This window comes from Pempheris klunzingeri, chromosome 14 (genome assembly GCF_042242105.1).
Source record: "Pempheris klunzingeri isolate RE-2024b chromosome 14, fPemKlu1.hap1, whole genome shotgun sequence".
Lineage (NCBI taxonomy): Eukaryota > Metazoa > Chordata > Actinopteri > Acropomatiformes > Pempheridae > Pempheris > Pempheris klunzingeri.
Window position 1 is genome coordinate 15,567,320 of NC_092025.1, and position 100,957 is coordinate 15,668,276.

The 100,957-nt window shown below is 41.6% G+C and overlaps 4 protein-coding genes across 4 annotated transcripts; 2 read left to right on the top strand and 2 right to left on the bottom strand.

Moving 5' to 3' along the window:
• Positions 1–12,770: 12,770 nt before the first annotated feature.
• On the bottom strand, positions 12,771–17,849 carry LOC139213227 (beta-2 adrenergic receptor-like). The gene is made up of 4 exons (XM_070843877.1): positions 17,717–17,849; positions 14,782–14,944; positions 14,332–14,623; positions 12,771–13,856 (listed from the first exon to the last, which is right to left on the bottom strand). Exons 2-4 carry the CDS (start codon positions 14,939–14,941, stop codon positions 12,818–12,820), a joined length of 1,491 nt encoding a protein of 496 aa, XP_070699978.1. The 5' UTR covers positions 14,942–14,944; positions 17,717–17,849; the 3' UTR covers positions 12,771–12,817.
• A 10,706-nt stretch (positions 17,850–28,555) lies between these two features.
• On the top strand, positions 28,556–70,156 carry LOC139212940 (actin-binding LIM protein 3-like). The gene is made up of 23 exons (XM_070843517.1): positions 28,556–28,690; positions 31,874–32,038; positions 42,762–42,945; positions 45,341–45,453; positions 47,073–47,199; positions 47,584–47,677; positions 48,083–48,170; positions 52,749–52,807; positions 54,008–54,088; positions 54,717–54,878; positions 55,058–55,087; positions 56,117–56,228; positions 56,515–56,619; positions 57,940–57,990; positions 61,199–61,315; positions 61,429–61,493; positions 61,856–61,997; positions 65,362–65,388; positions 67,438–67,496; positions 67,880–67,946; positions 68,080–68,087; positions 69,102–69,182; positions 70,006–70,156. Exons 1-23 carry the CDS (start codon positions 28,672–28,674, stop codon positions 70,117–70,119), a joined length of 2,070 nt encoding a protein of 689 aa, XP_070699618.1. The 5' UTR covers positions 28,556–28,671; the 3' UTR covers positions 70,120–70,156.
• Positions 70,157–72,952: 2,796 nt separating this feature from the next.
• afap1l1b (actin filament associated protein 1-like 1b) lies at positions 72,953–89,155 on the top strand. The gene is made up of 19 exons (XM_070843306.1): positions 72,953–73,075; positions 79,225–79,353; positions 80,535–80,615; positions 80,794–80,879; positions 80,964–81,081; positions 81,214–81,303; positions 81,462–81,673; positions 82,388–82,567; positions 82,680–82,772; positions 83,371–83,473; positions 84,734–84,889; positions 85,504–85,718; positions 85,878–86,023; positions 86,120–86,201; positions 86,573–86,681; positions 86,788–86,955; positions 87,044–87,210; positions 87,869–87,994; positions 88,287–89,155. Exons 1-19 carry the CDS (start codon positions 73,054–73,056, stop codon positions 88,311–88,313), a joined length of 2,310 nt encoding a protein of 769 aa, XP_070699407.1. The 5' UTR covers positions 72,953–73,053; the 3' UTR covers positions 88,314–89,155.
• Positions 89,156–90,071: 916 nt separating this feature from the next.
• Positions 90,072–98,447, bottom strand: fgf13b (fibroblast growth factor 13b). Its single transcript, XM_070843307.1, has 5 exons — positions 98,246–98,447; positions 97,593–97,703; positions 95,203–95,306; positions 93,657–93,855; positions 90,072–91,354 (listed from the first exon to the last, which is right to left on the bottom strand). The coding sequence occupies exons 1-5, from the start codon at positions 98,445–98,447 to the stop codon at positions 91,215–91,217; spliced, it is 756 nt and encodes a 251-aa protein (XP_070699408.1). The 3' UTR covers positions 90,072–91,214.
• Between the last annotated feature and the right edge of the window lie 2,510 nt (positions 98,448–100,957).

Here is a 100,957-nt window from a genome sequence, read left to right on the forward strand (position 1 = left end):
TCTGTTTTATTTTCTGGCACACGCTGTTTTGTGGGAAAATCAATATGAACTGTTGGGGCTTTAAAAAAGACAAACAGATAGCTGCAGCATTTGAGGAGGAACGAAATATTGAACCACCAAGATATAACGCTGGTTTGGGCAAGAATCACCTTGACCAGAGAGGAGACTAATGGCCTAATGGCTTCTCTGACAGAATTACATTCAGTCGGCTACAATGGGAGATGCGAACATGAAAATCAAAATGTTAAAATCCTCAGGTTATAGCCCAGAATGAACTGCAATTATTTTTTTTTAAATCTTTGGTTGAGATGTTGAGCTGCTCATGGACACTCCCCTTTAAATTTTTCTTCAAGCTGGGACAAATCAGATTAATGTGTGAGCGTCTGACACAGATGAATCGAAGCTGTATTCACTACTAAAACAAAATGGGTTTATACAAAGTATTTATACAACTGAGTTGTTGTTTATTCACAGGATGTTTAAGAGAGGATAATTGTTATAAATATTTTAGCCTTGTAATCTGTAAATTCTTTGTGTGAGGTGCTCTCAGAAATCTAAAACTTAATCCACTTTGATGGTTCCTTCTGTAGGTGCTGTCATATAATGTAATGGATGCTTTATTAGACTCCTACACTATAACTCATATATCAACAGTGGCCCTTAGACACGAGATCATAACAGTCGTCCAGTTTGAACAACCTCAATTAAACTGTAAAATTACCATAATCACTGCAGTTGAAAAGGGATGGGTCTGAGAGAGAGAGAGAGAGAGAGAGAGAGAGAGAGAGAGGGAGAGAGAGGTTGGGAGATGGTAGAGCTGACCTCCTCTTACTAATTTTGGGCATGACTGCAGCGGTACCGGAGGCTTCGTATATCTTATCATTCCAGAGTCTGTTTCTCTCTCTCTCTCTCTCTCTCTTGTTGTCTATGTGTGTGTGTGTGTGTGTGTGTGTGTGTGTGTGTCACAAAGCAAAGCCCACACACAGTCCTGACTTGTTATGGTAAAGCTCAGTTATATGGAGATTTGCCTGTCCAGTGGTTGTGGCTCCAGTTTCGCACACCACCATTATGGTTATGCTCCATTTGCTCTGTAAATACAGATATAATCTCTCTTGATGTAAAACCTTGAACTTGCACTAGTGTACGCGTATCTTCTCGTCACTGTGTCATTGATGTCCAGGATGAATCTTATTACATAACTTCACTGTTCTGGCTTGTGATTTGGCACAAGGGAGGATTTCAAGAAGTGCACTCAACAATGACATACTAACCTAAAATGTGATAAATCAATTGTTGTCCTCCACAACATTTGTGACCAAAAAGGGATCTAAATATCTCAACCCTGATCAGGCCCATGAGCAAAGCTGCTCCTGAATAAAGACTCAAACATGTTCAAAAGAGTGATTTCTCCAAAAATTTGATTTACGAACAAACCTGAAAAACTAAGAACAATCTGATCAGCTGATCTGCATGTTGTATGTCATTCTATAATCTTTTTTTTATTTGATTCTTTTCACCATTTTACCATTTTTTTCAAAAATCTCACAGCTTTTGTGTCCCCAAATTCGAAGCATATGCGTATAAGCATAAAGAAAAGTTTCCATAATAACATGAGCCTCAATCCTCAGTTTAAAACAATATTGCAGGGTATCATTCAACAGTTGAAATGAAATGAACAGTTATATAAATAAGATTATGACCATGACTATGAAATGAATTATGGCTGTAATTTTCACTGCTTTAGGCTGTTGGCACAAGTGTGAAACCATAGTATTAAATGTGGATCCAGCAGCTCATGTTGCAGAGATAAATATGCTGTTGTGTGTAAATCAGGTTTTACAAGGACGAAGCAGTAATCACAGATTGTCTATTCACAGTCATATATAGACATTTACTTAAGTCATATGCATTTGTGGAGGCTCAGGTTTTACAGCAATAACTCACATGATCAGAAGAGACCTTCTCATGCTCAGCAGAGCTTCAGGCCCTAACAGCAAGGAGACACAGAGCATTAAATAGAATAGAATTAGCAATATTACACATCTGGATGATTTCTCAGACATTTAATGAATTTTATTCTGCAAAAGCCGCATTATCAAATTAAAAGGCAGGAAATTGGATCCGACGGAGTTGAGGTACCGCGCAATGCTTTTGTGAATACGTCATAGGGTATTTATAACAATTGAAGACAGCAGTGAAAAAATCTTTTGCTTAGGTGTATTTGTTCATTTCATGAAAAGTCAGAGGTAAAGAATATAATTTTCATCCTGCATTTTTGATTTCTACTGACTTGTGTGTGCTCTGTCTCCACAACTGTCCTCTGTAATAAGCAGTGCATTTTGGTTGTGGAAAAATCCAGTAGGCTTTGGCAGAGCTTAAAGGGCAATTAGCAGCATAATCAAAATAAACCAGTAGCGTCTACTGTTTGACAAGAGAAGGATTAAATAGGTATTTTACCCGCTGGTAGCTTGGTACAAAAACTCTGAAGATGAAAGTCTGGTCCTTTCAATTCTAGTGTACTTTACCTGAGATCTGATTCACATGATCACTTCACGTGTCCTCCTCACTTATGTATCTGCGTTATTTTTCTCCCTATGCATGTTTACATTGCCATTGTGTGCTTCACAGCTGGATTGCCTCCAGGCAACACACAAATGAGATCACAAAGTGAGCCCGAGACACCTCCATGTCTTGTCTGGATTATTCAGTAGCAGCGTGAATCAAATTCGATTTTGGTATCAGAGTTGACTCCTAATGCGTCCTGGCGTGATTGGATAATAAAAGTCACAATGAAACGACAGGAGTAACGACAGCCTCAGACTGCCAGTGTGAATTAAAGTGGCTGGATCTCTCTTGTCTTTGACGGTGTGGCACTCTGTCTGCCTGGCTAAGAAGGTGTCTAAGAGATGAAGAAATCCTAATCTAATCAAATCTAATCAAGCCTGATGTAATGTAATCCGATGCTGTTAACGTGCAGTGATTGGATCTCTTGGAGACGTAAACATCAGTGGCACTTTTGTTACGTTCACATCAGACATGGCTATTGTGCAGTGGAAGAGTTTGGTGAGTTTTTGTGTTCATTTCCTCTGTGTGAGAAAACTGTTGAAAACAGGAATAAAAACAGTGGCAGTTAGCCCTTATTTTCTTGTCAGAGGGAATTTCCCCTCAGTGCTGGTGTCAGGAATTCATAAATCAATTGTCAACACTAGAATCAGCACATTTTTGTAATTAAGTTTGAACTGGGGGGGGAAATGAAGTGAATCACTGAAACTCGCAGTGATCGGATATTTGCAGAACAAAGCATTTTGCATTTGAGCTCTGCATGAAGTTCATCCTTTGCTTGCGGGTCAGGTCTCTGTTGGATAGTGGATGACACACACAGCCAGCAGTGCTTGCCAAATGGGATGCAGACCGACAGCAGGACAATCAGGAATATTTAACTTCCTGTGCTTCCCTGGAACTGTACCATAGACCCACACACACACACATAGAATGCCTGCACACACGTATGAATATGCATATATATATATATATATACATGGACTCACACACACACACACACGCAGCCTGTTGCCAGGGCTGACCAGTCTGCTGGTGTCACGCCATATGTTGCAGCGCTGGCAGCACCACAAGTGTTCAGTCAGTGAGCAAGGTAGACCCAGGTATTGGTTCAACAAAAGGGAAATACAAATGAGCACACACACACACACACACACACACACACACACACACACACACAAATACCTGTCTTTGTTTTCAACAATGTGACACCATGTTTATACTGCTCTGTAAACAGTGTTCTATTTCCACAATGTACATGTGATAAACAGCCACACCATCCACATATATCATCCATGATATTTATTCAATAGCCAAATATCTTTTTCACATCATCTTTATCCATCAGCTTTAATATTTCATTTTATATCCAGAGGTGACTGCGTTTATACACTCTATTCATTCAGCTGCTGTTTGAGTTAAGAAGATAGAAAAAAACATAGTAAATCATTACATTAATGTAATGTACCTGCAAGTTCAGATTTTTCCAATGTAGACGTTATATGTATTGTCACTGTTGAAGGGTCATGACATTGCCTTTTGGTGGTGGCGATAAGGGTCTGTGATAATGACTTAAAACATTAAAGTCAAAATGAAATGATTTTTGCACAGCTCTTTCCAAAGTGATGCCATTTGGTCACAACGCCAATGGTAACATGCTTTTATTTTGCAGCTATAATGTTTGCCATGTCCTATGTGTTAGCATGCTAACATTTGCTAATTAGCACAAAGTTCAGCTGAGTCCAATGGGAATCTCATTAGTTTTGCAGGTGTTTAGTACTCGACTGATTTAAAGTGTGACTTGCTGAAGTTGACAGATGAAAATTGACCAGAGTTGTTTTAATTCACGCTGAAGGCGACATGAATGTGTGAACCAAAGTTCACGGCAATATATCCAACAGTTGTGCAGATATTTCAGTCTTGACATTCCTGGAGCAACACAGCTGGCCTGGTTATGTGTGGCTAAAAAAATCTTTTAGGACATATATTTGCTACCGTATGGTGACAAAAATAGTACCGTCACAAGGTTTTTTTTAAAAAAAATTCTCCTGACTGACCAGGTAAAGCCAGATGTGGCCACCTACTTGCCTCAATAGCACATGGATCTGTCAAGTAAATCTATACAGAGAATAAAGGAAGCTTAACACCCTGAGCTGAGGACTGTTTGGCTTTCAGCTCCCAGAGTACCGCCAAGGCCCCAGACACACACATTAAGTAGGGGTCCTCTTAGGTTCATGGTGAGTTTTGTGTGGTGTTAAGACTTCTTACGGTTTCATCTCTACTTCTGAGCGGTCATTGATTCTGTCTGTGTTTGTTCAGTAAGTGACAGCTGGAGTTCTTCACAGCTCGTTCTCGTGAAACCTGGAGAACCACCAAACTTAGCGCTGACAGAAAGTGTTTTAGCTGAGAAAGAAACGGTGCAGCTCAGCATTGGTGTCACTTGACATTCTTCACCTTCGATGTTCTCCATGTTTAGCATCTATCCTGTCTATCTTCTTCCCTTACTCACTTTATTCCCGAGGGTTTGATGAGAAGCTACAGCCAGGTCCATGAGACAGTTAGCTTAATTTAGCCCAGACTGGAAGCAAGGATGAACAGCTAGTCTAGGCACCTCTCCAAAGTTGAAAAAAGCCACCAGCCAGTACCTGTAAATGTAATTTATTAAACAGTTATATCTCATTTGTTAAATTGTACAAAAACTAATGTGTGTGATAAAAGTATCAACCATTTTAGGTGAAAAAAAAAAAGTTCTGTCTTCGTTTGCATGAAATCTAACAATAGTTTGTATATAGAATCTTTAAAGGGAAAAAAGAACAATAACAAATAAAGAATATATGTGCTCTCCCACTTCCAGTAAAAACTCCCGTACAAGTGATCAAAGCCATGATCTAAAACCAGATCAAGGGTCTCATTTACAGTCAGTCGACCCTCAGAGTGATGTGTGAGCAAGATAGAGAGCCCTTATTTATAGACCAAAGCTACCAGAACTGATCAGTGTAGTGTTGAGTCATGTTGTGGTTGGACACAGTGTTGTGTTTGTTCCCATAACTCAAGTGTGAGGTTATTTGGTTGTAATCCTTTTTTTTTTAACGGCTAAAATAGCTGTGTAAAGAGAAGTTATAACCTGGGTCTGTTGCTGGATGTGAAAACTTGGATTCTTAGTCTCAACACAAACAGCACTTTGAGTTTGTGACAGCAAAGTTTTCCTTTCTGCTCTGTTTGACAGCAGTGTGTAATTTTTTCCCACAGTGGATCCTGCGCACGGTCAGGATTTTTCTCACTCGTGGTCATGAGCCTGACAGCAGCAGCTATAACAAGGGAAGGATTATCATGTGTAAGCTGTTTCATGTCCATGAACCAATGTGTCCTTAAGCCTTAGAGTCAAAGGGCTTTAATACACCCCTTGTCATGGGGGGCGAGTTGTGGGAAACAGCAAAGTTAATACACAAAGACATCGTTTTTATTGCCACAATTGCACTAAAATTCTCAGCAAGGAAATGACAACTCTGCATCTGCCTCTGCCTGCTCTATTCTATGAAGCTGTATGTTTTAGAATAGCCTGATGGAAACAATCGCTTGTGTTTCCCAAAAACTGGATATTCCAGCAGGGTGGGCTGAGAAGGGTCACTTCCTTTCTTTCCACTCAATGGACTTACCTCCCTGCTGTTCATACCGCTGCTCGAGAGCCTGTGGAGCAGATCTGGTGATACTTGGTATTCGCACCAGAACTGGAATTGTTTTTACCATCAATGCAAAAAGGTGAAATTGTACTACAGTCCACAGTCAGAGTTACTCTCTTGGCCTGTTTGAATTCAAGTTGAGTTGGCTATTTTTTTACATGCTAAATGTAAAATCACACTAATGAAATGCACATGTGCAATATTTTTACACATATTTTCGTTGGATCACTGCAATGCACTAATGCGGCATCAATACAAATTAAACATCACTGACAAAACAGAGATTGAGTGTATGTTGGCTCCATAACCTGTTTAGTCTGAGCAAACAAGAGAGGTGAGCTTCTGGGCATTTGGTAGCCATTTTACTGCACCAGTCAAATTTCAAAGGTGATGCTCTGTGTTTGAGTCTGTATATCCTTTCCTATCCGTTTCAATACTTTGCTCTGTTGTAATATTTCATTCAGTATGTTTTCCTTCAGTCATTCTCAAGTCAAAACTTGTATTAACTACCAAAACTCTGCTAAAGACCTGCTTGCATCTCTTTTTCACTGTTCTTCCCTCGCTCTGTTCAACTTTATTGCCTCAGTTCAGGGAGGACACTTGTGTCGAGTGACTCTCAGATGCCTCCGCCCGAGCAGTGAGCACCCAAGGACAGACAAACATTATGTAATGTCTCTGTGCAAACAGCAGTCCACTGTAGAGGAGCAGTCACCCAGGCCACACGTACACAGACATGCACACACACTAACGGATGCATATACTGCAGACACCCATGCGTACGTTCTGTAGAAAGGATGAAATAGGAGGAAAGACGCCTTCAAAATGTTCGTGCTATATTTAGTGTCAATGAAACTGTAGTGCTGTGTTTGATAGTCAGATGAGTTCCTCAGCAGAATTCCTGTTTATCTGCAACTCCACTTTGTGACTTGAATTTGATTACTGGAGGAAAAGTATTATTTATATGTTGCAACTAGAGATACCGAGCAGGTTGTTGACATTTGAGAAGAAGGACTGCTGTGTTTAGGTGTCGCACATCGTATACTACACCTTCAGATGCACAGTTCAGCTCAGTTTTTAGGTTTCACATCACCTTTGGAGTGTGTTCGTGTGTGACACCGACAGATCTGTCTGTTCTCACTGTCTTTCTGGTTTTTTGGCAGGAGAAGCTGGGTCGGCCTCAGTTCAGGCAGCAACACAAGCTCACCATCTATAAACTCTCTGTGATCATAAGATACACTTGGCACATCTCTCCCTCTCTCCGTAGGACACGCACACACATTCAGGACATTGTGTATCTGTGCATGTATATCCCGCACATTATGTGTAGCCAGCCTGTGCATGTGTGTATGTGCGCTTGAATGTGTGTATACATGTGTTTGCACGTAAGTAAGCGTACACATGAGTATATGCATGCAATTGTGGATCTATTATCTGCATGTCTGTGCCTTTTTACACAATATATTTGTATTCGAGAGATAGAGTGTGTGTGTGTGTGTGTGTGTGTGTGTGTGTGTGAGTGTGTGTTCGTTTGCCTAGAGGGCATACCTCCAGCCCTGTATACTGTGTACAAAGGCCTGAGGCACAGCCCAGAGGGTCTCTGTTTTGATCTACAGGGATCAAACTGCATCTGCCTGTCAACAGGGGTGTGTGTATATGTGTGTGCGCTTGTATTTGTGTGTCTGTAACCGTGTTTGTAGATGCCTATATCTTTGTGGGTGAATGATCACACAGGATATATGTGATTGCCCTTGTCAACTCTATAAAGCTAGTTAACACCTCGTAACACGATGAAACAGAGACACGCCCAGACAACTGTTTGACAGGGAAGTGAGGGCAGATACTCGTGTAGAAAAGGAAGGCGAGAGGATGTAAAACATTTAAGGCATGCCTCCATCAGTTGGTTTCACAATGTAAAAATGTGGTTTAAGAAAATAAGGGATCATAAATAGAAACTGCCACTGTGAAGAAAAAGTGTAGAAATGATGGAATCTCCTATTAATATCTATGTGTTCAAATCCATCTCTTCAGTCTTGTAAAAGTCCAGTAAACCACAAGAACATTACCAATGAAATTCAATTGAAGGCTTTATCTGAAGCGTTACCTCACATTAAATGCTCAGAACTAAGAATAAACTATTTCATGAAATCAAACCACTGAGCAAAATCTTTTTCATAAGACCCTCTCCAAAGCCGAGTCAGTAGCAATGTGACCTGAGCTGGGTTTTTTTATGTTTGCTGAAACTTTTAGCACAAATTTAAAAGCTTACATAACACTAAATGAAAATGTTGTTCTCATGGACCTTCAATGGTTGATGTTCTCAACTTGTTGCGGAAATGTAGATGTAGATGTTCACTGGGCATGAGCTACACCGTTAGGTGTTGTTACAGCCGCTATTGACTTGAAACTTTCAACCAATAGAATATTGTATTTTTTAATACTGAAACAAACATGAAAAAAAGACAGTAAACAAGATGCAAAGAGATACAGCTCCATATAGGACTCACAACAAAAAAGCATGCATGTTAAGTACATTAACCTAACATACCTAAAATGGAAACTTGTTCCATGGAAACAGGTCACATTTACAGGGACACACACACACGTGTGCACATAAATACACACAAACACACACACACACACACACACACACAGTGTGTTGTCATGTCAAACTGTAAAGCTGTGTGTATGTGTGCATTGAGGCAGTATAGCTGATTGTATTTCCTCTGCAGCAGCTGATACTGTAGCTGCTGTGACCAGCTACACCTGTCACTGTACGTCATGCTTCACACACACACACACACACACACACATGCACACACACACACGCGCACGCACACACACACACACACACACACACACACACACACACACACACACACACACACACACACACACACACACACACACACACACACACGTTAACTTTAATGCAAACAGCCAAGCCGAGTCTTCATGAATAACTTGGCTGACTGATTAAGCACAAAAAGCTATTGTCCCACGAGTTTAGCTAAATGGATTAAAGTTGCACTGTGATGAGAATTACATTTCCTGAGCTCATTTAATTTGTTGACAAAGAGCCTTTTGAGGCAACGTTTCTTCAAAATTACCAGTTACATGGGCATTTTTTTAAAATATTCTTTTCTTTAAATTAAGGCTGTCTTTGAAATTAGACTTTCTGATGACGGCTCTGCTTGGTCAACAGAAAGTAGCTGCAGATTTTTAGCCCAGCTGACGATTTGACAATTCACTATTTCCTTTATGGATTGTCAGTGAGTGCCAGTGCAGTGCAGTCGTTGGCACTGTTTCAAGGAGGGATTAGATTAGCATCTAGCCTAATACACTGTGTCAGCCACAAGAAGGACTTTTGTAAGTGGCATAAAAAACACTTGGAGTTACTCGTAGCATGTAACCGAAGAACGAGTGTGATTTCATTGACAACAAAGCCTAAGGATCATGCTTGTTTGGCCAAATAACCCAAAATTTCCCCAGGTTGTTTGCTAGAGAGCAAGTCATGAATAATGATTAATCAAATTTTAACCAGTGTTAAGCAAATCTTTCTCTTTCCCTTATCTCCCTATTTTTGATGGCCTGACTCTTGTTATCACACACACACACACACACACACACACAAAACATAAAAGCTCATGAATAAATATTTACAGGGATGAGATGACATTCATGTGACTCTGGTGGAGGTAGGAAATCTGTAACTCTGTAACTTTCGTTCAACCAGCAAATTTCAGATTTGTCTGTGTCCCAGGATAGACACACAGATATAACATAAAATGACAAATATTTTTTTTTGAGTGTAGATTTGTGTTTCAGTGCCGCTTAAACTCTGTGATTCGTTGTCCATATGTATCAAAAGACATGATACAAAACACACATTAAAACACCTTTCAAACATTTGTTCTTTCTGAACAACCAGAGAAGCTGAAATAAAAATAAAACCAATAAAACTAAAACTGTTCTTAAACCAAGTCTCATACACATTATGGTAAATCACAAATAGCATGTTTCAAGCTTTATAATGCACAAATATCTACTAATCACATCACAACTTACATTGACAGAAACACAGACAGACACTTACACACACATGTGCCGATTATATTTACAGTACATTATTATTGACCGTCAACACCTTGTTCAGGTGTAATTGTAACGTAAAATAAATACTTATGTACACACACCTATTTATAAAAGCAGGGCCGGGGAGATTATTGTCAAAATCCACTTTGTTCACTTGGAGGAATATGTAATCTGATTTTAGTCTTTACAGATATGCTGTGTGTGGGCCATTTTATCACCATCACTTCTAAAACTAATCCAAACACACTTTCTCTTCCCAAAGAAGTAATGTGAGTAATGTGAAAAATATGCTCTTTACACATAATTATGTGCAGTCTGATTGCTACGTTTTTACAGTGAGTGTAACAGACACTGTTATGGAAACAGAGTCCACCGCATGAAAATGATCTCCCCAGCTTTGTCAGACATTCTTACTGAAACAGAGCTAAAGCAGACAGGATAAAAGGAGAAGAGTGGGTAGGTGCTGATATTTGGGGAGAGAGAGGGAAAGCAGTTCCAGCAAATACGTGATGAAAGACAGCAAACAGGGGGAGAGAAAGATCAGCTATGACAGTCACAAGTTTGGGTCTCAGATGTTTATCTGGTGGACTAATATACACCAGTAAATGATTTTGGACTAGCTGTGAGGTTTATCGGGAAGGAATGAAAAACAGACAATCTGAGGAGGTTATTATAAGTGAGCCTCAAATGAGACCTTCTCGCATAAGACTTTTAGCCACAGGGCAAACACAATTTGTTTTTTAAGTATCCGCTTTAACGAGGTTTTGTCTGGATTTGCGGCTTGTGCTTTTGTTGCTGGGAGACAAGGTTATATGCACCACAGATATGGAAATTCCTGCTTGCGCTCTCTGTCCTGTGGGTTTATGTAGCAAATGAAAACTGAGCTTGTTCTGATGTGTATCATATCTTACAGTGTGCTTGGGTTTCAGAGTCCCATGTGGCGGCTTGGCCACAAGTATCCTTCAGCAAGATTATATCTAAATGTTCATTAAAATTCACCCTTAAGGCCCTGATTTTTTTTTTTCCTCCATGAGCTTTTAACTGTGAGTGATGTGAGCCTGCAGTAAGAACAAACAATTTTGCCAATGTGAAGACAATTTCTGGTTATTTCACTTGAGAAATTTCTGTATCTGTGTTTTTTTTTTTCTCTGTTCTTCTCTCTGCTGGGCGCATCGTTTGAATCGGAATCTGACGACAGGCAGTGGGTTGCATTGTTGTTGTCACTGTCAATCAAATCTGATCAACCTACACCCACACAGTCCTTTGATTGTTGCTTATTCAGTCATTAATATTGTATATTGTGCAGATTTCAGGGGCTTTCAGAAAATACAGAGTAACATGCTCTCATGTGAATCTTAGTCATCCAAACAGATCATTCAGGGCGTAAAACTGTTTTAATCCCCACTGATCCAATTGTAAAATACTCTTTCTGACCAATACACTGCTACATATCCACGCCTGCACTGGTACCTGCAGTCAGTAGCTGCTGTTCAGTTCCTTCTGAATCATTTATTACTATTCACGGTGCATGGTTTGCCTGACAGAGTGCACGAATCTGACCCAGCAACCTTCATTTTCCTATCGGCTGCTTTCAGTAAAGGGGCATATTGGAATGAATGAGCATGATATTTTATTATCGAGCAGTCATCAAAACCCCTTCACGTATTTACTGTGATACGTAACAGCAGACTTGTCTTTGAATAATATATTCCTGTTTGCCCTGTGCTTCAGTAGCAAGTAATTGACATGCAGTCAGTTAGAACAACACCTTTCTATTATCCATTTGGTGCAAACAGGGGGTGGGGAAAATAACTGAAACACCTTCTAATAATGGCCCTCTTGTAAGTACCAGTTTGGTGAAGCTTGTAATGTTTGGTTTCACTTTGCATAAATTAAGCCTTCACTTGAAGCTGACACATACTGCTGGACATGGTTTACTTGAGTTGTTGCTTTTGGAAAAAATAGCAGCAGCAAAGACGAAAAGGGATCACAAGTAAAACCTCAGTGCAATTGACTGAAAAACAACTAGCGGAATATATACTAGCAACACTAAAAGCTACAGTCTAAAAAAAAGACCAAAAAGTTGAGTCAAACAAACATTTTGAGCTTCATCAAACTGATGTTTGCACACAAAGTGATGTCCATCCATCCATTCATTGTCTATACGGCTTATCTGTAAGTGTCGCGGGCGGGCTGGAGCCAATCCCAGCTGATATTGGGCAAGAGGCAGGTTACACCCTGAACTGGTCGCCAGTCAATCACAGGGTCAACACATAGAGACAGACAACCATTCACACTCACACCTATGGGCAATTTTGATTCACCAATTAATTTAACATGTGGGAGGAAGACGGAGTACCCGGAGAAAACTCACGCAAGCACAGGAAGGTTCAAGGCTCAAACCACAGACCTGCCGTCAGTGGGTTTGAGCCTGAAACCTTCTGCACCACCATGCTGCCCGCAATAAAGTCTAACATCCTAATTGGTCAAGCAGTAGAAGCCAGATTTTCCTTACAGCTTCCATTAGCAGAACCGTTAGTCTGCCAGTTTGTCAGGGAACCGGGAGCTACTTCTAAAACCTCACAGCAAGAATTCGGAGGAGCCAGATTTTGTGAGCTGTCTTGAATAGAGCTCTCCAAACTGCCTTTCCATCCTGACCTCTGCTGAATGTCAAGGCCCCTACCACCATTCAGGTCTGAGTTCCCCTTCATCCTACCTCGGGGCTTGGCGCAACAATCTCTCTCCGTGCACCATCCTCTCCTCCCTCCCCAACCCCCCCTTTTGCCCCTCAAACAGAGTATCTCCTGAAAGGCGTGCCTGAAGTCAGGGCTGCGGCAGTAGATGAGCGGGTTGAAGGCTGAGTTAGAGTATCCCAGCCAGTTGAGGAGTCTGAAGAGCAGCTTAATGTCACCCAAATCGAGGAAGGTTATGAGGATGTTGAGGATGAAGAAGGGTAGCCAACACAACGTGAAGGTTCCCATGATGATCCCAAGAGTTTTCACAGCCTTGTGCTCCTTAAGACAGAATTTAAGACGCTTTGTGGCAGAATATTTTCCCTCCCCTTTTTCTGTCCTTGCTTTGTTCTCTCCTGACTTTTCTTCCTTGCCAGCATGCACACCTCCCGTTTTCTGCATGTTTAGTCTATCTTCTCCTCCTTGTTCTCCCACATCAGCTCCTGCCCTGAGTTTATTCATTGCAGGACTATCCTCGAGATATGTCAGCTGTGTAGTGTAATGCAAGTTATGGAAGTGCCTCTCCCTCCCTCTGATCTTCTCCAGCTGTTTCTGAGCCTCCTGGAAGACCCGGGTGTACAGGAAAATCATCACCACTAGCGGCAGGTAGAAGGACACAATAGAGGAAGACACTGCGTATGCTACACTGGTGTTGAAATCACAGCAGTACTCATCAGCCAAGCACTGTAGAGCTTCGTTATCACTTGACACCCACAACTTCAGATGGATGGGCAGGAAGGAGATGAGGGAGGCCACTGCCCAAACCCCGAGGACCACTGCAAAGGCCCGACCCCTGGTCAGCAGCAGGAGACATAAGAGTGCAAACAGGTGAAGAATATTACAAACAGGTGATAGGTGAAAACAGGAGAGATAGTGTTCTGGGTTGATGAGTATAATAAATGTGCTTTAAATGCAACATGATAGGCACAATTTTTTTGGACTATTCGGGTACATGGGAGCAACAGCATGGCACCTACAGAGGTCTGTCAAGTTCACTTCATTCAAGCTCCACACCCTGTGATGTCTTTAATTTTCAAACTTCCAGTCTTATGCCGCAACCCATGCTGACTCAAGTGACATCACTTAAGGCGATTCATCAGATTTTGCCTTTTTTTGCAGCATATAAAACGTCTTTAATTTTTAGTGCTCTCCAAGACGTGTAAACACAATTTGATGTGTAAAATCAGTGCAGCTCCCCTTCAAGTTGTACGTTTAATAGAGATGGGTGTCTACTAAAACTTGGTCTTTCCAAAATGCCTTGGTTATACCTGGTGAGTAGCGTTGGGTAGCGGAGTGGCGAGGTGATGGCGAGGTAGCGGTCCAGAGCAATCACACACAGGGTTTCGATACTAGCCGTCACACACAGCACATCAGCTGCTGTCCAGAATTCACACATGAAGTTTCCAAACTGCCAGGCCCCCAACAAGATGTAGCTGGAGCCAAAGGGGACCACAACCAAACCCATGATGAGGTCAGCAACAGCCAGCGAGGCAATGAAGAGGTTGGTGACTGTCTGAAGCCGCTGGAACTTCAGGATAGCTGTAATCACCAGCACGTTACCTGAACAGAAGAAAAGATGCATCAAGGGTCATGTAACTAAAAGAGACATATCAATGTCATCAAAATCAGTTGTAAAAATAATATTTTAGCTCTGATCCGGCACCTAATTAATCCAAAAAACATCAACTATTCAAAATAGAAAATGTTCTGTAACTTACCAAAAACTATAGCCAGAACCAGAATAGCCATGGCAACACCCAGCAGCACGAGCTCTGCTTCACTGTACTCCAAAGATCTCGCGGACCCATCATGGAGCTGCGAAGTGTTGCTGTGCTCTGACTGGTTTGCTAGCGCAGAGGCAGCACCCACATGTGCCATGATCTACAGTCAGAGAACACAGAACAGCACAGCTTTGTTCATAATGGATTAAGACGGCTCTAGAGAGCACAAGTGTAAGGTCCCAGAGCTAATCAGGATGGGCTACAGCTTTTAGATGTGATCAGACAGGATACGTTTCTAATAGTAAGAGGTGTCTTACTGCTGTACATACAGAATTGCATCTAAATTTGAGGAGTATTTTCAGGTTTAACAAAGCTTTTCAGAGAGTCATAGGTCAGCTGGTGAAGTTTTCCCCTGCCTTCGTTCTTATAGAGAACATATTTTCACAGAGAAAGTTCCACGGTATGCGCGCCTTCCTCCCTGTGTGTTGAAATATATGTGATATCAGCATGCTGCAATGTGGCTTAAAAGCATGTTTCTCATATCCATCCATGTAATTATCAGCTTTTACCTCAGTTTTCCATGACTCCCCCAATGAGTTGGTATATTGATACATAGTTCGTACAGAGTTTATCATTTGGCTCTGACCTAATCACTCCCTGCAGTCATACGCTGGGGAGGACGGATGCCTGGGAAGTGTTAGGTGTTGTAAAATGTTTTATGAGCTACAGCAATGTATGCAGTGATATTTAGCTGCAGCACTGGCAGGCAGTGCATAAACTGTCTGATTGCACATATGCAATTGGACATATGTTCCAAGAATTGCTTTATAAAATGAGCTTTTGATATCACAAGCATGTTTTTGTAAATTACTACTACATTTTATTTCATAGTCATGTCACACTGCATGTATAGACTCTTTTCCAGCAAATGCCCCAACTGACAGCAGACACCAGATGATCCTTGTTTACTATTCTGACCCTTCCAACAGTCAAGGGATGGTTCTGTAAATACTTCAAAGTAAGCAAAGGTTTAGGATAAGTTACTTAAGTTTTAAGGTTTAAGTGTTTTAATACTTCTGACTACATCCAGAGGTTGTTTGGTTAGCTGGATCTTCTGTGTGCATGTCCACTTGGATTAATATGTATGTTGGCGATATCCCAACCCAGTCCAAACACTCACAACCAGCCAGCTGTAAAGAGGTGCATTGATTCACAAGTGTTTACTCAGTTCTCACGTGGTCAATGCAAAGGTTTGAATATGGGGATGCATTTCCAAATGCCAGGGTGGACCATTACAAGATTATTTTTTTATGACAATCATTTCATAAGTGGAAAAACCTGCTGCCACATGTAAGCAAAGCCTTAGAGTGCCATTACATCACTGTAAAAATACAGCAAGGATTCATTGATTAATTAATCAGTGTTAGTGCGCTGTCACTCACAATGTCTGCGGCCCACAGCAGCAAGTTTTTATGAAAATTGATCATCACCCTTAAGTGTCCTCAACTCAACAGACTTAAATTTAGAGAACATGGAGGTGCCAGAGTGTGGGGCGCATGATGGATCTGCCTGAAAGTTAACAGCAGATTCATTTAAAAAATCAATCTTTCATTACTGTTGCTTAGAAAGGCTTTTTAAATTGTAATTAATGAAGTACAGCAAAGTCTGCTACTCACAGATGTCAATTCATCGCACACAATCCAATACTGAGCTATATATAACCAAAGGAGTGATTTCATCTTTTATTCATGTTTCTAAGATGTTCAGTACACTTGTTTTTTTTCTTCGTGAAGCCTGAGGCTGACCTTGCCATCCTTTACTCTGATGACTCTTTGATGATGCCTTGTGACATTTCATTGCTCTCATTTCCCCCAAGATCAATAATCCAGGAGGTTACCTGCACTAATGCATGCTGCAGAAGAGACTGTGCTCACTCTGCTCATTCACTTGCCTGAACTGTTTAAACAGTTACACAGGCGCACAAAGACACACGTCTCTCCGAGTCCAATAATCAAACACAAAAGATTTACTGAGACATAAATATCCTAATATTTAGGCGGAGATAGATTAGTGGTGGCAATTACACTGAGCGCATAAACACAAAAATGAACATAGACACAGGCACAAGTGCAGGTGCAAACGGAAAAATATGCATGCACACAGAACACCCAGCTTTTGCAGTACTTAGTAGAATAAACTGATGATAGTAGACCAAACTGTGAGGGAAGAGAGATGTCTTTGTACACTTTGTGAAAAGCACACGTTCTCTAATAACAACACAGCCCTAATAATGTTGCCTGCATGATAAAATAAACCATTTATGTTGAAGATGAAAGTCAGTTTGGATTCACTAAATCTGAGAAACACCCTCACAGTGGAAAAATCTGACTTATATCTGCTAAATATGGTTTGGTCAGGGGTCCTCATTCATTCTGTTAGAGTAAAGGAAAGAGAATCAGACTGACACATGAATGAAATGAATGTTTCAGACTTATGAGTTTAACACGTGCAGTGATTGTATTTACTTATATTGTAGAAAAGAGTTTATACCTTGGGTACATCTGAATTCAACACGGACCTTTATTTAACATATTGTTAAAATTTGTGAAAAAAGTCTTTTATTGTATAAAAACTATATTAAATCATTTAAAACATGAGAAAACTTGCTGATTTTTAATTTGGCATTGAGCTGATGCCTACATAATACATTTAACATTAAAATTTTCATATGTGTGAACCAGTAGATACCTGTGTGGAATTCACCCCTAAACTAGTCGCATTATCGTATGTCTTAAAAGTATATATATATATATATATATATATATATATATATGTATGTGTGTGTGTGTGTGTGTATATATATATATATATATATATATATATATATATATATATGTGCATGTGCTCACTAGAGCACAGTTAGTTTTCCTACCTCCAGACTTCGTCCTCTGCTACAATCCAGAGATTTGACAATCCAGATGCTTTTAAATCCAAAACACAAAGTATCATTCTAATATGTTTGTCGGCAGCTTTTGGCGTTTCTTCCTCTTCTGCTAAGTTATGAACGTCTGGGTTTGCGTGTGACACGCACACACACACACATACACACACACACACACTGTCTGTCGCGCTCTCTGTCTAGTACAGGCTCATGTATAAACACACTCCTTCAGCTCTCAGCCACACTTGCCCTTTTGAAGCAGCTGAGCCCGTCACCCTTTTTTATAAGCAAGCCCTCATGACATCACAGCAGGACAGTAGCCAATGAGAGGACAAGGCTTTTGGTGTGTATCGCATATCTACTTCACACACACACACACACAGGAGCTGCTGCATTAAACTGCAGACTTCTGTTTTTGGCTTCTGGGTAACTGCATTTCTGCATTTGAGAAGTTTTAAACGTGACAACAACAACAATCTACAACCTGTTGCATGTTGAACCCGGGTTCAAGGATCTGGGTGCAAATGCTAAGACTACAAGACACAGTACATTCAGCATTTTGAGTTCTTCCTCTTGTTTTATCTGATAAATGGACTTTGCATTACTTGCGTGTCAGGATTGTAGGTTATACAAGAGTTGGCTCGAACAGGTACCAGGTGCCAACCTAACTATAGTTTAACTGAACTTTGAACCAAGTCAAACTGACTACTGAAATACTGTCCCACCGTTGATTCTTTTTCTTTTTAATTGATTTATATTGTAGATTCAACTAGAAAGTATCCAGCTAAGCAATTAAGTGCAAAACATGGTATTTCATAAAGACTTCTCTCCCTAAAATGTATTTAATGCACTTGTATATGTTATACATGGAAAATATGTATTCATTTAGCTTTAGAGAAAAATTGGTAATAAGCATGCGTGGTGGAAACATATCTGGACGGCCAAAGGTCACAAGGCCACCAGAATAATTTAGAATAGATAACGACAGAAATCCCCTTTGACCCCCACCAGCGTCGGTTTAGGGCAGGTCACTCAAATGAGTCCTGGATTATCTCTGTCACAGATAACAGAGGAATTCTCGTTTTGCTGGACCTATCTGCTGTGTTGGTGAACCACCAGATCAGCACATGGACAAGGACCAGTTGTCGCCCTCCTGCTGACTCCCAGTGATTGTTATCCCTGGTCCAAGCTATAGTCAAACCCCACACTCCGTTGTGCTGCACTGTCTCTGGACAGTCGGCCACCGTGTCTCTCTGACCACCCTGTGGTTGTTTGTCCTCACCCCAAAGTGGTGAAAAGAACCCCTCATTGAAACTACATGCATATGGAGGTTGTCTGCACTTATTGTAAGTCATTGTAATGTAATAAACTGTGTAATTACATAAAAATTCAAAACCTTTAACTTGCAGCACAACTATATTCAACTACAGCCTCCAGAACCCACAACAACCTGTTAAAAGCCCCCACAGACAATAAAGTTGTTCTGTATACAACAAGTGTTGCTGGAGTTTTAAAATATGCTAAATCATTCAAGTGAAACTATCAGTATTCACACGTCACTGAACACAATGTTCTGTCTGCCTTTTTTGTCGTTAACCTTCACTCACACAACAAAATCCTCCCACAAAACCGCCTGTGGTTCAGTTCAGGCACTCAGATGAGAACAGCATGCCAGCATCGAAACAACCCACAGCAAAGCATTTATTCTTGCTGTATAATCAATAGTCATCTGTGTTGATAATGTAAAAGATTTTTGTTTGAATGAATGAGAGCACGACTTTATGAAAATAATATCAGATTGATTGGCAGTGAATTGTTTCACTGAGTATTGGTGTAAAGAAAGATGGCACATCTGATTGATGTTCTGTGTTTGTTCATTAAGACATCGAGTTCTTTTTTTTTACTGATGTCAGCCCAGTTACGCTTTGTGCTTTCTCTTACCATGGGAAACAGGAAACACTGAAACCACAACTAGAGCTTCACACTGTCTCTCGTTTCTCCTTTTTATTTCACTCTTTGTCTGATCCTCCTTTAAAAACCTCTTTCCCTTTGATGATGTCTTTTGGAGCATGTTTGTCAGGGACCCCTGAGCAACATCACCAAAGGGGCTGATTGGTGTTAACCCTCTGTGTGACCATTTGACCACCACGATTCATTCCTAATTGCCTGAGTCAGTTATGGTGCGGCCACACAGCTGATCTACAGTCATCATCCTGGTGGTGAACAGGCGCTCAAACAGTTAATTCAAAAGGCTTCACCCTTGCAGAGGAAATCACTGTTGGTACTATAAAGAGCAGCAGCCAAGTGGTTTCAAGAGATTGTAAAATAACACAGGCAAAGCGTCTTATCATTCAGTCTCGATGCGATGTCTCTCTTCTTCAGAAAGAAATGTGTCCTCCTATGGGAAAAGAGACAGTGCAGGCAGTATGGCCATATCCTCCTGCCTGTCGAGCTCCAACACATTCCTCTCTGCACCTCTTCCTGTCCTTGTCCTATCCCTTCCTCTGTCTCTCTCCACATCCTCCTCTGCCTGCCACACCTTCAAACTCCTAAAGCATCCATCCCTTGATATCGCAGCTATGCTCTTAATACAAGGCTGATTCTTGTCTGTATTTTCTTCTTCCTCTTCTCTGCTGTTGCTCCTCATCAGCTGAATGATCCTCGGTCCATTTGAGTGACCCACTGGTGTGGTGCTCATTACTTTGTGTGCAGAAAGCTTTGAATAGCTGCAGAGTTGTGACATACATCAATTATATTCTACTCATTTGCAACACAATTTGCATTTTGCATGTTTTTAATGAGCAAATATCTTCAAAGAGTTCACACAAAGAAATGCAACTTCTTTGAGGTGTTTTTTTTTTTTTTGCGTCTACTCACCATGTTACTAAAAAAATCTTGAAAAGAGAACAAGACAATATTATCTTTTGTCGTCGGTCACCTAGAAACAAAATATAACCTCATGAGTTCCATTTGAAGGGATCATGAAACAAAACCCAAGTTGCATTATGTTTCCCAGCAGAGTGTTTTATTATTAGTGAAGTAAAATCACTGTAAGATGACAGAGCCGAATAACTGGACTTTTTTGTGCGTTACACATATGCTTGGCTCGCCAGTTAGTCTGTCTCCAGGTCTTTTTTTTGTGGATTTTCTCTTCTAACCTTCTCTGTTATTTCCCACCGAGTCCAATATCCAGTAAAACTGAAAAGCTTGAACATTTCTTCAGAAATAACAGATTGCCTGCTGCTGTATTGAGTGGTTTGAATGGTTGGATCAATCTATAATGCAGCTACAGTATGTTTCTGCAGACTGTGCTGAGAGAATCGTGTATCTGAAATGTACTGATAAGCAGTAAAATAAGATGCAGGATTACAGCAGGCATTTTTTCACTCTGATTCACATGAGATGTTGTAAAGAAGGACAGCCAATTGTCCGTACGGAAATCCACATTTGTTTTTTTCTTACACATTTTGTCCCTGTGATGGTTGAAAACATTTGATGCATACTGTGCAAAGAAACGCATCTTTAGCAGAAGAATACGACAGTAATTAAGTCGCTTCTTTGCAATGTGTTAACGTTCATAAGGGATAAAACACATTCCCAGCCTCAGCTTGGCTTTTGGTGCAGTTTATTTGTTCTTCTGAGAGAGGCCCACTCTATAGCCTGTACATAATATACATCTGGACCACTGAGACCATACTGTGCTTGTTCCTGCTGCTATATCCTTACTGCTCTGGATTTTCACCCCTTCTCTTTCCTCTTCCAAGATCTGAGATGCCACAGCATTTTGGTTCTACCTTGACCCAAATAAGATCATAGCCATTTGAAAATAAATTAAAAATAGATTAAAATTATACTAATATGTGCAGTAGCTACTCCAAATGTAGTTGCAGTAATGAATTCACTGGCATCGGAGTAACTGAAAAACTGAATTTTTTGGGATGTACAGGTTTTAAGAGTATACACGTAGTGTTGTATTTCAGAATTTGTATGGCAGAGGCCAAACAGGTAGCTGATAAAAAGGCTGAATATTGAAGGGGAATAATGTGATGTAGCGGAGCTTTCTTCAGTAACTTATCAAGCTTTGCTTTTGCTTTGTACTGCAACACAAAGACGGGATATTAATGGAACAATTCTAAAAGTAGTCCATCAAAATATACAGAATCCCTCATACTATAATTTTTTTTCACAATCTGCTGCTCATTCACAGAGTTCCTCATTCTCTTTCTAGTCTCCCCTCCTCCTATAACTTCCTCCTCTTCTATGTTTATGTACTTTTACAGCCCCAGCCTCACCTCTGCCTGAGACAGCTGTTTTGACAGATGTGATGATTGGAAGGATCAAAGAAGGTGGCGATAAAAATTCAGTGTCACTTATACCAAGCACATTTGCTTGGAGAGAATGAACTTTATTTGGGTCACTTTCCTGTTGGTGCCCATGTGACTTGTTCAGTTGTTATACAAGTGTTGCCCTCTCATAAATATAGGCTACAGAGTTTCATATACTATCTGTGTTTGTGTGTGTGCTGACAGGTACAGAGAGGTGAGATGAAAGTTTTTCTTCTTACACATCAGGAATGAAGCAAGTAAGCCGAAGCAATCTCTCTGCAACTCACCACCTTTCATTTCCTTCCTTCCCTCCTTTTCTCTCTCTCTCCCTCTCTCTCTCTCTCGTCATTGTCGCTCTCACTATTTCTCTCTTTCATCACTCACTCAGTCTCTCATTTTCTCCCCCCTCAGTCGTTCTTTCTGCTCGCCATCGTTTCATCTCCTCTCCCTTCTCGTTCATAACCCCGCTGCCTCCTCTCTCATCGCTCTCTCCCTCTGTTTCCTCTCTTTCGCTGTCTCCCCTTTGTGTAGCTCTTGCTGCTTATCTTTCATCAGTCCTTATTTTAACTTGCTCACCCTGCGCTTTTACCTGCGTCCCTTTTTCCCCACTTGTGTCATTTGTCATCTCCGCTGAAAGCCCATTTACAAAGAATCCTCAGCAGTTTTTACCTCTTCAGGATCAGCAGATGCATCAAGTGTTCTTGAATTATACAATTAAGCACTTCAACAGCTTTAAAGTGGCTGTTTAACACAGAGATTAATTCATTAGGTGAATGTTTTTTTCACAATAGCCTGCATCTTCATGAAATTACAGCTGCTGTAGCTGATGTTTATATCTGTGAGGATTTCAGGTGAGAAATTCACATATTAATCTGGTGTTTATCACACACACATTCCCAGTCACTCATCATGTTCATTTCCTGAGGAGAGATGGCCCAGATAGCAAAAACAAACATAATCATTTTAACATAAAAGTGATGATTATGGCTGTCCCATAAAGCTGGGCAACTCTGACAGATTACAACACAATGGTGAAAGGGGAGATGAGATTTTCTGACCTTTTAGCTGGACATCTTAAATTTCCTTTTAATGTACCTCAACAGTGTTTATTCATGAAACCATCCAGCCTGGTCTGTCAAACTACACACCCCCAAGTTTATAAAGTAATGGTTTTCCACTAGAAAATTTGAAAGCTGCGATACTGCTGATAAAATCATCGGTTGTTACTCTATTAGACCTGACAAAGCTCCTCCTGAGCTGTTTTCATAGTTTTAATCAGTATCTGTCATGGCTAGTTAACTGATCTTGAAGGGTAAAATTGGTGTAGTTTCCCTTTAACTGAGATGACAACCTTACCTTAATACCCTCAATTGACACAGTTTCTGGCCCATGGCTTGTTAAAAATAGATAGTTTTTTTCCTTTTTTTGGTTTTGCAACTTCACTGCTGGAACAATCCAGTTTAATTTTTTATCTTATCTTGAAACTCAACCTAACAAACATTTTCGAGTACCGTTTAACCAAGGTCACTTTCGGGTGGAAACTAAACAGGGAGGCGTCATTTACAGTACTGCTCTACCATTTTATTGGACCCTGAAGGCTCAGACAATTCCTGTCTGTCCAAACACAGCTGCTTCTTCAGATACTTTGGATTAGAGCCAAAGCCGTGAAAACCTGGCTCCACACCGAAGTTTGAACGATGCGAGAGAGAGAAGCAGCAACCAGCCAAGAGAGATGTTGAGGCTTACAGCAAGCTAGGAGTCTAATCTATTACAACAGCAAACTTCATCGCAGTAATGCTGATGTATTTCAATATTTAGATCTGTTGGAAATACAGCTCTCTGCTAGCGTGAGCTGAATTATTTGTCTCCTGTACATTTGCAGATGAAGGCTCTATGTAATCCTCACATTGTTATCAAAGTTAAGTTGCCAGATATTCTTCCACGTGAAAAATGATACCAACGGTACGGTGAAATTACACACAACATGTGTCTTGGCTAAAAGATGGTTTAGATAATCACCATCTTATGCGATAAAAAAACACAGGGAGAGAGAGAGAGAGCCCTGAGGTGATTTTACCGTGACATTTTGTGGGAGAGGTGAAACTACAGATCACCATTGCAGGAATGTTGTTTTTACATGATATAGTTTTTGGGGAAATTTGTTGTAAATTGGTTATCTGAAGATCTGTGGACATGAGGTGTGGTTTATCTTTTATTTAAAGACGGAACGTGAACATCTTTTGATTTATCAGTCATTCTTTAATCTCTTACAGCTATAAATCTTAAGTTTTTGGGGCGTGGACAGTGACCGTATAGCTCTAGATTGTGATTTAACAATAAATCTCACTGTTAAGAACAGGACCTTGACTTGTAAAGACCCCATTTATGACCCTTTAATTATAGGAAGTGGAGGTGGATCAGTGATTGTACTCAGACACACACACACACACACACACACACACATTCACAGAAACACACATATACACAAACAATGACAGTGACCTCACCTTCACCTTGTCTCATATACCAGACTGACAAACACACACAGCATGTACCAGGACCTTTGACTCTCAGTTCAGTCCTGGTATAATTTACCAAGACTGAATTGAGAATCTCCTCAATGTGACTGGTGGTATGTACAGACTTGTGTCTCCACAATGCAATAAATTGTAAAGTCTCTCTCTCTCACACACACACACACACACACAAGCAGTGCCCAGTGTTATTTTTCCTCGTATCAGCCTCAAGTGCTGTGACATCTATTTCAGCTTGAGGAGTGATGGATAAATGTGTCCCTTTTCTTCAAAGCTAACAGTGCTACACGTATTTAGTCAATACAATCAATACATTAAAGCTGCTCTAATCTATAATTGTGTCTCAACAATGCATCAAATGAGCACATGCGGCATGAAGGGAGTAGCTGATAGTGGCACATCCTCATAGCATTATTACAGAATATCTTTTGCAGTGTTTTATGTCAAGCATTAGGTGCATGTAATTTCCTTGTTGTAAAGCATTTTTTTGCAGCATTTCGTGTATGAAAGGTGCTTTACAAATTAAGTTTATGTATTATTGTTTAACAGATAAAGAGCCAGATAAATATCTGGTATGAATATCTAGTAGACTTGATCTCACTGCAGTGGTATTTTTAGGCTGGTGTTATACCACATTTCCTGTAAAGTCTGTTACTTCCTGTCCAAGAGGATGTGACTGCTTGCTCCCCTTTCAGGCTCCATAAAGCGTGTGTCTTTTTTCATTTCTCTGTCTGCCCCTTAACCCCCCCCATAAGATCTTTTACTGTATGTGCAAACATAATGATTAACCTGTTGCCACTGGAGCTGCAATGGCTCCTCATGAAAGTGCCATGACAGTGTAACACAGCCGGTTCACTGTGACGTCTCTCCTGGTGGTGCACAATATAAATGTGCTAATGATTCACTGATATTGACAGATTTACTGAGGTCTCGACAGCATTTGCCTTTTTTTCTTCACCCAGACACTGTTAGATGAAGTACAATATGTCATTGCTACTGTCTTTTTTTAAATTGAAACATCAGTTTGTGTTCACATGCATACTCACCAACCATATCTCATTAACAGTTTGCTAAAGCACACTATCTTTAGTACTGTCTTTCTATTTCAACTTCCCCATCAGCTACATCTGAGCCAGCCAGCAACAATGCCACTTCATCTATTACAGACAACAAGCATCTTCTGTATTTCCTCTTTCAGAACATGATATATTTGTAAGACTATAACACAAAGGCTTTTAAATTGTGGAAATGTTTTGAGGAGTATTTAAAATTGCAACAATGCACCATATGTGATTTAAAAGAAGCTGTTTCTGTACGACTCTGTTGCTCTGCAAAATATCCCAAACCTTTATTTTTAAATGCAAATTATACTAATGTTCTAAATGCTCACAGCGTCCAACAAAATGGACAAACTACAGTTTACTTTAACAAACAGTGCAGTTGCCAGACAGTGTTGAAGGAATTCGCCATTGTGCCCCAAATACTTTTACATACACATTATGACTTGAGGATGCCAAACGCTCCCACAGACACACAAACTAGATGCGATACTCAAGGTGACATATTGTTTTTCTGACCCCAGTCAACTTCCAATTGAAGGCATCAGCCAAGACCTGAAGCTTGATCCTGCTAATGAGCACACAGAGAAACTGCTGGGCTCTTCCTGAAAGCATCAAACCTCTACAGCAGCTGATGTTTACAAGAAACGGAGGTCAAAACCATTTCAGCCAGGAGACGTATTTCACTGGAGGCGATCAAGAAGATTTATTGACATGCATGACAGAGATAATAAGTCTTAGATAGATAGATAGATAGATAGATAGATACATAGATAGATGGAGGTCTTGATTGAGCAATTGATTGGTGTGAGAGGTCAGCTGGTCAGCTGATCAGATAGAAGCAGGAGGAGAGTGAATGAGAGAGGGAGAGAGAGAGTGAACACAACGAGTGGTCATGACTAGTCAGTGTTATTGGTTAAACTCACTCTGAACTTCAGGACGCACTCACACACACTCACACACACACACTCACACACACACACAGATTCTTGATTGTCAGATTCTGCTTAGATATCTTCAGACATCTTCAGAAGTGATTTTCATAAATGAGGATTGTTTCATTTTACGTCAAACTTGTTCATAAATGTTTCCCTTCTTACGCAGAAGGAGCAGGAGGCGTTGGAAAGCGTCAGTGGTTTGCAGGAAGTATCCTGCACATTGTTCTCAATCACTGGGAAGTGAGCCAGGACAGACTGAAAGGTAACTGTGCAAACATGTTTTTGTGTTGGAGGGATGTTGTATCAGAGAGGAAACATTAAAACTGGAATCACACACACACACACACACACAAATACAAAATAAATACATTAAAACATTTTAAAAAATAGAAGCTTTAATTCATCACATTTATCAGAGTATATTAAACATTAAATGTAAATATTCAAGTGGATTACAGTTCTATGTATTTTATTTCTAATGATAATGACACACTACATTACCCAGAATGCATCTCGCACAGCCTGGATGAGCAGCAAACATAGCAGGAATTTAGTTTCCTTATCTGGTTACTGTTGTGACATTACAAATGTGACAAAATAAAATACCTCCTCAGTGTCTCCGTCACTGTTTCCATGATTACTGTCTGGACTTGTACTGCCACCTTCTGGTGTTTCTTTGTAGCTACACATAATGGGCCGACATGGATTCTTATTAATCACTGTAAGCAGTAATTGTTCCACTTTTTGTTTTCCTACCATGAAAACTTGTTATTCTTGCAGTCTCTGTGAGATTATTATATCATTAGTAAAGTGACAAAAGAGATAAAAAAACAAAAAACATATAGGATTAATGTGGCCCACAATCAGCCTTCCATGAACTGACTATTGACAGCTACTGACACACTTTCCTGATTACAATTATAGGAATATTAAATCAATACCACACAAGACCAACAATGTATCAAATTATAATGCCAATTAACACACACACACACACACACACACACACACGAAGCCTGTTACACCCCCATAGGTGAACCTGTGACTGATGCTGATGCTCCTCCTCCTCTCTCCTGCTATTGGCTGGTGAATATGGACCTGCAGCCAATCATGGTCCACCTCACGCGTATAAGTAATGATATAAAACGCTGAGGAGCTCCATGGGCAGCTTTGTGATCAGTTTACATACATTATTTCAGTATTGTGAGAAATGTTGTCACATTAGTCTTCTTTTGCATGTAGTTAACAGGTTCATCTTTGAAAGTCAGTGTTTTTCCATTAAATGCCCTTTAACCTTTGACCCTATATGAGGAAGTACCTTTCCTTTTTACCTGTTGATAGGGAGTTAGGTCAATGCTTTTAACTTTAGTGGGTGGTTTATTTATTAATGACTTTTTGTTTCTACTGTTTGGTTTGATTTGTTCCTCATAGTTTATTTCTGGCCCCCCCTGAGTGCTAAACCATATTGGGGGCTATAGAGCCATATGACTGCTGTACGTCCAAGCTTGGCTGGTTGGTTTTTGGCAGTTTGGAGCTCCGACGCTACTCGGCGCTCTCGCACCATGAGAGGAGCTCGTCCTGCCGGGTCAGTCTGTGAAATCCGTCAGAAAGTCACCATCCAGCATTTCAGTCCTCACGCCGGAGCGCACGGGCACGCACGCGTCTGCGGGAGCGCACTGACTGCTCAGGGAGGGATGGACGTCTCTGCACCGAGCCAGTGGACCGCCGGGGTTTTTTGGGTGGGAGAGGCCGAAGCTGAAGGCGTGAGGATGAGGTGGAGGAGGATGGTGCCAGCTAGTTTCGATTTAATTTCTCAACCGGCTGCTTTTACGCAGGGTGGAGGGGTACAGTAGTCTGCCGCCTGGCTGTGTAATCCGTTTGCCGGGAGGAGCAGGGAAAGCCCTCTCCAGTGCTGAGACAGAGGGAGGGAGGGAGGGAGGGAGGGAGAGTTTTAAGTCGGACAGGGACAGTGAGAGTTGACAGGAGTGCTTGGTCATATTTGGAGCTTTTATCCTGCTGCTGGAGGCTTATTTTACCTGATCGAGTCTGAGGAGGACTGTCTTTAAAGCTGTTGGACTTCTACTTCACATCATGAGTGGACCCACAAATGGTAAGATGGTGTGTCATGTGTCATAAGTGTGTGAGCTTAAGTGCACATGTGTAGGGTGTGTGTGTGTGTGTGTGTGTGTGTGTGTGTGTGTGTGTGTGTGTGTGTGTGTGTGTGTGTGTGTGTGTGTGTGTGTGTGTGTGTGTGTGTGTGTGTGTGTGTGTGAGTGAAAGTGGGGAGAATATGAGGGTGTTCATATGAGTCTGTGTATGTGTGTTTGCTTCTGCCTAATCAATACCATAGTGTCCTGGGAGGGTTTAACTTGAAGTGGACATAAACAGCCCTTCACTGAGGTTATTGATCACCCGCTCACTTATTGACACTGTATTTCATTGTGTCATTAGCCGGCTGTCTGTCAGAGAAGGTTAGAAACGGAGGATAACACCGTGTATTGATATTTTCATTGTTGTCAGTTTGTGTTTGGATTGATTGTAGGTTTGGTGTTTTCTGATAATAACCAGGGATTCCTCCACTGAAGAAATTCCCACAGTCACAAGAGCTAATCAATTTATCCATCATTTCATTCATTATTTAAGAAATATGTCTAATTGTCCATTCGTCCTTTTTTGTGGCTGTGGTGGTGTTTGTAGGAATTGGTGCTTATTGCAATCAATGATAGTCATGTAAGACAGTGAGAAGAGCCTGTGACAGCCACTCTGATATTTTGGAGAGAAGAAAGGAGCCCTGCTGTTCTTTGATAGCCAGAAGACAAAAGCACACATCTTTAGTCTACGCTGTGCCAGCCACATATTAAAATATCCCAATGTCTAAACACAGAGCCACATAAAGCAGGTTTTGATTAACCAAGTGGGTAATAAACCCCTAAATCCCCAAATTCAGAAAGGAAGTGGCTCTGCAGACGTGACACAGCAGCTGCTCACACCTCCAAGCAGCCCTTCAGTTTCATAGCTCACCTCAGGGAGATGTTTATAAAGGTTTCAGTGGGGCTGCGCTCTGATACAAATATGACCATGTCAGCGTAGCAGAGGGGCCCTGGCTGAGCGACTGTAACCCCAAAAATCTCTCACAGAAAAGAAGAGGATTATCTTTTGGCTGACTGGTTTGGTTCGCACTGTGGGAGACCTTATTGGTTTGGATCCAGGCTGTTTATCCACGAGGTCAAAGGTCAGAATACATGTGTGCAATCAAATAACACAGACTTTTATGGGGAAGTCAATCATGAGTTGATTTGACATCCTAAAGCTTATAGAATTTAAAAAAAACAAAATGAATGAGGCCACAGCTGAGCGTACATTTGATGAGCGGTGGCAAGACGACATGGCTTTAAGGTTTTAAGGGGTCCCAAGTGGAAAGGGGTCGGGAGCCACTGTTGTCTACAGCGGTTACAGGTTTTGTGAGCACGGGATATTGCCTGGCTGCTGATCAGTTGTATCAAGACACACACGCACACAGAAGCACAAACAGAAACACGTGTATATGATCATACGACATGTTTTCACCTTCATCAATTCCATAAACTAGAACACACAACATTTAAGCCTACTAATAATAACAAACACACACACAAATAACACACTCGGCCTCTCTCTCTCTCTCACACTTGCACACTGCACACACACACACACACACACACACACACACACGCACAAACATACATAGGTGGCTTAGATCTTTCTATGTCTGTGGTTCCAGTCCTTGTGCTGCCATCTGGCTACAGAACGAATGCCAGTTTCTGTGTTGCACACACACACACACACACACACACACATGCATGTACACACACACACACACACACACACATTCTGATGATACAATTTGTTAGGAAACATTTTTGTCCCAGTTTTACCTTTTTTTTTCCCTCCCCGAAAACATTTATAGATTCACAACTCTCTCTGTCTCTCTCCTGCTGCCATCAGCTTAACCTGCCGGCGTGTTGGTTGTCCTGTGATTGCATAATACTCTGTGGTGCAGCCTCATTAACTGTAATGTAATTGAATTGAGTAGAATACAGTAGAACTGTTGCTCAGATTGTTGCACACTGAGTAGAGTGCAGTCGACTGTTAGAGGAAATCAAAATCAGTATTGATCAAATATGTTGCCAGTCAGTGAAATCAATTCACTCCACTGCCCTTTTGTCTTGTTGTCCTACCATGACAGCATAATATGTGTGTGTGTGTGTGTGTGTGTGTGTGTGTGTGTGTTTCAGACAGCATAAAGAAAGGACTTGTTTCTCTAAGAGGGATTTGACCAGTTTCATAAGAGAGGATGAAAGAGGCGTAATCCCAAAACGGCCCCACTGTGCCCTTTTCTGTCTCTCGTAGCGTGCATGTCTGTCATGATCTGCATGTATAGAATCCGAGGATTCGAAAGTCAAAGCTTTATTGTCATGTGCACAATTCACAATGTACGATGCAGTTCTAGGTGTGCTGTTAGAACTAGGAAAAAAAAAAACATGTCTAGAAAAGTGTGCTACATTTATGTAAAGGTAAGTGTTATAATGGCAGATCTGTGCCATTACAACAATAGAACAAACTTGTAAAGTACATTTAGATGTACACAGTACATAAAGTATACAGTTAGTCTCTTTATTTACACTTGTCTGTCTGTCTGTCTTAAGCCACCACCTTGTAATGAATAGTTGGCAAAGTAACAGACTTTCCAGGAGCCACTACAAAATCACTAAGCCTCCTTCGTCTCCTCTAAACCTTCAGTTGAGTGTGTATGTGTTAATGTTTGTGTGTGTCTGTCTACACGTTGTTCGTTTTTGTTGTTTTTTTTATTGCGTCTCTACTTGGTCTTATTGATCCACCAGGATTGGTTGCCATAGTGTTTGTGTGACGTTAAAAGGCCTGAAATGATTTTTTTTTTTTTTTGGAGAGGCAGAACAAATCTGCCTCAAATATTTGTACTGATGTTTGAGAATTACATTTAGTCAACTTGTGGATCTGATTTCTGCTTTTTTCTGCGTTTTTAAAATTCATTATACATTAAAGCTTGTGTTTAGCTGTCACACATTCCTGTAACTAGACAGTTGCATGAGCAAAAAAAAAAAAAGTGCATCAGATCCCTTATCTTTCTGTGGCAGTTGCTCCACATTTTTATCAGACTTTGATCAGATGTTTGAATTCAATTGAAAGGAAGACAAAAGGAAGGGCCTCAACATGACAATAAGTGACATGTTTTTGATCCTCTCCTCTCCTCCTCCTCTCCTTCTCCTCCCAACAGTTCACTACCAGTCAGGTCTTTATGGAGGAAACAACAACAGCAGCTCTTCTCTCTCCAGCCGCGGAAATTCTCCCATCGTGTGTGAGCGGTGTGGGGAGGTTTGTCGCGGGGAGGTGGTGCGCGTCAAAAACACACACTTCCACGTTCACTGCTTCACATGCCAAGGTAAAAAGCTGTCACACACACACACACACACACACACTTTCATATTTTCAGTGCATGCTAACACCTCTCGTGCACACATATGTGCCTACACTCACATCCGCTTCCATTCTCCACTCCCACACCCAAATACCACGTTTCATATTCATTTATTTTTCAATCTTGGACTAATGCTTGTGTTTCCATGTGTGGATTCCACCCACATCAATTTGCATAATTAAATACTAAATTATTGCCAGTGCTCAGACAAGAAGGAACCAGCACAATTGAATCAGTGATAGCTTCCGTCTTCGCTGAGACAGAAACTGAACAATGACTCCACCAGGATCAAAGTCAGTCACAAACTGTTTTTATATGTGAGATCATTCAGTGACACTGAAGCATCAGTAACTGGATGTCACCATCACCAGAAACTAGATGTGACATGCGATATCTCCGCAGCGAGCGGAAGATGGGGAGATTTTTCTATCTTTTTAACACATTAGAGGCGTTGTAGTTTTGTCTAAATATCCCAGCAGCCACTGGAGTCCACTGGAGAACAATCAGTGTCTAAATAAACACCGGCTTGGATAAGTGGGGTACGGTACGTGCTGCGGGCCTGTGTCATATTTACACTTGATACATGCATCGTAGCGTCCCTCTCACAAACATAGCCCAACTTTTTCGTGTTATTTATACACTTTAAATCATTAATGAGTACGTGAAGACGCAGAAATGTATCCTTGCAGAACCTTTGAAGGAATAGTTCAACCTTTTGGAAAATATGTATATTTGCTGTCTTGCCAGGTATTAGGTGCCACTCTCATGTCTGTACACTACATATAAAGCTAGTGAGCAGTCGCTTAGCTTACCTTAGTTTAGCATAATGACTGGAAGCTGGGGGAAACCACTTGCCTAGTTTTGCCCAAAGTTGATTAAACCTGCTTATCCCTGCTCTTGCTTCATATTTTGCATACAGACCTGAGTGCATTTTCATCAAACTCACAGCAAGATACCAAATAAACGTATTTTCCAAAATGTTCCAAAACACTCCTTCACCGTAGAGCTTGATTTCAGGCTGATTTCCTGTGTAGAGATGCTAATGTGTGTGTTATTCTCAGTAAATGTGGTCAAATCCACGATCAGATGCTCTAAATAGTGATGAACGCACAGACTAAAAAGATTGATTCTCTTCCAAGTAGAAGACTTTGAAGACTCCATTAAAACAAGGTTTTTATATGATAAACTGTTTATACTTAAAGTGTACCTTCCAGTAAAGCTGTAACGTAAAGCTACCATCTCTATCTCAAAAGTCTGTGTATTTGTATTCGTATTTTTCGGAGGTTGTTGGACTCCTGTTTTTGAATTATTTTCTACTGCCAGATATACTCCTCATATACATTTGTGTAAATATAAGCTGCTTACAAAATAACATACACAATTATCTGAACAGTGTTTCTAAATTAAAGATTTGTATTTGAGCAGCACCTTCAAAAAGTTGAATAGAAATAAAACTGCAACTAATAATGTTCCACATAGAAAATTAAAGTGTAAATACAACGGGAGGTTTTCACAGCAGGAAAACGCACCTCTAAATTGTATTTACCCAAATGTGTGTGTGTGTGTGTGTGTGTGTGTGTTTGTGTGTGTGTGTTTGTGCATACTTGAGTATTTGTGTGTCTGTGCATGTTTGAGCTCCACCAGTGAGCAGGTGGGACAGAGCGCACAAATAGAGGTCTGGAGTCAGCAGCAAGCTTAGCAGTGCAGTCAGCAGGTTTTCAGCCCGTAGTCAGACTCCAACCAGCTAACCTCCTTTTCACAGACCGGGACCCACGCGCTCCCAAAGCGTGCAGCAAGACAACACTGTTTTCTCTGTTTGATCTGCCGGTAACATCGCCTGAATGCACTCTGCCACAAAGCACAGAAGAGGAGGGTTTTATATTTAATTTATTAATTTGTTTATTTTATGAAACATGACCTTTAAAAATAACCTGGGCTGAAATAACCGCTTGGATTGGTTGTTTGGTTAAATAATTGATTGTCTAATTGACTGATTGTGTTTTTCCAGTGGAGGCACTCATTCCATCTGATGGGACACGGGCTAGATTTATTGACGGAAGTGTTCTCTCTTTGATATTAAAGTATTTATTATTATGGACAATTGATCTTGCAGAGTAAGCTTAATGACTTTTAGCTAATGGACCGTGGGCTGAGTAGACATCAGCTGATGAGGTGGACGAGAATCAAATCATCAGCTTTTAGTACACAGGCGTCTATTTTTTATTTTTTTCTCTCTCTTCATTTCTTTCCTCCCCCTCTCTGTCGCTCTCTTGTCTCACATTCTTTGTCTGTGGCTGTGAATGTCAGACAGTTACAATGCGTCTTTGTTTGGTAAACAGTGTAATCTTCTGTTAGTGTGACTATTTGGGATTGAAGAGAGTTTTCCTTTGGACAGAGGAATGGAAACAGATGAGCAGAGTGAGATAGATGAGACAGCAAACCTACGTGTGTTTGTGTATGATTTGAGATGTACATGCTCACAGAGCGGCTGTAGACATGGCTGTTAGTTTTTATTAGCATTTTATTATCAGTATTTTGGACATAAAGACAAACTTCACATTAAACTAAAGAATGTTTTAAACCCTCTGGATGGAGGCTTTCACAGTTGTTTAAACTTTTAAAATGTTAAATTTGTGTAATAAAACTGGTGACTAAATCATACTGGGTCTTGTAAGAGCAAGCAACGTTGATAGAATCAGTGTAATTTCATGCATGTATCATTATCAATACGGTTTCTAAATTGATTGAGCAGATTTATTATATAAAGTAAACAGACGGGAATATCAGCTTTTTATTAAATGTGTATGAAAGGGGTAGAAGGACGCCATGCTGTGAACAGTTAGGCAAAATCTCTGATGGTAAAGCAGCTTTATATCTACAAGCAAAGTCTTTTTCATAGAAGTAACTATAATAACAACCACCTTGCAATCTCTTCCTTCAGCTAAATATTTCACCTGGGTCAATTACAAATGAAACTTTTCACATTTTACCACTAAAACTATTTTCTGTCAGAGCAAAAAGAACAAAGAACAGACTGCATACCAATAACGTTTTCAACAAGGCCGATCATTCACAAGAGGAAGAAAAATGCAACTCGGCAAATAATATCTTTCTGCTCTCATAAAACCTCTCAGAAAATATGGAGCACATTCATAAATTTGTCCTCATTTTAAAGCAAATGGTGCCAGTTTTTTTGGAATATTTTCTCCGTCGCCTGCTGAGTATGCAAATATGCAGTTGTAACTCCTCAATTAGACTAACAAATGTTAATACTCCCATTTACCAAATCCATTTTGTGGTACATATTTGTGCTGTTGATGCTCCACTCCACTCCACCACCACTCCCTCGGTTAGACTTAAATCCCCTCTCCATTCCCCTCCTCTACCCCCCTTTGATTCATCCGTCCATCCTGATCGCACTCATGCAAATGCAGAGGAGCAACGGCGAGGAGATCCATCCCACGTTGATGATGCACATAGAAGAGGGAAGACAGTGACAGGAGACAGGAGACGCGCACTGGATGGACAGATCGATGGCCTCATTGATACCTCCCCTGGGCCCCCCCCTCCCCTCCCTCGTCTCTTCCTCCACATCCTCATCCCCTCACTTTGCTCTCTGCTTCCCTTTCTCCTCACATGTGATGCTCTCTCTTTTCCCCCCTTCCTCTAATCTCTCCCTCGACTCCCTTCTGCCTTTCTTCTCTTTTCTCCACGTCTCGTCTAAAGTAATCCCCCACCTCTCCTCTCCTAGTTTTTTTTTTTTTTCCACCAAAAAATTGAACCATGTACATCATCTATGACTTAATAGCATCGCTTTTTGTGAAGAGTAAACTCCATCATTGCTGGAAAAAAAAAAAAAGGACAAAACACCAAAAGTCTGATTCTCACCGCACAATGAAACATGTCACAAGTCTTTCTGAGATAAAAGTGTCTATTATAAAATTCAAATCCCATTCAGGACTATATTTTTTTTTGATTAAAGAGTCTCTCCTCGAAGGTGGTGCACAACAGGCGCACACTAATTCATTTGGAGTCTTCACCTTCTCGACAGAATATAAAAGAGACCCATATGATTCTTCTTACATACTAAAGCTTACTGCAAAGCCTGACCCACTTTGGACTGAAACAAGTTTGCGTCTCAGAAGCGAAGCACACACGGAGCAAGATTCAGTGCATTTTATCAGTATTAGTGTACCCACAGCAGCACAGACAGTCACGGATGGCCTGGCTCTTTCTTCAGAAGAGACTTCAAGGACAAACTGTGAAGCATTAATCGCTGTATCAGCTCAGCTGTGTAGCACTGTGTGTGTGTGTGTGTGTGCTTTCATGAGCATTTCCACAGTGGGTCAGTGTGCTTGTTTTTTTTTGTGTGTGTTTCTGTGCCTGCTTGTATGTTTTTACTGTATCTGGAAGCTGGATCAGAAAGATGAGACAGTCAACATGTGTAGGCAGGCCTCCAGGAGTTCTCGTTTCCTGCATCCATCTTCATTTTATATCTCTTCTTTTGAGATCTATTTTTCCTTCCTCTCTTTCTTTCATTCCCTCGACCCTTTGCTTTTGCCCCGCTGGCGGTAAACAAAGAAATCATTATCTGTTGTCTTTCTGCCAATCGTGTGTGTTAGTATGTGTGTGTGTATCCAGACCTCAAGCACTTCACTCTAATAGGCTACAAATCACTGTTAACAGATGCAGAAGAAAAGTATTTAAATACTTCAGTGCCTCTGACGAACTGCAGCTGAACCTGCCCCCTAATGAGCAGAAGGGAGGGAAAGTGGGAGGCTGGTGAGAAGTGAAACTGATGAAGCGGAGATTGAAGAAGGGAGGAGATGTTGGAATCAAAGCATGATTTTATTTATTCATGTATTTGTATTTATTTTATGAATTTATGACCTGAAATTTTTTTTTCCTTCCCTTCTTCTTGATCTGTAGTAGACAGTTAGAAACATCTTAGACTTTTCGCTGATATTAAACGAGGAATGAACTGTAGGGACTACAAAATATTACAATATCAGTTATAAAAAAATCTAGAAAATGGAGCCTTTTACCAGAAATGTCATCAGCGGCATTTCATATTTTTAGTGCTCACTTCACGACAAACCAGTTGGCACGCACTCATGTCCAACACATAATCCCATCACAGATGTTTGATTTGATTTCCTCACCTACTTCCTGCATGTGTCTGGTCAAGTAGTTCAGTTTGGGATGTTTCTATTCCTTGCAACACCATCGTGGCACGCTGGAAGCTGTTGTGATTCATAGTTATGAAAAACAGTCTGGATGTTTTCTGCTATGTCCTTCTTTGGAGGCCGAAACAAACATTATGGAAAATGTTCAAGTTAAGAATTGCCCAAACTGCCAGTATAACGGCTTCTTTATATTTTGGAAATGACTGATATGTTCGCTAGGTTGCTTTAACTGACTTTAAATTGTCATTTCTCCTCGCATCTTGATAGCTTCACAAGCATCACAGCTCTTCTCTTTCTTTATTTATTCATAGATCTTTTTCTGTGCACATTTTGAGTCCAGGAGAGGCACAGGTAGAACGAATGACATCAACAATGTCTCATTTGCAGTAACAAAGAATGCTAGAAGTTGTCTTTTTCCTCCTGTAACGGCTCCGAGGCTCCACTTCGGTAACTACTATCCTAACCTAACATCATGTTTAAATCATACATGCATTTAATTACAGAGGCATCACCTTCCTCTGACTTTAATCTAATCATTTGACTTGCCGAGTGATAACTGAACCCCAAACTGCAGCGGTGCCTGTGTCATTAGCTTTCTTATTGAGCTACTGCGACATCTTACAAATGAGCAAATTCCCTGTGCTTTAATTTCATAATAATGGGTGATTTAGATGTGGCCTGAATTATTTCCTGTGAAATCTTTTTTCGATCGTTATTCCTGTCTGGTGAGAACAAGTTATACAGGTCCCTACACAGACGTGACCCCAGGATTCCTGGCAGCACGTCACGGTGTGACAGAGTGGAGGCTGGATGACTCTCCAGATGGTTGTAGACGGTCGTAAAAATGCTGTTACTCTCTCTGCCACCGGATTAACCGTCCAGCAGAAGCCAGTGGAGGTTGAATTCACTTAAGTCGCTTTTTCATTAATGAAAGGTACAAATAACAAACGGCACATAAAGGTAGGGCTAAAAAACAACACATTTTTCGATCACCTTGGTGATCACTTAATTACCACTCTGAACAATAGGACTTAACTACTGTGTCGAGGACTCTGCTGTCTCTGAGGGAAGTGTCTAGTTAGTGATGATTCAGCACACAAGACAAGACCAAATGAGTTTGGGGCAACAGGTGAGGTCAGGGTGAGGTCATGTGGGGCCATAAGGTCTTTCTAGATGGGTTGGGCATTAAGGCGACTGACAAGCATTTGACCGATTTGAGCATGAAGCTTCAGTCAGCTAGTTCAAGTGGCAGCAGGAAGATTTGTCCCGACCGTCCCTGAAAGACTAAAATGTCATGTGACATAGAGGGAATAATATATAATATATAATGGATGGTAGCGGCACATGCTCGTTTAGATTCAGAAAGTGCTCTGCTTTGGCATTTTTCTGCCTCTATTAGAATTACATTGTAAATCTGCAAAATGAAATCTGTTGTTTAATGAACTTATTTAGGCTATTTAGCACACTCTTATTTTGATGTGATTCCTGACAGGCTGATGCTCGTCGTACAGATATTATTGGTAGTACTCCATCTACTGCATGAAACTCATGAATGTTTGGAATAAATCAGAGTCTATTTACTTTCTGTCTACAAGAAAAAATTCTCTACATTTCATTTTCATCTGCTGAGCGTTGTCATTGTTCATCTTTAGCAGGAGCAACGTTTTAGTACCGAGACCTGAACTAGGTTATTATCAGTCTAATAAAGATGCACTGACAGCAAAGCTACAGCCATGCTAGCGGCTCTGTGAAATAGTACTTTGGCACAGCTGTGCTTTCTGCAAATAGCTAATGTCAGCATGCTGATGTGTATCAGGAATAATGTTTACCATCTTTATTTAACATATTCCTATAATGGCATTTGCTAATTAGTACAAAAATACACCTGAATTTTTTACTTGATGTAGGTGCTGCATGAAAAGTCATGGGATCACCAACATTATTACAATTCATCGTGAGGAGAACAAGAACGTCTTTATGAAATTTCAGTACAATCCATCAAACACTTGTTGAGACATTTCACTTAAAGCCTCAAACGTCAGCCTCATGGTGACTCTTGAGGAAAAATTAGGTGGCCACCAAGTCAGTCAGATTCATCCTCTGCAGACCATGAATCTCTGTACAAAATTTCAAGGTAGTCCATCCAACACGTGTTGAGCTATTTCAGACCAGTAGACATTGCCATGCCATTTGTCTGGATAAACAACCAGTAAAAAAAAAGCATGAAAACTCTTTAGCAGGTTGCTGGACATATAAAAACTATACTCAAATATGATTGGATCATATTGTCGAAATCATGACATTGAATATATCGTAGCTGAATACTAAAATGAGATTCTAAAAGCTCAGTCAGTGTGAATGTTCATGGATGCGTGTGAGGGGAAAAAATGGCCTGCGATCTGAAATCCAAAAATACCAGTGGTCCCTCCAGAGAGGCCAAGCCTCAACAGCTCCTTCTCTTTCCTGTTTTCCTCCACATTCTTAATAGCTTTCCATTTAGACAGTGATGAATGTGTGAATGCCATCAGCGGGGTGAGCGAAGATGAGATGGGCCCGGCTATCATCCAAGAGTGTGTGTCCCTATATGTATATCATGTATACATATATACATGTATGAAGGTTTGCATACATCATGTTGTCACAGCTGGCTGAAAAGCACATATCTTCAGTGAATCCTTACTCTTCATATGCATCAACATGTATTGGCTTTTGAATACCGCTGGATTGTAAAAACAAAAAAAAAAGAATGGTTGACTTGTTTAACATGAACAACAAATGTACAGTGTGTTGCATACACACGTGTGTGTGTGTGTGTGTGTGTGTGTGTGTGTTGATATACAGTGATTGTGAGTGAGTGTGATTGTGTATCAGCTGTAACTCTTCCACTGTGAACAGCCTTAATCTCTGGCAGACTGATAAAGGTCACGCTGGCATTTTAAAGATGTGCAGCAGCAGCTTTGCCATGACAAGAATACAATATGAGAGACAGAGGAGTAGGGGGGAAACTAAAATACTGTATTGTATTCCTCGTGTTTGAGAATGATGCCCCAGTCTTTCTGTCCTAAATGGAATAAATAGTTTCGCATCTTCAAACTAATGAAACTGAGAAGATCATTCAGTTATAAGTTATAAGTCATGAGGATTAACTTATTTGAGAGAAAGAACAGAGCCATTATATCTGTGTTGGAAAATCAAATTTCAGTATGTATTCTGCAAACAGACTGGAAATTATGTCATGCAGGTGAAAACTTTGGACTATGGTTTAAATACAATCAGGAGTGTGCAGGAGGTCCATCCTGTTTGACTCTTTTTCTGAAGGAATTCAGCTAAAACACAGAAAAATGAATGAGTGTTGTCGTGATCAGGTGTTAAGAATATATCAAGAATTAAAGGACTTAAAGTCTCAGCAGGATTTAGATAAACTTGTCCTCAGTAGGCTCGACTACTGCGGTGCCGTCTTCACAGGTCTCTCTGAAAAGTCCTCACTCAGACCAGCGGAGTGGATCACACCAGTCCTGCTCTCAGATCTTTAGTCCAGCTTTAAAATTCTACTTGTGCTCTGCATGGTTTAGGGCCAAAATACATTTCTGAAATGCTGCTCTGTCATGAACCGTCCAGATCTCTCAGGTCGTATCAGAGAAGCAGCATTTAGTTTTTATGCACCTCATATATGGAGCAAACTCCCAGAAAACTCCAAGTCTCTGTTCTTTTAGATCAGGACTTAAGATTTTATTTAAATTTGTGACTATTTATGTACTCATTCACGCACTTTTAGCTCATTTTTATTCTCTACTTTTACTCCCCATTTATTTTACTCCTACAAGTCTTGTATGTCTTTTTATATTGCCTGGTGTTTTCTTTTATATCTTGTCTGAATGCCTTTTTACGTCTTGCGCATTTACTTTGAATTGCCTAGTTGTTGAAAGGTGCTAACACAAATAAACTTGCCTTGCCTTGATTCTGTACAACAATCTTCCTGTACTGCTCACAATTATGTGGCTCTTGGCAATAAGGCCGGTGCTTTATGATCAGCAGTTAGAGGATAAAATGTAATTGCGTTCTGGCGATAAAACTGCAATACCATGTTAATTTCTGCATAATATTACAAGGTTATATGTTTTAAAGGGAATATAAAATTACCATGAGGTGATTTCACGGTCTTTGGGCTTCATCAGAGCCTTTTAAAGCTTTTCTCTCTAAATGAAAATCATATGATTCATGTGTTTGGCTCGAGGCTTATGTCAAGGAAACTTTAAGAAGGAGTTGTTGCTTTGTGTGTTCAGGTTGGCTCCAATAGACACATAAATTAGGCAGCTAGACTGCTTGTTTTGCTCTACAGTATCCCCCTTTCTCTCTGTCTGTGTCTGAGCCACTTAGCACGCTGGCTCGGATCAGATCAGATCCATTCATTCCACTGGGTTTAGAGCCATTAGCTTAATTAGAGACCAGACATTCAATTCGTCACTGTCAGATAACTTGATCTGCTGGCTTCCTTTCGGATGTCTAACTTACAGTACATTTAGGTCATATAATAGCTGGCTGGACTTGTACACTACAGGTCACAGCAAAGTGACAGAAATGTGTCAACATGTGCAGAGCTGAAGTGTGGCACTGACACCGACAGTCATTCAGTTCATTTTGGGGACATGCGTGATGAACATCCTTGCACTATAAGCGGATATGGCTGGGTTGTAGCCTCCAAAAGGCAGACGCTGTTATAAAGTCTGTAGCTGGAGCAAATCGTCGTTTAGCTCATTTTAAAGTGTCTAACCAACCAGCTCAGCAGAGGCCTCTTCACCCTTCGCACAACTCGACCAGAAGCAATCATTTGGCTGAAGGACTTTGCATGTGCTAAATAAAAGCCATACATCATGCTGTCAGTATAACACTGTGTGTGTGTGTGTGTGTGTACTCGCGTGTCTCTTTGCCTGGACATGCATCTATCACACACACGGCCTCCATAAATACATATAAAAGCATATATTTTGTGTATTTTTTTTAGACGCAGGCACGTATACTATACATTCTCATACGCACAGAGAATCCTCACACTGTAAAAAATTAACAGATTAGATTGTTTCTGGTCCTAATCCCCAAAACCAGATTATAGTATTAACCCTTCAGAGATCAGAGGGACAACAGATTGCACTCTCAACAGCCCAACCCCCACAATAAGCACACACGTGCAAAATACTCACTATGTGTACTATTAACTGCCCTCAAACCAGAAGGCGAAACCTCCAGATTAATGGATTAACACTGGTGTTTGTGTCAAAGCAGGCTGACTAGTACAGCAGCAGATTGTACACTGCAAATGTGTGTTTAATTATAGGTGTGAAATGATAATCAGAACTATATGAAATATATTCATATTAGTGGTAATTTTGAGAATATGCCTGACAAACTTCCCTCTACATACCCACACACAGCACAGTTTTCTCTGTCTTGTATTTCTGAGCTACAAAGTGATCTGATTCAGTTGTTTTTGTTTGTCTTTCCAGTGTGTGGCTGCGATCTGGTGCACTCGGGTTTCTTCCACCACTCTGGCGAGTACATCTGCACTGAGGACTACCAGCGGCTCTACGGGACCCAGTGTGACAGCTGTGACCAGTACATCACCGGAGAGGTGGTATCTGCCCTGGGGAGGACCTACCACCCACACTGCTTCGTCTGCAGCATCTGCAGGTATGGAAAAGTGTTTGTTTGTATAATCGCAGCATTTATATAAACCCAGCAGCAGGACCAGTATCTCTTCCTTTGTGTGAGGAGGAACAGGAGGAGCAAAATGACCTCCAGCGGGCTCCTGGTGTGCATGTATCTGACCAAACTCTCAGAAACATGTCATTGCGTGTATCCGACGCCATCAAGTAGCACCACAGACTGTCCAGGAGCCCACTGATGCCCTAATCCAGGTCTGGGAGATCCCCCGGACACCATCCGCCGTCTCATTAGGAGCATGTCCTGACGTTGGCGGGAATGCATACTGGCACATGGGGGCCATACGCACTACTGAGCCGCATTATGAGTCGCTGTGATGAAATTCACACAAGTTGGATCAGCCTGTGATTTCATTTTTGAGTGATTTTGAATCCAGCCCTCAATCGGTTACATCATTTTGTTCTCAACAAATTACTCAATGTTACAAGATTTTGAACTGCTTAGTTCATCAAGATCCGATGTGTGATTTAAGTGCCCCCTTAATTTTTTTGGAGCACTGTAGCTTCTCATTTTTAACAACATTGTTAGCTCTATATGTCCTCGGGGAGCCTTTCAGTGCTGTTCATGGTGACTTGCGACTATAACAAGCAACAAGATTCCCACAGAGCACCACATGCTGTGGCATAATAACTTGACAAGTCTGTCCACAACTTCTTACATGCCGCGGGTGGCCCTTTACAATTAAAATGCAGTTATGTATGAGAACTGCAGGCCGATAAGTTCCTGTTCCTGTGTTTGGTTTGCAGGAGCACTGTAGGTGATGCTTTAGTTTAAATGTTTACAACCAATCAAATGTCTTACAGATACTTTAATGCAACAGATCAAACTTCATTGAAAGCATTCTCTCTCTCAAGTGCACCACCATCAATCAACACACACACACACACACACACACACACACACATATTTTGATCTCCTGGGTTTTAAAAGATAAGATCCTGTTTTGCTTTTAGTTTCCCACACAGGGAAGTTTATCAGAGTGGAGCAGGGAGTTGACAAGAAAGCACAAGCAGGATAAATAACATTAAAATAATCTAAAATATTGTAATTATGAAACACTGAATTGGGAGGAGGATATGCTCAGTGTTTGTTGTAGTTGGCTGGGTTCACTTTATTTATCATATATCATGTAAAACTCGTACTCCCGGCCGGTAGCTCAGTGGATAATTGCGCATGCCATCGGCCTGGGGAAGCCGGGTTCGACTCCCTCCCAGTCCCGGCTACCAAAAATGGGCGAGGGTTGCGTCAGGAAGGGCATGCGGTGTAAAAAACTAACACCAAAATCTACAAGCGGATCATCCGCTGTGGTGACCCCGGAAGGGAGCAGCCAGAAAACGGACAACAACATGTAAAACTCGTACTGGCTTCGGTTCTGTTTACTCATTCACTGGAGTGAATGTGACAAAAATGACTGTAAATGAAGTGTGACTGCTGAGCAGCACAGTACATATATAAAAGACTAACTGTCAGTCCGTTTGTTAGATGTAGAGATGGATCATTAGGTTTTGGTTCGCTTATAGCGAGAGTTTGGGGATTTGGAGGTCCCCCTTTGCGTGTGTGTGTGTGGGTGTGTACTCAATAAGAACACACTGTACTGGAATTGGGAATGACACAGCCTTTTTGGAAATGGCTGTGTCAGCATATTGCAATAAAACTGTGTCCCTAAAAAGGACTATTTGTCAAAGCATTGACCAAACAACCACTCCGTGCCAGCTGCAGTCTGCATGTCCAATGTGAAGGACATCAACAAGACAATGTGTCACCTAACTTGATTTGTAACTAAACAGATAATGAAAAAAAGCTCCTCTAGTCATTATTATATGTAATTTTTTTATGTTGCCCAGTACTAACAAAGTATATTCACTTTGCACAGATTTGCTGTATGATAGAAAAGTAGTTTATCAGATACCAAGTCAAGAATAGTAGATAAATTGAAACTTCTCAATAATGTATACCCTCTATCTCATGTTTTAGTTCAATTCATCTTAATCAACACTGTACTTTTGCTGCTTTTTGTTTGTGTACTTTGTACAAGCACTCTGTAAGCTCAAGCAAGTAAAAACATTGCTGTTAATTTGTCAAATATAGTATATATATATATAGTATATAGTTTCTGGTGCTTTGAGAACCCCCATCCATTATGTCAGGGTAGTGGTAAAAATATCAGCTGCATTTGTCAAAACTTCTGCAAATAAAATGGAAACTATCACAGATAGATACTGCTACCACTGGGGTGTAAAAGGTGAAATGCATGTTTTTTTGAGATTTGAGTGAACTAAGCCTTGAACGACATATTGCAATAAGACTTTCTGTGATGTCATATCTACGTAGCTTTACTGAAATATTCTGTGTGTGTTCTCAGGAGCCCGTTCCCAATTGGAGACAGGGTGACCTTCTGTGGGAAGAAGTGTGTGTGTCAGCAGTGCTCACACACACTTAGCACCGACAAGCCCGTCAAGGTCCACGGACCAAGCTGTAAGAAACAAGCACATACACACACACACACACACGCAAATATATGCACACACACACTAATATGACATTTTCCTGGGATAATGCATGACAGGCTGTGCAGTTATCCAGAAATAGTGCATGAAGTGAGTTATTTCAGATGGTTTCTGTGGTACCATGGCTACTTATCAGCAATGAAAATGTAATTTTATGTTGTCGCTAATTCACCTTTTTGAAGCCGATGTTCTTAAATAGAAATGACGTCAGCCTTGGAATAAACGTTATTTTAGCAGAGCCTGGAAGTTCATAGGTGGCTGTGGCTCTTAGGTAGAGCAGGTCATCCACCAATCAGAAGACTGGCAGTTCAGTCCCTGGCTTGTGTGTGTGTGTGTGTGTGTGTATGGTTACTTTCCTCCTGTTCACTGACCCCCCCCCCCCTCATTACTGTGTGAATGGTGTGTGAAGGGTTGAATGTAATTTTAAAGTGCTAGAGTGGTTGCAAAGACTAAACAGGTAATAAACCAGTTCCTTTTAACCATTCTGGAGCTTTGCAACTGCTCCATGTAACTTACTAGCAATGGACTTCATTATCATCTGTTGGTCATCAACAAACTGAACTTTGTGTGTATTTTCTTCCTTCTCTGACAGAAGAGAAGAGAAGCAGCAGAAATAAATGGTGCTCCAGCTTTTAGCATTTAAGTCTTGCATTACTGTCTGGCTCAGTTCTTTCCAGCTTCCTTCTTTGTTGTTTGTTTATTTCCGTAAGCCCTACTGACATTGTAAATTGTTTCATTTCTTAAAAAGTGATTTAAATTTTTAGCAAACAGGAGTAAAGAGTGTTTTGGACTATTTCCAGCTGCGGAATAATACACTTTTGGTGCTGTTGTGAGTCTTTCCAGCAGCAGGACAACGTTTATAGGACTGACTGACATTCATGGCAATGAAAGAACATGTTTCCCTGTTCAACAGTGTGGCACGCTGGTGTGTTTTTAATAGTTTTTGGGGAACGGACAACTATGACACAGAGGAGTAATCATGCTTTGGCAACACAGACATTCATTGTTTGTTTTAGTGTCTTCATGGGGTTTGTTGATAATAAGAAAAATATCACATGACCAGGATTGTTTTATATCAGTCTGACAGTATTGTGCTGCTACAACAGAGCTGTGCAAATGCCTAAAAATAATGCACACCTCCTGGCTGTTTAGTCACAAGGATCATCTGTGGCTGTGGTTTTATGTTGCCTCCTGATATTTGATTAAAATGACTTTGTGACTCATCCAGCATCTTTTCCCTACAGGTGAAAAAATACTAGAAGAGTTCTGCTGTCCACCTGGTGAACGCTGCAGAACATAGCCACATTCCCTGCAGCTACACACACACACACACACACACACACACACACACTAACAGACAGAAGGTGGCCTGCTGCTCCAGGTAGTCTTGTAGCCTGGTTCTGGTAGCTCCATCTGGCAAAGACAGTGTGACTATCACGACGGGAAAGAGGAAGGAGGAGAGAAGTTGGTAGAGATTGGAAGGGCAGAGGAGCAAGGATGATAAATGCTCAAAACGGAAATGTTGAAGCTGCTCTTATCTTCCCTGAGTGTTTTCACAGTACTGCATTTCCCTCCTCTCCTCTCCAGACTGTGCAGGCTGTGGTGAGGAGATCAAACAGGGCCAGTCTCTGCTTGCTCTGGAGAGACAGTGGCACGTCAGTTGTTTTAAATGCGGGACGTGTGGCTGTGCGCTCACTGGAGAGTACATCAGCAAGTAGGTGCCTTCATCCCCCACATGTACAGTTTCCACTGTAGGTATGTTTGAGCCAATATCAAAGATTTTGTCAAGCAGTCCACTTGCCTGTGTTGCTTGCGTGTAGGCTTTATATCTGAGGCTATGCGCTGTGACCAATCTGCTTAAAACAGATGTTAAAATAGGAAGCTACTTGGAACCCTCTTATTCTGGCAAGTCACTGAAAAGCCGGATTTTCTTTCATACTTGTGAAAATCTTGTGTGAATGTTTCAGGAATTATTTGTTTTTGCTCCAGTTGATTCATGTATCCCGACTCAGGTATTAAAAAACCATGTGTTAGAGGATAAATAATAATCAAAGTGAGACCTTGCTTTTTTTTCTTTCTTTTTTTTTGTCCCTGGAAGGGATGGGATACCTTACTGTGAGACGGACTACCACACTCAGTTTGGGATCAGGTGTGACAGCTGTAGCAGGTACATCAGCGGCAGAGTGCTTGAGGTGAGTCCATTTCTCCGTCTGTGAATTTGCGTGGATGCTCGAGACAGATGGGAACAAGAGGGAGAATGTTTATGATTTCTGACTGTGTGTGTTTTTGTGAAAGAAAGTGTGGGCTCGATCTATAAAAAGCTGTGAAAAAAACCCAGCTGTCCCTCTTTAAATGACTGAAGTGTTGACTGATGATGAAGCAGCTTTGGAAAACCAACAAAGCAACACTCTCCTGTCTCCTCCACTCTATTCATTCCTCTTTTTTTTTTATTTCTTATCGTGCCTCTCGCCATTCTTCATTCCTCATTGTTTTTCTCTACTTCTTATCGCCACTCTGCTCTCGTTTCCTCATTTGTGCCATCTGCTTTTGCTTTCTTCTCTCTTCCTTATTTTTTTCCTTTCCTTTCCCTCCTCCAGGCTGGAGGGAAGCGCTACCACCCCAGTTGTGCCAGGTGCACCCGCTGTCACATGATGTTCCTGGAAGGAGAGGAAATGTACCTTACAGGTGAGGGAGAGCCAAATAAACGGTACAGCAAAGCAATAGAATGGCCACTCGAAGGCACTTCAGCATTTGTATAGCTAACAGGCGTAAAAATAGACTTGTAGCATCTATTGAATTAGCTGTGCCCTGCAAGTATCCAGATGGCCTGAGTGTTTCTGCATCTGTGGAAGAGTGTGTGCGTGTGTGTGCGTGTGTGTGTGTGTGAGACGAAGAGAGAAGGCAAGTTAGTCACCTGATAAATGACTGCTCTTAACAAAGTACTGTTGAATAGGTTATTGATCTCTCATATAGCACTCAGTGGTAAAGATACACAAGCACAAGCACACACACACACACACACACACACACACACACACACACACACACACCTTCCCCCAGTGGATTTTTTCTTGATACAAACAAACGTTGGAGTCATTTACCTCTCAACCTTTGTCTCTGCCGTGACCATTACTCTGCGCTACCCCTGACACAATTTATCTCAATGAAACGGACTTCACCGGAGGTTTAAATTGAATCATCAAGAAGCTCCTTTTTTTTTTTTTTTACAAATTAGATAATAGTAATTAAAGTTAATGAGCTCAATCATGAATTCAAATAGGTCTATATGAGGATTCTGGCAAACCTTTTCCTTTTTGCACTTTTCATGCATTTTGCTTAATATTTTTTTAATTAACCAACCAGATGTCCTGCAAATTACTCTTATAAGCAGCTGTTTTGCATTAGCAATTATGTTTAAGAGGAAATGCACCGTAATGTTGGCCATAATATTTATATGGAACTTAGTTATTTGCAAAACTATGATTGAACAGCAGCATTGACTGATAACGTGGTCACATGATGTATAGACTTATAGATCATTTTATCTTCTTTCGTCTTATCCCTGACCATAATCTTGACCTCTACACTTAACATTTTTGGAATATCGAGATAAAATGTTGCAAATAAATACAATGTCAGCATTTTGTTAATTGTTGGACAAAAATGCATTTCTGTGAAAATTGGCTGCATATGACCTTATTGTACGGTTGGGTTAACGGGCCACAACTGAAAATAAGAGACCTGCAATGCTAAACATGCACAGATCTTTCCTTGAGATAAAAATGAAATCAAAAAAGAAATTCTAATAGCACCACAACTATTCTCTTCAGTTAAAAACCGTTTGTGTAGCACAGCTGATTTGGCCCGGCCGAGTTGAATCCAGAGTAAATGTAGAGCTACTGTACCGTAACGTGGCTGACACACAGTGTCCCCGAGTCGCCACACAAGATGACACCTCCTGTTTCACCTCATTGACATTCTGCTGCTCACCTGCTCACAGCCACCAGTAAAACTAAGCATTTACATATTGTACCTGAGCTCTGTGTTCATGTGTGTGCCTTTTAATCTACGCCTTTAAATGCACAAAGGCGCTCTCTGAGTATGCCTGCGTATCTGCTTGAATCCATGTTTGCGTGTTTGTGTGTCTGCATAAGAATGCAGGTGTGTGTGTGTGTGTGTGTGTGTGTGTGTGTGTGCTGAGCTCCAGCGAGCTGCCCCAAGGTTACATTCACTCCTTTTGATGACTTCAGACATGTAGGAGGGCTGAGCAATCGCCCTCATGAGACACACTCAATTACGACGCACATGCACGCACACACACACACGTACACACACTACACATGTGCTCACACCTTTGCAATCAATCTCATGATGCATGTCTGGAATAAAGAAGTGGCCTTTGTGTGTGTGTGTGTGTGTGTGTGTGTGTGTGTATGCATGTAATTGCTGGAGGTGGGGCTGGAGAACTATTTTATGAACTAATCATAAATATTTAATCTCACCATCCGCTCTTAAAATGGACAGGTGGATGGAAATGGTATGCCTCCCCCAAGTGTCCACACTATAATAACTTTAGCAGCAGGTCAGGTTTTGCTCAGGTGTTGAACCTGCAACTAAAAATGATCGCTGAATTATTTGTTCAACCATCGGTTGTAAAATATAAACAATGGCGAATGCCCATTAGAAGTTACCGGGGCTCAGACTTTTTCCTTTTTAAGAAATATAAAACACCTTCCCAGTTTAGAAGGTATAACAAATACCTTTAGATTAGATTAGTTTTTATTTAAGATTCTCCTAATTGTCAGAATTACAAATTGTATAATCAGCTAATAGATTAATTAACTAATGATTTCAGGTCTATTCAGGTTTACATCCAACAATGTCACTAAAGTATTTTAAGCTGAAAAGCTGTGGTATTTATCATATATAGTTAAGAGCTTTTATTCTGTGCCTACAGTAATTAAACATTTTTTGCTTGTTTCTTGCATCCTCCACACAGGAAAAAAATATCTGACTATCCACGTAGTATTTCTGGCCACAAGTCAGTGGTGCCAAAAAAGATATTAAGAGAAATATAAAGAGAAATATTCCAACTCTGAGTAGAAACTGATTGTAGCTCGAGTGCATTCATGTATTCTGACCATACGCCTTCTTTTTTTAAAAAAAAGTCTCAGTTTTAAAAGGAGGGGCAACAGACACCAGGAGATTAAAGGAATGGAATAAATAATAGGACATATCTGAATGGTAACATTAGCTTGATGTGTATGCTGTTTCTCATGACAGCATGATTCAGCAAAACGCCAGAGGCCTGAGGCATTTAAATATCTGCTGCTTTATAGCATTAGAATTTCAAATGACATAAGCACAAATGTCAATATTGCTTCCCTAGATTTCACTGGCTGCCTTCATCCCTTCTTTTGAATATCAGCGGTCAAGATAAGGGAGGCCAGTTTTGTCCACCGATTAACCTCATTTTGCATAAAGGGGGAAGAATAAAAGTCTCTCTAAACATCTGAGGCTTCATTCCTAAAAGAAAAGACAGAAAAGGACACTAAAATGATCATTTTTTGGACAAATTGCAGGCAGTTGATTTGTCTCAGAGCTGATGTGCAGCGCTGTGCACCATTTACATTCTCCTCAACCAGGAGATAAAGGACCCCAACTCCAAGGCCATACATCTGCTTGGCAGCGGAGTTGAGGAGTGTGGGAGGGACGGGGGTGCACTGAATCACCACGCATGCTTTCTGTCTTCAGTATTGATTTTGTGCGTGGGTGTGTGTGGTTGTTGCGTGTGCGTGTGTGTAGTCGACGTCCCTGCGACGCTGTGTGTCTGCGCTTGTTTGTGTGTGCGAGTGTGTGCAGGTCAGATTTATGGTGTTGATAGTGGCTGTATATTAGAGTCATGATCAGCTAACTGAGTCCATTCGGCTGGCCTGCGCTGCCCCAAGGCCTGAGAGAATGATATGTGTGTGTGTGTGTGTGTGTGTGTGTTCAGAGCGGATATATTACCGTAATTATCTTCATCAGGTCCACATGCATATAACATCCTGACATTAGTGGTTTATGAACACTATCTAATAGCTTTCATTCATTCCTCTCTCCTCTCGCTCTGTAGCCTCTGAAGGCAACTGAAGGTGTCATGTTGTACTTATACTGCAATATTCTACTACTGATATACTGTATGTCTCTGTCTTTCCTGTTGCTTTTACATAATGGTTTGGGCTAGATTTCTCATTTGAGTCATTAGTTAATTGGGAGCTTTATTCTTTATATTGTGGAAAATTGTCTTCAACTTAATCACACAGCATTAAAACAAAACAAAATAAGATAATAAAATGTGTTTTCAGGTCTAGATACAGAAACAGCAAAAAAAAAAAAAAAGCTCCATAATGCTGATTAACTTGCTAATTTGTTAACATAGAAGACAAAAAGGACCCATATCAGGTCAAAGGTCAGTGTTTATTAATGTATTTGTAGTATAGTGAACACATCTCTAATAAAGGAGACGTTATGATTGTTGTATTGTGTGATGTTTGATGTATGATGTTTACTTACATTAGCATGTTAGCATGCTAACCTTCGATAATCAAAAATAAACATGAAATACAACTGTGGCTGATGGGAAGGTCATCACAGGTATTTAGTCACAAACCAACAGGCATCAGACAAAGTGAAATTTTGGTCTGATAATGGTGCTTCATCACCAAAATTTCACTCAAAACTGTCAAATTTCAAACTCATTTAGGCACCAGAGGAGACATCATGGGGTCAGTCGGGGATAAGATTCATCCTCTGGGGACCATGAATCTCTGAACAGTGACAATCTCTATAATTGTTGTTGAGATATTTCTGTCCGGACCAGACAAGTGGTGGACTGACCAACGATGCTTCATCCCTGGAGAAACTCTGCTAGCAAGGCTAAAAATTCTTCCTCTTTGTTTATCTGTGTGGGGAGACAAGAAGACTTACATCCTCTGTCCTGACACCAGACAAACTGCCTCCTCTGTGTGTGTGTGTGTGTGTGTGTGTGTGTGTGTGTGTGTGTGTGTGTGTGTGTGTGTGTGTGTGTGTGTGTGTGTGTGTGTGTGTGTGTGTGTGTGTGTGTGTGTGTGTGTGTGTGTGTGTGTGTGTGTGTGTGTTGATTGATGCTGATGCACTTGAGAGAGGCTGATCTACTCTTCATAGGATCCCATAAAACTGTGTGGCTGCTGCCCACACACAGAAAGTACACTGAGCTATAATTGTGTGTGTGTTTGTGTGCAGGTTCAGAGGTTTGGCACCCCATGTGTAAAGAAGCAGCTCGGCTGGAGAGAAAACTGAGGGTGAGCGATACTCAAAATACCCACAACCCTCTGCCCTTTCTCTCTATTTCTGCGTCCGTCCTCTCTGTGTTTCTCTTCATCTCTCTGTGTCTAAAATTTCTCATTCTTGGTTTTCGAGCTACATCGTTCTAAAACAAAGCTACCCTCCAGATATTGTTTAAAAAAACACTCCATCTAACACTTTTTATCCTCCCTTTAACAAATAAAATACTTTAGGATACAAAATACAGTGTTTTGGAGACTTTTTCTTATTTTACATTGTCTATCTACACATAACTTATGGCAGTGAGGGGAAATACCTTTTTATCTAGTCTTGTTTTTGGTGAAACTCCTTACAGAGCCTCTTTGGTTTTTGATTTTTAAAAAAGTATTCTATTTGAAATAGTAATAATGGCTGCACATTGCAGCTGCCTGTTACAGTAACATGGAAATGTGAATAACACGCAACATGCCGTTGACCCAACATGTTTATTACAGGCATTGTTTCACTGGTTGTCTTAAAGTATCTCTTCTCACTGTCAACTTTGTAAATGACATTAATGACATGCTGAGGTTGCACTGTAAAAATGTAGAAGTTGAAAAAAACTTAAATTAATATGGCAAGTACCTACAAAGTCTTTTTAAAATGTAATCAACTTTAAAGATAATTGTGAGTTCAGTTCAGAGGCTTTCTACTGTTTTCACCATCTTTCTGCCACCATTTTTTTTTTTAGAGCCGATAACTTCAGCTTAAGCTAAGAACTAGTTATATTGCCAAGAGTTAATGGGCTTGTTTTCAGTTTATTTTTCATTTACTTGAACGACAGTTCAGTTCAGTTCCACATTCAGTCAACACACATCTGTAGTAGAAGTTCTGAAGCGGTTCCACAACTTAAAAATACAAGTTAAATAAACATTTTCACATTTTAATGAATCAAAGCTAAATATTGTAAATTATCAGGACTTGGTCAAATTTGTTGGAGGGAGACTGGCTTAACTTTTAAGTCCTCAACTTGTAAAAATTATTTACATCAAAGAATAAACAGTGATCTGGCATTTTTGCAGTGTGTGACAGTCACACCCCTAAAGGTATGAAGTACCCAAGATTTCTACCTCTGCTCTCGCTCTTATTTCTTAGAGATGTACTTACATGTGGTAAAACTGTCCGCTGTATTTGAGTTAACTTCTCTTTGACCGCTGACTCTTATGTTTCTTCTGTAGCTGAGACGCACCTCTGAGACGGCGTCCATTTCTCCTCCGGGCTCCTCTCCTCTCCTCGGCTCCCCACACCGGCTCATCTGCGTGAGTACCATCGTCACTGTGGTTACGCCAACAAAAGCTATGGCTATGCCCTCAGCTGTCACTGCCACAGCCTTCAATCAAAACATGACTGACAGCGACAGAAGCACAAAGAGCCCCTGAAAGCTCATTCTGTCGACCCTGTCTGTCTCTGAGCAGACTCTTGTGTGTCTGTCTCACCACCCATCTGTCCCCCAGCTACTGGGGCGTCTGCAGCGCCTTAAAGCCTTAGTTACAGTCAGTTTCAGAACATTCAGTTCATTTTTTCTATGACTTTTCTAATGGGAGATTGGTTTTGAACCATATTTAGATTTGTTATTCAACAAGCCTTCAGCAATTGTTATTTTATCTTACTCACCTGACATCTTATTTTTCTGTATGTCTACCAACATGTCTGTCTGTATATAATCACACCTTTCTGTATTATTCCCTTTGTTTCACCTCCCGTCTCTCTGTTTTGGTATGCACACATTTGTCTTTCTGCTTTTGATTTTTCTTCTCTTTCTTTCTGAATTGTTTTAATTTATGGCCATTGTCCCATTTATGACTCTGTTTCCATTTTCCCTCTGTCTCTCCCTCTGTCTCTCCCTCTGTCTCTCTCTCTGTCTCTCTCTCTGTCTCTCTCTCACAGTCTAAGCCTGACGGTGATGTTTTGGACTACAAGCAGCTGGCGGCTCTTCCCAGGGTCAAAGCCATATATGACATCCAGCGGCCTGACATCATTCCTTATCAGGCTGACCATGCACATACACACATTTCAGATGACACTTTGGAGAGATACAGCTGTGGACAGGTACACACACACACACACACACACACACACAGACAGAGTCAATAATAAAGGTAACAAAATGTCAGATAAAAGGAAATCGCCCATAGCTCTTATCTGTGTTAACTTGAGGAAAATGAGGAAGTTGTCTTTTTTGGCACAAGCCATAGCAGTGACATGTTTTTGTTCTCCTTCTCATCCAGTCATTGGGCTCCTTCTCGCCGTACTCTCATGTAAGTATTCCCCCTAACAATTTTACCCTGATGTAGTAGCTTTGATTCACATGTGATGTGGTAAAGCAGGAAACAACACTCTCACAATGCTCCACGTAAGAGAAGGTCTTCATAAAGGTTTTAGAGATTGATAACATCTGCTTTTATGTCTAATCAATCAATCGGTGGAAGCATTTTACAGTACTCTGAAATTTCAGATTTATTGACAGATTGCCACAGAAATCCTCATGTTACCATACAAATGACTTCAGTGAGTTGTGCACAGTGGAGAATATAGATTCAATATTTCAGAAAGAGAAAGCACTGCTGTTGCATCAGTGCTCAGTATTGGCAGAATACCTGAGATGAGGCATTGGAATCAGTATCAGAAGTTGGTTTGACGCATCTCTGTTCTGCAAGAACTTTTCAAAGCTCTGCAGGATGACTTTCATAGAAATGACTTGCTAGTAATGTCTGCCTGGAAGGGAGGAGAAAAATCTAAAAACTGATGGTTATTTAAAGGAATAAACTCCCCATAAAAGCATAACTTCTCCTTATTACACATTTCCATTTTACTGTGGATTAAACAAATGGGGTGTAATGTCCTGACGCGCTGGTAGGCACCAGGACAGATCCGGGCTCTCTGTTTCCTCTTGTCTCCAGTCTAAAAGCTAAGATAAGCTAACTAGCTGCTGGCTCCATCTTCGTATTTAACGTACAGACATGAGAGTGATGTCAATCTTCACGTCTAACTCTTGTGAACGCGCATATTTCCAGAAATGTCAAACTATTCCTTTTAAAGTATGGCTGAATTGTAGTTAAAGGGCTATGACACAGCTGGTTTAAACATTCGCACATCACTGACCAAATCACTGTGTGTGGGTTGTGTGTGTGCAGAAGGAGCTTCTATGGCAGCAACAACAAAGTGTGGAATATTAAACTGAGTGATTAAAATTGAGTTTTGGAAGCACCCTTGTAGTTTAATTACTGCATTGATTAAATGTAAGCACATTACTCTCAGACAGCCTCTGCCTCTCTTTCTCTCTCCAGGATCTGTTGGATGGCGTTGAGCTGAGAACGAGGCGTTCCTCCAGCTCCATCTTCACTGACTCTCCTGCACACAGTCGCCACGGAGGCTCCCCACTGCATTGTTATCTCCCCGGTAATGCGCCCACTCAAGCAAAGACACATGTAACACACACACACACACACACAGAAAATATGAGGTTCCTAATTGGAATGATGTACTAGCTCTTTGAGTGGGTGCAACAAGGTGTCGTGTCCCGTATGGAGCTCCCAGAATTCCTTGCAGCCCTCCTGACACACACACATACACGCTCACATACATGTAATTCATCGGTCTTGTCTGTCTTTCTGTTCGGGGACGTGGGCCATTCTGCTGCTCATGCTGTGCTTTCTCTCACTGTGATTGGCTGCGCTGACTGCAGGCAGTGAGAGTGGCAGGAGTTCACCCTATTACAGTCAGCCAGAGCCCAGGTGTGCCACACCCACTACCACCACCTTCCAACCCCCCAAGCATTTCCATGTGCCAGGTAGGCCGTCATCTGTAACGCTGAGCCCTGACCTGTTTACTAACCCAGATTTCCCCACGTCAGATTGAAACCGGCCCACCCTCCACATATTTACCTATATTGTGACTTGTCGTCATTTTAGACCCTCCTAAGAGTCTGGACTCCAAATCCTAGCCAAGACCCTGATTCACATCATGACACCAGATCCAGGCTAGCTGTTCTCCTTGCAGTCAGACAACTGTACTAAAATGTACAGTGGATCTCCCCTTTTCAATAAACTCCAATGGGGAGTCTCTGTCTAATTTACCTTACTGATCTGGTCTCTTGTGTAACATATGAGCACTTTAATCTAACAACTAATACCACCTCATTTTATTTAAACATTCCATCGACCCTCCATTTTATCACATTAATGCCTCTCTCCTCCCTGAATGTTTCACTCCGTCTTTGTTCCCTTCACTTTGAAAGTCCTTTACTTTCCACTGCAAGCTGTGCATTTGGTTTCCCTCCATCATTCCCTCCTCCCGCCTTCAGTCCATTTCTCACTGCGTGTTCCCTCTCTCCGGTTTTTCCCAGGCTGTTATTCCTTGCCAGCCTTGCTACAGCACTCCCTTCATGCTTTTCAACACGGAGCAAAATGTATTTGGTGGATGCTTTTATCCAAAGTGCCTCACAGTATCAGGAGTGCATTCAAATTTAGCATGGATGGGCCACTGGGAGTCAAATCTCTAACTTTGGCAGGGTTAGTGGCATGCTCTGTGCAGTATTTGGAAGTATTTTTTTTAAACGTTTTTTTGCTTTATTAGTTTATTTATTGCAGATTATAACCCACGCTATTTTTAATTCACTGTAATATGTTGCTGTGGTGTTTTTCCAGCACAGAAAGCAGAATGATTATGCAGTATACTCCACCAAATGAGAGCTGTAAGGTGCCACATGCTCCTTTCACCTCTAAGTTTCTCCCTTTTATCGCCTGTATCTTCTCCTTTGCCTCTACATCCAGCCCTCTTTCCACCCTTCAACTGCTCTCCTCCCTCGCCTTTATTCCTGTGCCATCTGCTGCTCTTTCCTGTAATAAGCCTGTGAATCTGTATTAATCAGCCTCTCTGCACGTCAGTCAGGTTGTCTGGATGCACGGCGCTGTCTCCGCCGTAGCAGTTTATTACCCATGCTGTCAGATTTACGGTTAAGGAGACCATAAATGTGTATAACTAATTTGGTGGGATGGGATGAATAAGGAAATTCAAATTACTCCTCTCTCCTCTCCTCTCCTCTCCTCTCCTCTCCTCTCCCTCGTCTCTTTGCTCATCGCACTTATTCTCTCGATGTTTCTGTTCTCAGCTTCTGAGGATACCAACATCTACAGGAAACCCCCCATCTATAAGAGACAAGGTTGGTCGACTCCTCACAGTGTTGTGCTTTTTATAGCTTTTGTAGGGCTGTCTGCCTGTCAGCCAGTTCGTCGTCGCATACATTGTCACTGTTTTTCTGACTTAATGAATCAGAAAAGATCCGTCTCACATCTGGTGCTTCTAACGACATTCAGTCCTCTTTTCCATCTTCTCTCAAGGAAAGTAGTCAGAGGAAGTGAAAGCTTTTTGTCGACAAGTCTGCAATTTTCGAGGAAAAGGAGCGTCGAATGTGATGATTTGCTGCTTTTCCCTGTTTTGTTCTATTGTAAATGAAATATCTTTGTATTTTGGACTGGTGATTAAACATGCTGAGGTTAACTTTAAAGATCATTGTAGGTAAAGGCGCCTCTTAGCATTGGGACTCAGAGGTCAGATGTAGAAGCTGATTAGTCAGCGGTTATTGAAGGAAGAAGGTTGTCTTATTGATAGTTTGGCTTGTTGCAGTCTTTGGACCGTTTGAACTAAACTCTGTTGGATTGCATATGATTAAATCATTTTTGTTGTTTTAGCAAAGGAAGGTTTTTGAGTTCAGCAAAACGCATTTCAGCTGTTTAAAGGGCAGTGGTAGAGTACTAATACCTCACACATACTGTCCTGCAAATGAAATGAAAAAGGAAAAAGTATTTCTCATCAGGAAAATGTACAAAAGTAAAATTACTCAATGCAATTCAATGATATCCTATAGATGTATCATTATATTTCATTAGTCATATTTTTAGTTCAAGTTTAAGCAGGAAGTTTTTTGACTGTTTTGCTTTGGGCTGCAACTAATGATTATTTTCATTATGGATTCATCTGCTGGGTATCGTGTTGATTAATCTATTTATTATTTGGTTTGTAAAGTGGGAAAAAATAGAAGTAAGAAATGGCCATCACAATTAAGTGGCACCTTCAAAACCACAAATTCTGTAATTTAAGACAAGAAAAGATGGTAACTTGTCACATTTGAGAAGCAGAAACCATGAAATGTTTGGCAATTTTGTGTGAAAAATGGCAAATGGAATCAAACTACTAATACATTATTAAAACAGGTGCTTAATATTAAATTATATTTCGATAAATGACTGTTCAACTGATTGATTACTCAACTCTTTTTAAAAAAAATGTTTATACAGTGTCATATTTTTCTTTTCATCATGTAATTTACCCGTAGAACTTGATTTGTGAAGTAACTAGTGACTTAAGCTGTCAGATAAATATAAAGTACAATATGAACTGTACAATATTTCTCATTGATGCTTAGTGGAGTAGAAGTTTAATGTGCCATGACAAGGGCGTACTAAACTTCTACTAAACTTGTAGAGTTAGAACAATAAGTAAGTGTTAAGCTGTTCATCTGACACTGAATGGATTTGTGAGTTATCCTCCAATTTTAACGTGGCTGCATATTGGAAATGTGAGTAGAAACACCTCAAAACTGAATACAAACTAAAGTGGCAGCCAAGTGGCCCAAACAAACAAATTTCCCTTCTGCTGGATCAGCATCAGCCCATACTGACCTCATTAATACTGACATCATTAAGGGGGTTCAGGCGACTGATCCACATTAGTGTCTTTTTCAGCGTCACTGTAAAATTCAGTATTTTCCTGCTACAGTATCAGTTATAGTCAGTCAGTCGCCTGCTCAGTTTCTAGCGCCACAGGAATCCCTGACCTAGTTTTACCTTTTATACAAATAAAAGCAATGAAACAAGAGTACTGCCTCGTTCCTAGTGAGTGACTTCCCTGGGGAATAATAAAGTTACTGTAAGCTGACTTGTCTACATTAAAGTAAATAGAGATGTGGACTAGGTGCAACGTTTGATAGTTGTAGCCACATCAGAGACGAGGTTACAGATTCAATTGGTAATTCAAGAGGTGAAGTAAAACTAAGTGAAGCAGTGCCAGATACTCTGAGTGCGTAGGTGATCCATCAGGGTTCAGATGGCAGGTCCGACAGAGTTACAGTTCCTCAGAAACACCTCTGGATGATTTACGCTGAGCTACAAAGTGCTGACAAACCTCTCTCTCCTCAGTCTGAGCAGGCAATCTCTGATCCGGGCTCAGTAGAAGAATTTGAATTTACAGCATGAATCGTTTATAGAGCAGTTTTCATATTACGGCAACGAACCATAATCAGGTATATAAATTGTGTATTTAGTACCATTTATGTATGTTATATTCATACCTGGCTGCACATCACTTTTTAGAGCAGCTGAAGGAGGTGGTGTTTGGTTATATTGCCAGACAGGGAGAGTTTGAGAATAGCAGATAGCAGCGCACAAATGACTACAGATGTATTTTCTATATTTTAATAGCTCCACATGCATGTAAGATGTGATGCAGGCCAAAAATCCATCTGTGTGTTATCTGTTTTATGTTTTTTCTTTTGGTGCCCTTCGACGCTTTTGTCTTAAATGTAAAAATGCATATAAACTGCCCACTTTTTGTGTCCGCTGACGTCCAAAAAGACCAAAAGTCACATTCATTCGTCCACTGCATCTGTCGAAATGTGGCCTTTGTTATATGTCACCGACTCGCTCTTTTCACACTGTCTAATAAAAGATGAAACCCCTTCAACAAGATGTTACATTCTTTGATCCTCACAAGGAAACTGCACGCCCATGCTTGCTACTGTGATATTTCAGCTTCATACGCAAGCACAACATTAGGTTTATGTTTTGATGTGTTGCACATTTCAGCATCACTAACCACCTTTGTCCCTCATCAGTGTTTTTGTGCTGCACCCTTGACAACTTTGCTTCACATACATCACATTTCCTCTGACCTGCTTTCCGTTCTCTGTTCCCCTGTATGTTTTTGATGCGTCTCCTCTCCCGTCCCCCCCTCCTCCTCCTCCTCCTCCTCCTACCCCCCCGCTGTGCCCTCCCCTCTCTGTAAGTAAATGCACTACTTTATCCACCTTGTTTCTCCTGCACGCACACAAAAAAGACACGAAACCTCTCAAGCTCACATCAGTCCAACAGTGAAGCATTTTAGAAACCAACAACAACAAACAAACCGAGTCATGTTGTTAAAGCAGAATGTCTTTTAGCTTTCTTTCATTCTTCCCCTATTTTGCCTCCCCTGCTCTCATTATTTCAAGCATGTAAATCAGCCTAAACACAACGCAAAAGATTTTGATTTGTCTAATTTTTCTCTGTCTTTGTTGATCATCTTTCCATCAGACGTATCTGCCTCTCCAACAGCCAGTAAGAGTAAGACCAATGAGAACCTCGTCAATTCCAGTCGCCTTTCCACCTCCAACTGTAACAGCATTTATCACCCAGACTCCAACTACTACCCGTACACTGGCTCTCCCAAAGGTGCAGCTCCCTCTCTTCCTGCAACACAAACCTGTATTTGCACCAAATGCAACAGGCGTACACCTTTTTACTTCCTCTCTTTGAATCTTTACCTCCTCCGTCTCTCTTTCCAGTCTCCAGAGTGCGGAGGTTTTCATCTGGAGGGGAGGAGGATGGATGGAATCACAATATAAACAGGGTAAGAAAGACAGACGCTCTCCTGCTTTCCCTTTTTACATTTTAAGTGTGAGTGTTAATATTTAATGAGCTACTTAATTAAATGCTTCTTCCCAACCTCACCCACCGGACATGATACAAAGTGATGCACCTGTCTCCTTCTTTCACTTCATATTCATTCCTCTATCTGTCCAAACAACAACCATCGCCTTTCCCCATCTCGTCCTGCCTTAATCCATCACCATCTATCAACACGTCTCTCTCAACCAACTCTGACTGATCCATCTGCCCTTTTGTCCATCTTCTCCTGGTGTCGTTTTAACCCATTCTTCTGTTCCTCCCCTCTGCTCGTCTCTCCTTCTCCCTCCCTGTCCCTTACCACAGGGAATTGGCAGGATGATCCTGAAGGAGGAGATGAAGGCGCGGTCAGGTTGTCACGACAATGACCAGTGGGGGAGCAGACGCAGTTCCCGCTGTGGCAGCAAGGAGGCGCTGAACCATTTGGGATTCAGCTCCCTCAATGGCTGTAAGTTTGTGACCGTGAGTGTGTGTGTGTGTATGTGTGTGTGTGTGTGTTTGCATGTATCACGCCTTAAATCTGTCAATGAGGGCTGATTTTTGCAGATTTGCTAGATTACAACTCGAAAACCAACTTGAAAAGATCAGTCATGCTGGCTTTATGTTATCATAGTCTGATGCTGGAAGTGCAGACTCAAGTCTTCGCTGTCATGTGCCATCAAGCGGGAAGCTCAGATAATGACAACCTCCCACAATCTTTACTAATGTACTGAAGTCAATTGAAGGTTAATTGATTGAAAAGCAGAAACCAGCATGAAGAACCATGGTAGACTCTGCTTTGTGAAGGGGTTGACAATAATATAGTTAAATTTTTGTAATGCTGCGATGGTGAAGATTAGAGGATGGTCACCTTTAAAGGAGGAGGATGTCTCGTTGTGATGCTGACCAAGTCGTATTTGGGGGGTGGGGAGTTCCCCACTTCTGTATTAAGTCTCCAATTGATCCCATTTCTCATTGCATTCAGCACATGTGAGGGCGAGACAAAGATGGAGAGACTCAGAGGGTGAGAGAGAGTGTTTAGGTGCAGGTCAAATGGGAATGAAGGAGAGGGTGTTATAACAGGAGAGACAGAGAGGGAGCAACCGAGATAGAGAGTGAATTAAATTTAAAAGAGAACGAAAGAGAGGGAGTGAGAAGCTAAAGCAATTTGGAGCTGTTCCGAGAAGATGTATAACATGAAGCCACAAGGTAAAGCAGGGTCAGAGAGCGGTGGAGAGAGAGGGAAATGAGCTGTGTGCACAGGGAGGCCAGGCAGAGAGAGGTGTGGATAATGTGGCTGTTCAGTGCTGCGTAATCACGGTGGGTTTATACTATCTGCTGTTATCACACAGGTTAGAAAATACTGAGGGGAGCGTGCTCATCGATTCTTCAGAAGAGGCTGATAACTAAATGGGATGTCCACCGTTTGATATAACTGATACAAATTCATATTAAATTATTGGCCTAATTTATTGATTGCAGTCCATCTAATAATGACTCTAGGCTGAACTATGGGATGGATTACCGTGAAATCTTCAGACTTGGCTCAAAGCAGCATAGCTAACACAGCTGTAGACTCTTGGACTTGTTACGTCATCAATTATGATCACACTGGGCACATGTGGTCTTCATCAATATGGGGTGTCAGTTCAGGACAGGGAGACTGGACCATAGTTTGTATAAAAGAAGTGGGCGTAGCCACCGTGATCCATTGGTTTGGTTTGAAGCCTCAAGTAGGTTTCATATGCATCGCCGTCTTGGTTTTTTGGAACCAGAAGTGACATTTTTTTAGTCCCAGCATAGTTGCACCCCTAAAGCTTAACCTGCTTTATCGTCTATTTTACTCTAAATGGGACCATAATCTACTAAATGAACATTGTGCTGTGTTGAAGAAGACTTGAAACTACCGACTGAGACCACAAACTCATTAGAACAATATTTACTGAGGTAATAAATCAAGTGAGGAGTAGGGTCGTTTTCTCATTCACTTCCATACATCCGGAAGTCTACAACCAACATAATCGCCTTCTGCTGGCCATTTGAAAGGATGCAGATTTAAGGCTCTTCTGCATCGGCTTCACTTTACAGACCTAGAAGCTACGTCCACTTCTTTTATACAGTCTATGGACTGGACATGGAATCATAAAACAGCTGGAGGGTTTTAAGGCATGAGGTACATAGGCACGATTGCTTACAGTCTTTCAATCTTATCCATCTGTCTGCCATTATGAAGGGCTGTAAATGTGGGAGTGCACGTATGGTCTGAAATGGGAGAGTAATCCTCATTATTAGTGTACTGAACAAGAAATACACAGGAGATACAAACCAAGTTAATGGTAAGGGAATATGCAAAAAAAAAAAAAAAAGATGAAGCAACTAACTCTCAGTACTCTTTGGTGAAATTTCACACAAAGTGAATACATCTCTCATCAGAAATACTGGGTGTGGAACAAAAAGAGAGCTGACAATCTCCATGTGGCTTGATCATAAACACTGTAGTCATAGCTGATGTTAGCATATGTAACCACCAAGTAACAAAACAGGCAGCAAGGGACTAACTGAACACAAGCTAGCATCAACATAACCACATAACCGTTAACTGAACAGCCCCTTTAGTTTATGCTCATTACCTGTAAGCTTTACCACAGTAAGTTTATCCCACGGTGACGGACGAGAGCGACTGTCTGACCAGGAGACAGATAACTGAATCCTGTCTGGGCTGATGTTGCTGTAGTGATTAATTGGCTTGTTAATGTGCACACTGCCAGAGCCTTTCCTAGAATGACAATAAACTAAAATATGATGAAATATAAAAGATCTATTCCCTGTCTTATATTTCGTATTCCAGCACACGTTTGAGAAAAATAACCAAGCATAGATCGTTAATATTACATAGTGCAATGCGTGGATGCGTTAAGCATGCATTTTTAACACCAGTGTCATAATGCTGTATGGCTGTGCCCACGCTGCTTTATATTTTATATGATGTGTAGGTCATGATGACGATTTCTCTGCATTTTGATGCTGTCAGCGGCCGATCTTCACACAGCTGATGTTTTATAGATGCATCGCCACAGCCGCCGTTTTTTTTTTTTAATTTTATTTCTCTGCCAGTGAAAACTAGCTCTCAGTTTACTGTTTGTCCTCAAACTTAACTATGCGACAGGTTCATCAGCCTCACTTAACACAGACCCACATACTGTACATGTTGACATGATGACACACAAAAACTCCTCTTCCTCGTCATCACCACTCGGTTTCTGCAAATGTAAAATAGATTTATAGCCTTCAGTATAACAGTAGAGTAACCACACCTCCACAAGAAGGCATTGTTTTAGTTTTAAGCTTTCAGTTTTCATCAGGGCTAACAGGCATTGAGTTCTGTCTATTTTATGCATTACAGTCATGACATTTGAAGTGATAAACAACAAAACTTATAAATAAATTCAGGATCTTTAGTGGATTGAAGTGTGACGTCTCATACAGTCCCATATTGTTATGAACTTGACCTCTTTGATTTGATTCTAGAGATCCTTTTAGAAATCTAGAGATTTGTTCTCCAAATCTCCAAAATCATGCTTTGCTGGAGGGTTTTCCCAGACAATTTTAAGGAATCAATTCCATGCCGTATTATTTTAATAGATAAAGTAAATAAGTTCTTGAGTTGGAATTGATTGTAGGACTGCAAAGTCTCGAGCTGAAGTCACAAGACTTCTGATGCAAGAGATTTCCAAGTTGTAAAGCCAGTTAAATGTGTTTTTTTTTTCTTTCTGTCTGCATCCATCTCTCTCCGCCCTCTCCCCCCTTTGCTGCTTCTCTCTCTCTGTCCTCAGCTCCCAGGTCCGTCTACAGTGCAGACAGCGGTGAGTGGTTCATCAGTCCATCAGTGGGTTTTGATCTCTGAGGTCATCTCAAGGGGATGGAGACACAATGTGCCGTCTTCCGTCTGATCCCCTTCATCCTGTCGGTTCTGCTGTGACAGCGGCAGAGCTTTAAGTCTACTCACACACACTCACACACACTCACACACACCTCTTTTCTTTTGGGTTACAGGTGGGAAGATGAATGGCTCTGTAGCTTAGGCCTATATTTATCAGCTTTTCCTTAGCCACAGGATCTGTGGCCTGAACCCCTCAGCCATCTGTCTCACAGCCTGCAGTTACACACTACACTTCTGTCTGTAAGAGTAGATGTGATTTATGAGATCACATTAGCCCCACTTGTCCTCACAATGCCCAGCTGCATTTTGTAAAAAAAAACTTGTCTTTTATTGCTCGTGCTCTTTTATTTTAGCACAATATCACCCCCAACTTGACCTCCAAATTTGTTTTTGTGCATCATAAAATTGCATTCTTAATTCTGTAAATTGCTCCTTGAACTTTGAGTATTAAAGGGCAGCAGTGATTATAGGCCAGCACTTTAAAGAAGGATGCTGAGGTCAGTAGGTTTGTGCCTGTTTGGGATCAGAGCACACTTTTACGAAAACAGCGATATTTCTGAGGCACCTGCTGTGAGACTGTATCTCATTTGTTGTTCAGACTGAGAAAGTTGTAGTTGCCAAACCCATTATAGCTCACACACGCCTTTCCACTACTCTACTGCATCACCGTGTTTCTTTCCGGTTCGTTGACATCGCCGTGTAATTAAATTCCCAGCGACATCAGAGTGAACGAGAGAGAGAGAGAGAGAGAGTGAGAGAGTGAGGACTAAAAGAGAAGAGGAGATGGACAGGAAAGCAGTCAAGGGATGATGAGGAGGCAAGTGAAAGTATGAGTGACAAAGACAGAGAGGAAGTACTGGAGAGGATGAGCGTGACTCCACTGCCCCCTGCTGCCTCAGCTGCAGCAGTGCACGCCTGCCTGCCAAAGGATGCTTGGTTACTTGTAACCCAGTGGTTACAAAAGGGATGTAACCATGCAGGAGGAGCAGCTATAAAAGGGCAGATTTATTATGTTCAGAGTAGAATATAAAATGGAGAGGGGAATACCACATTTTTCCAACACATTTGCTTGTGACTGTGTCCTGTTTCTGCAGGTTCATGCAGTTTGTATTTGTGTTTTACTTATTTGCATTTAGGATGTAAATGTGATAACCAAAGGTTGAAACAACACATCTTAAATGCTGAAGTGGAGGTTAAAAGTCATCCCAGGCTACAGGTGAGGTGTTTGCTGAGATTGTCATTCTCCCACAGTCAATCCGTGTGTGTGATCAGAGCCACACTTCCTCATCGCGGTGGCGTTCGGCAGGCGGATGTAGGGCTGAGGTTTAAAAAGCTGTTACAGTTATGTGACGAGAGAGCTGCTGTTGTGAGTTTTTGTACCAAATGGTTTGCTCAGTGTGATATTCTCTGAAGCTGGATGCTAAAAACCGTTGATGATTAAACAACTGTCCGAAAGACGCTGGTGAATCTGACACATCATTCAGATGATGGTGGTCAGAGGTGGGAAAAAACTAAGTACATTTACTCAAAAACTGTACTTTAGTACGATTTTGAAATATTTGAGTGTTTGTGTTTTAGGCTACTTTTTACTTCTTCACTGTGTTTCAAATGGAAATATTGTCCTATGTGACAGATATAGTTATTAGTTACTTTACAGATTAAGATTTTGATTTAATCTGGAGAGGCCTGACCAGTAGATTGAGAAGCACTGGGTTAAATTACAGTAAATCTACTTTCGATACTATAAGTGCATTTTGTTGAAAATACTTCTGTACTTTTACTCAGGTAGGATTTTGAATGAAGGGCTGTAATGAAGTGTTTTTACGTGGAGCTTTTAGTTACATGAGGGATCTGTGTGCTGCTGGTAGCACTGAGCTTTGTATCCTAATCACAGACGGAATGAGTTTATATTATTTTTCATAATTTGCATGTGTGTTTATGGTTTATGTGTTAATACTTGTTCTTCCAGACTCATACACCGCCAAATCGGCCTCATTACCAGGCTACGGCAGAAATGCTCTTAACAGGGTAAGCCATCGGGATTACTGCTGCTGTGTCTTTGCGTGTGTGTATGTGTGTGTGTGTGTGTGTGTGTGTGTGTTATAGAGAGAGAATAAGACAGGCATGGCTAATCACTAAACTGTAAGCTATGACAAAGTCCTTCATTTGCCACTGAGCCTTTAGAAGCTCATTTGTAACAGTTTACTTCCTGAGGTCAACACAGACAGCAACTAACAAATGACAAGCTATTGTTATTCTATCAGTCAGTTTAATAAATTATCAGATAGACTCCGTCAGATACAATATTTTCAGATTTCTGTCTACTTTCTCTGGGGTTTTTCCTCCATTATATTGGTGAAACGCATCTTCTTCTCAGTCCATGTTGCTAAACAACTCTTGTGTTCTGGCAGCCTGGCAGCGCGGGAGCAGATTATTACCAGTATGACGGCAGTAATGCAGTTAATTGGCAGATCAGAGGTAAGCCACAAACCTGCTTATCCTCCAGTTCTTCTAGCTTTCTCCTGATTTACCTCCCATCCTGATGTATGTTATTCAGAGTGTATGTAAAAATGGAAACTGATATTGTATCTTTCTTCTCTTTTTCTTTCAGAATATAAGGTAGGATGCTCTTGAGCTGGTGAACTGTTACTGAGCCAAGAATGAAAGGTCTGGATCAGTGGATGAGAGATAAGGATGATGTGTTGTCTGTTCAAAGTTCACATTGAGTTGTGAATCCATCTCACTCAGTAACACCCACCTGACTCAGGGAAATTTTGTGAGGCTGACCGACTCATTTTTATTGACGGCAAAGAAAAAAACAAACCCAAACAAATGCTAATGTTACACAGGGCTTGTGTGATGGGTGGGAAATGCATCAGCATCATCTTTCCATGACGAGACTAATCCTACTTGTGATGAAAATTAATATGTTGATATTTACAGTCCTCTGGGGGAAAAAAAAAGAGAGTTCAGCAATAGTTGCACTACATCACTCATATGTCTCATTGTTCCTTCTTCTCCAACATTTTTAACATCACATGTGGCCATCATTAAGGAATAATGTGCTATTTTATATTTTTATATGGCTTCTAAACATTTTTTGTGAAGTTCTGCAACTCTGTGCTTGAAGAATAACTTGAGAGGGTTGAAAGGCTTTAGCACGATTTGAGCAGAAAGTAGTGAAAAGAATTCACAGGGTCAAGAGACATTAAACATTAAACAGATTTCGTCCTTCGTTGTGATTGGAGCAATTCTCAAATCCACCAAATCAAATCCCTGCAACTTTATCCCTTCAATTTAGAAACTCTGAAAAAATAAACAATGATTTTTCCAAGGTCTTCCTCTTTTTTATTAAGAATGAAGGGAAACCAACCATATAAATACAATAATCAGATTTTCCTAATTCTCTTCCTCTGTGGAATACTTTAATTTGAGGGAGCAGTGAAACAGAGAGTCTTAATTAGGTTTTCTAATTTATTTTAGCCTTTGTCATTGTTGTCACTGCTGCCTTTGACCACTAGAGGGTGACAGAGGTAAAGCTTGTAGGAATGGTAGTTGTAAATGTTAATGTTAATGTTAAAACAACATCTCTGGGTTTATTAGTAATACTTTCTGTGTGTGTGTGTGTGTTAGATCTACCCTTATGAAGCCCTAATAGTGTCAGTCAGAGGCCAACAGCGTCTCCCAAGTGATGTGGACCGAGCCAGACTGGAGGTAAACTGCTACAGGACCTAACCCTTTTACAAAATCTACCTGTCCTATAGAGCACAACAAGACAGACCACTAGAGTATAATGAAAACAGACAGGAAAGAACAAGACAAAAAGCCTAATGCCCAGCTCTGTGGCTCTTTTTTACTATTCAAACAGTCTTACCAGTAGGGAAAGATACTTTGCTCTGGACATTTTGACAGAATGATGGACCCACTGCTACGACAACAACATAAAACAATTAAAAATTAAAACAATTTGGGAGTCTAGTGTGTCTACAAAGAACATCCTTCTGTCGACCAACTTTCAAAACAGTCCGCCCTGTTGACGTGTCTTAATAGGGTGAAACTATGCCGGCAGCCTTGCACAGCGGTGCTAAAATTTGACAATTAGTATTAAGCACATTAGTTTAGCAGGTATTTGGTTATAAAAAAGTTAAGAAATCAAAGTAGTTATTTCACTTCATCCTGAGGGGGACATGAAGTATTTCACTAAAAAGCACACATGCCAGCCTCATGGCGGCGCTAGAGGAAAAGTCAGGGATCCCCAAAGTCATTAAGCTTCATCCTCTGAGGACCATGAACGTCAAAATTTCACGAGAATGTGTTCAACAGTTGCTTTTTATATGTCTGGACCAAAGTGGTGGCTACTACAGGCCGACACTTCTATCCACAGAACCAGGCAATTAGCACTCAGGCTAAAAATGACACTATATTGATTAAATGTCAGAGACAGACTGGTATTCTGTGGATTCTTACATGAGGTTATTTGAAGCAGACACTCATCATCGACCCGCCTTCTCTAAATCCAACCCCTCTCTCCTCCCAGCGCCACCTCTCACCAGAGGAGTTCTTCAGAGTCTTTGGCATGTCCATGTCTGCGTTTGATCATCTTGCTCAGTGGAAGAAGAACGAACTGAAGAAACAGGTCCGACTCTTCTGAGGAAGTAGAGTCGCCTGAAGTGTCTAACCCAGTGAAGGTCCACCGCCAACAGCGTTCTCTGAAATGTAGCCCTGAGAAATCACAGTGAAAGAGGAACTGACTGAAATGAAAGTCTCTCCTCCTTTGGCAAGAGCAGAACTGATGATGTCTTGATCCTGGCGTGCTTTTAACTGATGTGTACTTGGACTTCCTAAGCAATACATATGAAGTCGGTCAACCAAAAGGGAGGAAAGCTGGAATGAGAGGAAGGCGAACTGGAAGGAGAGCGCAAAGGCTTTGAGCTGACAGCAGAGGAGCAGCACAGGGGCTGAAACAGACAGGAAGTTAATGGGTGGAGGGAGGAGTTGGCTGTTTCCCCGTCTGCTACCAGCAGATGTCAGCGTGTTAACGGGAGCAGCAGGGTGGCAGCCTGATACATGACCCCGAAAACTGTGACCTGAAGCACCATACTGAGGGTCTGCCACCCTGAGACAGACCTGCTTTCAGCAGGCTGCCTGGAAGATGCACTGCAGAAAGGATCCGGCTTTAATCACACAGACACTAGAAAACAGCGTGATTCTCCACATTAGGGTTACAGAACATGATACACACATAGTGTTTTTATAACATGCTAATACTGAAAACCAAGCTTTTTTTTTAATACTGGCATGTGTTTGATTTTGATGTCAGTTTTTCTGAAGCCATATCGGTTCTTCTCTAAAGACCTGAGCAGGCTGTACAGTTCACTGAAGTGGTTTTTTGCAACATGATGTGATTGTTAGGTTTGATGTGAATGAACTGTGTCATGGCTCCGAGCTCAGAGATGTAAGTTAGGTCTAGAAATCAGGTTTTAGTTCTGCACACACCGTAGAAGAAGACATCTGTGTTTCATTCGTTTTATTCAAAGAAAACAGAGTTTTTCGTTAAGTCATACTTAAGCTGCTGACTTACGCTTAAAACGGGCTGAGTCATGTCTCAGCCGTTTGCAATGACAGCGAGTGACTAATACAGGATTTGTCATCTCTGAATAAAGCGGAAAAAACTATTCTGAAGTGAAGGAAGGATGTAGGACGAGGGGAAGGAAGGAAGGATGGAGAAAAGGAGGAGGCAACAAAGGCAGGAATGTGTGACAAACAGAGAAAGATGCAAAAGGAAAAGACGTACTGACAGAGAAGGTTTAATCAAGAGCTGATGCAAAAAAGGAAAGTGTTAACGGGTTCAGAAAGGATTTGTGTTTGAGATGAAGGAGGTGTGAGAGAAACTGAGCTGAACTGGATTTAATAGGAACAGGATGTGTTGGATAGGTGTTGTAATTAAATATAAAAGATGGATTAATTACTGCTGGAACTGAAACCTGTTTGCAGCGTTTGATTTCTTGGAGTAACAGTTATAGTTTGCAAAGCCACGTCTGTCACTACATCTCTGAATAAATGATCCAAGCATCACTCTTTTGTTATTTGTTGTCTTCAGTATTTTTGTTCCTCACCAACCTTGAGCGTCCATGATGACAGTCGGGATGATGAACAGGCGTCTTTGTTTCGGGCTTCTAGTTTTTGGGTCAGCGGGTCAGCAGACTCAAGTGGTTCCTCTAAGAATGTTTGCTGTAATTTAATTCTGGGTTATAATGTCATTTGCGGTGGCTCCTCAGAAATCGATTGACTGATGATAACTTTTACCTTTACTTCCCCCCGTGTTCGGCACAGACCAACAGTACTGTGGCTCAGGGAGTTTACAGAGCTGCATTGTAATCATGGACAATGAAGGAGTCTGGGGAATTTCTGAAGAAGTCTGGGGAATATCAAGGACTTCATGGCTCACTGCCGCAGAACAGACCATCAGATGAATCCCCATTATTACTGTACATGGTTACACCTTCTGGTCGGTGTTTCCCGACCTTTGTGATCCCTTAAAACAATCAGTCATCAGGGGTCTAATCATGACCCCTGATCATTGATTATGACCTGTTGAACCAAAAATTGATCTCACTCCTCGACCTTAGAAGTGCAGTTATTCAGTAAATTCAGTAAAAGTCTGAAGAATTTTCTGGATTCTGGTTCCTTTTTAATCACCTCTAGACCACTTGTGGAGATCCCCAGGTGAAAATCACTGCCATTTACTGACCGCAGTCTGGTAGACCATAATATGGGTAGGCAATTATCAGTGGTGGAGGTGGTGGTGCTCAGATCCGTTACTTAAAAGGAGCATCACCTCACTGTAAAAACACTACACATTATTATTGGCCTGGAGTGAAAGCAATAAGGCCTGACTTCAAACTGTGATTAAAAGTATGTAACATTAGCAAAAGATACCAAAAGCTAAAACACACAATGCAGAAGAGAGGCCTGTGTGTGTGATATCATTACATCTCTAGTGATTTATGATCCTAACTGATACATCACTGTGTAAGCTGTGTTTAACTCCAGCGAGGTGGAGCAAAATGTAACTGTCCAGAAGTGCATCATATTTCATAAACTCATTTGTTTTAGATGCAAAATCTGAATCTGTAAACTAACAACATAAATGTAGTGGAGTATAAAGTAGAATATTTCCTTCAGGAGTGGAAATACTTAAGTGAAGTCTTTCACTGGCAGTTGTACAATAAAAACACTAATGAACAACATATTGAGGTTTCTAGGGGATTACATCTCCTCTAATGTGACCCGTGCGGCCTCAGTTTGTGCGTCTGCAGAGTCACAGCATGAAAATGTGTGGTTAACCTCAGACTTGGTGAAATTGCGGCCACTGGCTTTAGGACCCAGCGGAGGCAGCCCGGATGATGGAGGAGCAGGAGCTGCAGACTCCCAACTATAAACTGTAGCGGCCGCTTTGACTCACTGAGCCGCTCAGAGGCTGCCGGAGCTCCGCTGGGCCCCACATGTCAGTGCCCGTCTCTTTTAAATGAAACATCTGAGGGATTATCGCTGGAAATAAACGGACTTCAACTTACCAAACGACATGGACTCCAAACGCCAAAGTGGTGAGTAACAAACAGTCTTTCACTTATTGTCACATGTTCATGTTTACTCGCGACAAAGAAGTACAGGAACTTTACAGTAGATGAAACCTCCATAAACAGGAAGACTTAACTGCAAATTTAACGTTTAAGAAGATGAATATGGTCATTTTTAACATAATGAATAGGCTGCACCAAAATATAATTCATATAAATAATACTTGTCACTTAAAAGCCACCTTAAGAAATAAGAAACACTTTGGCCATTAAAGCAGCAGAGATACAACAGTTTAACTTATAATTAAGAACTGAATATGAAGTTTTCATTTATAATATGAGGGGCTCTGAGTGGAGCGCGCGCCTGCTGAGTGACGACAGGGTGATGTCATACACCTACAGGCCGCGCGCGTGTGTGTGTGTGTGTGTGTGTGTGTGTGTGTGTGTGTGTGTGTGTGTGTGTGTGTGTGTGTGTGTGTGTGTGTGTGTGTGTGTGTGTGTGTGTGTGTGTGTGTGGATGGAGGAGGTGTCCCCGCTCAGGTAGAGTGATGCAATCTGATACCAACAGAGAAGTGCCTCGTTGGAAGCTGCGCCGCTGGAAGTGAAGCAGCAGCAGCAGCAGCAGCAGCAGCTCAATGGCTGCTCTGTCTCTCAGCCTTCAGGCTACAGGGCTGCAAACAGGAAGCTGCATTATGTGAACGCACCAGGTGATGAAGCTGCGGTCTACATTCAAATCTGGCAAAAAAAAAAAAGAGGGTCACAAATGACTCTGTGAAGGGGAACAATGGCCATTATGGCAAAGTCAGTCAGAGGAAAAGCATTAATCACGCCTCCTTTAAACACCTCATCATGTTGCCTGCAGGTAATCAGTCTAATAGGCCCATTGTTATTATTTAGGTATGAAAAAATGCAACAGTGATGGCAGTCCCCTGAAATGGAATGATAAATCCAGGTAATGAGGTAGTTCATGCTAATTTTAGAAACAAAATTCAGTCAAGTGTAGCCAAAAATACTGAAATGATTAAAGCCTGAGCACGAATGCAGCCCCAGATCTATTCCAAACTATTTTGTTTAGACAGTTGTGGGTCAGCTCTGCGACAGCTATGTGATCATAATCATCCCGTGATGATGAGATAAGCTATATATATGTTTTTAAAACTGGATACTTAATGACTGCACTGTGGGCGCACTGCCGCCACGTCGACTCTCCATTCACAGCAGATCATAAAGTGTTTGTTTTGGGAAAAGCTCTTACTAATAACACTGAGCCAACATGCACAATACCAGGACCCTGAAGACATCGATACTCAGCCATCGTTAAACTGATCATTTGCACCAGCGTTTTCCTGCTGTGACATGTCAAAATGTCTCCCAAAGGCAAACACATGCAGCTCATACAGTGTAACCACCGTGTTCTGTGGCCAAACACTTGTGCAGCTGTGCTCTCTAGAAGAAAATATTCTCTCTGTGGAAAAAACAGGAGTAATTGATAATGCTGTTTTGTGCCAATATCGCAACGGCTGCAACAAATGGGACAAATATGTAGAAATTAAGGTTGTAAAGTGGCAGAGTTGGAACTACGGGGGCTGTAATAATAATTCATTGCATTTGCTCACCCACATGCTGGCACACCAGCTCCCTCTGTTTAACAACTGTCACAAGCCTTGACCTCGACCATGGTTCTCTTACATTTCCTTTTCCTTTTTCCTCCTCCTCGCTCAGTGATCTTCCACCCACCCCCTCCCTTCATTCTCTGTCAGAGGCAGAGAGTCCAGTACTCCTCATTGATTTGATTTAAATGATACTTCAAAATGCAGGGAAATGACTTTGCCTCTGAAAAAGTCCTTTCCACTGTTTTTCTGCCTTGCAGTTGGAAGTGAGAGCGAGCTGTGCTGCAGTTAAACTTTCTACAGCAGAGATATCCAGAGCTGCAGGTCTGTTTATGTCACCCATGCTGGTCTGGTGTAGGTGGAAACTCTTCTACCAAACAAGGAAACACTGGATCATGTTTAATCCAGCTCACGATTATTCTATTATTATAACTCAAGCAACATTAAAAACTACCATAGTAGTTTATGTGTGTGTGTGAGACAGAGTGCTCGGTCTATGATTTGTTCATTGCACAATTATCCAGTCAAAAGAAAGCCAACGTAAAAGTCTTTACATAAAGAAGTATCATATCAGTTACCAATTTAAAGTAAGTCAGGCACATAACTCTGTGAAACCACATCAGGTTGTTTTTACAGGTTGGTTTTTGTATGGATTAAGCAAAAACATATTTTGTGTTACATGACTCTTTTCCAATCTCTATGCTAAGATGAGCTTGTAAAACATACATTTTCCTACAGATGAAGCAAATATGATACATGTATGATACAAGATTTTAATTAGAGAGCTTTAAAGATGCTGGTAGACAGATTTTGTAGGGCCAGGCTAGCTGTTTCCAGTCTTATAGTAAAGCTAAGCTATCTGTCTGTGCAGACTTAATAAGAGCATCAATCCAACTCTTGGCACAAAAGCAAATATACGTATGTCCCAAATGTCCAACTATTCCTTTAAACTGTCTAAAAGAGGAAGCTTTAGTGGTTTTGACGCTACAAACGACAATTTGACATGACATTGAGCCACTTTATTTAATGCTAATGTCAAAAACACCACTGAAAATTAATTGAATTAACTAATTGATTACTTATATTAATTAACAGAGGCATGTGGCGTCCCCATGGTCACAATAGTGGCCTGATAAAGCTGCAGCACAGCAGTCTAGGTTTTAAATTAAACTCATGCTGTGCGCCGGTGTCTTGCTCCTGTGTTTGCTGTGTCTTCTCACCAGTTACTATCAGAGGAAAGTGATAAGATACAGCAAGAATGTGAAAAAGAGAGAATTCCACGACTGTTTTCCTCCAGCTGTTTCTTTTTAAAGATCTCTCCAGCTTTCTTCTAGAGGGGACTTTTTCAAATGTCGCCCCCCCCCCGAACGAGTGGTGACACCATCTACTGTTGTCACGAAAATATGAATTACTGGATGCTGAATCTCTGAAGTAGACTTTTGTCTCAGAGGGAGCTGCTGGGGCCGCCAAGACTTGAACTCTGACCTCGGTCTGAAGAGGATGGGTGTCTGGAGAAGGAATGGAGGGAAGCAGATGAGGGAAAGTAGTTAAAAGGAAAGGATCTGAGAGGGAGGAGGGAAAGAACGAGAGGAGTGGAGGGGAGAATGAGGGATCTGGGGGGACCTCAACCTCTGGGAGTGTGGGGGAGGCAGGAAGAAGACGCCTGTGCAAAGTAGCAGCTTCAGACACTACTAAATTCTCTTAACTTATAAAAGGGATAAAAAGCTTGTGTTTGTGTCATCTTGAATGCTCCTGTTATGGATAATCATGTGCCTCAGGCAGCAGAATTCATGGAAACAACAAGCTCAGGGAGAAGGTTAGCCTTGAATTGGTGTGATTGATGGGTTAGACGTGTAATGGATGGGAGCGAAAGCCTCAGGTTAGGTGGAGAAAAGTGTCTTTTCACTGTCCATGAGCATTATGTGGTGAGATAAACAGCGGCAGCAGTGAGTAGTAGTTGTTTTGTTCTGAGCTACAACCAAATACGCCCAATCAGTTCAAATGAGAGTCGCATGGCTCAAGTCTCATGACTGACCTTCCTCAGGAAGCCTGTCTGCAGAAACACACAAAAATGTATGTAAAAAGCACACAAACAGAGTTCCCAAAGTACTCTTGAGTCTGGATGTTTTTTGCTCCGTATAGGATGACGTCTCTATTTAACACCCTAATTTATAGTGTGTGTCTGTGTGTGTGTGTCTGTGTGTGTGTGTGTGTGTGTCTGTGTGTGTGTGTGCTCCCTGTGAGTTAAGTGAATGTCTGTGTCCATCAGCAAAAACATCCACAGAGAAAATCTGTGCCGTGTGTGCATGTGTGTGAGCGTGTGTGTGTGGGGGGGGAGTACGGGGGTTACAAAGATCCCTCTGTGGGTGAGACCGACCACAAGCCTCCAGAACAGCTGATTCTCAGCCTCTGAACCCTCCAGTCCCCCGAGAGAGAGAGACAGAGAGAAAGAGAGACAGTAAATGAATGGATGGCCTTGACTGTGTAAAGTTAGACTTCAAGAAACAGAAAATAGACCGAAGGCCCTGTCTGAAACTCCATCAGCTCACTGCTTTCTTTGTTTCACTGGCATTGATGACACTAAATCTTGTGCTTTTTTAGCTTCTCCTAGAGAAGTGAAGAATCTTTCATTTGAAAAACCATCAGCGGAGAAACTTGTTCAATAGATGGTGAATGAACTAAGGGCGGCGTGACCAGAGAGGGTCGTTGGGACAGGATGAGAAGCAGCAGTATGGAGAGAAATGGAAAACGAGAGGGGGGGGGGGGACGTGGGAGGGAGAGCGAGAGGAGGAGGTGAGGCTCGCAGTAGGATGGAGGAGAGAGTCAAGATCAGGACGGAGTGGAGAGACGCTTCTGTCGACAGCTAAGACAGGAAACCACAGCTGCTGGCTGAGAAATACTACACACACACACACACACACACACACACACACACACACAGCTGCTGGAGATATATCCTTTAACCCTGAATGCCCATGGATCGAGATGATGCAGCTGCGTTGCTCCACTCCCCACTTAGACAGTGTGTATGTGCGCGTTAATTCCTGTTTTGTTTTCTGTTTGACTTTCTGACATTGTATTGTTTGCTCTGGACTTGCGGAGCATTGTGGCCATCTAATTTTGGCCCTTGCTGAGACAATAGAGTATTGTCAGACTGGGGGGGCGGTAGCGGAAGAGGCTATGGGAGAGTGAGGGCTTTCTTCTCACTCTCTCTGTCCTCACTGTGTTTGTGAGAGAGAACTATAGGCTATTCTGATCTTATTTTAACTTTGCCTTTGTGCCACTTATTTCTAAAGAACTGCAGATTTTCGGTGCATTTCACCCTCAGGCAGCTGTATTTACCTGTTACTAGAAAATGTTGTGTTTTGTCGTCACCGCAGAGGAAGTCTGTGTCTGTTTAGAATATTTCTTTCTAATAAAAATCAAATGAAACTCACTAATGAAGCGGGTAGATTACTTTCTCGGTTGACGGGAAAGACTTAACGACAACACTAATCATTTTCAGGTTGAGGTTCCAGCATCTCTGCTAAAGTGTCCTTGAACTTCTTGTCAACTTTCTTTTATATTTTGGTTTAAATGACATTGTCAATTTTACAATTTTAGTGGCAGAAAATGACAAAGATTAAATGTGTCCCCGAGCTATTTTTCTTGGCAGCATCGAAAAAAGGACTCTGAAAGAGCGTGTGGGCTGAAACTTTCCACAGAAACCCCAAACGAAAATGAAATTATTTTAGGGTTAAGAGCTTGAACTCAAGATGACCCTCTCAGTTTAATGGCAGGAATATTACTTCATCATATGAGTGGCCAGTGTCCAGTATTTTATCAGAGGTTAGCTAATTATTAAACAATAGAACTGGAGAAAAGCTGATTAAGACTCAAACTTAAATCCTTCGTGTCAAACGTCTCAGACATCTCTTATGAATGAACTAACTCTGAGCTACAGGCAGTTTGGTTACCATATCCTAGATTTTCTTCTTTACTTTGGCTCCGTTTCCTTTAGGGAAGGAAGCTTCCTGCCCCCTCCTCCTCACCTCCTTTTCTCTCTGACTCCCCCCCCGTCTCCCCTCTTTGTCGGCTATGAGCAGGCAGGATGTGTGAGAGTGTGGCAGAGCTTTTGGAACAATGTCAAGGTCAACAAAACACACACTCGCACACACAGAGACACGTACAGGATGTCAGCATTGAACATAATTATTTTTCAAAGAAAGCTTCAAATGTGAAGGACTTGATTTTTGAATGTGAGGGGAACTGAGAGAAAACTCACAATGCACAAAAAGGCGGACAAAATGAATGTGATACGTGAGGATGTTAAATATGTCGTCCCTGTCAGCTGTTGCAACAGGCGGTAAGCTGAGTTTCCAAACTGTCTTCACGCCCCTTTGTGAGCTGCCAGTTTGCACACTTGCCTGTATGGCCTTGCACGATTCGTTAAATTGATATTTGATGCACTTGGTGTAACAGCATAAGCATTTTAGCCACGTTAAGGGTCTTCGCCGTGGGGTTCCCCGTATGTTTGACACCAAAGAATATTTTGTGTGAACCCATTGCATTTTGTGTTGTTTTCAGTGGTGATGGAGCGACTTGTGAACGAGCTAGGCTCTCTGCTGAAGATGCTGGACCAGGAGACGGTCAGTCCTGCCACTGCTGACAAGATGGCCTCCATTCGCAACATCCTGGACTCACTGCAGCTCTCAGGTGCAAGACTGAGTCTCAGATAGATGGGGGGGAAGTGTACATAACCCCCTCTGGTCTATATTTCTTACTTTATTAGTATCATTAGTTGCAGTGATGTGACAAACCCCTTTAAACTTTATTCATTGACTGTAACCACAATGTATATTAACAATATTTAGTTTTGATGCTATGTTTGCAACTATTGTGCACTTGTGTGACACAGCCAAGGTACGATATGTCCTCAAATAAGAACAAAACACAAAGAAACACTAAACGTCTGACAGGAGAATGTAAATTAGAGTATTGAAAAAAATGAGTATTATTAAAACAAGTATTAGATGAGATACAGTTATGAGTGAGAAGAGCTTCTATGTAATGGAATTTGAGCGCACTTTCAGATGCATCCTGCCTCACATTCATTAAGTGTGACACTTTCAGCACTTCAGCCAAAGCATTGCTGAGTTGAGCAATTCGCTCAAGGTCACTACAACAGAGCTTATTTGCGTAAGATGCAGTACAGTGATTGCGGCTAGAAACATTTAACACAATGCAGTCTCCATGACATCAAATCTTACTGAGGTCTTTGCAGTAGATCCTTGTTTATCTGGGAGAATGCAGGGTGTCGGAGAGGATAAAGGGATTGAGGTAAGAGGATAATGAAATGTAAAGTTTAAAGAGGATGATGAGAGGAGGTCAAAGAAAGGAGAAAAGCGAAAAACATCCTGATAGTAGCACGTCCTTGCGATTGTTTGAATGGACCCGGGCTGTCCCACCCTCACTCACTCCTCAGGGTTTTACACAGCTTATTTACATATTCCACATCAGTTCAGTTTTTTTTTTTTTTTTACAGCTAAAGGCCTCTGGGATTTATTTCTCATACTGATTCTAAAACATTTCCAGAAAGTCTGGGGAGTTTGGCAAACTTTCACACGCTTTTTATGACTTCAGTTATCTTTGTTCTTCTGGTACAAAGATTTACAAGCTCCAATTCACACTCCCTTGCTGGCTGACTTAGGTCTCCATTTAATTTATTTGTCTAAAAATACAGATTGTTCACTATTCCTGCTCACTGAGTTCTCATTTGCTGCGTCTCTTGTACACGCTGGTAATCCTGACTGTCCTGATCCTTAGCATGTCCTGACCACAACCCTAACCCCTAAACTTTGATCCTATTTCTAACCCCTAATTTGTCTTTTCCACAGTCAATGGATCAGACGTCTACATGAACAGCTGTCTCTACGGCAATGGCACCAGTTTTGTAGAGTCTCTGTTTGAGGATTTTGGTGAGCACATGTTCTTTAAAGTATCTTTGCGGTGTTATGAGCCCTTTTGTATAAATTATCATTATTGTATATTTCCCATCAGCATACCACAACATCTACAAAATGTATAATATAATAACACTGTATTGTACCTATATGTTATATTTATGATAACATTTATCCTCTGTTGATCTACCAGACTGTGATTTGCACATGCTCAGTGCATCTCCAGTGGAGCAGAAAGAGCACAAAGAGGAAGAGGAGAAGACTCATGCTAATAAATCTGTAAGTCATCTACAGTATCTGCCTGGAAGCCCGTCTGCCTTTCTTGTGCTCGTGACTAAAACTTTGGTTTAACTTTAACCTCAGACACCAACTGACACGCCCCCTCCTCTGCCGACCACCCCCCTCCCTGATGACTACTATGAAGAGGCTGTTCCTCTAGACCCTGGATCCACCCCTCAGTACTTTACCACCAATATGAACAGTTCTGTACACACACAAACTCAAAAAAATACAGATTGGTTCACTCATGAATAATTGTTATTAACTGAATTATTAGTTTCTCTCCCTTATATGTCTTTTGTCTCATCGTAACTCTTTCACTCCCCTCCTGCAGCTTCCAGGAACTCTGTGGAGGATGCCTACTACGAAGATGCAGACAATAACTATCCCCTCACCAGAATTAATGGACCTCCCAAAAACTCTTGTGAGTCTACACCCCCCCCAGTGCACGAGTCAGATTTACAGATATTAACAGAGGCATGTTCTATGTGTGAAGTACCTGGAATACATGAATGACTGGGAACCAGAAATTGTCTGTGCATTTTTTGTTAATTAATCATATATGTTATTGTTGGCACTCAGACAATGACTCCGATGCTTTGAGCAGCTCCTATGAGTCCTACGAAGAAGAGGAAGAGGAGGCCAAGGGGCGGGACCAACCTCAGAGATGGACGGCTGAGGAGAGCCCAGATGGACCAGTTAGAGACTGCCGCATCTGTGCCTTCCTGCTGCGGAAGAAACGCTTCGGCCAATGGACTAAGCAGCTGGTTGTTGTCCGAGACAATAAACTGCAGGTATGTAGAGCTGCTCATGGGTGTTTACCTAATCCTTTAAACAATGGATCTAATGCGTAGCTGCTGTTATTTATGGCTACATTATGAAGGAAAACAATAATGACTATAACCTGATGTCAATCCACAACATGTAACCTAACTGGAGAGACATTGGCTGTATCCCCAGGCAGCCATATATGTGACTTCAGCAAACTAAAGTGATTGTTGATCACAGGGGTCAACAAGTAAAAAGCAATACAATATGAGACAGTTTGGCAGAAAAAATGTATAAAATAAGTAATAAATAAGTTCGATCAAAGAAAAAGAAATGAAAATAGAATTCATAATGATCACAATAACCACAAGAATAACATTATTGATAAGTCATAATAATAATGGTGATAATGTTACTACTAATACTAAATACTAAATGATAATAATCATTATCATCATAATAAAGATTAGAAAAAACGAATTTGGTCTCTTGTTGAGCATTATGAGACTCCACTGTGAGAAGAAGGGGCTCTCACAGTGGGATTTCTGTGTTAACATTTAAAATGTTACAAATGCTCCCTCAGAGGGCGCTAGCAGCTATAATGGAATACCTTTCATTTAGTTTCAGGTAAAAAAAAAAAATCATAAATCACATTTTGGTGCTAAAGTGAAATAGCATCAAAAAGCATCAAATGATACATCAAAGTCTGTCTCACTATATCCCAATCTCTTCTTTTACAGTGCTATAAGAGCATCAAAGAAAGCGCTCCCCACACAGAGCTCCCACTGAACCTGTGCAACGTCATCTACGTCCCAAAGGAAGGCCGGAAAAAGAGACACGAGCTGCGCTTCTCTTTGCCTGGAGGCGAAGCTCTAGTCCTGGCTGTTCAGAGTAAAGAGCAGGCCCAGCGATGGCTTAAGGTACCCGTGTCCCTATATCGTAGGGCGTGTGTGGGGGAAGACACGGGGGAATATTTTAGAGGAGAGAGCGCACGTTTGTTTGGAAGTGAACGTTTCCCTTTTCTGGAAGCAGGTGGTGCAAGATGTTGGCAGCCAAAGCAGCAACACTGAAGGACTGGAAGGATCCGCTTCTCCCATTATACAGAGAAAGCTGGAGCTTGACAAGGTGTGTGTGTGTGTGTTTGTGTTTCATGTGTCTTTGAGTGCCAGCCTGCTTTTCTACATGTGTTTTTGCCTGTCAAGAATTTCTTGAATTTTCTGTCCAAATGAGGGCTCCTTGTGCCTGTTTGACAGTCACTTCTCACTATGTCTGAATCTACTGTGATATTTATTTCCTCATGTGTCGTAGGCTATTTCATTCTGAATCTATACTCTAGTTTAGTTTCAGTGTCTGTTGCTGACATCACCTCTTTCAGCCCACGCATTACACAAATGTTCCTTTGGCATCTAGTTACAAGCAGTGAGTGAGGTGACATTATTGTGGTTGCTGAGCTGGCTAGCTTTCAAACAGCTTCATACTCTCAGAAGAGTTTTGGCACACAGCTGCAGAGCCAACGAGCTGAACGCATGGTGACATGGCAGTCACACCCTATGTTGGTTAGGATGATTTTAAAAATACATAAAGTCAATAAACCATTTTTCAATTACATGTATGTCACTATGACAGGATTTTGCTCGGTTAAAAGACAGATGGATGTTCATGTGTAACATTTCTCTCTTCTCTTCTAGCGAGGTAATAAAAGTTACTACTTTTTGTTTGCCAGGTGCTGCAGTCAGACCGACAGGCATCAGACTCCGACAGCGGGCCAACAGTAGACAACCAGTCCACAGCAACGGGACCAGGACGGGACACCACTGACTCACAGAGTAGGTTTACCCTCTCGGGCTAGCAGCTATTGATTAACATGGCAGACTACTCTTACATTCAGTATCAGGAACTATGGCGTACAAGATAAAACAGTGTATTGCAGATTAAATTAGCATAGAGAGATTTACCATTAGATTTGTGTCTGTGTGTGATTGTTTATGATTGAGACTTGATGTAAGGTGTGTTTATTTACTGGAAATGTAATCACATAATCACTTTAATTGTGACATACATATATATTTGTCCATGACGTCTCCAGAATTAGTATAGATCCATGTTGTTAGACCCAGTTGGAGGATAAGTGTGAAATGAATAAATTAGACCTCGGAGACATTCTTTGGAAATGTAAATAAAGTTTTTGCCGAATGGAAAACACACTCTTTTTACTATGACTTTGCTCTGCTTGCTGCCCACGAGCTAACGGTCCAGTCCAGTCAGTGAAGGGCACTGTTAAAGATACATTATTATTGTGCAAAAGTGCTATTAGTATTACTGATAATACCTGACCTCTAACTTTAATCTAAACCTAAAGCCAAACCTCAAATGGTTCTTGAAGTGAGGAGAAGCCTGGCTCAAATGGCTTTGGCTCTCCAAAAATGTCCCCACAAGTACACACACATGTACACATCCCTGTAAGAGGGTGATCAAAAGCAAACACATTATTTTTGTTTATCTATCCACAAAACCAGGAAGGATAAACCAGGGGATCCATGATGTTGGGTCAGTATTTAGGTCAAACACAGTCATGTTGTTTCAGTGTTGTTACAACCTGTTTACTGACCGAGCGGCTCCGAACCTAAAGAGACATGAGAGAGAGGGAGAGACAGGAAGTGAGGCTTGAACAGATATGACATCCTTCCTGTCGTCTTCCTGCGATTGTCTCCCACTGACATCATAGGAAGTTGGGTGGAGATAGGGCTGCAGCAGCTGGTCCATGCTGTACGAACACACTAACACTCCAGGGATAGGTTGAATAAATAAAAGACTTCTCTGAAATGAAATACAATATATGATAATCGAATTTTATAATTACAGTGAGTCCTGACTGGGCGGACGGTGACGACGTTGACGTTTCACAAGAATGCTCCTCACCTGAAACCTTTTATTCTCTTCCAAATGTGTATTTTTTACATTATGTCTCCTCATTGTTGTACTTCATGCAAGGTTCCACTCCCAAACACTATTTATGAAGTGCTCCTCGTCTCAGTGACCACATTGTCAGGCCCAGCGCAGTCTGACTAGGGTATGTTTGATTTCAGACAAGGGGAAGCGCGGAGCGTTCTCAGAGCTGACGGGGTCGATGAGCCGAGCAGCAGGGAAGAAAACCAATCGGATCATCACTTTCTCCAAACGGAAACCTCCTTTGCCGGGAGAGCCTCCCTCGTCTACTGGTCACCATGACAACCCGCGCTGTGGTGAGGAGACAAATTGATCAAGAAGCGATTTGGTCGATTGGTTGGCTGGTTGGTTGTTTGTGGACTGATTGACGATTAGAATTTTTGCAGTTTAATATTAATGTTAAAAATTAAGTTGATGCCTATGGTACATGATTCAAATGGTGAGAAAAATCCACTGCAGGTAAAAACTTTCTGAAATATATGACTTTTTTCTACACTTAAAAAAGAACACACTGAGAAACAGGAGCTCTGTTTCACATGTGTGTCGTGTTTACATCATAAAAACAATTTAAAAAACGTGCAGACCGTAAATCCTTCCTCAATAAAAATGTTTTATTGCCATTCTTCAACTAAATTAATGGAAGAGTGACACAGTTTGCAGTTCTACCAATGCTGGGTTCGTCCTGACTAATGCGTATTACACAGCTCGGGTTTTTTCAAAGATTAACAACTGTATGTTAAATTTCAGTGCAGCTCAAAGTTTCCAAACACTGTTTGATGTACCACAATGATGCAGTAATTAAAAAGGTTAACTTAGCTGACATATCTGACTGATTGACTTAAATATAACATGTCTGCTGTCCTTTATTCTCTTTTCATCACTTCCACATCTCTCCTCTCTCTCTCCACAGGCTACCTCAGTGTGTGTCTGAGCGGCTCGTGGAAGGAGCGTTGGTGCGTGGTGCGAGATGGGAGCTTGTACCTGCAGAAGGACCCTGGGGACCAGCGGCCACCAGTCATTGTGGTGCCGCTCAAAGGTGCCGAGGTGGTGCCCGGTGGCCTCGGCCCCAAACATCCCTTCTCCTTCCGCATCCTGCAGGGGGGCAACGAGCTAGCGTCTTTAGAGGTACTATATTGTGGTGTCAAAAGAGCAATTTTAGCTGTGAGATTTGATGTAGGCGGATTGTTAACATGTGCAGGGGGAGAACACACCTACATTTTTCTGAAAATCAACTAATTTTGTGTGTGTGTGTATGTGTGTGTGTGTGTGTGTGTGTGTGTCCAGGCCAGCTGCTCAGAGGATCTGGGCCGCTGGCTGGGTGTGTTGTTTGCAGAGACCGGCAGCGCCACTCTCCCTGAAGAGCTGCACTACGACTACATCGACGTGGATACGCTCACTGACATACGGCACGCTGCCAGGCACTCCTTCCTGTGAGTCACTTCCTGCAGTTTATGTTTGTGTGTTTCAGCATGTCTCATATTATCCTGAAATACATCTGTCTCTGCCTCCCTGTTTTCCCCCCTCAGATGGGCCACTACCACCACTACTTCCTCCAGCAGTGCCTCGACAGACTCCAGAACATATGATGAGGTCTATGAAAGTGTTGCGGTGAGGAAACATCATGTGAACCAGAGATAAAAAAAAAAAAACAATATCATTCGAGTTGGAGCTGCCAAACATGGAGGTCGAGCTTAATTGGCCTTTCTACTCTCACTTCACTGCTGATCCTCTTTTCTTCCTATCATGTTCAGTTACAGATTTAGTGAAAATGACTTAAATTATTATATGACTTCTGCCTCTATTAATCTACTATTGCATATGTTTGAATTTTAGGATGGATGCTCAGGACTTAATATCAAATAAATCATAAAATGATTGGCTTTTGCTGTACAGTTTTAGTTAAAAAGACATAGATGCATAAAGATAAAATAGGCCCTCGACATGTCGTACATTTTAAAACTGTACTTTTTTTCCAACAGGACGAGGATGTTGAGAGCAGAGCTGGACAGGTGAGACGTCACGCCTCCTTCTCCAGCAGAGACTCTGAAAAAACTGAACAACAGGCTGCCGTCAAGAGACACGCCTCCAGTGAGTCTCCTTTTATACATAAAAATGATATGATAGAAAATGTGGCTTAAAATTGCTGGATATACTACATCTGTGGTGAAAAGTCTATTTCTATCCTGCATGTCAGATGTAAACCAGTATGGACGGTATGGGAAGACGCGTGCAGAGGAGGACGCCAGGAGGTACCTGACACAGAAAGAGGAGCTGGAGAAGCAAAAGGAAGAGCTCAGAAATGAGCTGATTTCCCTCCGCAGGGAGAAGAAGGGGTTGAAGGAGGAGATTAAGGGTGTTACAGGTCAGAGACAAATCACACACGGAGCACTGTTTAGACTTCAGCTTCGCAGCAGCACTAACTATGAGTGTGTGTGTGTTTGTGTGTGCAGGTCATGGTGTGGAACAGCGGTTAGCCAAGCTGGAGACGCTGTGTAAACAGAAAGAGGAGGAGAGGGTGGAGCTGGAGCTCAGACTGACGGAGGTCAAAGAAAACCTGAAGAAATCATTGGCTAGAGGAGCACTGGGTCCGCCCACTGACACCAAGATCAGCGTCAAGGTGGGCCGCTACAGCAGAGACGCTCCCCTGTATAACCCCTAAAAAACTATTAACTGCAAACCACCAAGAGTTTTAGAAACCTGTCATTTGTCACAATCTGGCCACTTAATTTAGATGACTTTCCTTAATACTGCATGCTTGTCCTGTTTTTGGTAGATAACATATGCTGCTGTCATGAGGCAGACTTGTGTCCCATCACAGGATTTTGTTGTTTTCGTATATTGTATAATTTCAGATTTTCACAGCTTTTGAATAGTTTGTTTAAAAGTGCGATTCCACTTTCATGTCTGTATGCTAAATATGAAGCTACAGCCAGCAGCCAATTAGCATAATGACTTGAAGCAGCTAGTTATTTCTTGTTTGTTTATTGCCTACGAAAACTGGAATCTAAAGACTACAAACTGTGGACTGGCAGGGAGTTACATGCTGGGATGTTTCTCATTTGTTGGCAGCGACCTCCTGGAGTCTCCTCTGGTTGCCTGGCAACCTCACGTTGATGACAGAACTCCAGGATGTCTCTGCTCCTGCCCAAGACATAGTCCAAGAAAGCAAATAAGCTAATTTCCCCAAACGTTTCTAAATTTCTTTAAATGAGTAAAATCTGACATTTGTGTGTGTGTGTGTGTGTGTGTGTGTGTGTGTGTGTGTGTGTGTACAGGCACAGGGCACTAAGGTTGAAAAGGTTTACAATGAAACTGTGCCGGTCAACTCAGCAACTGAGCTTCGTAAACGACCCCCGTCTCTTTACGCCTCCTCCAAGGGGAACGTCATGCAGAAGGCAAAGGTAGTGTGTGTGTGTGTGTGTGTGTGTGTGTGTGTGTGTGTGTGTGTGTGTGTGTGTGTGTGTGTGTGTGTGTGTGTGTGTGTGTGTGTGTGTGTGTGTGTGTGTGTGTGTGTGTGTGTGTGTGCGTGTGTGTGTGTGTGAGAGAGAGTGTTTGTCTGAAGGGTAACAGGATTCTCATTCATTTAGATGAAATCTTTTGGGATCACAAGACTGCTGAAGGTTGTGTGTTTGCGTGTGAGATGAGGGCAGATAGAAATGTTTTCCTCACTTTGTGCTGTTTCATGGTTTGCAGGAATGGGAGTCAAAGAAGGCGACCTAGAGTGAACACAAACTGCGGAAGGATCCATGGAGAGTAAAAAAAAAAAAAAACAGAGCTGTGACATTAGGATGTGTAAAAGAAGAAACAGATGAAGAGAACTGGCACTGAGGAGAAGAGGAAGATGAAGAGGAGAAGGAGGGAGCGTGAAGAGGACAGACTGACACAATCTTCCTTCCTCTTACCTATTAAGTAAATGAGGAATATTTACAAGTGCAGGCAACATGGTGCTGTCTCAACCGCTGTAAATATGACAGACTTGACCGATGTACCAGTACAGTATTAATGTGGATCACTATGAACATGAAATCTGTATGTTTGTGTGGATTTGCATGTATGTTTACATTTGCACAGGGCTGCAGAAAGTGAAAATGTGATTATTTCATAGAAATGCATAGCAAAGGGAGAGTGTAGTTCATCAACACTGTCAGTTCAGAGTTACAGGCAAGACTTCCTACCTACACCCACTGATTTAAATCCTTATTTATAGGATGATGTTGGTGTAAAATGAAAAACTAAACTTAAGAAATTATTATTATTACCTTAACTTATCTTTACTAGCGAGAGAAGTATCCCACATCCTGTGAGGTGTATGTAAACCATTAGGAAAGCATATCAAGTATGACACTGTTCCTGAAACCAATGAGTAAATGTTTATCATTGCAATGTTCAACTATTGGTTTTTAACCATTATATGTGTATTTTTTCATATTTGCCTTTTGCACTTTATCTTGTTGTATTTTGTGATTCCACAAATGTCTTAGAAATTAGCCCCACTTAGCAGAATCATTTGAGGATAAATGCCTGTGTCTCCTTTCCCTGTTCATCACAGAGATTATGAACAAAGTCACACGTTGGAGTAAAAGATTACTTTATCATGGAATTTGGTCTGTGATGGTTTCATTTTGTTCCATAGTTACATTTCTTAAATTCGCACACTGGAGCATTTTTTTTTGTTTCAGAGGATAACTTCACCTTCAGAAATCAACAGCAGGAACATAACTCTGAACTACAAGCACAGCCTAGTGGCAAAATCAATTATAGCACATGTTTGAAGTTTTTTGTCTGATGTGTTCCTAGAGCTGTTTCTCAACCAATTAATGTTTCAGGTATGAGCGGCTCCTCCAGTTCCTCTCCATGCATTGCATTGTGGGAGACAATACATCCAAAATTCAAGTGCTTTTTAACATGCATACTGACTTTCTGGGTTTGTCCGGTGTGAAAACATTACATGCTCAAGACTTGTTTAGAACTTATGAAACAACACAAGAAGGAGAACAAAATAAAGGGTCAGTTCACCCAAATAGAAAATACAGAACGCAAACATGCTTTCTCAATTATCCCTGGTGGTACATGGGCAAACACATTTTTTATTTTCCTAAGATTTGAGATATCTGTCTCCTTCCAATACAATGGAGGTGAATGGAATCCAATTTGTAGTGCACAGCATTAAAATAAATGGTATTTAAAATCACCAGAAACATATTTTCAGGGACTATTTCTTCACATTGCAAAACCATTGCAAATAAAACCAGAAGCATCCGTGTAGCACTAATACTAGAACTACTACGCTTTTTTTAAAAACAGTTTTTGTAAACTAGACTTAAAACATTTCAACATGACATTAACATTAAAAAACATTTAAAAAAATCAACAAAATAAGACAAGAAACTCTCTTAACTTCTTTAGAAAGAGTTTATTTAGTGCATTTCTAGTTTGTCCACAGCAGGAACCAAAATATTAAGTTAATCTGTGCTCCCATTGGTTGAACTGGTTCTGGTTCTGGTCCAACACCATTGGTCCACTCATGTTCTGGTGCAATACTATTGGTCCAGTAGTGTTCAGACACCCTCACATTAGTTCACTAGTGTTCTGGTATGACACTATTGGCTCACTAGTGTTCTCCTTAGGTCAGGAACACGTAAGACCAGAAAAAAAGGACCTTCGGCATGCTGCTACTGAGCAGAGGTCCACAAGCTTCCATGCAACAACAAACAAACAAACAAACAAACAGCATGGGACAACAACAACAAACGGAAAGATAAACAACAGCATTGCTTGTAAGAAGTAAGCATGGAAGCATATACAGTAAACCTTTTTTTAACCTGCTAAAGCCCTCAGGAGGTTTGTCTGATATACAACAGATCTTAAAAAGGTAAAATCCCCCCCAGACACATGCGTGCACACACTCGCTCTCACTTGCCCACGCACACATGTCCTTGACCACTCACGCACGCACACACACAGGCGCACCTGCATGCAAACAAATGATCAGTCCTCATAAGTGTACAAGGAATACGTTCGTCATTGTTAAAAATATGACTTAACCCCATGAGCTCTGTGTAAACATAGCATACGGTAGAATAGTTAAAGACTTTCTTCCTTCCTTTGTCAATCTGTGACTTTCCAGCAAACTTGCTTTTTCACTGCAGTAACTTAGTTAGTTAAAACTTGTACTCTTTGGTTCTCTGTAACAGTCTGTTTATCTGACTGTGACTGACTGACCGACTCTCTCTATCCCTCTTTTCTTTCTCTCCCTCCCTCCCTCCCTCCCTCGTCCTCTCTGGTTATAATACAGCAGGAAGATAGTCAAAGGAAGAGGTTCACAGGTCCTGTCCCTCTGCAGACCAGAGCAGCGGAGCCAGACGGATTGATTGTCCTTGATTTATTTACATCACAGTCAGTCACAGTGGGCTCCGTTAAGTGGAAGAACACATTCCTGTCCTCCTTCACTTTCTCCTTGCCTCCTCCTACCCCTCACCAGCCTGATGTGTGGGCATATCGGCCTGAGATCTGTGTGTGTGTCTGTGTGTCTGTGTTTGTATGTCTGTGAATGTGTGTGTGTTTATATGTCTGCCAGTATGCGTGTGTGTGTTTGAGATGTGAGGTGTGAGGGGTGGGGGGCTAGGATAAGTCATTGTTGCTTGGCGACTTCCCTCCGCCGTTCAGTATGGCAGAAGCACTGCGACTTTTGGTCGGCGTGCCGCTGCCTGACCGCGAGAGTTCTGTCAGGTCGTGGAGAGACGGCTCCCGATACATGGCCACTGCGTACGCACACACAAACACAAAAATCAATAATTAAATTACTAATAAAGTTGTTGGTCTCAGTGAATCACTCAGGTTTGGTATGCACACCCCTTCAGGCACTTCGGTACTCTCCCTGCAGACAGATAACTAAGAGGTTTGTTTATTGTCAACAGTCTAATTCATTCTGGTTTGACTTTAATGCTATGCAAATTTCAAGCTGTAATGATCCATAAAAAAACAAGTAATAATGATCTCTAGTCTTTAATTAGCATGAAATAAACCATGAAAAATTAATAAGTTATTCTATCTAAAAATATAAACATCTTAATTTTTTTTTTTTTGGCCACTTGGACGCAGTAGAAACAAACTGTTCTGCAGCATTCACATAAATCACCATTTAAGCTGCAAAGCTGTTAGAAAACAGTTGCCTATTTACACACCCAGCAGGTAGGGAGCAATATCAGCATTCATTTGGAGCCGTGCTTCTGTCCATCTGATAAATGTGAGTCCAATATTCACACTCCTCCACTTGCTCTTGAGGGAAATCTGGCCCTTTAGCTGCTAAAAGCCCCACTTTGTTTCCCAGCTAGACACTAACTGTGTCTGACTGAGCAGGAAAATGTACGGTTATGTTGGTTTTTAGAGCGTTTTCACTGAAAACAGCTGTCTGTCACATACAAGCTGTCATGCAAACTATTCTTGATATGAAATACTGATTAAAGCCAGTCTCCTTATTTTTTCTCTTTCGCTCTTTTGCCATTGCTCTATTTCCATTTTATTTGTGCTTCATTGCCTCAACACCATGTCTTTGGGATGTGCTCTCATGTCTGTCTACCACACTGTACTGGTGCCTTATAGGCCACGTCTCCCTTGGATAAAATCACAAAATCTTTTTATAATAACCTACAAAAGTGTGGGTGGGTGGGGGGCTGTAAGTCTACCAAGCTGGACACTTTCCATATGTTTTCTGAGACTCTTTTCAGTCCATAGTCTGAGTTTTGAGCAACACGCTCTCTAAGTCATGACAAAGGCGCAATTACAGATATGAAAAAGTCATAATTCTGTACCCACAGTGGCATCTATGTATTTCTTCTTTATTTTACATGTCAGATCGTCTTGTGTTTTTAAATGTTTCTGAATAATCAAACCTCTCTCAAAAGAAAATTTCAATTTGTTTCCCACTGTGCATAAGACATGTTTCACAATTGCTTCTTACGTTCAGTGACAGATTCCTACATGAACAAGCTACGTTAGAATTGTGGTTATTTCATATGAGAGACCGCAGTGGTCGGGGCTCTGCTGGAAAAGGGTGATGTCATGTACAGTGTTTCCATGAACCAATCAGACAAGAACAAAACAACAATCAGATTCAGGTCTGACGACAGTGGTGGATTGTTCACTTCTTTAGCCAGAGAGACGTCACTATCAATCAAATCTGTTTTCTGCCAAAGTTGACACAGTTATTAACCTTAAAAGGAAACTCCATAGACTTTACACATCATTGTCTGTTTACAGGTCTTGGGGAGTACAACTTATAGCTGTATAAAGTCTTTTGTGGCCCCAGACGGAGGTCCAATATCTAACAAATGGACTCAAGTGATGTCACTTGAGTCAGTGTTGGTTGGGGCTGAGTGAGGTTACCAGATCTGTGTAGCCCGCTCCTCATTTCTGCTTGTGGCCAAAATAGCCGCCACTGGCATAATGCACCAGAGTGCTTGAACGACTTGACAGAGAGCAAGTTGGATCGTGGGTAATGTAGGCAGGTTTTGACAAGGAAGAAAAATGTTTTAAATAAAAAAGCTGATTCTGCTGGTTCTGCTGCACCGATTTTGACCTTTTCAAAAAACATTGTCCATTATGAGTCTGAAAATGTTACAGGAGTTAGCTTCAACTCTGGTTAGTGCTTATGTTAGTCATGATTTTTTAATATTATAGAGAAATACTCACTTTTTTAAATCAGGTTTTCAGATTTAAGATATAAAAAAATACCCTGCTTTGAATAATAATTTCTCTGATATGGTTTTTTAACAAAAAGAAAAACTCTGCACATGCATCATTCTGCACAGTGAGGTTCAAACATCCAAGTGAAGTAACAATGAGCAAACTACATTTTTAACAGGTGAACTTCAATGTTGTGGAGAAACTTTTTTAAACCAAGTTTTTTAGTGCATTAAACACACGTTTAGAGTTGTTAATATGTATAAATATGTATACTTTTGCAAAACAACTTTAATTTAACTTGAACCTAAACTGTCTGTTGCTGCCTGTGAGATGTTGTACTAACTGGTTCAGTGCACATCACTCTCCTATTAGCCTTACCTTTGAGTGGTTTCGGTATAAAGTGTGCAGCAGCCTTGTTCTTCTTGACGTGGTTCCCCTTCATGATTCCACCCTCCTTGTTGAGTCCCAGGTACCAGGCCCGACCTGAGACTTGCTGCCGGTACAGCATGGAGGAGTAGGTGACGTAGTAGTTCTCAAACACTGACTCCTTGAACTTACACTCCGGGGTAAAATGTTCCTGAGGAGAAAGCGTACCAGCTATTACAACAGATGACGAAAGGAAGAAGATATGAAGGTGATTTAGTGGACGGGGGCGGGGGCGTTGCCCACAGAGGAAGAGCAGAGTCACAGAATGTCTGAGGGTTTCTAATGGAAACTCCATTAAAAAGTCGTCAATTATTCCACCATATTACCATCACTGTATTCATCCATCAGCTGGTTGGCTCTTTGAATCATTATCTCGGCCAGGCTGTAGTCGCCGAGAACAAACTGCACCAACTTAGGACAGCTGACATTTGCATTTCCTTATTCCTGCATCTCCATAGCAACCGGCTACTCCCTTGAATACCAACCAGCCCACTGAGAGAAAGATGGTGTCCAGGTTGCCGGGGGAAACGGAAAGATGCAGGAAAAAAAATGCTCTTTCTCTGTCATCCATTAATCTTGTATGAATTTTAATTAAGTTTTGAGTATGTGTGATCTCTGTGTGATAGATTCAGTAAGAACAGGCAGACAAATGTGCTGTGTGTGTGTATGTGTGTGTGTGTGTGTGTGTGTGTGTGTGTGTGTCTACACATCTCTTGTGTGCCCTGCATTTAATATCAGGTGAGAAAATGTTTTTACGACTGAAGCCAAGACAACCCAAAGCACCCAGGACTGGACATGATGGGCGAGATATTGTGGAGGCATACGTGCCTGCACAGGCGCAGCAGCATGGCTGTTATTACATCGAGGAATGTGTCGTTTTTCTATTTCCTCTTTGTTTGTTTTCATCTTTTGGTATTGCAGCCTTGTTTGGACTGCTGGAAGAGCGTGTTATTTTTGTTGGTTCTTTCTTTGTTACTGCATCTACACCACCCACCATCACCGCTCGAGAGCAAAAGTGAGGCACTTAATGCTCTGCGCTGCAGCCAACACTGCCTTCTGACCTGTTGGAGAAAATATATGCACAGTGGGCATGTATGTGTAAATGTAGCTGGGAAATCACAAAAACAAATTTCAGGAGTTGTGTGTGAATGAACACAAAGTAATCTTCCTATCAAAGAATGACTGGAAGGAAATAAACAGAAGGAGGCAGGAGGATGAGCTGGAATCAATCCTGAGAAGCCACAATATCAGTAGATAGATGAGGGAGGCTCAGACACTGCATTATAGCACCCAGTGGCAGCTGAATCACAAAGAAACACTGTGGTTAAACTATTGATGTGATGACAGGATGATAATGAGACTGGTCACATTGAAAGCTGCTGCATTATTACTCAACACGACCCAAAGAAGACATTTTAGTTTCTCATGGTCCATAAATATGATGATGATGATGAAGGTGGTAGTGGTGGTGTGCGTCTGTGTGTGTGCTGTGACCTACAGAGGTGTAGAGGAAGCCTTCGTTGTTCATTGCCAGATAAAGTTTGGTCTGGACGCCCTGGATGGCCACCACACGAAGCCCCACTGGGATCAGGTTGAACACAGCTACGTTTGCACACATAAACACACACACACACACAAACACACACAATAAACACACACGCACCAAACAAACGAGCACTCACACAGTGAACGCAGAGGGGAAACAGAGACAAACATCCTCATCAATATCAATGTAGCATCTGGTATGATGACACCTCCATTTTGCCACAGAGAGGATATTTCACAAGGTCAGTCAGGCGCTAAGGTTACTGAATCACATTAATGATTTAGCTCCTGATAATAAGCGTGCAATGAAAAGGGTAAAAATTATCAAAAGGCACGTAGCAAAGCAGGGTTTGATATACATTTGGCAGTGCAAAGACAAGTGCCGGCAAGAAAAGCTAGAGCTATTTCTATTGTCATAGGGTTACAGCTAAGGAGCACGTACACTATCAACTAATCTGCCAACCACTAAAATGATCAATCATTTAGTCAATGAAATGTTAGACGTTTGCCAAAAAATTTCCATGTCATGCCATGTTTTGTTTGAGCAACAGCCCCAAACCCAAAGATATTCAATTTGCAATGACATGAATCATTAAAGAAGCTGAAATCAGAGACCGTTTGACATTTTTCTTAATAAATGATGATCAGACCTGTTGTGGAATAATCTTCGACCAATCAACTAAGTGATCAATCAGATCCAGCTTTTGATCATGTGCAGTAAAGAGGACACTCAAGGTGCTTTGACAAAGGATGTCTGTTTCACAGTATTACAGCACAATTCATGAACATACGCAGCACGAGCAGACGGAGGATCAACTGTCGATTCAAAGCTCCGTCACATAACATTCATGGGTGAATCGAAAAATTACATCACAACACTGATACAGTCCATCGCATTTTTGTTTTTCTCCCCAGCGGTTTGCTTTCAGTAGGCACGAGCGAGAAAGTTATTTATACGTTTCCACAGTGAAAGCTCTGTAGCAGAGACATAATTATTCTGGACAGTTTGATGAGTCAGGCCCTTGTTTAATTATACTCATTTATCCAACCATGTTCTTTATAATGACTGTGGTTATATTGAGACGTGGATTACATGGATTATCCATTCAAACCCAGTCATGGTCGACTGATTTCGTGTGGGTAGGCGTTTACATGATGTATATGCCGTGTAATCATCCAATTAAAGTACACGCTTCCTTTGTAGCCATGTCTTCTTCTATGTACACAACAGTTGGTGGCCTGAGAAGTGGCAGAGATTAATGCGTGACGCCGGCAACACCAACTGTGCACAAGAAGGAGAGTGATTGCCGTCTGAACCACAACAACAGAATTGAATTAGCCGTATCAATCACACGTTGTAGACTGTGTGTTGTGTGTATGTTGTGTGTGTGTGTGTGTATGAGGCACTTTAACACAGACAAATTGCCATGTTGCCATCTGATAGTTGGAGGAAAGTGCTCACCAGTTTACTAATTAAATGAAAACTTGACATGTTGTTGAGCGACTGAATTAAAATTCCCCTATCAGACAGATTTCCACAGGGTGCAGTTTATCTCTAAATTGGATTTAAATTGGTTTTGGATGACAACTCCACAGTGGGTGTGTGGGAATTAAACTGAATCAGACCTTGCTAGATATTGAACCTTCAATATGTTGCAATGGTCTGTTGCACCTAGAAGTAATATCGAAATAAAAAGAAACTTGATTTCAGCCTCTGCTGTGCAGTAATGTGTGTTTATCTTCTTTTACCTTCCTTTACTTTATTACTCTAAAGATCCCAAACAGTGGTAGGAAGAATACGCATGATTCAACTGAAATATTACGATCCTTACATTTGTAGGGATTTTCTTTTTTTCACTCATTTTTTAATGTACTTTCTTTACATCCGCACGGAGAAGCAGTTTACATGGATTTTAAAGACTATTTTTCTATTTGCTGCCAGTGGAGTAACACATTTGTCTTTCCATTTATGGCAACTTAGATCTCTGGCTAATTTTAGAGCTGAAATGATGAGTTGACAGAAAAATTTGTGATGATGATTTGATGCATTTCTTTGTTATATATGATAATAAATGAATATCGTTGGGTTGTGGACTGTTCAGATGGAACAAGCAATTTGAAGATGTCAGCTTGGCCTCTGGGAGATTATGATGAACATTTTCCCCTATTTTTTACATTTCATAGCCAAAACAACTAAAAGGTTACGAGTGGATCGATCGATAATGAAACTAGGAGTTAGCTGCAAGTCAACTCGATTTAAATCTGTGGATAGGGAAACATTTGGGGAAAGGTTTGGATGGCCAGTATTTTTTCAGTATGTCCAAAGGCCAGAGCTGGACTTACCATAGGTGCTGTCTTCATCCTTGGTTCCATCAATGGTGCCATCAGGCTGCATCTGCAGCTGAAAGCCCTGGCGACTGGAAAGCCTGGTCACAATGCCCTTTAACTGGGGCTCTGAGAGGAGGAGAGGAGAGGAGATACATTGCATTCATTCCTTATGACTGTCATGTGATCACATGCATCAAATCCAGCAGTCTCCATGAAGCCGGAAGTGTCAGAAGAGGAGAAGCTGTTTATATTTCCAGTCACTGGGCCTTGAGGGCCCGATATCGATCCCTGACCCCTGAACATTGTGGCGCACAACAAAATCAAAGAATAATTGACAGATGTAACATGGTGGTGGGAGTAGCTCCATGTCCATCAGCTATCACAGACATGCTGCTACAACACTTTGCTGAGGGACAATACAAAGTTATTTACATGTGATGTTTGTGGTGTCATGCAACAGGATTAATTCCTGAGCCACTGCCGGGAGGAGACTATCCAGAGGGTGACGGATGATGAAGGGATGGAGGACCAGCCTTAGTGATAGAGAGAGAAAATGGTGTTGGTTGGTGGTGATGATGATGGTAATGCTGCTGGTGATGATGGTGAGGATGGCTGATGTGGTGGTGCAGCCCGTGGCTCTCTGGCTTTTCGGTCCCCGGCTCTCACACCTGGTGGTCGCCTTCTCTTCCGTTTCTTCCTCGATCCAAACAATTTGACACGCGAGAACACGTTCAGCTTGCTCGGCTTCTCGTTTGTGCCTTTGCTGTTGCTCGGGCTGCCGCTGCCGCGGCAAGCATTCGCCTTCTCCCGCTCCCTTGCCTGCCGCTTCTGGCGGATCAGGGAGCTGGCGATAGCCGCTGCCCGGGACATGTTCCCCCGGTGGAGTGAAACAAGGCTGTGCGTCCCGGTTGGAGAGGAGTCGGTTCGCGGATAAGGCGGCGGGGGTGTGTGGGGTGCGGGGAGGGGGTCTACACCACCCACGGCTCAGTTCGCATCACACACCGGCCGCTGCAGTCTCGCAGATATCCGTGATTTTAAAAAGCGTCCAGAATCCTCCATCGGTGCGTCCGGGCGCTTCATGGAAGTCGTTCAACAAATCCAGAGATCTTTCAGTGAGTGATCGTCAACGACGCCGCCTCACATCCCCCCTAAGGGGTCTGAGTGGCAAAAGCCGTCTGGTTCCTCCTCAGGTGAATCTTCTGGGTGTCCCGAGAGAGCGTGGAGGAGGAAGAGGGGGCGCGTGAGGATCCAGTCCGGGTGCAAGAGGCGAATCAACAGCTTAGAAGCGGCTGCGACCGACACCGGGGGTTGTTGCTGATGATCACTGCAGCTGCTGCTGCTGCTCTGCGCCGCTCCCCCGGTGATGCTCCGCTGCTCGACGCTGTCCGTGACAGAAATGCAGCAACCGGGATGTTTGTCAATGAAACAGCTCGGGGCTGGTTCAGTGGGAAGGGGATCATGATGCAGCCGTGCCGTTCATAAAACTGCTGCAGCCCTGCCCGCCCCGAGGAGGAAGAACGAGGAGGGGGTGGAGAGGGTGGGGGGGTGGATGGTGTGTGTGTGTGTGTGTGTGTGTGTGTGTGTGTGTGTCGAGGGGGTCGTTCAGGGTGTTGGGCTGTGATGAGAGGGTCTGGGCAGCTCTCCCTCATAGGGCACCTGTAACCCTGAACCCCACGTGGCATGATATTTACATGTTAGACTGAATACTGTGATAGGCAGGGAGATTGACAGGGGGGAGGGAGGGGGTGAGGGATGTAATATAGGAGGAGGAGTGAGAATAATAAACAGCGAAGTAAGGGGGAGTGAGGAGTCAGACAGGTGAATAAATGAGAGCGGGAATAATGGAAAGGGAGGGGGGGTGGAAAAGAGAAAATGAGATATTGAGTGTTTCTGTGAGAGACGGAGAGAGAGATTAAGTGGGAAAGCTTGTAGAAAATACACAGCCTACAAATGGATTGGGAAAAGTGAATGATGACTCAAAGAGAGGTGGGAAAAAAAAAAGAGTGTGAGAGGCGAAGATGGAAGAAGGAAGCAAAAGAGAAGCAAGAGAGCAAAGGAAACACATATGAGGAGGCATGAGGAAATAAAGTTTAAAGAAAAGCAGAGGAATAAAGATAGAGAAGGGTAAATGAAGTGAAGGGAGTGTGGTGAGTGTGTGTGAGAGAGAGAAAGTAGAGAAACAGAGTGAGGGGGGAAAGGAGGGGCTCTCATCTTATTTTGGTGCAGAGGTTCACCACTGCTGAAAGGCTGCAGCGTGCAGGAAGGAGACACTTCTCTCCCAATGTGTCATTTTCTAGATGCTCCCTTTGCATGAGCGCCAGAGCAGAGGCACACGTACTGCAGCAATCAGCCAATTCATGCATGTCGGATGGCCACGGGCAGCCCCCGCAGGACAGCAGATGCACAGCTGTCAGTGCCAGACACAGCTGCAATGGCGCATGGCGACCGCAACTCCAACTGGAAGACGAGGCGGTGGACAACGGGTTGACTGACTCACAGCGGAGGTCGACCTGTGGCACCTGGCGCCGAGCAGCAGGCAGAGCCGATGCATGCTGTTCGCAAGTGGAAAAGGTAGTGAAAATCGATAGCTGGAGAGCAAGAGGATGTGGCGAGCAGTAAATTACATGAGTGAAGAGGAGGCAAACACGGTAAGCTGCAGCCCACTGTGAGAATAAGCCAGTGGGTGGAGGAGAAAGTGGACAGACACTGAGGTCAGGACCCGGTCGCTGAGGTGGAGCCTTTAGGGTGTCCTTGACTGAAGGAGCTGAAGTCACACCTGTTAGGTAAGACCTTTAAAAATGTACAGATAAATTTAGTTCATCTTGCTGTACAGCTCAGCCCACATCCTGTGCACTCCTGGAGAAAAACGACACTTCAGCAATAAAAGATTTCATAACCAATCAGTGATGTCATCTCAAACATCAAAATATGATAGCAAACATGTGCGCCCACTGTAAGGAAATGAGTGAAAGCTCTAGTCCTTCATCTTTCATTTATGAGATTCTTGCTTTTAAGCCCACACACCACGTGCCCCTAAAAGCAAGAGCCACACAAACAGGAAGGGAATGAAACAATTCAAGCTGCAGGGAAAACAAACCAGATACAAGGCGAACACTGTACCAGTTCTCACCTTTTGCCATAAAACAGCACAATAACAAATTGAAATGTTACAGAGAATCTATAAGTGAATCAATAGAAAGGCCATTGAACAAATAAGCAGCCAAACAACCCAGAGGAAATAATTAGTCACAGATTGCTTCCAGGATTAAAAATATAACCCAGTTAAATAAATGGATAGCGTTGATTAATTGCTGAAATTAACAAATTAAAGTCATGTTGTAAGTAAGTAGGATAGATTGTTGCATCATAAGAGTATTTTA

What these genes read in the sequence shown, in the direction of transcription:
- LOC139213227 (XM_070843877.1), bottom strand. Translation starts at nt 14,941, where the DNA reads ATGGCACATGTGGGTGCTGCCTCTGCGCTAGCAAACCAGTCAGAGCAC. An exon ending in GGTTCTGGCTATAGTTTTTG is followed by an intron (nt 14,624 to 14,781) that starts GTAAGTTACAGA and finishes TCTTCTGTTCAG; the next exon opens with GTAACGTGCTGGTGATTACA. An exon ending in TACCCAACGCTACTCACCAG is followed by an intron (nt 13,857 to 14,331) that starts GTATAACCAAGG and finishes GCTGCTGACCAG; the next exon opens with GGGTCGGGCCTTTGCAGTGG.
- LOC139212940 (XM_070843517.1), top strand. An exon ending in GGAATCACAATATAAACAGG is followed by an intron (nt 61,494 to 61,855) that starts GTAAGAAAGACA and finishes CCCTTACCACAG; the next exon opens with GGAATTGGCAGGATGATCCT. An exon ending in TGGACCGAGCCAGACTGGAG is followed by an intron (nt 69,183 to 70,005) that starts GTAAACTGCTAC and finishes CTCTCCTCCCAG; the next exon opens with CGCCACCTCTCACCAGAGGA.
- afap1l1b (XM_070843306.1), top strand. Translation starts at nt 73,054, where the DNA reads ATGGACTCCAAACGCCAAAGTG. An exon ending in GTCTCTGTTTGAGGATTTTG is followed by an intron (nt 80,616 to 80,793) that starts GTGAGCACATGT and finishes TTGATCTACCAG; the next exon opens with ACTGTGATTTGCACATGCTC. An exon ending in GCTGCCAGGCACTCCTTCCT is followed by an intron (nt 86,024 to 86,119) that starts GTGAGTCACTTC and finishes TTCCCCCCTCAG; the next exon opens with ATGGGCCACTACCACCACTA.
- fgf13b (XM_070843307.1), bottom strand. Translation starts at nt 98,447, where the DNA reads ATGTCCCGGGCAGCGGCTATCGCCAGCTCCCTGATCCGCCAGAAGCGG. An exon ending in GGATGAAGACAGCACCTATG is followed by an intron (nt 95,307 to 97,592) that starts GTAAGTCCAGCT and finishes GTGCAAACGTAG; the next exon opens with CTGTGTTCAACCTGATCCCA. An exon ending in TATACCGAAACCACTCAAAG is followed by an intron (nt 91,355 to 93,656) that starts GTAAGGCTAATA and finishes GTGCGTACGCAG; the next exon opens with TGGCCATGTATCGGGAGCCG.